Below are 144,179 nucleotides of genomic sequence, written 5' to 3' on the forward strand. Positions count from 1 at the left end.
ATGGAGAATGGTACAGAGTATCTTCCCCCACAGAATAAGATGCCCTGTGTATTTTAGATGTATGTGCCGCATTGTTTGCCCAACTCTCCATCAAAAACTAAGGCACAAAAGTTTCTTACAAGTTAAACGAAATTTACACGATTTCCGCCCGCAATAGAGGGGCCTTCTTCCACGTTAATGCTTATAAATGCGAGTGGCGTTCAATAACTAATACAACACTTTTTTTTCTCTCGGACAATTTCGATTGAAAATATGCGGAATCTGCTGTGGGGCATTGTGGAATATTCCCGCTTCAGCGCCTATATATTCATTGTAGTGGACTGACAAGACGGCCAGTCCACAGTGACGGGTAACCGAAAGGCACGCGTTTAATTCACGCAGGCATGCTTAAGTCTGAAACAGGATACGTAATGAATGCTATAAAGAAAAGTACGTAGCTGCTGGAATACTTAACTTTAATCCATCATTTGTATACAGCATTCTTGATGATACAAGTGAGACTCTCTCTTGAAATGGTTAATGGCGCCTTGCTAGGTCGTAGCCATGGACTTAGCTGAAGGCTATTCTAACTGTCTCTCGGCAAATGAGAGAAAGGCTTCGTCAGTGTAGTCGCTAGCAAAGTCGTCGTACAACTGGGACGAGTCCTAGTACGTCTCTCTAGACCTGCCGTGTGGTGGCGCTCGGTCTGCAATTACTGACAGTGGCGACACGCGAGTCCGACATGTACTAATGGACCGCTGCCGATTTAAAGCTACCACCTAGCAAGTGTGGTGTCTGGCGGTGACACCACATTCATCAAGTTCTCTGAGTGGTGTCGGTATACGGAGCCTTCAGAATGCCGTCTGCAACGGACTTGCGTTCCAATCATGGATACGTCATCGAGTTTCTTCTGGCGAAAAACCAGAATATCGCAGATATTCATAGGTGCTTGCAGAATGTCTACGGAGAGCCGGCAGTGTACAAAAAAACAGTGAGTCGTTCTGCGAGGCGTCTGTCATCGTCGCAATAATGTCGCGCAAACCTGTCCGATCTCCCGTGTGCCTGTCGGCCATACGTACCTGTGAATCCTGCAGTACTGGAACGTGTGGACACTCTCATTCGAGGTGATCGACGAATCGCTATCAAGTACCTCAAACTCTCGCGTGCCTGCCGGTCGAACACAGCTGTGACTCCTGCAATGCTCGAACGTGCGGGCACTCTCATTCGAGGTGATCGACAAATCACAAACGCTTCAGTGCACAGTTGGACGTCTCTGCTGGTAGTGCTGATATACTCATCCAACAGTTGGGCACAGTCAAAGACGTATGTCCGCTGAATTCCTCGCCACCTAACACAAGACCATAAACAGATACGAAGGACCACCGGTGCGGAACTGCTTGGGCGCTACGAGGCTGATGGTGACAATTTTTTGTCGAACATAGGCACAGGCGATGGAACATGTCTTCATCATTTAGAACCGGAAATAACACGGCAGTCCTCCAAAGAACAAGTTCAAAACCGCACCCTAAATCGATAAAGTCATTTCAACGATCAACTCTGAAGTGTATTGTAATATTCTGGGGAAATTATAGATTCGTGTTCAGCGCATTCGTCGCCACATAAAGGGGAAACGAACTTCTCCTTCTCCATGACAACCCGAAGACCTCGCACAAGTCTGCGCACCCGAAAGCAGCTCACAAAACTTCAACCACCCAAAATTCATCCAACCTACAGTCCGGAACTCATACATTCCGCCTTCCATCTGTTTCGACCAATGAAGGACACATTTCGAGAGAAGCAGTACGTGGATGATGGGAAGGTTATTCATGCAGCAAGACACTGGCTCCGATGTCTACCAGTAAAGTGGTACCATGCGGGCATATAGGCCCTCCCAGTAAAAGGCGGTGCAAGGCTGTCACATTGAACAGAGATTACGTTGAAAAATACTGTTTTGTAGCCAAAAGAGTGGCTTTCAGAAAAAAGTTATGCACTACATATTGAACGCCCATCGTAAAATGATGACGATCGTGATGACAAAAACTAGGATGAGCGAGTTCATAGCTGACGAGGACGCAAAAACGGAAGCAGTACTGAAAAATGATACGAAACTGCAGATCAGTTTGATGAACGAAGCGGACGAGCTAGTATAGCCCACTGCGCCGGTTCTACGGTAAGACCTGGAACTCACGTCCGCTGGCGGAAGCGCACGGGCTTCGCGGCAGGTGACGCGCCGCGGGCTTCGCAGGAAGGGCAGCAGCTGGTGCCGCGCTGTACTCAAGAGGCGACGCTCGGATCGCTTCCTGCACGAGCAGGCCAACGCAGCCAGACGGCTGCGTCTGTCCTCACTCCGTAGTCGAACCACTCAACCTCTCGTTTGTAGCAAGGGGGACACTGCCCACATATTACACTACTGGCCATTAAAATTGCTACACCAAGAAGAAATGCAGATGACAAACGGGTATTCATTGGACAAATATATTACAACTGACATGTGATTACATTTTCACGCAATTTGGGTGCATAGATCCTGAGAAATCAGTACCCAGAACAACCACCTTTGGCGGTAATAACGGCCTTGATACGCCTGGGCATTCACTCAAACAGAGCTTGGACGGCGTGTACAGGTATAGTTGCCCATGCAGCTTCAACACGATACCACAGTTCATCAAGAGTAGTGACTGGCGTATTGTGACGAGCCAGTTGCTCGGCCGCCATTTACCAGACGTTTGCAATTGGTGAGAAATCTGGAGAATGTGTTGGCCAGGGCAAAAAAATGGTTCAAATGGCTCTGGCACTATGAGACTTAACTTCTGAGGTCATCAGTCCCCTAGAACTTAGAACTACTTAAACCTAACTAACTTAAGGACATCACACATATCCATGCCCTAGGCAGGATTAGAACCTGCGACCGTAGCGGTCGCGAGGTTCCGGACTGTAGCGTCTAGAACCGCTCGGCCACCCCGGCCGGCTGGCCAGGGCAGCGGTCGAACATTTTCTGTATCCAGAGAGGCCCGTACAGGACCTGCAACATGCAGTCGTGCATTAGCCTGCTAAAATGTAGGGTTTCGCAGGGATCGAATGAAGGGTAGACCCACGGGTCGTAACACATCTGAAATGTAACGTCCACTTTTCAAAGTGCCGTCAATGCGAACAAGAGGTGACCGAGACGTGTAACCAATGGCACCCCATACCATCACGCCGGGTGATACGCCAGTATGGCGATGACGAATACACGCTTCCAATGTGCGTTCAACGCGATGTCGCCAAACACGGATGCGACCATCATGATGCTGTTAACAGAACCTGGACTCATCCGAAAAAATGACGTTTTGCCATTCGTGCACCCAGGTTCGTCGTTGAGTACACCATCGCAGGCGCTCCTGTCTGTGATGCAGCGTCAAGGGTAACCGCAGCCATGGTGTCCGAGCTGATAGTCCATGCTGCTGCAAACGTCGTCGAACTGTTCGTGCAGATGGTTGTTGTCTTGCAGACGTCCCCATCTGTTGTCTCAGGGATCGAGACGTGGCTGCACGAACCGTTACAGTCACGCGGATAAGATGCCTGTCGTCTCGACTGCTAGTGATACGGGGCCGTTGGGATCCAGCACGGCGTTCCGTATTACCCTCCTGAACCCACCGATTCCATATTCTGCTAACAGTCATTGGATCTAGACCAACGCGAGCAGCAATGTCGCGATACGATAAACCGCAATCGCGATAGGCTAAAATCCGACCTTTATCAAAGTCGGAAACGTGATGGTACGCATTTCGTCTCCTTACACAAGGCATCACAACAACGTTTCACCAGGCAACGCCGGTCAACTGCTGTTTGTGTATGAGAAATCGGTTGGAAACTTTCCTCATGTCAGCACGCTGTGCTCTGAAAAGCTTAATCATTTGCATATCACAGCATCTTCTTCCTGTCGGTTAAATTTCGCGTCTGTAGCACGTCATCTTTGTCGTGTAGCAATTTTAATGGCCAATAGTGTCGCGGATTAAGATTTAACGTGTTCCATTCTTGTTGACCATGATGCTCCAGATTGGGAGAAAATCCAAATAAAGCTGCAATCGAATGCTTCACGTCCTTTATTTAGGAATCCTTTGGCATACTCACTAATTTTGAGAGCCAATAAATTCAGTAGCGTCTACCCGAATATTTTGATTGCGCCAATGTTGTTTTTGTCGTCGACATTGTTGATGTCGCTGTTGTTGCGGTTCTCACAATGAAAGGCCACGACCTAGCGATAACAGATTTATTTCACACTTAGTACGCCTTTAGTATTCCATTAAAACAACAAAATGTACAGATAGTAACGTGAACTACTCTGGCAGTTCCGAAAAAAAATCACAAGGGAAGTTTTACGCGTCTGTTATGTGGCTTATGAATCTGTGCGTAGATGCCGGATGTTACAGTTCATGGTGGTCAAGTCGTTAGCGTTCGATTTACGTAAGATCAGACGAGTGTGAGGCGACGGTTCGACTTAACCATTAATCTATTTTTTCCATCACTGGTCATGCTATTTAATTTATATGGCACTTGATAGATAATGTAGTGGAAAAAACACGTGTACTAGCATGAAGTTTCGATTGATGTTTTCGCACAAATACATAAGCCACATAACAGACGCGTAAAACTTCTCTTGTAATTTTCTCATAATTTCCAGAGCAATGCACCTTACTACTTGCACATTAGGTTATTTTAATGGTCCACTAAAGATGTACAAAGTTTGAAGTAAATCCGTGATCCAACGTCATGGCCTCCACTTGCAGTCGAACACTCTCTGCTTGTACATTAGAGCTGTATGTTCACGCGAAATACAGAGGGTTTAAAAAATATTCTTCCTGCTCCTCACGACTATATCTTTTGCACGAATGAAGAAAGAAACTTGAGGTAAGTAACCATCCCTATAAGACTATAAAGTTTTTACGGATATAACGCGACAGTTGCGGTGGCAGTCATTAAAAAAAAGAGACTTTTTTTGTTGCAGTGAGATCTATCCACGACAATTCAATCACGAATTTTCCCCTCTGAAAACTAAATTTTCTTGACACCCACATATATAGGGCGATTTAGCTGTCCCTATCGACGACGTTTTATGCAGTTCGCAATGTTACATCTGACCTTTAAAAACCACGCAACAGATTATCATATTTTCTCGTTCTCTAAGCGCAAGCTATTGGTCCTACAGAAAAAATGAACACGATCTTTTTTATGAAATTCAATGTATTAAATTTTGTTTTGGGATAAAAATGCTTTCGCTAGAGGCAGTAGTTTTCGAATTATTCAAGAAAGTCGTACAAAAGGTACCTTCAAAAGCATCCCCACTTCCTCACTCAGCCGCCACCGGCCAGGATTTCATGGCACTCCGTCTACCACCGTGTATCTTTTTTTTTTTTTTAATTTGTGTTAAACTTGTTGAAGTAGATTATACGTTAACCTGTTTGTATTGTATTTGACGAAATTTGGAGGTGCACAATATTTCACACTTGTGCAATCATATCCACTATCTGCTATTGTAAACTAGAAATCACGCCATTTTAATGCAAAAAATCCGTAAAAATTGTAAAAATGGATTACATAATGTACGTATGTTTGTATGTATGTATGTTCCACATCTTCTCGTAAACCAATAGATAGATTTCAATCGAACTTGGCACACATCTTTTCTGCCTGTAAAGAATCGCTGTGAGAGTAAGAACCACCCATCGATCTAAGGGATGGGGTTGGGGGCGAAAAAGCAGTATTGTCCACGACGCAAGTATACCTATATTATAGTCATGCACTGTTTGAGAATGAGAGCACTTAAAGAGTTGCAACAAACTTTGCACATCATTTCAAACCTTTACGAAACTTTTTCTCGCTGACGACCCCAATAAAATGATGAAAGGGAAAAACTTAATCGCTTATTAGAATTTTCGTTGTTTGTGCAGTAAAACTGCCCCATGAAGCACGACTTTTTAATTTATTACTTCTTTACTACCATCTATATTCGTGACATATTTTTCAGGCAGTTTTCACACATACCCCTGAATTTACCAGAGAAATTGCATCATTCTACGACACTTATTTCAGGATACATTATGCCATAAAGACTGAGATGCGTGGAAAAACTACCGCATCGTGCAAGGCGTCTAAATTTATTACTTCGTGCCGGCCGGCGTGGCCGAGTGGTTCTAGGCGCTTCAGTCTGGAACCTCGTGACCACTACGGTCGCAGGTTCGAATCCTGCCTCGGGCATGGATGTGTGTGATGCCCTTAGGTTAGTTAGGTATAAGTAGTTCCAAGTTCTAGAGGACTGATGACCTCAGATGTTAAGTCCATACTGATCACAGCCATTTGAACCATTTATTACTTCGTTGCTATTAAGCCTATTCCCAAAAATTTTCGCAGGCAGTATCCACATTTGCGGCTGAAAGTACATACAACATGTATGATTTTACGACACAGAGTTCAGGAGATATGATGTCAAATACTGAGATGTGAAAAAAACTGCAGCATCATGCATGACGTTTTAACTTCCTATTTATTTGCTACTAAGCCTATTCGCAATACATTTCACAGAAAGTATCCACATATGCCACTGAATGCACTTATATACGTATATATTTGTATAGAAGATAGCTCAGGAGATACCCTGACGTTATAAGCATTGAGCTGCGTGAAAATGAAACTTGCAGAGAGAAGTTTGGTAGACATACAGGTGAAACATGAGCACAGATACGCGTGAAATACGTTATATATGTGAAATACATTTGACTTGTGGATAAGGGAGCAAAGTCACGGGCAAAAAGCTCATCCTAAACCCTGGAACGGCTCAGTCAATTTGGTACTCATATTAGTTGAAATCTGGAAAGAAACACTGTAGGGGTAAGAACTGCCAGCCTCTTGTTGGGGTGAGTGTGATAACGTGGAGAGAGAAGGGAGGACGAGGAGATGGATAGGAAGGGAGAAGGAGGAGACGTATTAATAGAAAGCTGGAATAAGTACATACCCGCGCAACACTGGGTACTCAATTACTAAATAAAATCACTACCTTCTTTGGTTTTGACTATTCGGGAAGAATGGGACACATACATTCAGGCATCTCTTTGAAACAGGGTCAAGACGCCATAAAGGCCAATGGTGGACACATTACATATTAATGTCCATTAATAAATATCCTGTACTTATGGTAACATAAAATAGATGCAGATGTTCATGAACATACAGGCACATACGTTCATGGGGTACTTTTTACTTTTATGCTTAGGATTGCGATTTTCATTCACATTTCGCTGAAGTCCAATTTACCCACCACAGAATGGACGAGAATTATCCAGATTATAATCAAATTCGTCCCATACTTTTGCGAGCGTGTCTGGAGTTACTGCATTCACCGCTGTTCCTACGTGACGACGCAGTTCACCCAAATTTGTGCAAGGTAGGCCATACAGATAGAGGCACTCACAAATCACCATTTTAAAAAGTTACATGCTTTTCGATCATGAGACAAAGGAGGCCAATGATCAGTGAAAGAATAGTATGTCTTTCACAGTCAGTTGATAGTTGAGGCAGCGTATTGCTGTGTCGTCCGAACAAGACACAGTCAGGGCAAACAACACCACAGGCGCATAGATGCGAGCCTGTGCGAATGCCATAGAGACTCGCCACTTGCGCGAGTTCCACCAGCGCCAAGGGCGGCGCTGAGGATGAAGTTATCGACTTCGCGTCGGCCAACTGCCGGCCGAGTACAATCCGCCGCCGCGCGGGATTAGCCGAGCGGTCTGAGGCGCTGCAGTCACGGACTGTGCGGCTGGCACTGACGGAGGTTCGAGTCCTCCTTCGGGCATGGGAGTGTGTGTTTGTCCTTAGGATAATTTACGTTAAGTAGTGTGTAAGCTTAGGGACTGAAGACCTTAGCAGTTAAGTCCCATAAGATTTCACACACATTTGAACATTTTTGAACAATCCGCCAATGATTGGGCGACAACGGACAGAAGCCTACTCGGGAGACAGAAGAGCAGCTCTCGCCCGCTTGGTTATGGAGCATCGTCCAGGGCTGACTTAGGCAGGGAACGTCGTTTAGTGAACTCTTAGAAGTGTACAGACAGTTCTTGTAAATTGCATTTTCTATGTACCGTAAAGTTTACCTTAGATTATTTGCACTTAGCCTTTGAGGGCCATTTTTGTGTTATATTACAGGCAGTGTTGCAGATTTCATTATTAAACAAGTCACAAAGATAAGTAAACATTTTAACGGATTTGTTTGACTTTTTTACTAATTTGCTGGAGTGTTGTAGAAGTTTCGTTCTCCTATCCTGTTACCTGACCCTGGGAGATAGCTGTGTAATAGTGGCAGGGACAAATTGTCTTAGCGGTGCACTGCGCCAGAAGCCGTTACACGGACTCACAACCTCGGCCTACCGTAACAACAGAGGCAACTCTGCTTCCACAGCAGTAGCGTTGACACCTTTACTTAACTGGCGTCGAAGGTTTAGAAAACCTGTTGTTAAGAAATTGTGTTACATGTGGGTTGGTGCTCCGTCATGTAGAATAATTCAACATTAGCATGTTATCTCAGTAACGGAGAGTCAGGTGAGTGACCGAGCTAGCTGCGTGAAAACACCTTGTTAAGTGCTGTACTTTCTCCTGGGTTCTCGCAGTACCGCGATACCAACATAGCAAAGCCATGTTGACTAACGTTACAAGGCTAGATCAGTAATTCAAAAGTTGCCCTTGCAGTTGCTGGAAAGATGCTGGCTCTCGTCAGGAACCGTGTGTTAGCCTGGCCTATGTGGGTGCTGGCTCAGTGCAGTTATCTGAAATCTTGAGGCACGTAAGCCAACCCTCGGCTGCAGGGTTCATGGTTCGTGGTTAGAGGGCGTGTGTCAAAGGTTTCTTAGCAAGTAAATCTCACAATCATGTGCTCTCTATTAACAACATAAACGGTGGTTTTCTTTTTTTAAATTTATTTTATATAAGGGAACGCACAGTTACATTACGAACTACATATCGCACCGGGCGCTGACACATCAGCCAGGTATTAGCATTACGTCAACGAACTCAGCGTTAGACGTACTTACCGCCAGAAGACTTATGTGTAGAATCAAACGAAGTGCAAATTATTTCTGCCATAGGATCAGAAACTGTGACTCGTTCCCAGTGTATAGTCTTATCCACTTCAGTTAACCGCATCGGTCTCAAGAAGGACATAATCAAAAACCTTAAAACTTAGAAGAATTGAACAATGTTTAATTACGACACATTCACAAGCAGGATTGTCGTTGATCTGCGCGAAACGCAGGTACTGATCAACATGTTGATAAATATCAAAGTGTAGGCTTTCGCAGCCGGTGACCAGTTCAATAAAATCCTTCTAGGTGTGTGACCGCGTGATACGTAATTAAGCAATCAACGTTCCGCCTGCTATTGCAGACAGCCTTCATCAGGATGACTACTGATTATTGACTAAAGACTAGTCACCCTGGTAAAGGCTGTCTGCCATAGCAGTCTGTTAGTGGACATTAATATGGAGTGTGTCACCCCGTCGCCTTTACAACGACATGAGCTCTGCTGAAGATACGTTCGATGAGGCGGCAGAATGGCAGCCCTATCGTCCTCAAGAGGCGAAATCAGAGAAGGTAGACGCTGAGGGCTGCAGCGAATTCGACGTTCTTCAAATGGTTCAAATGGCTCTGAGCAATATGGGATTTAACTTCTGAGGTCATCAGTCCCCTAGAACTTGGAACTACTTGAACCTAACTAACCTAAGGACATCACACACATTCATGCCCGAAGCAGGATTCGAATCCGCGACCGTAGCGGTCGCGCGGTTCCAGACTGAAGCGCCTAGAACCGATCGGCCACACCGGCCGGCGAGTTCGACGTTCTAACTCACGCTAAAGGTGTTCCATTGCGTTCAGGTCGGGACTCTGGGCAGGTCAGTCCGTTTCAAAATGATATTGTCCATAAACCATTGTCTCACAGTTGCTGCTTAATGACAGGATGCATTGTCATGCTAATACAGTTATCGGTTACAATCTGTTCCTGCACTGTACGCAATAGACAACTCTGCAAAATGTGTTCGTATCCTTCTCCATGTAGTTTTCTTAAGTTCAATAAGGGAACTAAAATTTAAGGACGAAATACACTCACATACTGTAACACCATTCTCGCCATAATTCATTGTTGGCCCCACACATGGTGAAATGTAATGTTCTCAAGTAGTTCGCCTAACCTGTACCATTCTATCGGACTGCCATATGGTACAGCGTGATTCATCGCTCTAAATTTCTCGTTCCCATTCATTCGCTGTCCAGTGGCGTTCCTCTTTACACCACCTCAAGTATCGCTTTGCGGTAGCTTAAGAAATGTGTGTCTTATGAGAAACATCTCTACCACTGCACCCCATTTTTTAAACGCCATACAAACAATCATTGTGCTGGCTGGCGTTGGCGTGCTGGTAGCACTTTGGAGCTGGTGAATGATTCCTGCCGCTGGTTTCATGCGATTCTTCTTCCTCTTTTTTCTTTTTTTTTTTTTCCTTTCCACTTCACAATCACAAGACCAAAAGTAGACTTGCTTGGCTTTAGAAGCGCTGGAATGACACTCATGGATTTGTTACGCAGGTCCACGCGGCTGCTACGATCGCAGGTTCGAATCCTGCCTCGGGCATGGATTTGTGTGATGTCCTTAGGTTAGTTAGGTTTTCCGTAGTTCTAAGTCTAGGGGTCTGATGACCTCAGATGTTAAGTCCCATAGTGCTTAAAGCCATTTGAATTTGTTACGCAGGTAACGTCCAATGTCTCCAATGTGTAGCCCACGTTCAAAGTCATTGTTCAGTCCTGATCGATTAGCTGTGCTGTTACTGCTTCTTCTACTGATACTACAATTCTCCGCGCCTCCTTTTATGCTGGTTGGTCAGCCTGCCATCATATCTAGTGGTCAATTCCGCATTACATAGGGGTTCCGGATGCTTTGACCAGATAGAGTATACATGTCAATGAACGCGCAGACGCTGTCAAGTAAGACTGTAGTGGTCTTTTCTATGATTAACTTTCATACGCAGTGGAACTTATTGCATAGTAGGCTTGGAAAGTGTTCCACGCAACGCTAGAGTGATGCCTGTGGCACACACTCCATCAAGCACACGCGTCCCCGTAAACAGACCACGGGCTACATTCGTGTGATATGTGTGACCGACGGTCGCACACTGTCTGATAGGGCACGTTTCTGTTTGCTCTAACTAGCGCGCCTCTGCTGAATTGTATATGGTTATTGTTCCCAAGTTTATGCTGACTGATAGGGGGCTTATTAGCATTCCGCTCGTGTTTGTCTCTGATGAAACGTTCGCGATTGTTGTATTCTATGCGACTTGCGGACGTGACACGGATGTGTTGCCGCACGATCAGTGTTCTCCTACGCAGCTCCGCGGCAGCAGGTGCTGCAGTTTGCGGTTGCGGCTGTGACCTTGCTCAACCCGCAGTCCGTACTGACACACTAGCTCGTTTTCAATGCGATTGTGTGGCTAAGGAAGGACACCCGCCACTAAAACCTCGGCGCCGACTGTCTGCGGTAGTAATGAACGCTCGATATTCAGGGTTTTCAAACATTCATCTCGTATCACAAGACTATATGTTCAGCATGAATGAATGAAAATAGGGTCTTTTTAACCTAAGCATCGAAAGTAAAAGTGTACCTTGGAGCCAGTTGCAAGCTGTCTGCTAATGTAGGAGTCTCCATGGTGCAGCTGGCTCGCTCGTTTGTTCGTTACGCTACGAGCGTATAGCACAGACTGCTGTAACACAGCAATAAAAGGTAGTTTGCGTCCTCTGTTTCAAAACATGCAATTCAGTTACTCGAGCGTGCTGTGAGCTGTCTCGACGTAAGGGGCTTAATGATCTCGCTCTGCACGATTGTCCACTGGAAGCACCTGGTCTCATGTTATGCGATTTTTTTCTAAGAGGATTTGTGAAAAATTCAGTCTATGTGGCACCATTCCCAAAAGCTTAGGTGGTCCGGGGCGCCACATAATAACAGCATTGAATGCAGTAATTTTAGACATGCAAGCGTAAGAGATATTTCTCGTGTGTCCAGTGTAGGGCACAGTGAACATTTGAGAGAGGTAAAAGAAAGATTCTGCATGCATATATGTAAAAGATAACGTGTACAATCGGATAATTCTTTTGAAAATAAAAACTTCGTACTCCTGTGCGTGCAGCAGGCCATCCGTCTCCCGTCCACCCTCCAGGAGAGAAGCAGTATATCCAGTCTGTCTGTGCATAGAGTAAATTCTGTCCGCACTGTCCGCAATTGAGAGAATATGTTCTCAACATATGCGTAGCGTGTAAGTGGGGGGGGGGGGGGGGACATGAGAACCAATCCATTGGGCGTTTGAAAGATGTTGTCTGTGAGAGAAAATGTGTGAAATCTTACGGGACTTAACTGCTAAGGTCTCAGTCCCTATGCTTACACACTACTTAACATAAATTATCCTAAGGACAAACATACACACCCATGCCCGAGGGAGAAATGTGTCAGCTTGTATAAAGTAGACATGGCTTAAAGCCAAAACATCTGCACTTGATAATGGCCTAAGGCCGAAATTGCCATAGTGGAAATAAAATGTTTAACAGTCACTGGCGTGAACTTAATGTCTTTCAAGGTTTATTATGACTGTGCAGATTATTAACATTTAATTATTCATTTATTATTTAGATAATATTTATCCTGAAAAAAGGGCGAAAAACTCTTTTTAGTAAGAAGATTCGAATTGAAAAAGGATACCCGCGAACTCTCTGTCAAATCAGTATAATCATTTCATTTACATTACTGAATCAACATTTTTGACAAGTACAGAGATATTTTCACAATGCTTTGCACATACATACAAAAACTCAAAAAGCTTTTTAGGCATTCACAAATCCTCGATATGTGCCCCTTTAGTGATTCGGCAGACATCAAGCCGATAATCAAGTTCCTCCAACACTCGGCGCAGCATGTCCCCATCAATGAGTTCGAAAGCATCGTTGATGCGAGCTCGCAGTTCTGGCACGTTTCTTGGTAGAGGAGGTCTAAACACTGAATCTTTCACATAACCCCACAGAAAGAAATCGCATGGGGTTAAGTCGGGAGAGCGTGGAGACCATGATGTGAATTGCTGATCATGATCTCCACCACGACCGATCCATCGGTTTTCCAATCTCCTGTTTAAGAAATGCCGAACATCATGATGGAAGTGCGGTGGGGCACAATCCTGTTGAAAGATGAAGTCGGCGCTGTCGGTCTCCAGTTGTGGCATGAGCCAATTTTCCGCGGGCTACGCGTGAAACTTGCCCGCACGCGTTCAACCGTTTCTTCGCTCACTGCAGGCCGACCCGTTGATTTCCCATTACAGAGGCATCCAGAAGCTTTAAACTGCGCATACCATCGCCGAATGGAGTTAGCAGTTGATGGATCTTTGTTGAACTTCGTCCTGAAGTGTCGTTGCACTGTTATGACTGACTGATGTGAGTGTATTTCAAGCACGACATACGCTTTCTCGGCTCCTGTCGCCATTTTGTCTCACTGCACTCTCGAGCGCTCTGACGGCAGAAACCTGAAGTGCGGCTTCAGCCGAACAAAACTTTATGAGTTTTTCTACGTATCTGTAGTGTGTCGTGACCATATGTCAATGAATGGAGCTACAGTGAATTTATGAAATCGCTTCAATCATTTGTAATAGCCCTGTATAATATGTAACCACGTATCAGGATGATACTGATCGTAAGAACATGGAAAACAATAATTGCTGCGACATACAACAAGTGTGAGGAACGTCGAATTTTTCCATGTGTATGATTTGTCAATGTGTCTATTACATTAAAAAAAAGGAAATGGTTTACGTTCATACCGGTTTTCGGTCAATACACGACTTATCGGCGTACCATGCACTTCGAAGAATATAACCAAATGTTGGTACAGACGACTAGGAGTGTCCGATATATCCTGTTTTCATCCAATCTTCTTTAGAAGCTATCTCTCTATTCTGTTGAATGACATACTAGCAATTTTGTAGTCGTTTTTACGTTAGTGCAGCACGTTTGCAAAACAACTTAGTAATGAAAAAAAGATGCTGGTTGCCATCTTCGACCCGAGAATCTCGTGCTTATGAAACCAACTGCTTACTCCCTCAGCTGCGAACTCCATGGATAGTAGCGAACGTACACAGTATATAAGCAGGCCTAAAATTTCAAACTCGATTTTCTCGAAATCGGTTGAGAGTTGCGTCATTCTGTTAATTTTGTAGAACTCCTAGTTTTGCCCTACACACACTGTCAATATGTATGAAATCGGCGAGGGAAAGTTTAGTGCGGTCGCCTTGCAGAGGGAACAAGGAAAACGAAAAGAAGAGAAAATAAGGATGGCAATCCTTAGATATTTTAGGCAATAGTTACTTATTCAGGGAATATTGCGCCAATTTTTAACAGCAACCCGGAGGATTGTTACGGCAAATCTCTTAGCCAAGTAGCATTTGATGGAAGTAAAGCAAGACAGAGCTTAGCAATGCATCGAGTGTGATTATTTATTCTCTTTAGGTGAAGCACACACAGATGGAAGAGAAAATACTCACGCGATTGCTCAATTCGCCTGAAGGAATATAACGAAACCACGGGAAAGCTAACCGCACATCCGCCTGCGATCCTCGTGTGACTCAGGGCAGGGATCCCTCGAGTGCATATCCTGCGTCAGCAGGCCCCCGGCGCTCCTTGCGAAACCCGCTGTCGTTGCTGCCGCTGCTGCTCCTCCTACACGCCACTTACAGGGGCGGCGGGGTCGGATTACGACACGCCTGCTGACAGGTGACACCCGCCACGTGCTATTCACACGCCTCTGCCGACTTCGTTTGCTGTTTGGCCGCCTGCGCGTTACGGGCTCGGTGTTCGAGTGATCGCCTCTGGAGCACCTGTGTGCATATTAGCATCCAGCTCTCGTATCTTATATCATGCGACTTCAGGAATCATGCTTCCAGGTTATAGGAATGGCGACAGTACTCAACAGTTGTTCCCGTCGAGTAAAGTTTCTGACCATAAACAGAAGTACAACTAATTCTCGATTATCCGGATGTGGAGCATCTGGCTGCGAATTTTTCAACAAAAAAAAAAAAATTGAAGCAAGCCAGGAACTTTCTGCAATAATTTTAACAAAATATATATATTTTCTAATAACATCCACGTAACTTAGGTGCTTATACCGTGATTGATAGTGATAGCTATTCAGCCATTCGCGGGCGGATATATCCTTTACACACACACACACACATTTATATATATATATATATATATATATATATATATATGTGTGTGTGTGTGTGTGTGTGTGTGTGTGTGTGTGTGTGTGTGTGTGTGAAGCCATAAAGGATATATCCGCCCACGAGTGGCGGAATAGCTATCACTATTAATCACGGTACAAGCACCTAAGTCACGTGGATGTTAAATAGAAAGTATTCGGCCAAAGTGGAAGGGAAATTAGTGTAATACAACAGAGTCATTAAAGACGGAGAACAAGCTTGGATTCGTGAGGGGTGGGGGGGGGGGGCGGGGAGGGGAAGATAGTCCTCCGTGACCTTCCTTAGGAGATTTTTCGTAATTTCAAGTGATTTGGGAAATCACGGAAAACTAAAATCTGCACGGACGGACAGCGATTTACATCGCCATCCTCCCGCATGCGAGTCGGGTGTGCCAACTATTGCGCTAACTCTCTCGGTGTGTCTGGTAAAAGAAGAGAGTGAATTCAAATCCATCAAGTAATAAGTTATCGCGCCCACCAAAGCACAGAAATGCGTGGATCTATTATTAGCTTCTGTAAACATGTTGGGCATAGCAGCGATCACAATTAACAATAACAAAATTATTTACTGAACAGGCTTGGTAGCATAAAAACACTTTTATTCATGAATCGAGACCGGTTTAGACCCGATGTGGAGTATCTTCGGAACATACCCTGTAATTTAGAATACAATCGAAAAGAGGTGGCCGCTCGGTTTGAGGTGTCATATCACGGATTGCGCGGCCCCTCCCGCCGGAGGTTTGAGTCCTCCCTGGGGCATGGGTGTGTGTGTGTATGTGTGTGTTGTTCTTAGCATAAGTTAGTGTAAGTTAGTTTAAGTAGTGTGTAAGTCTAGGGAAAGAACACGTCAGCAGTTTGGTCCCTTAGGAATTCACACACATTTGAACTTTTTTTTTTTATTATCAGTCTTCGGACTGGTTTGATGCGACCTTCCATGAATTCCTCTCCTGTGCCAACTTCTTTATCTCAGAGTAACACTAGCAGCTTACGTCCTCAGCCATTTGCTGGATGTATTCCAATCTCTGTCTTCCTCTACAGTTTTTGCCCTCTACGGCTCCCTCTGGTACCATGGAAGTCATTCCCTCATGCCTTAACAGATGTCCTCCCATCCTGCCCCTTCTTCTTGTCAGTGTTTTCCACATATTCCTTTCCTCTCCGATTCTGCTCAAAATCTCCTCATTCCTTACTTTATCAGTCCAACTAATTTTCAACATTCATCTGTAGCACCACATCTCAAATACTTCGATTCTCTTCTGTACCGGTTTTCCCACAGTCCATGTTTCACTACCACACAATGATGTACTCCAAACGTACATTTTCAGAAACTTCTTCCTCAAATTTAGGCCTATGTCTGATACTAGTAAATCTCTCTCGGCCAGGAAAGCCCTTTTTCCATTGCTAGTCTGCTTTTGATGTCCTCCTTGCCCCGACCGTCATTGGTTTTTTTTACTGCCTAGATAGCACTATTCCTTAACTTCATCTACTTCGTGATCATCAATCCTGATGTTAAGTTTCTCGCTATTCTCATATCTGCTACTTCCTATTACTTTCGTCTGTCTTCGATTTACTCTCAGTCCATATTCTGTACTCATTAGACTGTTCATACCATTCAACATATGATGTAATTCTTCTTCACTTTCAGTCAGGACAGCAATGTCGACGGCGAATCGTATCGTTCATATTCTTTCACTTTGAAGTTTGACTCCATTCTTTCTGAACCTTTCTTTTATTTCTATCACTGCTTCTTCGATGTACAGATTGAACAGTAGGGGTGAGAGACTACATCCCTGTCTTACACTCTTTTCAGTCCGAGCACTTTGTACTTGATAGTCCACTCTTATTATTCCCTCTTGGCTCTCGTATATATTGTATATTACCCGTCTCTCCCTATAGCTTACCCCTATTTTCCTTAGACTTTCGAACATCTTGCACCGTTTTACATTGTCGAACGCTTTTTCCTGGTCGACAAAGTCTATGAACGTGTTTTGATTTTTCTTTAGTCTTGCTTCCATTATCAACCGCGACGTCAGAATTGCCTCCCCGGTGCCTTTGCCTTTTCTAAAGCTAAACTGATCGTCATCTAGCACATCCTTAATTTTCTTTTCCTTTCTTCTGTATATTCTTCTTCTCAGAAACATGGATGCATGAGCTGTTAAGCTGTTTATGCGATAAATCTCGCACTTGTCAGCTCTTGCGGTCTTCGGCTTATGTGGATGATATTTTTCCGAAAGTCGGATGGTATCTCGCCAGACTGATACATTCTACACACCAACATGAATAGTCGTTTTGTTGCCACTTCCCCCAATTATTTTAGAAATTCCGATGGAATGTTATCCATCCCTTTTGCCTTATTTGATCTTAAGTCCTCCAAAGACCTTTTAAATTCTGATTCTATTATTGTGTCCCCTATCTCTTCTAAATAGACTTCTGTTTCTTCTTCTGTCACATTAGGCAAATCTTCTCCCTCATAGAGGCTTTCAGTGTATTCTTTCCACGTATCCGCTCTCTCCACTGAATTTAACAGTGGAATTACCGTTGCTTTTAATGTCACCGAAGGTTGTTTTGACTTTCAGGTACGCTGACTCTGTCCTTCCGACAGTCATTTCTTTTTCGATTTCTCCACATTTTTCATGAAGCCATTTTGTCTTAGCTTCCCTACATTTCCAATTTATTTCATTCCTCAGCGACCTGTATTCCTGAGTTTCCCCGAACATTTTTGAACTTCCTCCTTTCATCGATAAATTGAAGTATTTCTTCTGTGACCCATGGTTTCTTCGTAGTTACCTTCTTTGTACCTATGTTTTCCTTCCTAACTTCTGTGATGGTCCTTTTTACAGCTGTCCATTCATCTTCAACTGTACTGTCTACTGCGCTATTCCTTATTGCTCTACCTATAGCCTTAGAGAACTTCAAACGTATCTCGTCATTCCCTAGTACCTCCGTATCCCACTTCTTAACATATTGATTCTCCCTGACTAATGTCTTAAACTTCAGCCTACTCTTCATCACTACTGTATTGTGATCTGAGTCTATGTGTGCTCCCGGGTATGCTTTACAATGCAGTATCTGATTTCGGAATCTCTGTCTGATCATGATGTAATCTAATCGAAATCTTCCCGTGTCACCCGGCCTTTTTCAAGTATACCTCCTCCTCTTGTGGTTTTTGAAGAGCTTATTTGCTATTACTAGCTGAAACTTGTTACACAACTCAATTAGTCTTTCTCCTCTGTCATTCCTTTTCCCAAGCTCATATTTTCCTGTAACCTTTTCTTCTACTCCTTCCCCTACAACGGCATTCCAGTCCTCCATGACTATTAGATTTTCATCTCCGTTTACGTACTATATTACCCTTTCAGTACCCTCATACATTTTCTCTATCTCTTCATCTTCAGCTTCCGACGTCGGCATGTATACCGGAACCTTCGTTTTTGGTGTTGGTTTGCTGTCGATTCTGATAAGAACATTGCTATCCCTGATCTGTTCACCGTAAAACACTCCCTGCCCTGCCTTCCTATTCATAACGAATCCTGTTCCCGTTATATTGTTTTCTGCTGATGTTGACATTACCCTATACTCATCCGACCAGAAATCCTTCTCTTCTTTCCATTTCAATTCAGTGACCCCCACTATATCTAGATTGAGGCTTTGCATTTCTTTTTTCAGATTTTCTAGTTTCTCTCCCACGTTCAAGTTTCTGACCTTCCACGCTCCGAACGTTATCCTTTCGTTGATTATGAAGTCTTTTTCTCATTGTCATCTCCCCCTTGGCAGTCCCCTTTCGGAGATCCGAATTGGGGGACTATTCCCGAATCTTTTGCCAATGGAGAGAACATCATGACTCTTCTCCAATTACAGGCCACAAGTCCTGTGGATAGGCGTTACGTTTCTTTATCGATGATGATGATGATGATGATGTTTGCTTTTTGGGGCGCTCAACTGCGTGGTCATCAGCGCCCATACAAAATTTTTACACATTCCAATTTTTACGCAATCCAATCGATGAATGATGATGATGATGAAATGATGAGGACAACAGTAACAACCGGTCTCCGGGCAGAGAAAATCCACAACTCGGCCGGGAACCGAATCCGGGACCCCGTGATCCAGAGGCAGCAACGCTAGCCACTAGTTCACGAGCTGCGGACGCGTGTCTTTAATGCAGTAGTTTCCATTGCCTTCTGCATCTTCATGCCGTTGGTCATTGCTGATTCTTCCGCCTTTAGGGGTAGTTCCCCACCCCTAGGACAAGAGAGTGCCCTGAATCTCTGTCCGCTCCTCCGCACTCTTTGACAAGGCCACTGGCAGAATGAGGGTGACTGCTTATGCCGGAAGTCTTCGGCCGCCAGTGCTGATTATTAATCAAAATTTAAGCAATGGCAGGATTCGCGCCCGGGACCGAGGACGTTTTGACTACTAATTAACGACGCTACCCGTAGACCACGGGTGCGTAGCACGAATGTGTAAACCTTAATACTATGTTGTGTATTGTTGTAAGTTTGATCTAAATAACAATTTATATGTTACACAGTCCAAATTCTGCATGATATAATGTCAAAAATTATAACTGAAACGCCAGCGGCATCAGTTAACACGTTAGTGGACTGCCCTCACCGGGAATTTGCTTACACAAAAGAAAGGCTGCAGGATGCCATCTGCTGCCTGGCGACGCGGATGACTTATCGATAGATTAAATTAGATTAGATTAATTATACATTCCGTAGACCCACAAAAGAGGGGATGCTCCTGGGTGTGGAACATGTCAGACATTACAAAAATGGAATTATAAAAACTTGAGTTTCATTAATTTTAATGATCCTCAGTCAGAAAACCGTAAAATTATGTACATTAATTAAAATTAAACTTCTAATACTTACAGGTTTAATAATAACATCTGGTTTCATTAAATCCATCATTCAAACAGTAGCTAGTTACTTGGCTGTTACAACCAAGTACTGTCAAAAATTAAAGTAAATTATTCATTTCAATGATCCTCAGTTAAGGTCAGACACATTATGTACAAGATTTAAAATTAAACTTCCGCTATTTACAGACTTCCATACATCCATCATTCAAACTGTAAATAGTTACTTGGCTCTTACAACCAAGTATTGTCAGAAATTAAAGTACGGGAACGAAGTTCCTGTGCCGCTGCCGTATTCCATTCGATTCGGTCGCGTATGGTTTTAATATTTACTACCTTCTATGTATAACATATTCCTATATAATAGCGAAGGTTATTAACAATTTGCACAGAAACCAGACGGCAGTTATAAGAGTCGAGGAACATGAAAGGGAAGCAGTGATTAAGAAGGGAGTGAGACGACAGAGTTGTAGCCTATCCGCACCAACCCTGATGTTATTCAATATCCACACTCAGCAAACAGTAAAGGAATCTAAAGAAAAATTTGTAATAGGAACTAAAATTCAGGGAGAAAAAACAAAAACTTTGTGGTTGGCCGATGACATTGTCATTCTGTCAGGGACAGCAAGGGACTTGGGAAGAGCAGTTGAACGGAATGGGCAATGTCTTGAAAGGAGGCTATAAGATGAACATCAACAAAAGCAAAACAAGAATAATTGAATGTAATCGAATTATTCAGGTGATGCTGAGGGAATTAGATTAGGAAAGGAGACACTTAAAGTAGTAGATAAGTTTTGTAATTTAGGTAGCAAAGTAATTGATTATATCCGAAGCAGTGAGGATACAAAATGTAGATTGGAAATGGCAAAAAAGCATTTCTCATGAAGAGAAATTTGTTAACATCGAATATGGATTTGTCAGAATGTATTTTCTGAAAGTATTTGTGTCGAGTGTAGCCATCTATGGAAGTGAAACAAGGACGATAAACAGTTAAGACAAGAAGACAACAGAAGCTTTTGAAATGTGATGCTACAGAAGATTGCTGAACACGTAACTAATGAGGAGGTACTGAACAGAATTGGGAGACAAGAAATTTGTGACACAACCTGACTACAAACAGAATCGATTGACGGGACACATTCCGAGACATGAAGGGATCACAAATCTAGTATCACCGATCTAGAAGTAAAGGGAAGTGTGAGTGTGTGAGGTGGGGGGGGGGGGGTGGGGTTAAAATCGTACAGGCAGACCAAGAGATGAATACAGCAAGCATATTCAGAAGGATGTAGGTTGCAATAGTTACTGGAGATGAAGCGGTTTGCACAAGATTGAGTAGCATGGAGAGCTGCATCAGACCAGTCCTCTAACGGAAGACCACAACATATATTTTAGCCCCAATGCAGAAAAAATTTTCAGACTGCTATTTGCAACTAAATCCAAAACAGTGACTACACAGCATTCTGTGCATATTATTAAATTGGCTATATCACTGGTGATGGTGGACAATGGTTACATGTGTTTTCTACAGTGTATAATACGGTATGCATTGTTAACGTTCGGGGCAGAAGGGCGAATTGCAACCAATCCAGATCTGAAGACCATTCGAGACCGAATCGAATTCAATACAGCACTGAATCTTTGATCGCTAGGCAACTAATGGCGTCCTGCAGGCCATCTTTGTTGCACGCAAAGTCCCGCAAAAGTCAGACCGCTAACGTGTAACTGATGCTATTGGCTGTGCAGTTATACATCTTCGTCGTTATATGGGCAAGTGCTCTACCAACTGAGCTACCCAAGCACGACTCACGCCCCGTCCTCACAGTTTTAATTCCGCCGGTACCTCATCAACACTCCGCTGTAGAGTGAAAATTTCATTCTAGAAACATCCCCCAGGCTGTGGCTAAGCCATGTCTCCGCCATATCCTTTCTTCCAGGAGTGCTAGTTTTGCAAGGTTCGCAAGAGAGCTTCTGTGAAGTTTGGAATGTAGGAGACGAGGTAGAGGCGGAATTAAAGCTGTGAGGACGGGACGTCAGTCGTTCTTGGGTAGCTCAGTTAGTAGAGCACTTGCCCGTGAACAACAAAGGTCCCGAATTCGAGTCTCGCTCCGGCACACAGTTTTAATCTGCCAGGAGGTTTCTTATCACTGACATTCTTTGACATCCTCGAAACCTTCTTTATATTCACTGGTACATGAAAATTATGAAAGAACAAATGTATCGTTGCGAAAAGATGACACCGTGATGCGTGTTTTTCGCAATGTGGGATGTTTGTTACTTGCTGATCAGGGATAAAGAGCTGTCGTAGCCACCAGTTTGTGCTGTTGCCGTTAGACTGGATAAAAAAAGGAAAATTCATAAATGAATCACTGAAATATATGTCTGTGCCCTCGATAACGACACCAAGCTCGTTGGCGCAACTGTAAGACACTGGATTGGAATTGGCCGTTCAAATCCCCGTCCGGTCATCCTGGTTTAGGTTTTTCGGGTTTTCCATGAATCGAACAAGTTAAATACCGGGATGGTTCCTCTGAAAACGACACGGCGGACTTCATTCTCCATCCTGCCCTATTCGAAACTTGTGATCCGTCTGTAATGGCTTCATCGTCGACTGTATGTTAAACCCTAGTCTCCTTTCCTTTCCATAGATACAACAGTTTCATTTGAAAATTGTACATGATATCTGTTGCGAAAACTCAGTATCTTGACCTCATAAACATAATGACGTGGAATCAGAGAGAGCCTGGGAATGTTCTCTACTGATGTTTCATTTACAAGTCCACTAACTTCAGCATCGATTGCTGTAGGACAGTGACAATGAAGTTTATTACTAAGCATATCCTTGACGTATTCGGTGGACCACACGACGGACGGAAGTGCAGACCAAAGAAACTGTCGTTCTACGAAGAAGACATCTGTGTTCGCCGCCGTAGAGGCATTGTCCTGCTGAAATAAGGCAAGTAGTCGAAGTTAAAACATTCTACTACCTAGGCTGTAAAATAACCCCTGATGGACGGAACATGGAAGACATACAAAGCCGACTAGCACTGGCCTAAAGAGCATTTCTGGCCAAGAAAAATCTGCTAGGTCTTAATTTGAGGAAGAGATATCTGAGACCGTACGTTTGGAGCACAGCATTGTATGGTCGTGAAACATGGACTGTCGGAAAACCGGAACCGGGACGGAAAAGAATGAAAGCATTTGGGATGTTGTTCTACAAAATAATTTTGAAAATTAGGTGGACTGGTAAGGCAAGGAATGAGCAGATTTTCCGCAGAATTGTTGAGGAAAGGAATATGTGGAAATCACTGATAAGGAGAAGTGAGAGGATGATTGGACATCTGTTAAGACGTCACGGTAAAAACTGTGAAAAAAAACTGAGAGTGGAATACATCCAGTGTATAATTGAGGACGTAGCTTGCAAGTGCTAATCTGAGATGAAACGGTTGGCACATGAGAGGAAGTAGTGGCGTTCCGCATTAAACCAGTCAGAAGACTGAAAACAAAGAAGTGGGGGGATGAATAGACTAGAAGAGTGAGTGGTGGGAGACAGGATATTGGGGTAGTAACGATCCAAGCAAAATTCAAAATTCCGTACAAACAAAAAAAAATGTAAAGCAACAAAGTCACTTTAAGTAGTAGATAATGTACTCACCCGTCAGTACTAAATTAAGTACCCACCCAAGCGGTCAGGGGGATAGAGAGAGGTATCAACGGAAGGGGAAAAGCATTATTATTATATGAAAGGTGCTGCTGCACCGCTACAGTATTTAGTATATCATTGATATGTCTAGTAATCTAGCAACATGTGATCAGTATATGCTTTTATGAGTGACATTAAGTATCGATATATTAGTACCTCGCTATAAATTTGTACGAAACTGTGGACATGGTAAGGCTTGAGAGGCTGCCATTCCGCCGGTGCTGCTCTGTGAGCCGTGTTCACCCGCCACCCACGCCCTGGCACCCGGTAACAGCCTTCACGCGACACTTTGCTTGTGTCGCAACGGTGGTTAAAGCAGCTCCAGACGTGCCGTTTACTGTACTCATTATCTGCCGTGTTCAAGGCCTCGCGAGAGCGCCCGAGTAGTCAGGCGATTTTCCTATGACGGAAAACAAGAGCTGCTTCGCAGCAAAGGACGCCGTGTTTATGTATCGTAAAGCTTTACGTACACTTGCTCGTAAAGCAAGCGAACCGGCACACAGTTTTAATCTGCCAGGTAGTTTCCAAACTGCACACTCCTCTACAGCGCAGAAGTTTCACTGTGGACTCCAGTCCTAAGCTCTAGTTAAACCATTTCCCCGCGATATCCTTACAGCCAGAAGCACTGGTACAACTGGGTTTGCAAGAGAGTTGCTGTGAAGTTTAGAAGGCAGCGATTATTATGAAATTTTGTCTATATCGCTTACTGATATTTGTATTCATTACATTACTAGCTGAGAAACCTGGCAGTGCCAAATTATTCATTTTGGCAATTTTCTATTAGAAACGAAACTTTTTATGTACACCTGCAGTAGACACTGAATGAGATGATCCTAGATAGTTTCTTTTCGCTGGGTGCAGCCTCTTCGCATGTTTACAACGCTAAGTGGTAAACGTCTCTATGGCAACGCCTGTTCGTAGCTCTATAGAAGACTTTTGTTTTCGTTTGCAGCCGTTTGTGCTTCATAGTTAAAAGCTGTCAAAACCGCTGCCGGGTGCCAAGGCTTTCAAAAAAATGGTTCAAATGGCTCTGAGCACTATGCGACTTAACTTCTGAGGTCATCAGTCCCCTAGAACTTAGAACTAATTAAACCGAACTAACCTAAGGACATCACACACATCCATGCCCGAGGCAGGATTCGAACCTGCGACCGTAGCGGTCGCTCGGCTCCAGACTGCAGCGCCTAGAACCGCACGGCCACTCCGGCCGGTTGCCAAGGATTTCCTTAAGTTGAATTGCCAGTAGGAGTATCTAAGTACAAAAAAGTAAATATGTGAAAACTTCATACAAGATTCTGCATTTTTTTCCCGCTTCTCAGTGTTTATGACGTCATATCATCTAAGTGTAGTGTGTTTACGTTTTCCAGAGTGCAGTTGCAGTTGTAGTTATAAAGCTAAGTACTGACAAAGTTATTAGTGCCCTGTTATACAGTTAATAAATTTAATAGTTTTCAGCGGTGTTTCGTGCTTTTTGTGCCGAAATAACGATTTCATAAACTTTTGGAAACGTTCGCTCGCTGTTTTTTTAGAGTTTTCTGTGTGTTGCAGTCGTTTAGTAAATTTAGTGCTTTAGTTTTCAGCTGACGTTTCTTATTGTTTCTAGTGTAATATTTCAGTACAATTTTCATTCAGTGTTTTAACTTCCTTGAGTGTTCCAGTGGCCGCTCGAATTCTTGGTTTTAGGTAGTAATTTTGTCAAGTTTTGTTGGTATTGGTATTAGCTGTGGTGTAGTAGTATTAATACAAGTAGTTGCGTTCTTAGTAGACAGAGAATTTCGAGACCGCTATTGTTAGTTCTATAAATAGTTCTACTGGTGTAACTGAATTTAGGTAACATAGACGTGTAGTTTTTTTCGGTATCTGTAAAATTTTACCATGACTGAGAAGTGTGGCCTCTATCGTAGGTTTGTGAGTAGTGGATTATGGTGTGGGATTTGTTCAAGGTATTTTCATTGGGGGGAATGCAGTGGGGAAGCCAGTCGGCATTCCAGCGAGATCCTCTCCTGGAAATGCAGAATCTGTGGTAGGAATAAGTTGATAGAGAAGCAGGAGAGTAAGATCTGTGCCCTTCAGGTGCAGTTACAAAACGCAAAGGAGAAACTAATTAGGCTGAGGAGGGTCAAGGGTGGTAGGTAATGGGAACTAGCAGTTGGCAAAAAGGCAGCTAGAAGTAGGAGGTATTCAGACAGTTATACTTTGCGTATATGCAATAGATTTGACCAACTGTCAGAGTTGAGTCGAGAGGAGCCTCTTGTAGCTGTAGATGTAGGGAACATGCAGCATCCTCAGCAGTTATGAGGCCTAACAGAAAGAAGAGGGTTTTGCCGCTAGGTAGTTTGCACCGTAGACGTGTGGGCCAGCAGTTGCAGGAAATGTTAGGGGCCAGCAGTTGCAGTCAGTGTTGGGGAGTGAGTACCATGTCACCAGCATTGTGAAGCCTAGTGCAGGGTTGGCTCAGGTGACTGACAGCATAGGGGAGTTATGTAAGAATTTTGCAAAGGAGGATCAGGTAGTGATAATGTGTGGAGCAGGGAAGAGTCTTAATAGGGACGGGGAATATGTTGTAGGTGGTGACCTGGTACAGATAGCTATTCAAACTGGTGGCACTAATACGCATTTCGTTCAACTGTTTCAGTGTCATGATCGGCCTCATCTTAATGTGACTGTTAGGCGGGTTACCATGGGGCTGGAGAGGGCGCTGATGGCAGAGGGCATGAGTCACAGTTCTGGGCGCCAGTTGGATCTATCAGTAGCTAGGGTATCACTAGCCATGGCCTGCACCTCAATAGGAATGGGAAGGGCAGGCTGGAAAAGCTTGTAGGTGACAGTGTAATGGGTGGTGGTTGGGTCACACATGGAAAAATTCCTGTAGTAGTGGGTGTCAGAGGTGCACATTTTTTAGATTGAATTCAGCTGACAGGTATACCTGCTTAAAGGAAGTCCCTCTAACTAAGGGCTCATCTTCAGAAGATGTCATGTTTCCAAGTAGACAAGGAGTTAGCATATATCATCAAGATATAAGAAGTATTAGAGATAAAGTTGGTGAACGGCTTATAGATGTTTACTCTGAAATTATTGGTACGTCGGAGCACCACTTAAATAACTTCACAATTCAGAGACTTCCTTTACCAGGATACAGATTAGCTGGCTATTTTTCAAGGAGTTGCTTGCAGGGCAGGGGAGTGGCTACATACGTAAAAAGAAATATTCCATTTGAGTCCACAGACGTATCATGGCACTGCACAGAACAGATATTTGAATGTTGTGCAGGGGCAGTTGAACTTAGTGAAACTAAACTTATAATTGTTGTTTATAGGTCCTCTAATCCTGAATTCAGAGCATTTCTGCCCAAGCTACAGAGGGTTCTTGATTCACTTTGTAGGAAGTACCAGAAATTAGTTACATGTGGTGACTTCAAAATAAATTTTGCGTATGATGGTGCAAGAAAAAAGATGTCGGTAGATGTCCTAAATTCATATGATCTGATGCAGACTGTGTTTTCTCCAACTAGTGTGCATCGGAACAGTAGCACAGCCATAGACAATATTTTTATTCATTCTTCATTACTAGATGGGCATTCTGTTAGCAAAAGGGTGAATGGCCTTGCAGACCATGAAGCGCAAATTTTAACACTAAAAAGCTTTTGTACTCAAACAAATGTCACGTGTAATTACAAACTATGTAGGAAAGTTAATCTAACAGCAGTTTTTTAAACTTTATCAAGGAACAAGAGTGACAGGATGTTTATAGTGCCAATAACACTGATGATAAATATAATGCTTTCCTTAACACATTTCTCATGCTCTTTGAGAGTTGCTTTCGATTAGAACATTCTAAACCGGGTACTAGCAGTAACAGGCAGCCCAGGTGGCTGACTATTGGGATTTATTGAAAAGACTGTGTATGTAAGGATCATTGATCATTTTATATCACATGGTTTGTTATCAAATGTACAGTTTGGCTTTTGAAGTCGCTTAACTGGAAATTCAATATTCTCTTTTGTCTGTGATGTAATGGATGGGTTAAACAAAAGGTTTCGAAGGCCAGGCATATTTTTTGATTTAACTAAAGCGTTTGATGGTGTTGATGATAAAATATTGCTCCAGAAGTTGGACCATTTTGTAATATGGGGAGTAGCTCACAATTGGTTCACCTTTTACTTTAGAAACACACAGCAAAAGGTCACTATTCACAATGTTTAGAATGGCTGTGATGTGGGGTCTGAGTGGGGTACAGTCAAGTGAGGGATGCTCCAGGGATCAGTGTTGGGACCACTCCTGTTCCTTATTTATACAATCGATATGCTCTCTGGTATTAAGGATAAATCTAAAATATTTATGTTTGCTGATGACACTAACTTGTTAGTAAATGATTTTGTGGGCAACATAGGCTAAGTTTCAAATAGTGCAGTTCATGACCTAAGTTCATGGCATGTAGAAAATAAACTGACGCTAAATCACAGTAAGACTCAGTTTTTACAGTTTCTAACACACAATTCAACAAAATCTCAAGTTTAAATTTCACAGAATGGGCATATGACTAGTGAACTGAACAGTTCAAATTTCTAGGTGTTCAGATAGATAATAAACTGTCGTGGAAAGCCCACTTTCAGGATCTTGTGCAAAGACTTAATGCTGCCATTTTTACTATTCGAAAGGTATCTGAAGTAAGTGATCGTTCAACACGAAAATTAGTCTACTTTGCTTATATTCATTCACTTATGTCGTATGGTATTATATTTTGGGGTAACTCTTCCCATTCTAAAAGGATATTTTTGGCTCAGTAGTTTGGGCAATAAGTGGTGTAAGTTCACAAACCTCTTGTCGACCCCTGTTCATGAATCTGGGTATTTTGACATTGGCCTCTCAATATATGTATTCCTTACTGTCTCTTTTGTTAACAATATTAGCTTATTACCAAGAATAATCAGCTTTCATTCAGTTAATACTCAGCAGAAATCAAACCTGCATTTGGATTGGACTTCCTTTACTCTTGTGCAGAAAGGTGTGCTGCATGCTGCTGCATCCATTTTCAATAAGCTACCACTTGAATTAAAAAATCTTAGCAGTAATCCACGTGCTTTCAAATCGAAACTGAAGAGATTCCTCATGGGTCACATTTTATCGAGGAGGTCCTTGAAAAATTAAGCTGAATCTTTTTGTATTGTTGATTGCATTCACTTAAACATGTAGATTAACTGTTTTTGGGTTCTTAAACATTTTATTTTTATCTATTATTACTTTTCTGTTGTAATTTCATGTACTGACACGTTCCATGACCTTGGAGATTTGCTCCTCAATTTGGTCCTACAAATCTTGATGTGTAAATAAATAAAGAAATAAGTAAATACAAAGTGGACACTGTATGAAAAATGTGTTCTGAACAGAGTTAGTAGTAAAGAAGTAATAAATTTAAACTTCGGGCACAATGGGTCAATTTTTCACGTATCTCAGCGTTACAACATAATATCTCTTGAACTGTCATAGTTAAGGAGGTTCTTACCCCACAGTGATTCTTGCCTGAGAGTAAGGAATATGTTTACCAAGTTTGTTTGAAATCGGTCCAGCCATTTACGAGGAGGTGCAGAACATATGCACAAACACACACACACACACACACACACACACACACACACACACACACACACACACATTCATACATACATTTCCATTCCATGACTTTTTCGACCACTGCCATCTTCAGCTTCAAGATTAGAAACTTCATGAATGTAGGAGGCCTAATACTCGTAGGATGATGTCGAGAAGATGGATAGTGAGTCGTGCTGCGACAGATCAGCATATCCCACAAACTGGGAAGTTCCATGATTCGAGTTCCACTCCTGCACACAGTTTCAATTTGCCATGAAGTTTTAAATGAGTGCATATTGCGCTGCAATCTGACAGATATGTTCTTGAAGTGACTGACTCGTACATCTGAGTTTTCATTCACGCATAAACTGCATTGATTTGACACTTACATGTGGCTTTCGTGGTGGCGAAGCTGAACGTATGTTGAGTTCATGTCCATCTGTCAAAAGAGTCCATATGTAATTCCACATGTTATGAAACTTCGCAAGTCATAACTTGGCGTATGCATACAGAGCGGTTTCAAGTGCAACAACAATTACAGCAGCTCTCAAGTAGATGCAATATTTGTCAACTAGAATATAGACAAAAGAGAAAAATAGTGTGTAAGTGTGGAAAAGAAATAGTTAAAAGTGATCTCAAAAAACATTTACTGACAAATAGACACATCAAAATGACTGAAAAAGAAATCACTACATTCTAAAACTCTCATTTTTTTCAAAGCTTATGTTTTTTAGCTCTTAAATGAAAGAGTTTACAGTAGCTCAACTTTGTGATTATTGCAGAATGAACAATTTACGAGTTTACAGCAGATTTAGAAAAGATGATTTAATTAATTTAATTATTTCGCTTAATTTGCCTCCTCCTGTAAGATCCCTCAATAATTTGAAAGTATGTGAACTCAAAGCTAGAGATAAAATTCTTCGTGTTAATGGATACAGTAAATTAAAGAAATTGGGCTACAGTACTTCAAATTATATCCAGAATTATTCCGAAAACTAGATCAATGCCAAAACGAATACCTAATATAAATTACTTTTACAGATTTGATGATGATGTTATTGAAAAAGCCCAATCACTGAGACAAGAAAAAAAATGAGAATACATGAATTTTTTTCATTCAGTAGCAAATTATTTGAGAAAGAAAAAGAAGCTGAGCCATCCAAAAAGCATTTACTTGAGATAAAAGAAATAAGATCGAGAATAATGAAAAATTTCAAAGTTGGTCTGTTGACTATAAAATTGTCTTTAGGGATGCTAATAATGCTAAACTCGATACCATTAGTGAGAAAACAGATTATATAAAGAAATTACGCAGGTCTATGCCAGAAGCAGTAAAAAAGAGATCTAATTTTAGAGAAGAAGATAAGTTGAGTATAACACCCAAAAATCCAAAGATGTTTTATTTAATTTCTACAGGACATAAAGCATCAGATAATACTCAAGAATCTGTTCAAGTTTTGTGCAATTAAATCAGAGATATATTAACATCTGATGAGACTATTGATATGGCAGATATCTCATTTAATATTCTGCTGATAGCAGTTCCTAGAAGCCAAGGTGTTCAAGGTACAAAAACAATAAATTTAGCCGAAGACAAAAAACTAAAAGATGTATCAGGAGAATTAAAATTGATGATAGTTTGTGTTGTCCTAGAGCAGTAATTCTAGCACTAAGACCATACAAATAATATTTTGAGCAGCGAACCAGCTACAAACGATTTTAAGAAAACTAGAGGAGGTAAATACAAATTACAAAAAGAGCTAACTGCATATTATGTAATGAGTTGGGTACATACAATGATGAATGGTTTATACTAGATGACATTAAAAATGTTGAAGAATTGTTGGATATTCAAAAAAATGTTTTATGTGCTATGAATTTCGATTCAGTTATCTGCAGTGGTCCTGAGAAAGAAATAAAGATGTATCTTTACAAAGATCCCAACCATTTTGATGTAATTAATAGTATGAAGGCCTTCTTGGGATCAGTATATTTCTGTAATAAATGTAGTAAGCCATATAACAACAAAGATAAACATAACTGAAAAATAGAAAGAAAAATCTGTATTCTATGCAAAGGTCCAGAACACGAGACTATCGAAAACAAGATATACTGTGAAAAGTGTAACAGATACTGTTATTACGAAGAATGCTTTAAAAAATCACCAAGAAGTTTGTAATACAGGTTAGAAATGTAAAGGATGTAAAAACATTTGTTTGAGATCTAAATAACATTAATGTGGCTTTGAACTTTGCAGGGACTATAAACAAGTAGTGAAAACTGGAATATGTAATGTATTACATGTAATACAATTTGCAAAAAGGAGGTATCTGTGAAAGAAAATTTGGTGAGGATTTTATAGTGCAAGGTTGTCCAAATTGCAATAAAGGTAGTTGTTATATTAATGGAGAAGTGAAAGGTTTTATATTTACTAATGCTTCATATGCTGTAAAATAGTTCCTGGTAAACAGTTTAAATGTTGTGAAGATGGGTTCCCTAAGAGAGTGAATTGTACCTATACAGAAAGATATGTGTGGTTTGATTATGAAGCTCAACAAGAAACTGGTATACATATTCTGAATCTCATAATAGTTCACAATTTTAAAGGAGATGCTGTTTATACATTCAGTGTCAAACGAAGAATTCTGTTGCTGGCTGATAACTGATAAAAACAGGAATTAAACATTCATAGCTCATTATGCTAAGGGTTATGATTCAGAATTCATTTTGAAGTGTTGTATTGAAAATACAATAAAGCCATACACAATCTACATACAAACAAAATTGATGTTATTGGAGATAAAGCATTTAAAATTAAAAATTATAGATAACAGTAATTTTGTCTCCAAAAACATTTGATTTGAAAGAACTGAAGAAAGGATACTTCCCACATTTGTTCAATGAAGAAGAAAACGAAAATTACATAAGACTTATTCAATACATTCCATATTATTGTGTTGACATTATGAAGTCAAAAGATAGAGAAGCATTTCTCAAATGACACAGCTCAAGAGTTAAAGAAAATTATGTCTTCAATATGAAGAAAGAAATTGCTGAATACTGTATTGCTGATGTAGATACTTTGAAAAGAGGCTGTTTAGAATTAAGAAAACATTTCCTAGAAATAGGTAGTATTGATCCATTATGTTATTTAACAATCGCTGGGTATATATGACTATATACAAATCTAAATATTTACTTGAAAATACACTCCTGGAAATGGAAAAAAGAACACATTGACACCGGTGTGTCAGACCCACCATACTTGCTCTGGACACTGCGAGAGGGCTGTACAAGCAATGATCACACGTACGGCACAGCGGACACACCAGGAACCGCGGTGTTGGCCGTCGAATGGCGCTAGCTGCGCAGCATTTGTGCACCGCCGCCGTCAGTGTCAGCCAGTTTGCGTGGCATACGGAGCTCCATCGCAGTCTTTAACACTGGTAGCATGCCGCGACAGCGTCGACGTGAACCGTATGTGCAGCTGACGGACTTTGAGCGAGGGCATATAGTGGGCATGCGGGAGGCCGGGTGGACGTACCGCCGAATTGCTCAACACGTGGGGCGTGAGGTCTCCACAGTACATCGATGTTGTCGCCAGTGGTCGGCGGAAGGTGCACGTGCCCGTCAACCTGGGACCGGACCGCAGCGACGCACGGATGCACGCCAAGACCGTAGGATCCTACGCAGTGCCGTAGGGGACCGCACCGCCACTTTCCAGCAAATTAGGGACACTGTTGCTCCTGGGGTATCGGCGAGGACCATTCGCAACCGTCTCCATGAAGCTGGGCTACGGTCCCGCACACCGTTAGGCCGTCTTCCGCTCACGCCCCAACATCGTGCAGCCCGCCTCCAGTGGTGTCGCGACAGGCGTGAATGGAGGGACGAATGGAGACGTGTCGTCTTCAGCGATGAGAGTCGCTTCTGCCTTGGTGCCAATGATGGTCGTATGCGTGTTTGGCGCCGTGCAGGTGAGCGCCACAATCAGGACTGCATACGACCGAGGCACACAGGGCCAACACCCGGCATCATGGTGTGGGGAGCGATCTCCTACACTGGCCGTACACCACTGGTGATCGTCGAGGGGACACTGAATAGTGCACGGTACATCCAAACCGTCATCGAACCCATCGTTCTACCATTCCTAGACCGGCAAGGGAACTTGCTGTTCCAACAGGACAATGCACGTCCGCATGTATCCCGTGCCACCCAACGTGCTCTAGAAGGTGTAAGTCAACTACCCTGGCCAGCAAGATCTCCGGATCTGTCCCCCATTGAGCATGTTTGGGACTGGATGAAGCGTCGTCTCACGCGGTCTGCACGTCCAGCACGAACGCTGGTCCAACTGAGGCGCCAGGTGGAAATGGCATGGCAAGCCGTTCCACAGGACTACATCCAGCATCTCTACGATCGTCTCCATGGGAGAATAGCAGCCTGCATTGCTGCGAAAGGTGGATATACACTGTACTAGTGCCGACATTGTGCATGCTCTGTTGCCTGTGTCTATGTGCCTGTGGTTCTGTCAGTGTGATCATGTGATGTATCTGACCCCAGGAATGTGTCAATAAAGTTTCCCCTTCCTGGGACAATGAATTCACGGTGTTCTTATTTCAATTTCCAGGAGTGTACAATTAATGTATTGGATATAGAACAGAAAGAGAATCCATAGCTTGGTTAAACAATTTAAACAAGAATGATATTTTGCAAGCTGTAAATGGTGGAGAAGTAAAAATAGCTGGAGCAAAAGTAGATGGCTTTGATAAAGAAACTAATACTGTTTATTAATACTGTAACTCTTATTGGCATGGTTGTAAAAAGTGTTTTAAACATGAAAAGATTAACAATAAAAATAAATAAACAATGAATGACCTTTATCAAACAACCTTAACAAAGAGTGCAGAAATACGAAGTGCAGGGTATAATTTAGTACAGATATGGGAATGTGATTGGCTTAACTCGCCAGAGTATAAAAAGCTTAAGAAATTAAAACAGTTGCCTGAAATTTTTGAACCATTGAATTCAAGAGATGCTTTTTCTGATGGTCAGACAAATGCAATAAAATTAAGAGCTACAGCTGATGACATCAGCACGGAAATAAAATATATTTACATATGTAGTCTTTATCCTACTTTACAATTTTCTGACTTTTATCCTGAACAACATCTGAGAATAATATATGGACCAAGACATTATTCTAAAAATTTGTATGGTTTATTAAAATGTAACGTACTGCCACCTAAAGGATAAAGGATACAAAATAAATGAAAACTGTTGTTTCCTTTGTGTTTCAAATGTTCTCAAGAAAAAATAGATCACAATGTTGTTGAAAGAAGTTTTATTGGAACTTGTAATACTGATGAAGTGAAGTGAAGTGAAGAAAGCTATAGAAAAAGGATATAAAATTTTAAATGTCTATTAAGTTTGGGAGTTTAAAAATAAAAGCAATATGCTGAACCCATGGTCTAGGGGTAGCGTCTTTGATTCATAATCAAAACGTCTTCGGTCCCGGGTTCGATCCCCACCACTGCCTAAACTTTGATAAATAATGAGCAATTGTGGCCGAAGACTCTAGGCATAAGAAGTCAGCCTCATTCTGCCAACGGCCTTGTCAAAGAGGGCGGAGGAGCGGATAGAGGTTCAGGGCACTCTCTTGTCCTAGGGGTGGGAAATTGCCCCTAAAGGCGGAAGAATCAGCAATGATCAACGACATGAGGATGCAGAAGGCAATGGAAACCACTGCATTAAAGACACGTAACGTGTATCCACAGGACATGTGGCCTGTATTTGAAGAAGTGTCATGATGATCTCTCCATTGGCAAAAGATTCCGGAATAGTCCCCCATTCGGATCTCTGCGAGGGGACTGCCAAGGGGGAGGTTGCCATGAGAAAAAGATTGAATAATCAACGAAAGGATAACGTTCTACGAGTCGGGACGTGGAATGTCAGAAGCTTGAACGTGGTAGGGAAACTAGAAAATCTGAAAAGGGAAATGCAAAGGCTCAATCTAGATATAGTAGGGGTCAGTGAAGTGAAGTGGAAGGAAGACAAGGATTTCTGGTCAGATGAGTATCGGGTAATATCAACAGCAGCAGAAAATGGTATAACAGATGTAGGATTCGTTATGAATAGGAAGGTAGGGCAGAGGGTGTGTTACTGTGAACAGTTCAGTGACCGGGTTGTTCTAATCAGAATCGACAGCAGACCAAAACCGACAACGATAGTTCAGGTATACATGCCGACGTCGCAAGCTGAAGATTAACAGATAGAGGAAGTGTATGAGGATATTGAAAGGCTAATGCAGTATGTAAAGGGGGACGAAAATCTAATAGTCATGGGAGACTGGAATGCAGTTGTAGGGGAAGGAGTAGAAGAAAAGGTTACAGGAGAATATGGGCTTGGGACAAGGAATGAAAGAGGAGAAAGACTAACTGAGTTCTGTAACAAGTTTCAGCTAGTAATAGCGAATACCCTGTTCAAGAATCACAAGAGGAGAAAGTATACTTGGAAAAGGCCGGGAGATACGGGAAGACTTCAATTAGATTACATCATGGTCAGACAGAGATTCCGAAATCAGATACTGGATTGTAAGGCGTACCCAAGAGCAGATATAGACTCAGATCACAATATAGTAGTGATGAAGAGTAGGCCGAAGTTCAAGACATTAGTCAGGAAGAATCAATACACAAAGAAGTGGGATACGGAAGTACTAAGGAATGACGAGATACGTTTGAAGTTCTCTAACGCTGTAGATACAGCAATAAGGAATAGCGCAGTAGGCAGTACAGTTAAAGAGGAATGGACATCTCTAAAAAGGGCCATCACAGAAGTTGGGAAGGAAAACATAGGTACAAAGAAAGTAGCTCCGAAGAAAGCATGGGTAACAGAAGAAATACTTCAGTTGATTGATGAAAGGAGGAAGTACAAACATGTTCCGGGAAAATCAGAAATACAGAAATACTAGTCGCTGAGGAATGAAATAAATAGGAAGTGCAGGGAAGCTAAGACGAAATGGCTGCAGGAAAAATGTGAAGACATCGAAAAAGGTATGATTGTCGGAAGGACAGACTCAGCATACAGGAAAGTCAAAACAACCTTTGGTGACATTAAAAGCAACGGTGGTAACATTAAGAGTGCAACGGGAATTCCATTGTTAAATGCAGAGGAGAGAGCAGATAGGTGGAAAGAATACATTGAAAGCCTCTATGAGGGTGAAGATTTGTCTGATGTGATAGAAGAAGAAACAGGAGTCGACTTAGAAGAGATAGGGGATCCAGTATTAGAATCGGAATTTAAAAGAACTTTGGAGGACTTACGGTCAAATAAGGCAGAAGGGATAGATAACATTCCATAAGAATTTCTAAAATCATTGGGGGAAGTGGCAACAAAACGACTATTCACGTTGGTGTGTAGAAGATATGAGTCTGGCAATATACCATCTGACTTTCGGAAAAGCATCATCCACACAATTCCGAAGACGGCAAGAGCTGACAAGTGCGTGAATTATCGCACAATCAGCTTAACAGCTCATGCATCGAAGCTGCTTACAAGAATAATATACAGAAGAATGGAAAAGAAAATTGAGAATGCGCTAGGTGACGATCAGTTTGGCTTTAGGGAGAGTAAAGGGGCGAGAGAGGCAATTCTGACGTTACAGCTAATAATGGAAGCAAGGCTAAAGAAAAATCAAGACACTTTCATAGGATTTGTCGACCTGGAAAAAGCGTTCGACAATATAAAATGGTGCAAGCTGTTCGAGATTCTGAAAAAAGTAGGGGTAAGCTATAGGGAGAGACGGGTCATATACAATATGTGCAACAACCAAGAGGGAATAATAAGAGTGGACGATCAAGAACGAAGTGCTCGTATTAAGAAGGGTGTAAGACAAGGCTGTAGCCTTTCACCCGTACTCTTCAATCTGTACATCGAGGAAGCAATGATGGAAATAAAAGAAAGGTTCAGGAGTGGAATTAAAATACAAGGTGAAAGGATATCAATGATACGATTCGCTGATGACATTGCTTTCCTGAGTGAAAGTGAAGAAGAATTAAATGATCTGCTGATCGGATTGAACAGTCTAATGAGTATACAGTATGGTTTGAAAGTAAATCGGAGAAAGACGAAGGTAATGAGAAGTAGTAGAAATGAGAACAGCGAGAAACTTAACATCAGGATTGATGGTCACGAAGTCAATGAAGTTAAGGAATTCTGCTACCTAGGCAGTAAAATAACCAATGACGGACGGAGCAAGGAGGACATCAAAAGCAGACTTGCTATGGCAAACAAGGCATTTCTGGCCAAGAGAAGTCTACTAATATCAAATACCGGCCTTAATTTGAGGAAGAAATTTCTGAGGATGTACGTCTGGAGTACAGCATTGTATGGTAGTGAAACATGGACTGTGGGAAAACCGGAACAGAAGAGAATTGAAGCATTTGAGATGTGGTGCTATAGACGAATGTTGAAAATTAGGTGGACCGATAAGGTAAGGAATGAGGAGGTTCTACGAAGAGTCGGAGAGGAAAGGAATATGTGGAAAACACTGATAAGGAGAAGGGACAGGATGATAGGGCATCTGCTAAGACATGAGGGAATGACTTCCATGGTACTAGAGGGAACTGTAGAGGGCAAAAACTGTAGAGGATGACAGAGATTGAAATATGTCAAGCAAATAATTGAGGATGTAGGTTGCAAGTGCTACTCTGAGATGAAGAGGTGAGCACAGGAAAGGAATTCGTGATGGGCCGCATCAAACCAGTCAGTAGACTGATGACCAAAAAAAAGCTGATTAAAAATTACCTGAAGGCTTTTCTGAAAATAAAATTAGAGACCAGTCCACATGATTTTGAAACTGATAAAGAGTATGCCAAAACAGTTAAAAAGAAATCATATATTGACTTAGAGCATGATACCATAAAGGAAAATGCAGGAAAACGAGCTGTTGCTAAGATGTGTCTTAATTCATTATGGGGGAAATTTGGGCAAAGGCAAAATATGAGTCAAACAGAATATGTAACAGATTTACAGTGATTTTATGAGATACTGTTGCATGATTAATTAGATAATATAGATAAAATTTTCTTAATGACAATATGGTTCATATTAAGTTCAATTTCAAATATTATCGTGTGGAAAATAATACAGCTACTAATATTCTTATAGCTGCATTCACCATGTCCAATACCAGGCTTAGATTATATGATATGTTAGATAAATTAGGAGAATCTGTAATATATTTCGATACTTATTCTGTAGTATATATTGATGATGGTGAAAACACTGTGGAAGCAGGTTTTATTTAGGCGAATGAACTGATGAATTAGGAAATAACTGGATTACAGATTGGGCTTCAACTGGTCCAAAAAGTTACTATTATGAGAAAAATGATAAAAAAAAACAAATTAAAGTAAAGGGATTCACTTTAAACTATAAGAATACTCAAAAGCTGAATGGCGAATCTATGACAAAATTAAACGAGAGTGAAGTGAAAGAAAAGATACAGACAGAATACAATCAGACAACTAGAGATGTTGATACTAAAAATCTAGTCAACAAACATGCTAAGAAAGTATTCTCATTTCAATATGATAAAAGAGTAGTTCTAGAAAATTATGATACAGTGCCTCCTGGATATTAAAATTTATTTATTATTGAATTAATTTTAATAAGAGTAAAATATTTTCCTATATCTTCTACTGTAAAAATAAAATTCATACCACATTTCTTAGACCAATTATATAAATTTATTAGTTTGTTTTATTGTATTTTCTATAATCTAAATCTGTAATTACTGAGTGAGAAACTATTAACAATCAATAGGATTTAATATATTTTCGTATTATTTTCGCAAAATTTCTTACTGGTAAATTATAATTCACTACTTTTTTACAGTCATAAAAAAGAGAGAATCTGAGTTTTTATTTTCTTCCATATTTCTATATCAATTTAATCATAACTATTAAATCTCATTTTGTATCCTTCTTCATAAATTTTCTTTAATATATAAATACTTCCAGTATGGACCTCACTCCTCAAATGTTCTATAGTTAAAGATGGTTTAAAATATTCTTTGCAAATAGTACATTAAACATGCTTCTCTCTTGGTTTATTATTTGTACCAACAAAAATATCAAATTTAAATTCCTCCCACACATTAGTCATATTTGTATGGAATGAAAATTTTTAAATATAATTATTTTTTTATTCAATATAAATTGATTCTCTACTGAAGTAGCTAAATAATGCAAGCAATTCTAATTTGTCTAAAAAGATTAGTGAGCTAGAAGTAAATGAATTGTATTACATTACAGACTCTGAACAGTTCAAAACTAGATGTGGGGAGAAAATTTGTAAGGGGCTCGATTACAAATTTAAAATTATTTTGCCAGACAAATGTAATAAAATAATAAGTAACTGGGACTTTCAATATTTTGAAGATGGTAATATTAAACTAAAGTATAAAGGAATGAAGAGAACCAAAAATACTGATAACGAATTTCACCATTTGGAATTCATTGCTTGAATAAATTTTTGTTGATTTAATTTTTTTATATCTTATTTTTCTGGACTAGGTGTGTTTGATAGTTAAATACGAGAACTGGACCCACTTACAGCTATCTGGAGTTCATTGCTTGGGTGGGTTGGGTCTGCTCAGTAAATAATCCCCTAGTGCACTCAACCTACCCGCTTACTACTGAAGTGTATCTCGGGATTCGACTGCAAACCAACAGCGCCCGCCATGTGGTAGGATTCACCGAAATGTCCCTCCTTTGTCACCTTGGTCTATACCTCGTGGTTCGGCTTTCTCCCTCCGATTTGGTCATACTTGTGTATATCAAGCTTTGCTTGAATACATATTCTCTGTATCGTTTTGTATATTTTCCCAATATTGAAAGGAACCCGTGATCTCCCAGAAGCAGAAATGTCGCCAACGTCTTACCATGGTCTGATACTGGATAGGAAATCTGTTTAAAATCTCGGCGCTATATTAATATTTCCCTCGCCTGCATACTGGGGCAAGGTGTTGTCCTTTCTTTTTTCCGTGCACACTGGGGCAAGGATTTTTCTTTAAAGAAAAAAGAAAAAGACGCCTGATAGTGCGAGAACTGTGGAAGCTGAATGTAGTAGCACACATGACATTGTACTTCACGATGTCAACATGTGTACACCATGCTCAAGTGCCGAAGTGTAATGTCGATCGAAGTGTCTGTTAGAGGTGAACTGCAAGATTCAAACGGTAGCCGACTACCTACTATGTCTGCGCCTTTCAGCTGCTTGGTTTAATATTCCTTCTGTTCAGTATTACCTTTACATTATGTATTTAAAGGGAAAGTCACTGAGCGATTAAATGTTGAAGCCTGGCCTTTAAGCAAATCCGGAAATTTGTGTATTTGTGAACAGAACTTGGGGTCCATAGTAACGTTCACTTGATGTGTCACTGCCAAGTATCATAGGTCGATAAAATTTGGACGATACATAGAGAAAACTGCTACAGCGTAATACAAAACGTAACGAAGAAATATGCATGAGACGAAGAGGAATTACACTTTTATTGAAAAATCATAATTGCAAAGGAAGTCACCGTAGGTGATTTATGATATTTGAAAAGATGGGCCAAGATTCTTAATAGGGATGTTTGATCAACACATACTGTAGTGCGTGCTCTGCAACGTGCTCCAGTTCTCATACAATGTTGGTATCGACTTCTTGTAGTAGGGCATTCCATTTCTCCACCAGCACATTTACATTGCTGGATGGTCGTTGTACATGCTGGCACGATGTCATACGTCTTCTCAACGCATCCCACATGTGCTAGATAGGATTTAAGACGGTAGTGAACGAGCAAGACAGTCCATTCGCCGAACACTCTCTCGTTCCAAGATCTCCACCGCATTATTATCCATAAAAATGAAGTTAAATTTACCGGTAAGCGTACCACGATCGAAGATATGGAGGTCAGTGCGCCCATGCAACATTATGCTGTCCCACATCGTAACGCTTGGATCAATAGAAGATCCCGTTGACAACGGTGGACGTACCGTCATATGGTGTGAGGTGGGAATATGTAATAAACACGTGAACTTAGTCTTACGTGGTCGTTTTGATGGTCCAACTGTTATGGTGTAAGTGCGAAAGCGTCACGACCATGTTCAGTCAACTCCAAAGGAAGATGCAGCAAGAGAGGCGTTCTGCATCACGATATGGTCTACTGATAAAATTCCGAGCGTTACGTTTCTGGAATGGCTTCCACGGATGTAAATCTCGCGAAAAGACCGTCAACATAACATCACAGAGATTCGAGCCCACGCGGAGGATTACCAAAAGTCGTTCTTCCCGCGAACCATACCAACAGGTAAAGGGGGAAATGACGGTGGTACACAAAGCAGCCTCTGCCGCAGACCGTAATGCAGCTTGTGGAATGTAGACGTAGATTTAGAAGTAAAACATGCCCTCTTTTGTCAACATGGCCTCCTCTGTAAACAGCATGGAAGCAGGAAACTGATTTTCTGCCCACTGCCGTAGGGAACAATTGCACATTCCACTCTCTGCGGCAAGTCGACTGACTGCAGTGAGTGTTTATGTGAACGATATGGGTGTAATTGTTGTTCATGTAAGATTATCAGAACAATTGTTCAGATAGTGCTCAGAGCTGGAGCAATTCCCAACTCGCGGCACGATTATCACTAATCGCCAGTAACACATTCTGTTCTGGATCAGAAGTTTTGGCACTCCTCGCTGGGCCATTCTAAGTGAAGTAACAGGTTCCTCGTAGGTACCTATGCACACGTGCAATCTTTGCGGCAACGGATCAGCATAGAGTCGTTGTGTCGCTCTTCCACTGAACTCAGTGAACCTACATACGAGGTGGACATCGGTCAGCTCTTCATCATTAAACCACCCCATACTAGACAAAGAACTAACATTGCCATAAAAAGAACACAGCAGTACTGAATGTAAGCTTGAGGGGGAAGAGTTTAATGGGATTAACGATGTTAACAGCCGATGAAAGAAACAAGTTTGCTTCCAAACAAGACACACAGTGACAGTGCCGGGTTGGACACGTAGCAAAAGTTAACAAATTCTACAGGCCCCATGCATTAGGTGATCCCTCCAGGGTCTAAAAAAGCTGTCAAGTTAGGTATGAATGCTAATCCACCAACCGTCCAATGGAAAGACGGTAGTGTCGAAATGTTCAATGAGTAGCTCATTTCTAAAAGTGAGCACTGGCCACACCATACATTATATGTTAACAACACAGCGGAACAGCTATGTTTGTAAATTGTTCGCCAGACGCCTTGGTTAAAGTATACTGTGCATGCCAAACTGACTTTATACAAAAATGGCGAACAGGCAGTTGTGGTGCACCACAAGCCACAGACGAAATGAGTGAACGACAGCTGCGGAGATGTGTAGGGGCGAACAGACCTGTAACTGTCGAGCAACTGGCTGCCCAGATGAACCAAGGGGCTACCAACGCTGCGCGGTTAGAGGCGCCATGTTACTAATAGTTCGGCCCCTCCCGCCGGAGGTTCGAGTCCTCCCTCGGGCATGGATGTGAGTGTTGTCCTTAGCGTTAAGTTAGTTTAAGTAGTGTGTAAGTCTAGGGACCGATGACCTCATCAGTTTGGTCCCTTAGGAATTCACATATATTTGAACATTTGGGCTACCAACAGTGCCTCCTGAACGACAGTTCACCGAACGTTGCTGAGTAAGGGACTCCCCAGCAGGCGCAGCTCATCGGCGACGAACGCCAATACCGCAACTGGATGTTAACTCTGCATCGACCGGTGGCCTTCGAGTGAATCACATTATACGCTCCATGGGACAGATGGCCGTTAGAGCTAGCGTGAAACATCTGAAAGCAAACACCTTGCAACAATCGACGGAGTCATATGCCCTGGGCCGGCCGTGGTGGCCGTACTGTTCTAGGCGCTTCAGTCTGGAACCACGCGGCTGCTGCGGTCGCAGGGTCGAATACTGCCTCGGGCATGGATGTGTGTGATGTCCTTAGGTTAGTTAGGTTTAAGTATTTCTAAGTCTAGGGGACTGATGACGTCAGATGTTGAGTCCCTTAGTTCTTAGAGCCATTTTCTTATGCTCTGGGGAATGTTTTCATGGTATTCGCTGGGTGATCACTTCATTCTGGGATGCACAAATATGTATCTATCCTTGGGAACCATTCCCACCCTTACATGCCGGTTGTTTTTCCTCAGCTCTGTGTCATCTACCAGCATGACAATGCTACGTGTCACTCAGCTCTCAGTGTACATGAATGGTTGGAAGAGCACCAGGATGAGTTTTCAGTACTGCCCTGGACACCGAGTTCCTCGGATTTAAAGCCAGTCGAGAATCTGTGGGTCCACCTCGATCGAGCTGTCCGCTCAATTCGTCAACCGAGAAACCCAGCGCAGTTGGCCACGGCACTGGATGATGATGATTCTACACCCCCGCCGGTACCTTCCAGAACTTCACTGACTCTCTTCCTGCACGGCTCGCAGCGGTGCGCACTGCAAAAGGCTGTTATTCAGGGGTTTGACCTGTGGTCACATTAATATGATTGGACAGTGTACGAAGAACTTCCTTTTGAGCGGCTGTACTACACTCAGTGGAATTGAACAACATTTTGAAATTCAGGTGTTTATCGTTAAAATTGACAAAGTGCTTTCTGCATCAGCTAAACGAGTGCCAGAGTATTATTGAGTGACTATGTGAAATACTTCGGCAATTGAAAACTGCAGAAGAGATCTTGTAAACAATTACGATTATCGTCATTACTTACGACGACGATTTGGAAGAAAGTAAAGCTGACGAATTAGTGCAGATTGCTGAGCTGCTCAAAACAGATGTGGCTATTGCTATTGACAGAAAAAAGCACGAGCCACTGGAACTGTTGTTTTATTAATTTTTAATGGAAAATTCATCAGAATCGTGTCTTAAAAATGTAGAAACAGTCTTAGGTCTTGTCTCTGATGGTCACCAACTTCAGTGGACAACGATCCGTTTAAACACTGGAGCGCATTAAAAATTACTTAAGGAACACCATGGGACAAGAAATCTAAATGAAGGAGACACCGAGTTTTGACTAGTGTCATTTTTGTAAAGTACTTTTTTATTTTATGTCCTAAATTTTGAGGTCTGAAGCAAACCAAGGGCCTCCTTTTGGTGTTTGCTACGGGCGCCGCGCTGTCATAATTCGGCGCTGACAGCGCATACCGCCGATATTTTTACTGTTGTGGAAATTTTGTCAGTGCAGTACAGATATGAAAATAAGTGGGGTGAGAAACTAAACAAAACGGAGTTCCTCTGTAACGAGCCTTAGGAGATTACGAATAACCAATGCCAAGACGCACAGAAAATATTCCAGAACAGTTTCCGAATCTTGTCGGTGGAATCTGGATTCCTACTGTTTATGTTCGGTTCAGAGAGATACAAAAAAGGTACTGCCCATAGCCAGTTGCTCTGTCTCTGTGATAAACTTGTATTTGTAAATCCTGAAAATAATCGCCTGTCTTTCCCGGCTCGTACGTTCTATGAGATCTTAAATTATTTGCGCAGATAAGTGGTACAAATACCTTAAACATATTATAAAACGCCTGACACTGAATAAAAGAGGTGAGCAAGAATAACTGGAAAATAAAAGTAGGAAAAGTTTTTGGACAACAAAAGAACAATGATAACAACTGGACGAAAGAGGAAATTCAGATCTATACAGAAACATCGAAACAATCACAGACACAATAAGCAAGAGAAGATTAAAGTTTTACGGTCATATTTACAAAATGAATGACAATAGACAAATGAAGAATATTTTTGTTTCCAAATTAAAAAACACCGCGGGATGGCTGAAAGAGACAAGAAGAGATTTGAGAAAACTTAACGTCAAAGAAGACACCATATGAGAGAGGGACAATTTCAGGCTACTGGTCAATACCGCAAAATTTCAAGTCCAACAATACAAACGATAACCAAGGAGGGTGATGTCAAACGAACAGAGGCAGGGCCTCAATCAGCACACAAACAAGTTCTGGGAAGATAAAAAGAAAATATTGTACCTTAGTCTTAGATTCTAAGACTTTTTCTATAAGAAGAAACATATATATTGCAAAAATAAATACGCTAGAGTTGAACGCTTTGGAACTTGTACTGGGTCTCCTGCAATAGCATTAAATATATTCAGGTCCCACTTAAAGTCAAATATCTCGAACAAATGTGCAAAATGTTGCAAGGAAATCAAACATTGTGAATGAAGACTAAACAGTACTGTTAAAAATGTCATCATACACACGGTGAATGTACGTAATTAGACAGCTTGGACACGCTTACTGCTTTTCACACAGTCTCAACCAAATACAATACTACGAACAACAAATCACTCTGCAATTTCATGTCTTTATATTAATGGCTAAAGTCATGATCAGAAATTGCCGATGATCGACACACCTTGTTCGTATGTGGCGCTAATGATAAACTGCTCACTGGTGTGAGAATGAGGTCTCCAGTACTGTGGAGTGGTATCCTTCGGCGCCTTCCAGTCGCTACGGGAATCAATACTGCTGCCGACTGGGTCCATTTACATACGACGAGGCAAGCCGCTGTTTCTAGTCCGCCAGGCTGTGCTCATGAAGGGGGACCACGCCGGTATTTCAAGATCTGGTGGTGTCTCAAAGGTTTTGCAGAGGACGACTTTTGCTGAGAGTGTACGACTCTTAATTTCTCAACTGGAATAGGCAGATTGTAAGGAGCTATTGTTAAATATTTATAATTTTGCCACGACTGAGCTGGCAGTATCCTCGTAAGTTCTGAAAATTAAATATGACCGTCTTCAACTCAGAGGGATAGCTCATGAAGACAACACCCCATGTCATGGTATCTTCTTTCACAGTAATCTCTATCGACCTACAGGAGAAATGCGTAGCATTGCTGTAGCGGAAACAATGCAATCGTCTTCCCAAACTGGTTACGGATAATTCATCCATATTTTCGACCTATTGTGTATAGAAGGATTTAATTTATTTTGGACATGCGAAAGCATATGTTTTCTGCTGTTTCAGCAGTAACATATTTAACCTCGCATAGATTTTGATTTTCTTATAACACTTCCTCATTGTATTTTAGACTTTATGGTACCACTCTTCTTGGCATGACTAAAGCCTTCCGTTTTTGGTTTTATGGAAGTTTTTGCCTCTTGGTATCACGAGATCTTGTAGAAATTTTCATGTTAATGAAATTGAAGATTAAGTCTCGAGTTTCACAAAAATGGTTCAAATGACTCTAAGCACTATGGGACTTCACATCTGAGGTCATCAGTCTCCTAGACTTAAAACTACTTAAACCTAAATAACCTAAGGACACAGCCGGCCGCTGTGGATGAGCGGTTCTAGTCGCTTCAAACTGGAAACGCGCGACCGCTACGGTCGCAGGTTAGAATCATGCCTCGGGCATGGATGTGTGTGATGTCCTTAGGTTAGTTAGGTTTAAGTAGTTCTAACTTCTAGGGGACGTGATCTCAGATGTTAAGTCTCATAGTGCTCAGAGCCATTTGAACCATTTTGACATCACACACATCCACGCCCGAGGCAGGATTCGAACCTGAGACCGTAGTAGCAGCGCGGTTCCAGACTGAAGCGCCTGGAACCGCTCAGCCAAAGTGGCTGGCTTCGAGTTGCAGATAAATTTGTGATGTATCATTTCTGGTCAAAAATACCCAGACACCTCTTAGTCGACATTAATATCTGGTGAGTCCACCCTTCGCCTTCGTGACGACATGAACCCTGCTGGAAACACATTCTGCGATGTATCGGAATGTTTGTAGAGGAATGGCAGCCCACAATTCCGCAAGAGCCGAATCCAGAGAGGGTAGTGAGCGATCTTGGACGCGGGGTCTAGAGCGAAGTCGGAGTTAGCGCTATCTCAGAGGTATCCTGTTGGCCCAGATCGGGACTCTGGGTAGGCCAGTGCGTTTCACGAATGTTGATGTCCACAGACGATTGCCTGATACATGGCGCTTTATAATAGGGTGTAATGTCGTGCCGAGACAGTCATCAAACGGTTCAAATGGCTCTAAGCACTATGGGACTTAACACATTCGAACCTCCGACCGTAGCAGCAGCGCGGTTTCGGACTGAAGCGCCTAGAACCGCTCGGCCACAATGGCCGGCAGACAGTCATCGTTCCTTAACTGTTCTGCTCTACACAGTACACAATGCTGAAAAATTTGTTCATACCTTTCCTCATTCAATGTATTCTTAAGCGTAATAAAGGGACTACATTTACCACGAGAAACACCCCATACCTTAACAACACCTCCTCCATACTTCATTTTGGCGCCACATGTAATGGCAAACGACTTTCTCCAGCCTTTCGCAAAACCCAAGACCTTCCACTGTACTGCCACAGGGTACTGCGTGATTCGTCAGTCCAGATATCCACTGATCAGTATACCGAGTCAAGCGTCGCTTAGCACTAACGACTGAAATTTGTGGCTTGTGAGGAGGTGCTATACAACTGTACCCATTTTTTTAACTCTCTACACACATTCATTGTTCTAGCTGGACTGATGGTAGAACTTTGGATCTCACAAGTGATTCTTTCTGCAGATTCCATGCGATGTTTTAGAACCATCCTCTGCAGTGCTCGACAGTCCCTGTCCTCCAGAATAAGAGGTCTGCCTGGACTTGCTTTAGCTGCGATTATTTCTTCTCGTTTCCACTTCACAATCACATCACCAACAGTCGGCGTGGAGAGCTTTATAAGAACTGAAATGTCCCTGATGTATTTTTTACTCAGGTGACGTACAGTGACTGGTCCACTTTCGAAGTTAATGGGCTCTCCTGAGATACTCATTCTGCTGATCCTGCTTCTCTACTGACAGCACAACACTCCCCTCGTCCTATTAAACGGGCGGATCCACCTCTTGTGACACCTAGCGGTCAATATCGCATTAAATAAGGATAAGGATACTTTTGATCAGAGGCATGAGAGGGAGATGTGTATTTGGTTGATTATTTGAGCTACGGACATATTGTACTGCTGATCGCAGCCTACAATATATCGACAGAAAATTGTTCGTATGCACCAACATGGGTACCTATAATGGCAAGAACAAAACAAGACCTGATAAGAACATACAGTTTACAAGAAAAATAAGCCTGTCAATTTCAAATATATTGAATGTGAAAACAAATACGCCACGAAGAGCAGAGAATAGAAACATAGCCAGGCTGTTAATTGATCATAATGAGAAGTAACCAGATTATCTAACAGACAGTACAAACTGACAAGCGATTAAAACACTGACTACACCAGTTGCTACTATACTTGTGAAACAGCAGTTTCTACGATAGCAAAGTTTATGAATCTTCGAAAGAGAAATAATACGGTAGACAATGCCTTACAGATGAAAGCAGTAAATGAAGAAATAAATCCATGTATATTATAAAAATGGATTCCTACGTGTATTTGTATATGGATGTATGTTTCACACCTTCTCCTAAACCACTGGATAAGAAGCTGGAGGTGGGGGGTGGGGGGGGGGGGGCGTGAAAAGCTAGAGTAGCTCTCAACGAGGAAATACCCAGTGTTTCAGAATTAAGACTTAAAGAATTACAGTAAACTTTACACGTAACTTCGACCCTTTAAAAACTTTTTATCGCCGACGACCCCACAAAATTATGAAGGGGAAAACCATTTATCGGTTACCACATTTTCGCTATTGATGTAGTGAAACTGTCGCATGAAGCATGTTGTTTGAATTGATTTCTTCTTTACTACGAACTGTTTTCGCGATAGATATATTACTGAAAGTACCAAAAAAATTATGTCATTGTACGACACATAGTTCGGGAGAAATGACGTCATGACTACTGAGATGCGTAAAAAACTGCAGCATCATGCATGACATTTCAGTTTATTACTTCTCTACTTCTTATTCTATTCGCAACACATTTCGCTGACAGTAGCCACATATACCATTGGATTTACCTGAAAGATTATATCATTGTACAGCACATAGTTCAAGAGGTACGACATCATAAACATTCTCTGTTGAGAAAATGAAATTGCAGGACGAAATTCGTTAGAGATACAAGTGAAATAGGTGTAAAAATACGTGTGAAATATATGTGGAATGTATTTAATATGAGTGCCCATGGGCAAAACCACGGGTAAAAAGCTCATCCTAAACTCTCGAAGGATTTCAACCAAATTTCGTACACATGTTAATTAGAATCTGGAAAGAAATACTGTGGCGTTAGGAACCACCAGCCTCCTATTCGTTTTAGCCGGATAAGGCGGAGAGAGAAAGGGGCACAGGGAGGGGAAGGAGATCGATAGAGACAGGGGGGTGGAAATTGACAGATAGACGGGAGAGGCAGAGATGAACAGAGAAAGGAAAGCGAAAGAGATGAACAACGACAGGGAAAGGAAGAGATGGGCAGAGAGAGGGGAAGAAAGAGATGAACAGGCAGAGGAGGAAGAGGAAATGTGCAGTGATGGGGAAAAGTAGGAAGTAGAGGGGAGGCGGAAATAGACAAAGTGGGTAGGAGAGGCTGGATGGCGGGGGGGCGGAGGAGAATGTGGACGAAGAGAGGGGGAGGAGGAGATTGAATTAAAGGAGTGAGGAAAATATGGACAGACGGGGAAGGAGCAAATTGATAGATGGGGGAGGAGAAGGCTGAAAGAGGGGGGGAGAGGTTGATCAAAAAGAGGGGCAGGGGAAGAAGGACATAGAACGGGGGAGACGGAGGAGGTGGATAGAGCGGGTAGAAAAGATGGAAAGAGAAAAGGGAATGAGGAAGATGGACTTACAGAAGATTGGAATAAATACATACCTGGGCAATGCCAGGTACTAAGCTAGTATTTTATAAAATGAACACATTGCCAGAAGAACTACAGATGATCATTTCCAAAGAAAGATATTATAGGAGAGAATATTATGCTACAGAAAAAGGGAGAGACTGAAGGGTAGATGATTTTGTAAAATAACTGGGAGTAATGAATGCGTATTGCTGAAAAAAAATATCCAACAGTGTGACGAAATGGAGGCGAGTAATTTAAGAAGCCAAGATTCACATCTGGCCATGTATCTGATTGTTAAGGTTCACTTTGTTATTTTCTTTGCGGGGTGCTTGTGCCACACGTAAAAGCTCCCCTAAAACACAATTGATTCGACGATATGGACGGCATGTGTCACGCATATAGCTCTGTGAAGGACGCAGTCTCCTCAATAATGCCAGTAGCAAGACTAAAGCTCGATACGCCATTGAACGGCGTCGAGCTTTCCTCAGCGTAACAGTGCTCGTCCTTTCAGGACAGTCGGAGCACGCTGCCGGATGGGTGTATAATTGACGCCGCGCGATCGACCGCGCCGCCGGCTACGCAGCACCCGTTCCGCGCGACCATTGGTCAGCAGAGGAGGGGCTATCTAGTCGCGTGCATCTGTGCGGTTCGCCGTGTCCTCAGGTGCGGCACGCCACGGTGAAAAACTTTCACCTCCCTACACAGTACTCACTTCGCGGGCGCCGCGATACGACCTGGAAAGCGTGGAGGTCCGAGGATAGTCCATATTGGGAACAGCGTCAGCGGTGTGAACTTAAAGAGAGTGAACGTTCACCTATATCGACATTGCCTAGCTCGTCGGCAGCACGACAATAGAAACTTCGTTGTGCCTAGTAAACCAGTTCTATACCGTTTTCATCCCGTATTACACTGGTTAGCGTCTGACGAAGATAGATTTATCACCTCCATTTCACTAGTTTTCTTTATATATATATATATATATATATATATATATATATATATGTGTGTGTGTGTGTGTGTGTGTGTGTGTGTGTGTGTGTGTGTGTTTCATACGAGCGTCGTCCAGAGAACAACTACTAAACTTCCACAGCTCAGTTCAATTCAGTTTAGATGAGATGTATTGGCAGTTGCGAATATGGACAACCACCAGCTATACAATGGAATGACGACAACGAAAATAATGGATGTTCGAGTGCAGGCTATAAACACACGATTGAGCACATGTGGAAGTTTGGGTCTGGCCTGAAGCGTGCTCGTGTAGCCTAATGGTAAAAAAAAAAAAAAAATGGTAAGGCGACCGCTTGCAATAAGCGGGAAATCTGTTTTCGAGACCCAGTCCGGCACAAATTTTCATTGTCGCCATTCCATTTTACAGTTGATGGTTGTATAAATTCGCAACTGCGAATACGTATACTTCATAACGGCTGTAGTCGCCGTGGTGCCTGTTTCTTCGGACAAATGCATGTTCGAAGGAACATTTCATCGTACTTCTGAGCAACACATGCACTGCAATATCGTAACAGTTCAGTTTATTGCCACGAATTTTAGATCTGTTATATGGAAACTCTAAACAGGTCGTACATATTCAATAATCATGGTGACACAGAATGTTTTATATTTTGTATACTGTCATACGTGAACTGCAACTATTCGTAATATTAGTGTAGAAATAAAATACAATATTGGAAATAAGAATCAATTAAAAAATAACAAAATAAAAGGAATTAACTCAATTTAGAAGTGAATACCTCCCAACTTCTATTACTAGATAGCTTATTGGCAACCTCGGAATATCTCGAGGTTTGCCTATTAACTACAACTATACCTGCTTCTAAACCTCTTGTTGCTACACTACTCTACATCGCCCACAGAAGTATGGGCCAGCTTTGGCAATCCTGGAGTCTACACACACCCCTGCGGGTGACCATAGAATTCTTTCTTTCTGTCTTTCTTTTCTTAAATATTTCTTTATAACTTCCACAGGGCATGACACTATGCCGACGCGTGAACATGTATTTCACGCTCAGCGGTCACCGTCCAAGATCACGCAGGCACCATCACATCCAACAGCCGCACCCCTGACGTCGAATTAACACCAGCTACAAGTGACTACAAAAGCAATACCTCATAATGAAGGAAAACATTGGTTCAGTTGGTGTTTTTTTTTTTTTAGTATAACTTATTTCGACCTTTAATAAAGGTCATCCTCAGATCCGTACATGTAATTACACCAAAGCGGAGCTTGTCAGCAGATCGAAGACTCAGTTAAAATACAGTTAACAGAATCTTCGCCCTGCAGACAAGCTCTACTTCAAATGGATCTGAGGATAACAAATATCGAAAACAGTTATCCTTAAAAAATTGTAACAACAATACAGTTTGTACCATTTGTAATTTATTAGTTCTAATATCTATGGGTACAACCACCATAACCATGACACACAGAGCAAGGTGGCGCAGTGGTGAAGAAGTTGGCTGCTAGGGAGAGAATAGGGAATAAAAGTCTCGTCTATCAGTTCCAATTGCGGTTTCGCTGAGCGAAAGGTAGGCTATTGTCAAGATGGTTTCTTTTAACATACAAATTTCATTTTCCTCCCCAATGCCTGGTCAAATTGTTAGTATAATTACTGAAATACCTGTGTGTTAAAAACTGTAATACCTACGTGCAACGGACATATGCTACAAAGAGGGAACAAGAACTATCACCACAAGTTACCCAATTACTCTGGCATTAAACACAAATAGCAGAAAAAATTCGCTACACCCGGAAATATTCGTAGTATCAGGGATAAAATACAGGGAGCGAAACGTTATTTGCAACTTTATTTGCAACTTCTACAGGTATTAGAGAGCAGTTACAAGAGTCAAATAAAATGAGAGGGAAGCAATGGTCGAGCAAGAGGTGAGACAGAGTTCTAGCGTATACCCCATATTATTCGGCTTCTTCAGCGAGCAAATACTAAACGAAACCACATAATACGGTTATTGTATATATAAAAGGAAACATATATTTCAGGCCATTAGCAGCATATTGTATCTACCACATAATACGTTTATTGTATGTATAAAAGGAAACATATATTTCAGGCCACTGATGATGCTTCCCAAATAAAAGAAGCGAAACGCGTATGGCAATAAACAAACTGCCTTCAATTAGTTGCATAGACATTTCATACCTCCACGAAAAATTTGGAAGAACAACTGAACAGAATGTATGATTTGTTGAAAAGAAATTATAAGATGAAAAACAACAAAACAAAAACAGGAAATGTAATCGAATTAAGTGATATTGGGGGAACCAGATTAAGAAATTAAACGCTAAAAATAGTATCATACATACTAATAGTGTCTGTTCTGTCAGTGGGGTCTGACGGAAATCATGTCCGGACGGCCGACACGGTTCCGAACCAGACGTTTTGATGACTAAATTTTACCAAACTTTCCGCGACTTAATGATGTCGCGGTGTATGGATGCCTACCGGGAACTGATGTTACCGATTCACAAATCATCCTGAGAATTGGCGAATGCTGCTTACCGTCGGCTTACCATGTTAAACGTGGATTGTAAGACCTACATTAGACTTCTAGCACTGCGTATGCAAATCAAACTACTACTGATCCTTTCCCTGGAGCAGGTATCACAACTGGACAAAGTCGGTGTACAAATGACCACCGGCGAATGCCGAGACTTCGTAGCGCTATCGGCGTCTTGTCGCCTTTACGCTGCACTCGTCTTCATCGACTTCGACAATGCCTTCGACAGAGTCCAACAGCAATTTCTCCTGTCATTAGGTGCCCGTCTGAGTTCCCCGCTGCGTTTGATCGACGTTCTACGACGACTGTTAACCGGTATGCTCTCACAGTTGCAGGTTAACGGTAGGGTGGCGGGTATGGTACCCATCCGGCGATCCTTGAGACAAGGATGCCCCTTCTTCACGATTTTATACGCAATTGCCTGAGAACCGCCAAGAAGAAGTCTGCTAGCCCGCTAATTGCTCATACCTTCTCCTACTTGTACGAGGGATGCCGTGATATGCGTCGCGCTAGAGTAGAAATGGGTCAAATGGCTCTGAGCACTATGCGACTTAACTTCTGAGGTAATCAGTCGCCCAGAACTTAGTACTAATTAAACCTAACTAACCTAAAGACATCACACACATCCATGCCCGAGGCAGGATTCCAACCTGCGACCGTAGCGGTCGCTCGGCTCCAGACTGTAGCGCCTAGAATCGCACGGCCACTCAGGCCGAGGGCGCTAAGAGTCGATCATGCGATATGAAAGTGGCGCAGGCAGTCTTCTAAAATTTACAAAGTCATCAATCATGAGCATCGGATGTGGCCTTCAGCAGGACGGAGAGTTGCCCCTGTCTCACGTGGCCTTGAGCACCTCCTTTACAAATAACATTTGTCGTATAGTGTCGATGAACTACAGCAGGTTGTTACACTAAGTTCGGACCGACATCCAGCAACACGTCCTACGCCGTGATTCCCACCAACGCGTGGAACACATCAACATTCACGTGGTGCCAAAATTGGTTCACGTAGCCCAAGTCCTTCCTATCTCCAAGGTGCGGGGTCTCCAATTCCAGGTGGCCTACGTATAGTATATCTCTGCGAGGTCTGTTACGACACCCTCACCCTTCCTCCACGTGAGGACTGGGCCTCTTCAATGTGTGGGCGAGGGCGATGGTCTTACGCGTGAGCACAGTGATGAAACGATGGACCAGACGCCACACTTCCCTCATTCTGAATCTCCTCGAAGTCCTCAAGCCAACCTCTGCGTGTTGCACCCCCTCTTTCCCATATCTCCAAGTTTATCGTAGAATACAGCTATGCACACGCTGCGCTCTCGATTACAAGACCACCAAGGATGATGGATTTTTCCCAGATTTTCCCGCAGTGCCATCGAAGCCAAGCACCGAGATTCGATGGCCAACAGTGTGGCGGTCCATCCACATGTCCCTTTTTCCCATCGCAGTCAGGGCATTGTGTCACCGTGTTGTCAGTCACAAATTTGGCACGAAGCTCCGCCTCCACAATACTGGACTAACTGATTCCCCTTTGCGCTCGAGTTATGTTCGTCCGGTCACCGACGAACACCGACTGACTTGCACAACGTACCACAAAGTATGGCAGCTGGTGACACATTCGTGCATGGGGTGGAGCCCCCGAATCCTCCCGGAACCAGGTAGGTAAGCAGGTAACAGGACCGAATCCTCCCAATCTGATACATTGTATGTTGTATTATAGACAATGATATAATTATGTTCCTTATCTCCTTCCCCTCCCCCTCCCATGTTTTAAACAAAATATATTGATTGACTTACGCACGCTTTGCGCGTGACCTTGAACGCGACTTAGTCGCTGGCGCTGTGCCGGCTGGACTTTATCTCAATAAGATAAAAGGTAAAACTTTTATACATACAATACACGCGAAAATTTTTTACATCTTCTACTGTAACTTCATATGCTTTCCTTTGCACGCTTGGAGTATTCACAAAGTTTAGAACTGCTACCTGCTTCAAACAGGAGGATTCGGTCCCATCGTTTTTCAGACCCTTGTGGGCTTGGGAGAATTCGGTACCATTTTTCTGACCGCGGGAGGATTCGGGGCTGCGCCCCTTGCATGTTACCTTCGCGTTCCGCCCGCAGTTGTTGAACCACGGATGCTTCTCTTCCCAGCAGACACTCACTTCCCGCCCGTAAAACGCGCTCACACGGTTTAAGGGCATGTCAGTTGCGTATGACTTCTGGGATGAGGAGAAAAGGAACCTTTGTTACTAGAAATACGTCCAGGACACCGGGATAACCTCGAACGTACAGCGCGATACCGACGCTACTTAGCCAACTACCTGAGAGGGGTTCTTTCCGACCCCTCTCCCCCCACAGTTGGGAGATGCTCCGTTCACAGCAGAACCTTACACCACGGACTACGGCCGGGGAAGCAACCTCATAACTGACGAAGTACAACATCTTCCACACATATGAGGCACGCGTGAGGGATGGTGCCCCTTTTTTTTCTAAATCACAAATTTCTTTCTTTTCTGGTTGCGTGAGCTTAACATCCCACTGACGCCCACACAGTGTGTAAACCACGTCTTTACTTCCACACATTGCTTACTACAAAAAAACCTTAAGATGGGAATTTGTCGATATCAAATTCAAATTTAAATATCTGCAATTATTTTGAGAAGGAATTTGTATTTATCTAGAGCATAGGGTTAACGTAAGTGAAACGCGAGCAATAAGCACTTCAGACAAGAAGCTTTTGAAATGAGGTGTTACAATGGAGTGCTTAAGATTAGAAGGGTAGATTGGAAAACTGAACCGAACTGGGAGAGAAGAAAGTTCCGGCGCAACTTGGCTAAAAGAGGGGATCAGTTGAGGGGGCATATCCTTAGGTATCAATGAATTATCAGTTTTGTAATTGACAGAAGTATGGGGGTAGAGATTGTAGAGGGAGACCTAGGTTTGAATATAGCAAGCGGCTACAATTGGATGTAGGCTGCAGTGGTGACACAAAGAGAAAACCAGACTTCGGAGGGAAGTTCACAACACAGATTTTTCTGTTAGTACCTATCTTCAGATAAACACATACTCGTAGTCACTGCTCCCTTTCACTGCTATACCCTCCCCCCCCCCCTCCCTCAGCAACCTCTCTTTTCGTTTCGCTGTCCCCTCGAGGAGTGAAATCATCTCCAAGGGGCGATAATGCACACTCTAAACGTATCCCAGTGCGCATTCTTGCTTGAGGTGATATTTAGAGGCAACGTCGACTCGCCGCCTGCGGACAGACAGACTTGCTTGCTAGCTGTTCCTTTCCGTAAACGGGAGCGCCAAGAATCTGGAGACGGCCGGTTTGTGGGAGCAGAGAGGCCGCACTTAAGCTAATGGGACGCTGCAGCGAGTCGGAAGAAGCGGGAAGCAGAGCGTTCGGGGAGAGGCCGCCAGCGGCCCGCGGCCCGAGAACAAAGAGCAGCGGGCGCGGGCGGGCGCGGCCGGCGCATTGTCTGCGCGGTTCCCACGTCCGGTCCTCGTTTTCATTGTCTCTCTCCCGGACGGCAGTGCTGTGCGGTGCTAATTAGCTGCGCGACAGAGCAGTCAGGGGAACAGGTGCCTCGGGAGGCGCCGCAGGCGACCGCCAGCCGCTATCGTCACGTGGCGGGCTGGCTGGCTGGCCACGCAGCCACGCATGAGCGTGGTTCTTCCCACATACGAGGGACTGGAGATGTTGATGTTACTGGTTAACAGGTTCTAATAAATTCATATTCAGAATTTTTTGTTGTTGCACGTATTAATATCATTCCTTTCAGCTGCACTTGCGAGTCGTTTACTGTCTCTGACAAAATTACGAGGGACGTTCAAAAAGTAATGCAACACTTTTTTTGTTGGTCAATTTCGGTTGAAAAAAATGCAGAATTTATTGTGGGACATCGTGGAATATTCCCGCTCCAGCCCCTACAGTTTCATGTAGCTCCGATAAGTGGTGGAGCTATATGTAGCAGCGAAAGTGGCGTTTTTAACGGAGGTGCGTCCCAAGAAGAAAGATGTCATTGAGTTTCTTTTGGCGGCAAATCAGAGACACCCTTACATCACAGCAGCTCTGTTCATATTCCTCACTTACGTCTCTGTTGTCCTTCCTAGATAGCTCTCCACACACTTCTTTAGCTCCGAGTCGCCGTGGTAAGATAAGCTGTCTTTTCTTTCATACATACGGAGCCACCTCATCACCGTTTCTCATCATACAATTCCCACCCGTCTTTCTAGGGGCTTGCTACAGACTCTGTGGGTCCACTGCTGCCCAACCAAGTGCCAGAACACCAAGTAAAACTGGCCACCCCTTACCTCATGCATAGGTGGCCTCTGGCTTCAGTTGTCAGCTTTCTAGAGACTACTATAGACTATGTGGGTCCCATGCTGCCCAACCAAGTGCCAGACCACCAAGTAAAACTGGCCATCCCTTACCTCATGCATAGGTGGCCTCTGGCTTCAGTTGTCAGCTTTCTAGGGACTACTATAGACTATGTGGGTCCCATGCTGCCCAACGAAGTGCCAAACCACCAAGTAAAACTGGCCATCCATTACTTCATGCATAGGTGGCCTCTGGCTTCAGTTGTCAGCTTTCTACAGACTACTATAGACTATATGTCTCCCATATTGCCCAAACAAGTGCCAGAACATCAAGTAACACGGGATATCCCTTACCTCATGCATAGGTGGCCTCTAGCTTCAGTTGTCAGCTTGATGCCACGACTTGTCTCCCCAGGCGTCCGCTCCGAGATCAGGCGATGCCGCTGCCTATAGGCCAACTTTAGGAACCAGTAACTTCAGGCCGAAGACAGAGTGGGCGGCACGCCTTCCATGGTGCGACCAGGCACTCCAAGTGTTCTGCTGCTGTCCGCGACGTCCGGTGAAGGTCGCGGCTGCTTCGCTGTCACATACCAGGTAGCTCGCCGCTGTCACTCAAAGTCGCACGTCGCTTCACGGTAGTGCTGCACTCAGCTACTCTCAGGTTTAGTGTGCTCTCTCTACCGTGGTGGAATCACAGCACCAAGAGTGACGCACATGTCGAAAGGGGTGGGATTTTAACTGTGACGCGAAACCCTAAATCACAGCACAAAATAAATGTTTGTGGCTTAATGGCGCTTGCGTGATTGGAAAAAGAGACTTCGAAGGTCAGATTGCATCCGTCAGCTCTCTGGTTTTTTCGCCAGGGTGTAATCAGCAACAGATTCAAATGCACGGTGTTATTTCGTCGCCAGGCAGCTGCAAAGTACGTTCTATAATTCGCTTCCTGCAAGCATGAGAAGTCTATGCCACCAAGATTCGTCATCGGCTGCATAGTGTATATCAGAATCAGGTTATGAGTGATGGTGTTGTGAGTGAACGGTGCAGAAAATACTACGCTTGTCGCATTGATGTGCACTATGAATGTGGTCGAGGAAGACATTCAAACGAACTTGCAACATGTTTTGACGAAATTGTGCGTGTGAGGAATTGGTTCACAATTTCCGAATTTTCTGAATACATATCTCAGATTTCGAGGACTACCCTTTTTTATTTTATTTATTTATTTATTTATTGTTCCGTGGGACCAAATTAAGGAGAAGTCTCCATGGTCATGGAACGAGTCAATACATGAAATAATAACACGATATTAGAAACAGATAAAATGAAATATAAAAAAACATATTCAGGTGACAAGTCGTAAGTTTAAATGAAGACAATCAACAATGTAACACTGGAATTTGCTTAATTTTTTAGCTCTTCCAGGAGCTCCTCGACAGAATAGAAGGAGTGAGCCATGAGGAAACTCTTCAGTTTGGACTTAAAAGAGTTTGGGCTACTGCTAAGATTTTTGAGTTCTTGTGGTAGCTTATTGAAAATGGATGCAGCAGAATACTGCACTCCTTTCTGCACAAGAGTCAAGGAAGTGCATTCTACATGCAGATTTTTGATTTCTGCCTAGTATTAACTGAGTGAAAGCTGCTAACTCTTGGGAATAGGCTAATATTGCTAACAACAAACGACATTAAAGAAAATATATACTGTGAGGGCAATGTCAGAATTCCCAGATTTTTGAATAGGGGTCGACAAGAGGTTCTCGAACTTACACCACATATAGCCCGAACAGCCCGTTTTTGAGCCAAAAATACCCTTTTTGAATCAGAAGAATTACCCCAAAAAATAATACCATATGACATAAGCGTATGAAAATATGTGAAGTAGACTACTTTTCGTGTTGAAGTGTCACTTATTTCAGATACTGTTCTAATGGTAAATAAAGCAGCATTTAGCTTCTGAACAAGATCCTGGACATGGGCTTTCCACAACAGCTTACTATCTATCCGAACGCCTAGGAATTTGAACTGTTCCGTCTCGCTTATAATATGCCCATTCTGTCTGATCAAAATATCGGTTCTTGTTGAATTGTGAGTTAGAAACTGTAAAAACTGAGTCTTACTGTGATTTAGCATCAAATTATTTTCCAAAAGCCACGAACATATTTCATGAACTACATTATTTGTTACTGTTTCAATATTACACACAAGATCCTTCACTATCAAGTTGGTGTCATCAGCAAACAGAAATATTTTTGAATCACCTGTAATACTAGAAGACATATCATTTATATAAATAAGAAACAGCAGTGGCCCCAGCACCGACCCTTGGGGAACGCCCCACTTAACAATGCCCCATTGGGACTGAACATCACTACCACTCTCAATATTGCGGAGAATTACCCTCTGCTTTCTGTTCTTAAAGTAAGAGGCGAACCAATTGTAAGCTACTCCCCTTACTCCATAATGGTCCAACTTCTGCAGTAATATTTTGTGGTCAACACAGTCAAAAGCCTTCGTTAAATCAAAGAAAACACCTAGCGTTCGCAACCTTTTATTTAATCCGTCCAAAACCTCACAGAGAAAAGAGAATATAGCATTTTCAGTTGTTAAACCATTTCTAAAACCAAACTGAACATTTGACAGCAAATTATGTGAATTTAAATGCTCCAGTAACCTTGTATATACAACCTTCTCGATAACTTTAGCAAACACCGATGGCATAGAAATGGGTCTAAAATTGTCAACATTATCAATGTCTCCCTTTTTATAAAGTGGCTTCACTACCGAGTACTTTAATCGGTCAGGAAACCGACCACTCCTAAAGGAAAAGTTCCAGATATGGCTGAGAACTGGGCTAACATACATAGAACAATACTTCAGTATTCTGCTAGATACCCCGTCATATCCATGAGAGTTCTTGGTCTTTAGTGATTTAATTATTAACTCAATCTCCCTCTTGTCAGTATCATGGAGGAGCATTTCAGGTAACAGTCTCGGAACACTTTTTTCTAAGAGCGCTATATGATTCCCTGTTGGGACTAGGTTTCTATTTACTTCACCTGCTATATTCAGAAAGTGATTATTAAATACTGTACATATATGCGACTTATCAGTAACACGGACATTCCCACTACGCACTGATTCTATATCCTCGACCTGTCTCTGCAGACCAGTAACTTCCTTTACGACTGACCATATGGTTTTAATTTTATCCTGAGACTTAGCTATTCTATCTGCATACCACATACTTTTTGCCTTCCTAATAACATTTTTAAGCACCTTACAATACTGTTTGTAATGGGCTGCTGCATTTAGATTTTGACTGTTTCTAACGTTTTGATATAATTGCCACTTTGTTCTACAAGATAATCTTATCCCTCTAGTCAGCCACCCAGGCTGCCTGTTTGTGCTAGTACCCTGTTTTAAACGTTCTAACGGAAAGCAACTTTCAAAGAGCATGAGAAAAGTCTTGAGAAAAGCATTATATTTATCGTCTACTGTATCAGCGTTATAAACATCTTGCCACTTTTGTTCCTTTATAAGGTTTACAAAGGTCTCTACAGCAACTGGATCAGCTTTCCTGAACAGCTGATGACTATATTTAACACGTGTTGCAGCATAAAAATCTTTTAAAGTTAAAATTTGCGCATCATGATCTGAAGGGCCATTCACCTTTTTGCTAACAGAATGCCCTTCTAGTAATGAGGAATGAACAAAAATGTTGTCTATGGTTGTTCTACTGTTCCCTTGCACTCTCGTTGGAAAGAATACGGTTTGCATAAGATTATATGAATTAAAGAGGTCTACCAGCATCCTCTTCCTTGCACAATCACTTATACAATTAATACTGAAGTCACCACATATAACTAACTTTTTGTATTTCCTATAAAGTGAACCAAGAACCTCCTCTAACTTTAGCAAAAATGTTGTGAAATGCCAGCCGGTGTGGCCGAGTGGTTCTAGGCGCTTCAGTCCGGAACCACGCTGCTGCTAACGGTCGCAGGTTCGAATCCTGCCTCGGTCATGGATGTGTGTGATGTCCTTAGGTTAGTTAGGTTTAAGTAGTTCTAAGTTCTAGGGGACTGATGACCTCAGATGTTAAGTCCCATAGTGCTCAGAGCCATTTTTTTTGTTGTGAAATCGGAGTCTGGGGATCTATAAATAACAACAGTTACAAGTTTAGCTCCGTTAAATTTAACCACACCTGCACAACATTCAAACACCTTTCCAGTGCAGTACTTTGAAACATCAATTGACTCAAATGCGATGCCGTTTTTCACATACATGGCTACTCCCCCACACCGCAAAGAGCTCCTCGAAAAGCAGCCAGCCAACCTGTATCCTGGTAAAGGAAGCCTCTGAATTATCTCCTTATTTAAGAAGTGTTCAGATATACCAATAATTTCAGAGTCAACATCTATAAGCAGTTCACTTACTTTATCTCTAATACCTTGTATATTTTGATGAAATATACTAATTCCCTCATTACTCGGACACCTAAGCTTTGTCAAAAGTGATTCCCTTGTTAGAGAGACTTCCCTTAAGCAGGAATACCTATCAGCTGACTTCAATCTAAAAAAGGTGCAGCTCTAACACCCACTACTGCAGGAATTTTCCCATGAGTGATCCCACCAACCCCACCTATGCTGTCACCTATAAGCTTTGCCAACCTCCCCTTCCCATACCTGTTGAGGTGCAGGCCGTGTCTAGTGAAACCCGTCCTGCTGATAGACTCCACCGACACCACTGAAATGTGACCCATGCTTTCTGTCATCAGCGCACCCCCAAGTCTCATGTTATTACGCCTGACGGCTGTATTAAGATGAGGCCGATCGTGACGCTGAAACAGTTCCACGAAATGCACATTCGTGTTACCAGTCTGAGTGGCTATCTTTTCCAGGTCACCATCTATGTTATACTCCCCATCCCTATCAATACTATTACCAGCCCCACCCACAATCACTACCTGATCCTCTTTAGTAAAACCCCTACATAACCCCCCTATGTTAACAGTCACCTGAGCCAACCCTGCATTAGGCTTCACAATGCTGGTGACCTGGTACTCACTCCCCAGCACTTCCTGCAACTGCTGGCCTACACCTCTGCCATGAGAACTGCCTAACAGCAAAACCTTCTTCTTCCTCTTCGACTTTGCAACTGTTCTAGGCACAGTAACTACTGAGGTCTGCTGCATACTTCCTACATCTACAGCTACTAGAGATTCCTCTCCACGAGACTCTGACAGTTGGTCATATCTATTGTAAACACCAATAGTAAAACTATCTGAAAATCTTCTTCTCCTAGCAGATCTCTTGCCAACAGCCAGCTCCCATTCCCCAACCCCTTTCTCCCTCCTCATCCTATCTAGCTCCTCCTGTGCGTTTTTCAACTGCACCTGAAGGGCACAGATCTTACGCTCCTGCTCCTCTATCAATTTACTCTTGCTACATAACCTGCAGTTCCAGGAGAGGATCTCACCAGAATGCCCACTGGCTTCCCCACTGCATTCCCCCCAGTGAAAATACTTCGAACAAGTCTCACACCACAATCCACTACTCACGAACCTACGGCAAAGCCCACACTTCTCACTCATGGTAAAATTTTACTTTTTCTAAGTTCCGCTACTACAATAAGAAGATGTTAAAAACCTGACTACAATAATCACAAACTTACTCTACAAGGGAAGTAACTACTATTATTAACAGTATTAATAAACAACAAATGTGAATATAACAAAAGATTGGTTGGTTGGTTTGGGGAAGGAGACCAGACAGCGTGGTCATCGCTCTATAACAAAAGACTAATACAGAGAGAGAATCAAACGTCTAATGACACAGTAACGAAGCTGTAAACAGTTCCCAAAAGGTTCTTCTGAAATTATTTCACCAGAAAACACCAAGAACACCGGTTGAAGACTACTAAAGTTCCTAAATAAACCACTATACACAAACAATTAATTAGTACTTAGCTTTCGATGCACCGCTACAGCTGCAACTGGTCAGCGCGGAATGTAAACACAGGCAAGAGGTTAAGTTGCTCGATACGAAAAACTCACAAATATCGGCTCACAACACAAGAAAGGCCCGCATCTCGTGGTCGTGCGGTAGCGTTCTCGCTTCCCACGCCCGGGTTCCCGGGTTCGATTCCCGGCGGGGTCAGGGATTTTCTCTGCCTCGTGATGGCTGGGTGTTGTGTGCTGTCCTTAGGTTAGTTAGGTTTAAGTAGTTCTAAGTTCTAGGGGACTTATGACCACAGCAGTTGAGTCCCATAGTGCTCAGAGCCATTTGAACCATTTTTGAACCAACACAAGAAAGGCAGAGGTGAATGAAGAAACCACTAACACGTCACTTATATAGTAAATATTATCACAAAAACCGTTAAAATATGTATCTGAAACCTAAAAAATATATGAAAACTTAGAGAGCGATCTCACACGCAGTCACTCACCCTCGTCAATGTTTCAAAATGGCTCTGAGCACTATGGGACTTAACGTCTGTGGTCATCAGTCCCCTAGAACTTAGAACTACTTAAACCTAACTAACCGAAGGACATCACACAACACCCAGTCGTCACGAGGCAGAGTAAATCCCTGACCCCACCGGGAATCGAACCCGGGAACCCGGGCGTGGGAAGCGAGAACGTTACCGCACGACCACGAGCTGCGGACGTCAACGTTTCCACAAAGAGGTTACCATGAGTTTTGTGCTACACAGCCGGAACCAAAGATGTCTAGCCGATTTTCACAAAATTGAAAGAATGTGTCTGAGCTTGACATTCCCACAACGCTACCATGATGAGGGATAGGAATTTCCGAGCAGAATTTTGGATGGAGGCGAGACACGGATGCCGTACGCTGTCAAACCGCAAAATGGTGATTACAGTTTCTGGAGATCATAAAACAATTTCGACAACATACTTCCTGAGAGTAATGGGTCAGAATAATGTTGCATTGGAGGCTTATTCTGGGATTCTTATGATACTCTGAAGATCATCTCAAAACAAATGGTATGGCATGCTGACACACACTGCGAATCGAACGAAGTGGAAATGGAAAATGTTGTAAGTGCCAGTCTTTTTAAAAGACGCGTTTTCAGTGCTGTTTCTGTTCTCTTTACTCTGTTGCACGTCTCTTGACTTCTTCCAAATATCAAATTATGGAGGAAATGTTTCAAATATTCATTACTGGATGGTCTATGGCCTTTGAATCAAGCAGTGCTTCTCCCTGGAGATCCAGTTCCTTTTCCAATGCATCCAATTCACTTCTTTGACTTAAAAGATGCTGCAAAACATTGCTGTGAATACAGGGGTTTAAGATCTCCAAATGCAGTATGATAAAAGCCTCTCATACTCATCCATCTCAAATAATTATCAAAATTCTTGCACTGAAATAGAAGAATGGGAAAATGTCAGTGTATTGAAAAGTTTAAATACTATGGCAGTTGTATGAGACAGTGCTCTTCATCTGAAAGAGAAGCCATGTTTATTAGTTCCATAACACAAAGACCCTTTGATAATGATGCCCCCATTTCTTCCTCAACAGCAGAGTGTACTTTGAACATCTGACCCCAAGAATGGAACTGTGTAAGAAACGGAAGTCGAGAGTGAGGGTTCTTTTTTTTTTTTCAAGAATTTAATTATGATTTCTCTTGTAAAAAAAGTAATAATTTTGTCATTCTCTTGTAAAAAAGATGTAAAAGAAGTGAGAAATGATCTTTGTTGACTAAAGTTCTACTAGACAAAATATTTCTGCCTTATGTCTGTACTTGGGCTACCACAAATAAAACGTAGTGTCTCCGTATTAATGCCACTCGGAACAAAAACATTCTTGTGGGCACATAGACCAGTCAGTTTCCTTGTATGGCATTTTAAACGTTCTTGATAAAATTTATGCGAGCTACACTTACCAAATTGCAGCAAGCATCTTTATGACGGGATTCTGAGCCGGCACTCCAATATAAAACAGTGCTCCTGAAAAGTTGACATCGGTACGTAAAATAAATATTTGGCATTGCATGTTACCTCTCGTGTTGTGTGGCTTCGGAATGCTGCTTATTAAAGTACCACAGAAAATTGCCCTGATGAAAATGCCCGCTTCCAATCTTGAATACTCACCTAGAAAAATAACGTTATGGCACAATAAACGATTACCATCCAGTAACAGCTCAGCATAGTGCAACAGTAAAATTGGGCATCAGAATTATTTATTTTTTTGTAATGACCAAACTTCCTATAATTGAAACTAACATATGATCCTACAAACATTTCCTGTATCGCGTCTTATAGACAAAACAAGAGCATGTTTCGGCTCTCGTCTGTCTCCTAGAACACTTCTCTATGGAAAAGCCGAGTATAGGATTTTTACAAAAAAATAAGCGGAACATGACACCGCGTCTGCTGATCCAACGTTCTCGGCATAAACCTACCTTCTGGAACCTGAAATAAATCTATTACAATATTGCAAGCTACCTTTGGCATTTGAAAAACCTACAAGTTGTGACAATAATTCTCATGGAAATAACCATGGAAGTAACTGTGGAAGTAATCATTCTGATGGCACTAGATTGAAATTAATTATCTTTACTACTTGGTATACGTTCACCTGGCCTCATATATTTCAAAGAAACTTAATGAAAATTGTACTTTTATATCTAACCTGATGTGGGAACTACGTGTATATAAGTGCAAGAGATTTTGTAATATCTGATGATTAATTAAACTCACATAATACAGATATTTTTGCAAGTAACATCATAGTTAAATCATAAAATCACGATGACCCACAGTCGTCATCAGACAAAGACTTTATCTACAGAATATTCGTGAAACTAACAAAATGCAAGAAATCTCTGGTGAATGGAAAACATGTTTGCTCAACTCGATTATGACTGAAATACGTCACATATAGAGAACGCAAATTGTCCCACATTAATCGTAACTGCTAGTCCCATTTCACCATTCATTCTGCTTCCACACATAAGGAACTTACTTTTCCAACATGGCTCGCCAAGCTCGAAATTATAGAAAACATTACCTTGTCTCGCAGGGCAGTTGCAAGCGAAAATGTTGTATACAATTCTCAGAGTAACTCCACATACACAAACCCAAGGCTGAATTTATGCATCACTCTTATTCCTTTCAGTACAATTCTGAACAGCCATACTTACATCATTAAACACAGAAGCAAATGCACACCACCAGAGCCAAACAGAATCGAAAATAACGCACGAGCTTTGTTCCCACCAATCTTGCAAGCCGGGCGGTCAGTATAACCTTATTCAGTTCTCATTAGCTGAGCCCACGCTCGCCTCAGAGATCTTAGTTAAGGCAAACCAGCGCAGCAGAAGCAGGAGCAACTACAAGAATAATCGACCAGTGGGCGCAGATATTACAGCAAAGACTGCTTGTGAGCAACAAATGTGCAAAAACATGATACATGGCAGTAGACAAGTTGTAACAGACAACTTTCAACATATGGTACTCGGTAAAAAGGAACTAAGTACATTCCAGGCCCAAGTTACTAATCACCCTAGAATGAGATTTTCACTCTGCAGCGGAGTGTGCGCTGATATGAAACTTCCTGGCAGATTAAAACTGTGTGCCGAGCCGAGACTCGAACTCGGGACCTTCGCCTTCCGCGAGCAAGTGCTCTACCAACTGAGCTACCCAAGCACGACTCACGCCCCGTCCTCACAGCTTTACTTCTGCCAGTACCTGGTAGAGCACTTGCCCGCGAAAGGAAAAGGTCCCGAGTTCGAGTCTCGGCCCGGCACACAGTTTTAATCTGCCAGGAAGTTACTAATCACCCTATCTGAACATGCTCATCGTATTCGCCCAAAGCTACAAATTGTCGTTTACTTACCCATGCGTTGTAGACTCTATAGGTTCCCTTGCTCTGCTGCTGGCCGGGGAAATTTTCGGAGAAAGCATACAGCAAATAATTCGGGTTAACAGTCTCAGAGATCTGAGATATATTTTTACTCTTCAACCAAGAATACTAGGCAGTGTAATATGTGAGAAAAGTGTACTGTTGTAGTATACTTGATCTGGAATCAAGTCTTAGAAGTGATCTACATAACAGGGAATTAACTAACAACACATTTGATTCTCTTTCGTAAATACTTGACGTTAGTAGAAGTTTCAGATTGCGTGACATTCGGTATTCTAAAAGGCCAAACATTTTTCTATTAGATACGCTGTGGTATACGTGGAAGTTGTAGTAGGCAACATCCGACGCTACTCTCCAAATATTACACTAATAATACAACCTATCAAAGTACCGCACAGTCCCTTGGTATCTGACGTTTTGTAATTCCGTCTAATTACACGGTATGTCATGCTCTGAATCACTTTTTAACCGTCAAATATGTGGCGTCTTTCCATCATGTTCTTGCAGTATCCAGAAAAATTAGTTTAATGTTTAGGCTATCCGCTTTGTGCCATTATTCGCACATTAATAAGTGTCTTTTTCATTACAGGTGAGTTACAACCCACGCTTCTGCTGCTTGCAACAAAGCAATTGTAGCGTGAGTAAACGAATTTTTGTTTTTAAGTAGATTCAATACTTTTAAAATAAAATTGGTTATAGGCTCCAGAAATAAGAATGAGAATGATGATAATAAAGTTAAAACGTTTTCATATTCCTGCCATTTAGCGTTCTTTCGTTCTTACTTATTCACATGATACCTCTTCCAACTACATACCGGACCCAAGCTTTCTTTCCGGACATTCTTTGAAAGTGTTTTTCGGATCGGTACCTGACCTGATTTCCTCGACACGTAATAGGTATTATGTGGTCATTCCGCTGTAGGTCGTTCCAGATGGTTAGGTTCTACGATAGTTACTAGTTCCAGTGATTTGTCGCCAATACTGCAATCGAAAGGTAGTGGATTTATTCGACTATTTATGAGCAAGATGTTACATTTATTTGCGTTCAGGGTCAACTGAAAGATTCTACACCAATAGTCGACAACCTGCAGATCTTCCTGCATATCGCTACTGTCTTCTAGCATTCCAGCCAAGGTATAGATAAGGAGATATTTCCCCAGAAGGCTCAAGGAGCTGCTGACGCCACCGAATAGAATAAACCATTTATACTCAGCGTCAATCACCTACCCCTAGCTGTGGTTTTTATGCAACCTACAAGGCCTTCATAAACAATGCGTCAGACTTTCATATTCTTTCGCTCTCCGTGTGTAAACTATTAGCCCTACAGAAAAATTAACAATAATTTTTTGTAGGAAACTTGAAGTAGTTAAAATTCCGACTGAGAGACATTTTGGCTAGAGGCAACGGTTTTCAGAGTTATTAAAGGAAAACGCGTTTGAATGTCAATTTTGTACGTTTTTCTCGAATAACTCGAAAAGTGTAGCCAACAGGGAAAACGTATCCCAGTACAAAACTTAACTACATTAAATTTCGTACAAAACATCCTATTCATTTTTTCTATAGGACTAATAGTTTGTGTGTAGCCAGAGAAAGAATTGATTTTCTCACAAGCGGTTTCTGAAAGAATTGTGGGATGCATAAAACGATGTCTATAGGGGCAGTTGAATCACCCCGTATATTGAAAGCAGTAACTGTATCGCTTGAAATGTACCAAAATTTCTTTTGCATCTTTCGGTTTCATCTCATTACAAACGAAATCATCAATTCTGTTTGCACAGAAATCATGAATTAAATCAGAAATTTGGTGTCATACATGCTTATCTGGTCACGATCAGACTCGTAACGAGCAAGCAATTACGCACAGTGGGTTCTTTGTTGCTCTCTATGGTGTTCTGTTAGGCGGAGGAACACAGCGGGCACTCTCTTGTGAGTTCCCCAACTGGAGGACGAGTGTGTCAATACTACAAACAGAGACGTCCAGTTGAACAGCGAAGTATTTTATTGTGATCCAGCGATCACCTCGAATGAGAGTGTCCGTACGTTCCAATATTGCACGACCCAGAACTGTGTGCGGCCGGCCAGCACGCGGGAGATAAATGGTTCAAATGGCTCTGAGTACTATGGAACTTAACTTCTGAGGTCATCAGTCCCTAGAACTTAGAACTACTTAAACCTAACTAACCTAAGGACTTCACAAACATCCATGCACGAGGCAGGATTCGAACCTGCGACCGTACCGGTCGCGCGGTTCCAGACTGTAGCGCCTAGAACCGCTCGGCCACTCCAGCCGGCCGCGGGAGATAGGACAAGTTTGTGCGACCTTGTCGCGATGATGACAAACGCCTCGTCCAACGACTCATCGTACTTTTGTTCTCTGCCAACTCTCCGTAGACATTCTGCAAGCGCCTCCAAATATCTGAAATTCTCAAGTTTTTCGCCAAAAGAAACTCAATGGCAGCCCTCCGCTTGGAACACATCTCCGTTACAGATGCCATTTGGAAGGCTACGTGTGGCGCCACCATATATCAGAATTTAGTGAAACTATATTTCACTATGCCTCATAAGAAATTCCGCATTTTTCAACCTAGACTGGCTGAGAAAAAAATGTGTTATTTTACTTATTTAACGCTCCTCGGTATCAACCTGATAGCAACACTTTCATAATAGAAATGCACGTTATCTAGAAGAACAATGCCCTTCAGTTTGTCTCGCAGCAGCAAAATATTGTCATTCAAGTGGACCGAATCGGTAAAGTCCAAGTGCAGTCCGGCCTCGCGGCCACTCCCTTGTAAACACTGGGCGGAGTGACCGTATCCCGGGCTCTCTACTCACGCGGTGTCAGCCGGCCGGCTGCGGCGAAACTGTATCCGCAACGTAGCGTAGCGTCCGCCCGCCCACGCCTCGCGAAGTGGTGCCTGGGAGACGCGGTCCGTATCCCGTTACGTCGGCCTGACGGCGGCGGGATCGCGTTGCGACGCCGACGCCGACCCGCCTAAAGCCGACCGCCGCGCCGCCTTCTCAGCATCCAACCCTTCTCGCTTCCACCGACCCCAGCAGCGCTAAACAGGCAACACGCACATTCGAAAGGCGTCTTCAGCAAATTCCCGTTTGCCCTTCTCGTGTATCTAGGAACTGTGATCACTTACCCTCCCTCCCCTCCCCCTCCTTACCGCCCCATTACTACACTACTGGTCATTAAAATTGCTACACCAAGAAGAAATGCAGATGATAAACGGGTATTCACTGGACAAATATACTACAACTGACATGTGATTACATTTTCAAACAATTTGGGTGCACAGATCCTGAGAAATCAGTACCCAGAACAACCACCTCTGGCCGTAATAACGGCCTTGATACGCCTGGGCATTGAGTCAAACGGAGCTTTGATGGCGTGTACAGGTACAGCTGCCCATGCAGCTTCAACACGATACCACAGTTCATCAAGAGTACTGACTGGCGTATTGTGACGAGCCAGTTGCTCGGCCACCATTGACCAGGCGACTTCAATTGGTGAGAGATCTGAAGAATGTGCTGGTCAGGGCAGCAGTCGAACATTTTCCGTATCCAGAAAGGCCCGTACAGAACGTGCAACATGCGGTTGTGCATTATCCTGCTGAAATGTAGGGTTTCGCGTGGATCGAATGAAGGATAGAGCCACGGGTCGTAACACATCTGAAATGTAACGTCCACTGTTCAAAGTTCCGTCAATTGAAACAAGAGGTGACCGAGACTTGTAACCAATGGCACCCCATACCATCACGCCGGGTGATACGCCAGTATGGCGATGACGAATACACGCTTCCAATATGCGTTCACAGCGATGTCCGTGTTTGGCGACATCATGACGATGTAAACAGAACCTGGATTCATACGAAAAAATTACGTTTTGCCATTCGTGCACCCAGGTTCATCGTTGAGTACACCATCGCAGGCGCTCCTGTTTGTGATGCAGCGTCAAGGGTAACCGCAGCCATGATCGCTGAGCTGATAGTCCATGCTGCTGCAAACGTCGTCGAACTGTTCGTGCAGATGGTTGTTGTCTTGCAAACGTCCCCATCTGTTGACACAGGGATCGAGACGTGGCTGAACGATCCGTTAAAGCCATGCGGATAACATGCCTGTCATCTCGACTATTAGTGATACGAGGCCGTTGGGATCCAACACTGCGTTCCGTATTACTCTCCTGAACCAACCGATTCCATATTCTGCTAACAGTTATTGGATCTCGACCAACGCGAGCAGCAATGTCGCGATACGATAAACCGCAATCGCGATAGGCTACAATCCGACCTTTATCAAAGTCGGAAATGTGATGGTACGCATTTCTCCTCCTTACACGAGGCATCACAACAACGTTTCACCCGGCAACGCCGGTCAACTGCTGTTTGTGTATGAGAAATCGATTGGAAACTTTCCTCATGTCAGCACGTTGTAGGTGCTGATGCTCTGAAAAGATAATCAAGTGCAGATCACAGCATCTTCTTCCTGTTGGTTAAATTTCGCGTCTGTAGCACGTCATCGTAGTGTAGCAATTTTAATGGCTAGTAGTGTACTTTCTCTAAACTGTACACATGTACTGCTGCGTATGTTTCTTCTATTGAAATTCGAGACTGTTATTTTAATGTTATCAGATATGTGGCCACCTTAAGTCTAGATCAATCTATCAGACGAACTATTTTACATCTTTTGGACTCGACGTCTATTTTGTCTTCTGAACAACAAAGCCGCGCCTCCGTTAACAGCTTCCTATGACGCCTTCTGTACGTGTAAACCAAGCAGCCTTTAGTACAATGCCAGTGCGTTGTGGGAACGCCCTCTCTTTCACGCTCACTAGTCCCTACTGTTACAGATAGGGACAAAAACCACATATCGTTGTGTGAGAACATCTGTACTGCGCAGAACTTCTTTCTATTATTATTACTTCAGAGTTAAGTGTCTACCTGCATGGTGAACCCGAACACCACTCAGTTTTATTTTCACTCACCAAATATTATGAGACTTAAAATCATAAAACACCGCCAGTTAATATATTTCGTACTTTGTCCAAGGCGTTTCAGTGTGTAGATCGACGTATTCTCAAAAAAAACGAACAACTTGTTTCAATCATAGTTAACAAACGGGATGCAAAAGCTTATTCTGAGTAATTCAAACGACGTTCGAAGACGAGTAAGTTTTACTGACGAAGGGAGTCCCACGGGATTCAACAAAGGGTCCACTCCAACTCCTTATACGTATATGTGAATGACCCTCCACTTAAGATGCATCAAGCAGAATTGGTACCTTTTGCAGACCGCATTGGTGATATAGTAAAGCACATTAGATAGGAACCAGGAAAAAAATTGTTCTCTGAAAATGGACTTCCACTCAGTTTTGAGAAAACATGCTATATTCAGTTCTCTATAACAGTCATACCAACGATTTATGTAGTAAACAGAGTAGAACGCTCCAAATTTTTCGGTGTATACATTTATGAAAACTTGAAATGGAATAAGTACGAAAAAAGCTACGCACCGCGAAGGAATTGTTCGAAAAGAACGGAAACCGGTAGATGTGATATACAGCTACGTACATAAAAATAAATGATTACAATTTCATAAAAATTGGATGATTTATTTAATACAAAGAGTTTCAAAATGGTTCAAATGGCTCTGAGCACTATGGGACTTAATTATTAAGGCATCAGTCCCCTATAACTTCGAACTACTTAAACCTAACTAACCTAAGGACATCACACCCATCCATGCCCGGAGCAGGATTCGAAGCTGCGACTGTAGCGATCCCCGGCCGGAGTGGCCGTGCGGTTATAGGCGCTACAGTCTGGAACCGAGTGACCACTACGGTCGCAGGTTCGAATCCTGCCTCGGGCATGGATGTGTGTGATGTCCTTAGGTTAGTTAGGTTTAAGTAGTTCTAAGTTCTAGGGGACTGATGACCACAGTAGTTAAGTCCCATAGTGCTCAGAGCCATTTTGACTGTAGCGATCGCGCGGCTCCAGACTGTAGGGCCTAGAACCGCTCGCCCACCCCGGCCGGCCAAAGAGTTTCACAAATTGAGCAAGTCATTAACGCGTTGGTCCACCTCTGGCCCTTATGCAAGCAGTTATTTGAATTGACACTGATTGATAGTGTTGCTGCATGACCTCCTGAGGGACATCGGCCCAAATTCTGTCCAATTGGCACGTTATATCGCCAAAATCCCGAACTGATCTGAAGGTATTGCCCATAATGTTCCAAAGGTCCTCAATTGTGCAGAGATCTGGCGACCTTGCTGTCCACGGTAGGGCTTGGCAAGCACGACGACAAGCAGTAGAAATTATCGCCGTGTGCGTGCGGGCATTATCTTGCTGAAATGTAAACCGCAGGTGGGTTACCACGCAGGACGACAGAACGAGGCGTAGAATGTAAGGCCATACTGATGTTACATAGTCTTTTCGTAAAGGTCGGGGTCGTCCTCTGGAAGACGAGAAAACTTAGTGACATCACCCCTTACTAAGGTTTCTCTTCTTCCACAGGATGACCCCAGCCTTTACGAAAAGACTGTTTAACATTAGTATGGCCTTATTTTAAAGTTGTTTTTATAATGCCATTTAGCGTGAAGATCAGGTTTACCTTGAAACATGTCGCTAAATGTTGACAAAATTTGTGACTGGTAGCGGTAATTTTAAAAAACCTTTATATATATATATATCTGCTAATGAAATTCTAATAAATAATTCATCACAAGTGATATTTATCCACACAGAAAAATTACCTTTATTACTCATTATTAAACTTATAAATTATAGAGTGCAGCAATCAGTCGTCCTTTTTTGATTTTATTATGCAAATCCAGATTTCGGCTAGTAGCTAGCCATTCTCAATGCGCTATTTTTTATTCTCAATGTATGCTAGTCCCTGTTGTTCGGGCGTCAGTCACAGTTCTTTGAGTACTACTGTATTCAACAGTTCTTTGAGTACTACTGTATTCAAAGAACTGTGACTTACGCCCGTATAACAGGGACTAACATATATTGAGAATAAAAAATAGCGCATTCAGAATGGCTAGCTACTAGCCGAAATCTGGATTTGCATAATAAAATCTAAAAAGGAACGACTGATTGCTGCACTCTATAATTTATAAGTCACATACAGTCGCTGAATGCATCCACTTTCTGAATGGAAGGTACCTGATCATTATTAAACTATCAGTGGCTGATAAAAGCGTGCAATATCGTGTGAAACAGCTCTTGCCAAATATGAAACCATTGTCTAAATCTTCTCAAAAAAATTGTTCAAATGGCTCTGAGCATTATGGGACTCAACTTCTGAGGTCATTAGTCCCCTAGAACTTAGAACTAGTCAAACCTAACTAACCTAAGGACATCACACACATCCATACCCGAGGCAGGATTCGAACCTACGACCGTAGCGGTCTCGCGGTTCCATACTGCTGCGCCTAGAAACACACGGCCACTTCGGTCGGCTAAATCTTCTCGCCGCATCCGTCATAATTTTTAACGAACACCCCGCTTACAATAGACGGGTATTACCTGTCACAAAGCATTTTTCTCCTTCCCCAAGGTTCCCAAACTGTACGCTAACTGATTAGTTTTATAACAGCGATAGGAATCTTTCCTCCACCGCAGTGCCCCTCGCAGTCATTTCACTAGTCGTTTAACGGCGCCTCCGCCAGCCAGGCGTCATTACGTCTTGCATTCAATTGGCTTTTACGGCGAAGCTGTCCGCTGCGCCATCTGTGTTTACTCGTTAAATGTCTGACATTTGTATCCTCGTGGAAACTGAGAAATAATATCCATCCCATAGAAAGAAAAAGATTCTATAGTAAGCCGACTCACGATGACTCGTATTCCAGATAATGAAGCATTGTGTCCAAATTGTCTGCACATTCCGGAAGAATCATTTAACACGGGTCGCTACGCAAAAACGCCGTCTAGAACTTCTCCCTTTCCTATGAGATTAAAAGCATGATAGTTTCCAGCCATCTCTTTCCAGCGATGTAATTCTGAAATTAAGTATCTTCTGTTCACAGCAAATAGTTTTCATTTATTCCAAACAATGCATAATTCACAGCGGTAATCTTATCTTCGAAGACCCTTGCCGCAGTGGTAACGCCGGTTCCCGTCAGATCATAGAAGTTCAGCGCTGTTTGGTCTGGCTTGCACTTGGATGGATGAGCGTCTGATCTGCCAAGCTCTGTTGGCCAGCGGAGTGCACTCAATCACTGCGAGGCCAATTGCGGAGCTACTTGATTGGGGAGTCGGGGCTCCGGTAACGAAAAACGACAACAGGCGGGAAAGTGACCGCATACCTCTCCCTATCCGAGTCCAGTAAAGCCTGTGGGTGAGGATGACACGGCGGTCGGTCGGTGCGTTGGGCCCGGACAGAGTTTTAGACTTACGTTTAGGCTGATTTTCGTAGTATAAACGTGTGACAAATATACAATGTTTAGACATAAGCCAGCTTTCAGGGCATAACCTTTCCAATAATTGTAGCCGTAGTCAGTGTTTTTCGCAGGTTCACACTCGCTATCTGCTTGAATAAAGGTTTGGCTCTGAGCACTATGGGACTTAACATCTGAGGTCATCAGTCCCCTAGAACTTAGAATTACTTAAGCCTAACTAATCTAAGGACATCACACACATCCATGCCCGGGCAGGCTTCGAACCTGCGACCGTAGCAGTCGCGCGGTTCCGGACTAGAGCGCCTAGAACCGCATGGCCACCGCGGCCGGCGAATAAAGGTTTCTTATACCTCTAAGCTACGACGTCAAACCGTAATCATCACATTCTTATCTCTTACAACAATTTAGTCGTCGTCAGTTTTATCGTCTAGAAACATTTGACAAATGATGCGGGAGATGTCAACGTCAGAAATTCATATTTTGGATATTTGTAATTTTTAGCCCTGATATAGCACATACGCAAACATATTTTTATTATTTTCATGTTTATTTTCGTTAATGGTTGCTCATGGTTTGTGTTCTTCTGGATTATTTTGTTTATCTATTTGATAGTAACCAAAGTAAGGAATGTCACCGAAAGATGGTATTTCAGTCAAAATCATAGAATGCTATCACACAAAATCATTTATAGAAAATAGGCAGAGGAAGACAAATCCCCAAAAGTCGAACAATGCTATAATTATTTTACTTGCTGTAATTGCTGTAATTATTTCACTTGGCAAGACACGGGACAAACAACACACACAAACTCGAGCCGTATCAGCTTCCTCTTATTAAGTCAGAAGAAAACACTGATATCCTTACCTACGCAATGAAAAAAGAAAAAAGTTGAACATAAATGAAGCAGAGAAACGAACTGGCTTCAGAAGTGGATACGATACAACAGATCATTTGCAAGTGACGAATCACGCGATAAGTGTGAATTATCGCTTTACCGAGATTTCATAGATTCTGAGTAATCTCTTTACTAAACACTCCTTCGAAAGCAAGCACTAACTCCACCTGTGTTAGTACTCTGGAAAATTTGTATGTCTGTGCTAGTGTTTAATCAAGACTTCATACAAAACGACATAAATTCACGATTGACAAATAACTCAACAGCCCTATGTTAAATACATATGATTAATGTGGGAAAGAGAAGAAAAATTAAGTGTTAATTCTACACACGTCAGCCACTTGCGATTTGGGATGACATTGTACCGGCATTCTCTATTGTACAAGAACTCCACAAGTGAATGGAACAGCCTGACAGAATAACTTCGAAAGTAAAGCCGAAATTCATTTATGGTAAGAGTAAAACAATAATACTTAATCAACATGTCGAATAAATGTGGAATTCGTCGTTAGTTTTGAGAAAAGAATATTGGATGTGAGACACAGAGTGACAAGAAAAGCCTCTGCTAAAGAGACTGCGTACACCGTGCTTGTCCGCCCAAGCCTGGAGTATTGCTGTGCGGTGTGGGATCCGCATCAGGTGGGACTGACGGATGAGATCGAAAAAGTTCGAAGAAGGGCGGCTCGTTTTGTATTATCGCGAAATAGGGGAGATAGTGTCGCAGACATGATACGTGAATTGGAGTGGCAATCATTAAAACAAAGGCGTTTTTCGTTGCGACGGGATCTTTTCATGAAATTTCAATCACCAGTTTTCTCCTCCGATTGCAAAAACATTTTGTTGGCACCCACCTACATAGGGAGAAATGATCATCACGATAAAATAAGAGAAATCAGGGCTCGCACGGAAAAATTTAAGTGATCGTTTTTCCCGCGCACCGTTCGAGAGTGGAACGGTAGAGAGACAGCTTGAAGGTGGTTCATTGAACCCTATGCCAGGCACTTTATTGTGAATATCAGAGTAATCACGTAGATGTAGATGTAGATGCTGTTGCCTATTATTTATTTTATTTGGAACTATCCTCAGATCCATATTCCTGCCTATCTGTTTGAAACTCCTGGATGGAGTGTTATCCGAAACAACTTTCTTATCCTCGTGCATGCAACACTGATCAACCTTGCCACCCGCCTTACCAACAACCTGGTACCACGAACTGCGAAAATCATGTTCCTGTGACACATTTCACTGAAACTTCCGCAACCCCATGCACGTTTGAGGATGAAGTTCATCAATAACTAAGCAGCAAAGCACTCTTCGTTATGAACTGAACGCCGACACAGAGGGTAAAAATTTGGAGCACAGGCTGACTGCAAGCGCGGCACAAATTCCGCCAATCAGAAGCGGATAGCCCCCTGGGTGTGTCCCGGGTGGGCGTTAATCCTGCCCATCGCCGTAACGAGATCCCGTTGCGTCATTTAGCCGACACAGGAGCGCGTTGATTGTGAGCGCCCCCTGCGAACGAAAAAAAGTGGAGAGTGACAAAAGGCGCGCCACCAACAAAAAAAGAGCTGTAGATGTATGGGCAAAAATTCTCTCGCTCGGCTGTGTTGCTCCCATGTTGGGCTCAGCCATAATTTAGAACAACGGTTGTGTATTTATCGTTACATGCCAGAAGGCAGGACAACATCACTGGCGAATTACATTGTTAGCTCAAAAGGGAAATTTTCAAAACGGTCAAAAGCAGTACAGTATGTACTCAGGCAGGCTATGTTTAACATTTTCTGTAAATGTAATAAGTTACGAGCACATGCCGTTGGAGTAATACATGCCTTGTGGTTACCAAATTTCTCTCCACAGGTACTTTTCTTAACTATCAATGTTTCAGATTCCATTTAATGTTACTCTAGTGCTTGCTGAGAACTGCCCTGTTTAAATTTTTTCCAGTTTTCTATTAGAAACGGAAACAAAAGAGGAACTGTGTTCGTAGTATAATATCGAAAAAATTTCATCTCCACGTAAATTCGTGAAAACACCTGTGAAATTACGAAACGGCCGTAAAAATGAATACGCATAATGTCCAAATGTATAAGCAGCTCCTTAGATGGCTACTGTTCCCGCCTACAGCCAATTGCGCTTCGTAGCTGCAAGATGTCAAAAGCGCTGCCAGGTGTCAGAGATTTCCTTCAGAGATTAACTTGAGATGACTCGACTGCAGGAGTGTCTTAGCAGTAAAGAATAAATGTATTACAACTTCATGAATGATGCGGCATTTGTTCACGCATCTCAGTGTTTATGACGTCATATCCCTTGAACTATGTGTCATGCAATGATATATTTGTGAAAGTACATTCAGCGGTATATGTGTTTGCTGTCTGCGAAACGTGTTGTGAATCGAGTTAGTAGCAAAGAAGTAATAGTTTTAACGCCATGCATTATGCAGCCATTTTTCACGCAGCTCGGTGTTTCTAACGTCATTTCTCCTTATCTATGTGTCACGTTTTGCAGCGGCGTATGCGGATACTGTTTGCAAAATGTATTGCCAGTTGAGTTACTAGCAAAGAAGTTATGCATTTAAACTTCATGCAGAATGCAACAGTTTTCCATGCATCTTATTGTTTATGACGTCATATCTCCTCAACTACCTGTGGTACCATGATATGATTTTGCAGTTGCATCTAGCGGCATATGTGGATACTATGTGCGAAATTGCGTGTAGAGTTGGTAGCACAGAAGTAATAAATTTAAACGTCATGCATGATGCTGCAGTCTTCCATGCATTTCATTGTTTATGAAATGTCTCCTAAACTATGATAGGCGCCGGCCGGAGTGGCCGAGCGGTTCTAGGCGCTACAGTCTGGAACCGCACGACCGCTACGGTCGCAGGTTCGCATCCTACCTCGGGCATGGATGTGTGTAATGTCCTTAGGTTAGTTAGGTTTAAGTAGTTCTAAGTTCTAGGGGACTTAATGACCACAGCAGTTGAGTCCCGTAGCGCTCAGAGACATTTTTTTTAACTATGATAGGTGGGTGGTTCTTACCCCCACAGCAATTGTTCCCCAACAGTAAGTGGTATGTTTACCAACACCAAAAATGGTCGTCAAGTCACAGTCACTAAAACAATAAGATTTTTAAAATGTCATTGTTTTAATTACTGTGACTTGACGGCCGTTTCTTTGTGTCAAATAAAAATTTTAAATTTCGTTCAGTCACACTTCTTGTTGACAGTTACGTTAAAATACAAAATAATTGTACCAGATTTGGTTGAAATGGGTCCAGTTGCTTAGGAGTTATGGAACACACACATATAGACGGCCGGTGTGGCCGAGCGGTTCTAGGCGGTTCAGTCTGCAACCGCGCGACCGTTCCGGTCGCAGGTTCGAATGCTGCCTTGGGCATGGATGTGTGTGATGGCCTTAGGTTAGTTAGGTTTAAATAGTTCTAAGTTCTAGGTGACTGATGACCTCAGATGTTAAGTCCCATAGTGCTCATAGCCATTTGAACCATTTCATCTCAGAGTAGCACTTGCGCTCCACGTCCTCAAGTATTTGTTTGATACATTCTGGGCTCTGTCTTCTCATTCCCCATTGTATCGTCTCCAGCGGCTCCAGACTGTAGCGCCTAGAACCGCTCGGCCACCCCGGCCGGGCCTGAGATGAAAAGGTTGGTACAAGAGAGGAATATGTGGCAGGGTGCTTCTCGTTTTCAGATCGTTAGTTGATACTAGTAAGTGCTCCTCAAAAACAGGACATATCATTTCAAGCGCCTTATCAAGAAAACAGTCTGGAATTAGTCCGATGTTAGTTTCAGTTAAAGGATTTTTACTAACAGTGACAGCATAACACGAGAAATAATCAGTGTTACTGCGAACAGCAACTTATAGGAGTGTGATGAGAGTACAACGCGGCATGCGCCTTACTCAGTGTTGTCCTGCAGTCGCCATGTATCATTTAACTTACGTCCAGAAACCAGTTAATTGGAGACCACTACCGACTATGAACACAAATAAAATATTTCAGTATCTTGTTTGTAATGAGATAAATAACCAAATTTTCCAGTAACTGTTGACGTTTCTATAATCATCTGTCAGTAATTCCTTATGTGTTAGTTACACATCACATCAACGAATTTGAAAATATCTTCCGACACGCAAGAATAAAAATACCTGACGGCTTTTTAGAATACCGTATGGGTTATTCGGAAAGAAATTCCGTTAGTTTATAGAAGAGAGGATTTATTATACATGTCTTAAAACTACACAGTCAGCTATATTTCTACGTAATTGACTACTACAGTAAGGCACCTGTCACATCTGGAAAAGGGGTTTTGAATGCCGCGTGTCTTTGACTATCTTCTTTACCGCGTCGTGATCTTCAAACCACTGAGACACTACTACTTTTTCATTCCCTGAAAATGGTGGAAGTTCCTGGATGGTTAATGAGGTTTGCACGGTGAATAATCAAATCGCACAATTCCCAGTCGAAACTGTTAATCAACGTTTGCGCGCGTTCAGCAGTATGTGGTCTAACGTTATTGTGCAACTAAGCGATAGCTATTCTCAGCTTGTTTAGGGTTTCGCAGTAAATGTAATAGTTTATTGTAGTGCCTCTTCCCGCAAAAATCAACTATGGATCACTCTCTTACTGTCCCAAAAAAACAGTTGTCGTCAGTCTTAGCGCAGAATATGTTTCGCGGTGCTTTAAAGACTCACTTGACGATCTATCGTGGCCTCACCCCTCTTATGCAACGTGTACTTCATCTCCTGTCACAATGAGATCGAAGAATTAGTCTCGTACTGCAGCGTTGCTCACCAGCAACGTTAATGCGGCACCCAGCCTCTTCGTTTTGTATACACAGGCCAGAAGCTTTGGGACACATCCTGCACAAAAATTTTAATAACAAAGATTAGCAGTTACATCCTCATATAATACTATCTATGTGAAACTGACTGTAGCTAAGATTAAGCAGTTTGAAGGAGACGATGAGACGCATAAAAGAAATTTAATTTCTTAACCGGTTTCGAACACTTAGTACCCTTCTTCAGAAGGTTATCACCATCGCATTATTTGTGAGTGTCAACAATACGATGCATGCAGCATACTACTGTGATGGTGTAGCTCATAGTGTTGGTACAAAAATGGCTTCCTTATATCGTTTTTGTGCAGGCACTATGAACTACATCATCACAGTAATACGCTGCATGCGTCTTATGCTTGACACAAATAATGTGATATTTATAACATTCCGAAGAAGTACACTGAGTGCCCGAAATCGGTTTACAAATTAAATTTCTCTTATGCAAAGATTCCTGATTACACTACTGGCCATTAAAATTGCTACACCAAGAAGAAATGCAGATGATAAACGGGTATTCATTGGACAAATATATTATACTAGAACTGACATGCGATTACATTTTCACGCAATTTGGGTGCATAGATCCTGAGAAATCAGTACCCAGAACAACCACCTCTGGCCCTAATAACGGCCTTGATACGCCTGGGCATTGAGTCAAACACAGCTTGAATGGCGTGTACGGGTACAGCTGACCATGCAGCTTCAACACTATACCACAGTCCATCAAGAATAGTGACTGGCGTATTGTAACGAGCCAGTTGCTCGGCTACCATTGACCAGACGTTTTCAGTTGGTGAGAGATCTGGAGAATGTGTTGGACAGGGCAGCAGTCGAACATTTTCTGTATCCAGAAAGGCCTGTACGGGACCTGCAACAAGCGGTCGTGCATTATCCTGCTGAAATGTAGGGTTTCGCAGTGATCGAATGAAGGGTAGAGCCACGGGTCGTAACACATCTGAAATGTACCGTCCACTGTTCAAAGGGCCGTCAATTGAAACAAGAGGTGACCGAGACTTGTAACCAATGACACCCCATACCATCACGCCGGCTGATACGCCAGTATGGCGATGACGAATACACGCTTCCAACGTGCGTTCACCGCGATGTCGCCCAACACGGATGCGACCAACATGATGCTGTAAACAGAACCTGGATTCATACGAAAAACTATCGTTTTGCCATTTGTGCACCCAGGCTCGTCGTTGAGTACACCATCGCAGGCGCTCCTGTTTGTGATGCAGCGTCAAGGGTAACCGCAGCCATGGTCTCTGAGCTGATAGTCCATGCTGCTGCAAACGTCGTTGAACTGTTCGTGCAGATAGTTGTTGTCTTGCAAACGTCCCTACCCGTTGACTCAGGGATCGAAACGTGGCTGAACGATCCGTTACAGCCATGCGGATAACATGCCTGTCATCTCGACTGCTTGTGATACGAGGCTGTTGGGATCCAACACTGCGTTCCGTATTACCCTCCTGAACCCACCGACTCCATATTCTGCTAACAGTCATTGGATCTCGACCAACGCGAGCAGCAATGTCGCGATACGATTAACCGCAATCGCGATAGGTTACAATCCGACCTTTCTCAAAGTCGGAAACGTGATGGTAGGCATTCCTCCTCCTTTCACGAGGCATCACAACAACGTTTCAGCAGGCAACGCTGGTCAACTACTGTTTGTGTATGAGAAATCGGTTGGAAACTTTCCTCATGTCAGCACGTTGTAGGTGTCGCCACCGGCGCCAACCTTGTGTGAATGCTCTGAGAAGCTAATCATTTGGATATCACAGCATCTTCTTCCTGTCGGTTTTATGTTCGCGTTTGTAGCACATCATCATCGTGATGTACCAATTTTAATGGCCAGTAGTGTATTCCGATGTATGCAACTACAGTTGTTGAAGAAATAGGATAAAGTACTAAAGAAGACGACGAGTTGAAGGAGAGTGTCAGAGCATGGCCTAGCTCACAGCTGGGAGCATTCTATCGAAAAAGTCACTCCTCAGTATAACAATTGCGTTAATTTAGATTGCAGTTATGCATAAATATAGCTGACAGTTTTGGTTTTATATATTATGAAAAAAAGACCTCTTCGCGCACTTGCGTCTTTTTCGTATAAATTAAAGGAACTTATTTTGCGAACAGCCTTCACATATACCTATTTTGTTTCACGGAACGTTTGTTTCCTATCTCTGTCGGTCAGTCCCGCATCATGCGCAGATATGATTGAATTGGTGAACGTTCCAGAGACGAGCGCTCGAACGAAAAGCCTTCTCTGCCGCAGCTAGCATAAAACGCGTCCGGCCAGCCAGCTATCGAATGACTCAATCAAATTTCCGGCTATGCACAGCACTGCACCACAGCGTACCGTGCAACGTCACGGCGACGTCCTCAACAATACAAAGAGGGCGCCTGCCGCTGCCGTGCGCACGGGCTTGTGCGCAGCCCCCACGCACCTCCTAGCAGCGAGTCATGCGGGCACTCTGTCCTCTGTCCCACACGGTGAAGGTCGTCACGCGGCAGAAGCGCGCCCCGTGCACCTACGATGGGCGTTTGAAAAGTCCGTGCTAAAGTAAAAACTACTTACGGTACGTGTTTTGGGTAAACCTTTTTTATTTTTCGACATAGTCTCCTTTTAGACTTATACACTTCGTCCAACGCTGTTCTAATTTGTTGATCCCTTCCGAATAACAGGAATTCTCCAAGTTTGCAAAATAGCTATTAGTTGCTGCAATCACCTCCTCGTTTGAATAAAAACTTTGTCCCGCCAGCCATTGCTTCAAATTGGGGAACAAATAGTAGTCCGAGAGACCCAGGTCTGGAGAATACGGGAGATGTGTAACGAGTTGGAATCCTATTTCCATTAATTTTGCGACCACAACTGCTGGGGTGTGTGCTGGCGCATTGTAGTGATGGTTCAAAATGGTTCAAATGGCTCTGGGCACTATGGGACTCAACTGCTGAGGTCATTAGTCCCCTAGAACTTAGAACTAGTTAAACCTAACTAACCTAAGGACATCACAAACATCCATGCCCGAGGCAGGATTCGAACCTGCGACCGTAGCGGTCTTGCGGTTCCAGACTGCAGCGCCTTTAACCGCCCGGCCACTGCGGCCGGCTTGTAGTGATGGAAAAGGACTTTTTTGCGGTCCAATCACCGGCGTTTTTCTTGCAGCTCGGTTTTCAAACGGCCCGATAACGATGAATAATTGCACCTGTAATAGTTTTACCCTTTTCCAGATAGTCGATGAGGATTATCCCTTGCGAATCCCAAAAGACAGTCGTCATAACCTTTCCGGCCGAAGGACTGGTCTGTGCCATTTTTGGTGCAGATTTTCCCTTGGTAACCCATGGTTTAGATTGTTGTTGGGTCTCAGGAGTATAGTAATGTATCTATGTTTCATCCACAGTGACGAAACGACGCTTCAAGTCGCGGATTCTTGCTGAACAGCTGCAAACCATCCTTGCAACACTTCACACGATTCCGTCTTTGGTCAAGCGTGAGCAATCGCGGAACTCATCTTGCGGATAGCTTTCTCCTGCCCACATGTTTATGCAAAATATTATGTACCCGTTCATTCGAGATGCTCACAGCACTTGTAATCTCATGCACCTTAAGTCTTCTGTCATCCATCACCATATCATGGATTTCATGAATGATTATGGACTTGTAACCTCCACAGGGCGTCCAGAACGCTCAGCATCACTTATGCCCATATGGCCACTCCGAAAATTTTGATACCACTTAAACTGTTCGAATTGAAGGTGCAGAGTCACCGTAATGTTTATCAAGCTTCTGTTTAGTCTCCTGAGCCGTTTTGACTTTCATAGAGTAATGTTAAATCACCACACGAAATTCTTCTTCGTCCATTTTTTGACAATCACTCGACTTCCTTGATTAACACGAATGCCGATCACAAAGAAATAGACCAATATGGGTGAAACTTGGTGTGCGAGCTTTCCAAAGATGCTACTAACTAAACAAGACCTCGGTACGCGCTGGTGGTGCCATCTCTCGGACTTTGCACGGTCTTTTCAAACGCCCCTCGTACGTCCTCATCCGTGTTCAGCACCAGCTACTGCCTTGACACCCGATACTGACAGAACGTTAACCCTTTCATGGGCGCATTTTTTGTAGCAACTCGCCGAAGAAAATGTTTTTGCTATCCTGTCAGAAATGTGGTATACTGACTGTATTTATCTTTCTGATAATTTTATTTTTGTGACTTAGGACCAAAAACTATGGTGTACATGTATCATTACGGCCCCTTTGTCACGCATTAAAACTGGTGATAAATGGATTTCCCACTCCCCTTTAGCCACATAGTGCCAACTGGACTGGTCATCTCAGAGGTTCGAAATAAACGCCATTACGACTGATTGTTGTACCATTTCCCACTTGTGCATGTTAAAATTTTCAGTCCTAAACCAGAAAAATAATCACGAGCTTTATATAGCATTTTTACAGAAATAAATCGAGACCCAATACGTTACGTTTATTTAATTATTCAATGACCGTGTTTTGTAACCCACGCCAAATAATCACTTCCTTCCGTCAAGGTAGCTCATTAATTTTATTACATATACTCTTTCCACTTCCATCCAAGCTTGCTTCTCCGGTTTAGAAATTTATTTCAAAATATTGTACTAATTTCCTTTTTTAATACGAGAAAATATAGCTGGTAGGACAAATAGCGGGGATGATGACACTGATTAACTTCCTCCACATCTTCTGCCATCAATTAACTCAGATATTTGTTTCAGATCGGCACAGACAGCATATACCCAAAAATCTTCCGAAAATTTTGAGTATCAAAATCCTTTCCTCTTTTGAAAATGTGATTAACCTCTTCAAGAAACTCGAATCTTTGCTTCCAGTTAAAATATTGCATAACTCTTCTTCTAACTTTGAAGCAGGCGAAAATATAAATAACTCATTCGTTGCAAGTTAATCTGAGACAGTTATTAACTTCACGGAAATAAATATCTGCAACTTGCTTTCAGCTTTATTTTTTACTAACATCGACGTAAATCCGACCATCTGTCCACAACGCCTCAATAATAACAACTTTCATCCATCAGAGAATAATGCAATATCCAATTCCGTTAACAGAAAATATGAAAGTATGTCAACAACGAACGGAACTCCTGAGGACAATACGCGCACGCTTCAAAAAAAAAAAATGGCTCTGAGCACTATGGGACTTAACTTCTGAGGTCATCAGTCCCTAAAACTTAGAACTACTTAAACCTAACTAACCTAAGGACATCACACACATCCATGCCCGAGGCAGGATTCGAACCTGCGACGGCAGCGGTCGGGGGGTTCCAGACTGTAGCGCCTAGAACCGCTCGGCCACCCAGGTCAGCGCGCACGCTTCCCCGAGGAGCGTTGGCCTTCGGCGCATTTGGAGCCGGTTGTTAACCACCCGTCACGGCTCGATCTTCGGAGGCGTCACATATTCTCCCGGTGATCACCAACTGTAGAAACAGCAAACTTTTTATGTAATTACAAAAGAAAAATACTTCTACTTTAAAACACAGTAATTCTTCTTAACATGCTTAGTACCAGGTGGCTATAATTAAACTGACGGCCTTCCAAGTGCTGCAGTGCGGCCCGTATACATCGCAGGACGCTGAAGCATCGTAGGTACGTACATTAATCAGTGCGCCGCCGCTTTCTTCCACCAGATGAAAATATAGCAATGTAAGTAGTGAGAATGTGGTGCGGGTGCAAGAAAAGGGGAGAAACGATCAAACACATTATGATGGTGGTTCTGGCACGTTTGTTAGGCCATAGTCACAAGTTACAACGTGTGTTTAACGTGGGCTCCCCACTCAGCATCATGCTGTATCCGTAACACGAGATGGCTTGCAATTGGTCACAGCAGGTCCGCTGTAATCAGAGCAGTATGACGTCTCGGGCAAAGTCCATATAAACTTCTGATAGACACGATTTTTCAGATATCCCCTCAGCTACAAGTGTCATGGGTTTAGGTCGGGGGCTACATGTCCTGGAATTGCCTAGAGATGATGCGATCGTTACCGGAGGTTTCTCGAAGCAAATCTTTCACCTGCCAAGCGACATGTCATTGTCTCCCCTTCTTTCATGAAAATAGTAGTATGGTTACAATTGTGTTCTCGCAAAGCTGGGATCATTATTTCGAAAGGAGATCCTCATAATGTGCAATTGTCATTGTACACATAACAGGCACGCCATGTATCATTTTCCCGACGAAAAAAGGACCAATAATGAATGGGCTTGTGAAATCACACAACACAGCCACATCAGATGAATGCAGTAGATGTTCCTGCACAATATGTGGCGGAGTAGAATCCCATAACCGTTATTTCTGTGTGTTCACGGCACTGTGCAGAGTAAAATGTGCCTCGTCTGTCTAAAGAATATTCTTCGGCCGCATGCAATCCATTAGCAAGCTCGCCAAAAAACTAAAAGCAAAGTCACGGCATTGTAGCCTATCTTGGGGCACATTTGGTGCACATTTTGAATCTTATATGGATACCAGTGTAACATGCGCCAGAAAATCTTATCTGCTGTTGAGTAAGGAAGAAATAATTCCCATGACACAGCTCGAGCACTGGCTGCAGAATTTGAGACATGTGCTACACGATCGCCTGTAAATGGTTCATGTGGCTCTAAGCACTATGGGACTTAACATCTGAGGCCATCAGTCCCCTATGCTTAGAACTACTTAAACCTAACTAACCGAAGGACATCACACACATCCACGTCCGAGGCAGGATCGAACCTGCGACCGTAGAAGCAGCGCGGTTCCAGTCTGAAGCGCCTAGAACCGCTCGGCCACAGCTGCCGGCTGATCGCCTACAGCTACAGCAATTTCATCAATAGCTGCTATGGGAATGGGCCGCCTCCCTCTCCCTGCTGCACCGCGTAATTCAACTGTTTCTTCGAATTTCTTGATCACATTCCTAAACCCGTTTATTGACGCAGGGCCTCTCTGCAGCTGTTTCTGTCAGCTATATTCCCGCAATGTTCCACTGCTATTGGTGCCGTTCTGATAAAACAACTTTACCAATAGTGCACAGTACTTTTTTCCTGATGGCTATTGATTGCATTTTGCATGGAAATTTTCAACCTTCTTAACCATTTAACTCACTCCACAAAAGAAATTAACACGCGTCGTCAAGAGACAAACAGCTTACTGACGTCAAAACAGGAAACATTTCACATTCTGACTGCTTAGAGCGCCATGTTTTCACCTGATGACAGAAAGTGGAACTACTAGATTTTCAGCATAATCATGGAGCGCAGCGATTAATGAATACACATACGATGTTTCAGCATCCTGCGACGTATACTGTCCGCACAGCAGCCCTTGGAACTACCGTCAGTTTAAACTATAACCAGCCGGTACATACATTTGGTCAGCAGCTGCGGAAACGAGTGTCGCAAAATGAGTTTATCTCACTAAACGCACAGGAGACGACACACAGCTGCCAAACACATCTGGGTAAACCGAAAAAGAAATATAGGCGTTTTAGAGAAGGCATGCTTGAAAAACACAAACTTAATTCACAAAAGAACTTAAAACAGAAGCTTCCAAATACATGACGATGATTACAAAGAAATTCAATTTGGTAATGATGTGGGGGGGGGGGGAGAGGGTTGTACAGGGAGACCCAGGCTCAATAACACTAAGCAGGTTCAAATGGATATATGGTGAAGTGTCAAAAGTCATTGGACACCTCCTAATCTAGTGTCGGACCTCCTCCTGCCAGGTATAGTGCAGCTACTACAAGTCGTTGGAAGTCCCCTACAGAAATAATGAGCTATGCTGCTTCTACAGCCGTCCATAATTGCAAAAGTGCAGGAAGCTGTGCAAGAAATGACCTCTCGATTACGTCCCGTAAATGTTCGATGTGATTCAAGTCGTGTGATCCGGCAGCCAAATCATTCGCTCGAACTGTGTAGAACGTTCTTCAAACCAACCGTGAACAATTGTGGCCCGAAGACGTGAGATCGTGGGTCCTGGACATGAAGTCTATCAGTGGTTGCAAATAGTCTCCAAGTAACCGACCATAATTTCCAGGCAACAGTCGGTTCAGTTGGACCAGAGGAAGCAACCCATTTCATATAAACACAGCCCACACCATTACGGAGCCACCACCAGTTTGCACAGTGCCTCGTTGATAACATGGGTCCATGGCTTCGTGGGTTCTGTGCTCCACTCGAACCCTACCATCAGCTTTCATCAACTGAAATCGGGACTCATCCAGCCAGCCCACGGTTTTCCAGTCGTGCAGGTTCCACCCGGAAGACAGGAGAAGTCGTGCAGGCGATGTCGTGATGTTAGCAAAGGCATTCGCGTCTGTCGTCTGCTGCCATAAACCGTTAACGCCAGATTTCGCTACACTGACCTAACGGATACGTTCGGCGTACGTCCCACATTGATTTCGGCCGTTATTTCACGTAGTGTTGCTTGTCTGTTAACATTGACGACTATACGCAGACGCTGCTGCTCTCGGTCGTTAAGTGAAGGCAGTTGGTCACTGCGTTGTCCGTGGTCAAGAGGCAATGCCTGAAAATTGGCATACTCGGTGTGGTATCAATAGCTACTATGCCACAACGTAGGTGGGCTCTGTTAGGTTGGCATTACGACACCGACACCGACGACAGCGCCCTCTAGCCGACATTGGACAGCTCTACCAGCGCCGCTCCAGATTCAGCCCATTTGATTCCGAGTAGACGACCAAGCACCATTGTTTCTGTTTCATAGTGGGCGAGCCACTACAGATTCTGCCTTTGTAACTTGATGTACAGCTTCGCACTTACGTGCTCATCTCAGCCAAAGTTAAGTACAATTGATGTATTCCAGTTATTGGGTTGTGATATGGTAAAACTATTTCTAACTGTAGTACCGAGAGTTCTACCTCACCTGCTCCTCCTAACTTCCTACATTCGGCCTACCCTTCAGTTTTCAGAAGCAGACCCATGCGCCGCCTTCCAGGCTGGATACAAAACTCGGCACGTTCTTGAAAATGTGGATTTCGGAATAGTTAATTCCCTAACGATTTCCGAAGTGGGGTGCCCCATGCATCTAGCTCGAGCTACCATTCCGCATTCAGAGTCTGTTAATTTCCGTCGTGCACCTAAATCTCGTCGGAAACGGTTTCACATGAGTCACCTGAGTCCAAATGACAGCTCCACTAAATCACTACCCTCTTATACCTTGCGTTTGCGATACTACGGCATGTGTATATGTGCCTATCGCTATCCCATGACTTGTGTCAACTCAGTGTAGCTTGCAGTAGCTATGCAGAGATGAAGAGACCCGACTCGGGGTAGACTATGGTGAAGAACTCCATCAGGTCAGTGTTCCGTCTAAAGACCACAACCACAATTCGTCGTACGTTGAGAATAGTTTACGACAGGCTAGTGTGGAGCAACAGCCGAGGCCACGGGCAGTCCCCGCGCGTGTGTTTACGTTCACGTTCGCGTTCACTCACGCAGGTACAGATTACATCCGCCGGCGGTGACTCAGCGGCCCCGCATTGTCCAGCCTGCCGCAGGTGCGCCGGGCCGGCGACGCCGTTGCTACGCGTGGGACATCCCCGCGACCGCCGCCCATTCTCAAGTAGACTTCCCACGTACCTGCACGTGTGATACCCCTGCAACCGGCTTTTTCGAATCGTGCAATAGGGCGAAAATCTGGGAACACTCTACTATTATAACATAGTTCACTGTGGAGGTGACAGAAAATTATGTAACTGTAGTAAAACATCATTTATCCAGAAATCACTGTTACGTAATAACCGGTTACCGGTACTTGGCAAACTACGGAAAGACCGATGTCCTCTGCAGCGCTGTGTTTATTCGGATTACGGGTTTCCATCTTCTATTACAGGTCATCGTTGGATCCACATCTTCTTGCAGCAAGTCGCAGTTCGTCTGCAGAGCGAAGATTCAAGTAGAAGAATGTAGGGTGTAATGTAATACACAGTTGAACATCAGCAAGTTTGTATCTATTGGTGTGACCTTTTATAATTACGAGTACTAATAGTAACAGCACAAACAATCTGAGCTTTACTGACTTGGTTCCGTTTTTTTTAATGCATCAGAATCTTCACCCTGCTGACGAACTTCGACTGGCAATAACTGGATATGATTCTCCAGGTGAACTGTGACGAAGGTCGGAACGAAATTGGCGCCAAACAGTAGGAGTACTGCACAACTGCTGTATAGATCACTAAACAAGAATTCACCAGCTGATGCATTACCTAAACCAATGGAAATGGAAATGAGCGTTTGGCGTCAATGGTCGGGAGGCCCCCTACGGGACAGGTCCGGCCGCCTTGGTGCAGGTCTTATTACATTCGACGCCACATTTGGCGACCTGTGCGCCGGATGGGGATGAAATGATGGTGGAGACAACACAGCACCCAGTCCCTGGGCGGAGAAAATCCCCGACCTAGCCGGGAATCGAACCCGGGTCCGTACGACGGCAATCCGTCACGCTGACCACTCAGCTATCGGGGCGGACAACTAAACCAATGACTTTATTCGACGTGTTTCAGGTAGAACCCATCATCAGACTGTCTGGAAAACACAAATACGTAGCTAACAACGGAAAATGTAACTATACAGAGAATTTACAAGAGTATGAAATTACAAGTATCGTCAGAATTAAACTGCTGAAATACATCATGAACATTTTCGTGATCAGATGTACAGGATGAAAAAAAAATTCGCGCATTCAGACTTCACAGCGCGATTCCTCACATACTGACAATACAAAACTGTCTGTCACAAAATTTGGTCCTGCACATATTTCGAGCAGTAAATGGAGAGTAAAGATTGGCAATCTGGCAACACTGTAATCACGCGTTGTGGTCGAGGCTTCGATTCTGGGCCGTGGCTTATTTGTTTTATTTGCAAAATAAAAATTGCAAAGCACGTTGCTAGCCCTAGCGGTGACGTAAGTCCCTAACGGAATTTGATGAAACTGAACGTGGCAAGAAGAATAATTGGTATTAATCGATGGAAGCATTGGGGGAGGGTACACACAAAACAAGTTTGGAATGTAGTAGATACAGTTATGCTAAACAACTCGCGTCCGCGACATGATAAAGGTTTCTTTAAAAGCTGACCAGTGAAAACAATTGTATTTTCATTTCTGTCTTCGAATTACATAACTGCAAATGTTTTGTAGAAGACCCGATGTAGTCGCTGCGTGACGCTGTATGACGATTAAGAAGCCAGATACCTCACCACGCAGACTACTTTTAACAAATAAAAACAAGTAAGCCACGACCCAGAATCGAACCGTCGACGTTTTGCATGCTAACCCAAAACGCTATCCGTTGCACCAACGGCACAGCACTATCGCTATATCTAGACAGAAGTAGTTACCGTTGATATGATTACAGTGTTGCCAGATTGCCAATATTTATGTCCATTTACTGCCCTAAATATGCGCACGACGAAATTTTGTGAGAGACATTTTTTATTGGCGGTATGTGAGGAATTGCGCTGCGAAATCCGAGTGCACGAATTTTTTTTCACACTGTGTATAGACAGTATGTAAGAAACAAAACTGTCATGGCAGACTGACTGAGCAGCTGCAACGCAGTAAACAGGAAGGCAATTTAAGACACCAGAGGGTGGTGACATATATAAATAGCGCCACGTAGCGAGAAAAGCAGAATTACTATTACTTTTCTTTTTCATAAGAAATTTGGTATACAATATTAAACATTTACAAAATTTTACAAAGTGAGAATAGTAAAATGAACTAAGAATAGAGATTTATAATTGTATAAAAAATTCCGTAGAGGAAAAAGACATACTTGTAAACTGAAAGATAAACAGAATAAAAATTCCGGAACAGTTACATGAAGTAAAATGGAAATTCCGTGTGGCTATGGCCTCCCGTCGGGTAGACCGTTCGCCTGGTGCAATTCTTTCGAGTTGACACCACTTCGGCGACTTGCGTGTCGATGGGGATGAAATGATGATGATAAGGACAAGACAACACCCAGCCTCTGAGCAGAGAAAATCTCCGACCCAGCCGGAATTCGAAGTCGGAAGTCAGGCCTTCACACAAAACTGCATTAATACAACAGGTACAGGAAAACAACTTAGAAAGATGCAATAGAATAAAAACAATAAAGGCAATCCTAAGTTAGGTAAGGGAGATCGTGCAAGAAAAACTTGTTAACAGATAATATAAATAATGTAATAATAAAAGACCACATGTGTGCAAAGGAAAATAGAGGACGTAATATAATTTCCAAAAACACCAGTCCAATGGGTAAGAACAACTTATTCTGTGCATTAATTGTAATATTAGATGTCAAGGATGCCAGGGACTTGAGCCCTCAAGAAATACGTATAACAAAATCGGCAAATACGGCAAAAACCTTCATTGATATGGAGATATAAAGAATGAGATAATAAATGCGGGAATGCTTGGAATTAGAAGTGCAGGATTTCAGTGAATATTTTAGAGAATCGTTTCAATCTAAAAGACAACTGTTCGTTCAGAATTAAAGATCGGTTGCGCGATTGGTGTATAAAGATTTCTAATTCGTATAAAATATCCGGCTCACGCCCTTGTTGCTCATGTACCGAATGGTTTTTGATACTGCTTAGCCTAATGCTTCTGGAAATTATATTACCACCTCTATTTTCCTTTGCCTACATATGGTCTTTTACTATTACGTTACGTATTTTATCTTTTAACGAGTTTTACCTGCGCGGTCTTCCTCGCCTATCCTTCAGTGGGTTGGAGCATTTGCCCTGCCTTACGATTGTTTCTGTTTTATTGTAACTTTCTAAATTGTTTTCCTGCACTTGTTCTACTTACGTAGCTTTGTGAGAAGGTTTGAATTTATGTAACTGTTCTGGAATTTTTGTCCTGGTTAACTGTTGTTTTACATGTACGGTCTTTTTTGACGTTCATATTATGATTCACACTTTGTAAACTTTTGTAAATGTTTAATTTTGTATACTACATCTTTCATGAAAAAGGTAAAAATCTGCTGTATACGTTACGTGGCGCTACTTTTGTATTTATCACCGCCGTCAGGTGGCTTAAATTGCCTATCTCGTTATTGTGTTGTAGCTAGTCAGTCGGCGAAGACAGCTTTGTTCAAGGTCCTCAACAAGCTGAGAACTGGTGTATCCCGATGCAAGGTCAATTTGAAGAAATGGAGTTTCTCCCCAGGAGATGAACTATGCGAATGTGCGAACAGCAAGATCATCAACACCTGCTAAACTGTAGAAACCTCCCAGCCCCATGCCCGATGGACGATCTTGTTATCGACAATGATACAGCAGTTCAAACGGCCGAATTTTGGATGTCATATGTAATTTAATCATGTACTTATATTGTTTGTAAATTGCTGTCTAGCGGCTACATATGTATGTTATGTTCTGGAAACGAGTAAATAAATAAAATAACAGGAAAGCTGGAATTCCAAAACCACACATCAGTGATGCGAACGCCGGTTACAGGAAAACGTGGTGTCAAAGCTATAAAACGTATGCTGTGGAGCAATTTGGTTAGATGAATCTTGTTTCACACTGTTTCACACTTGTTCCACAACTCCCGGCTGAGTTTACGTACCAAGAGTGAAATATGGCGGTGATTCGATGATTATTTGGGCAACTATGTCGTGGTGTTCAATGGGCCCCATCGTTACTCTACAACGTCGTGTTACTGCCAGAGATTATGTGACCATTTTGGCTGATCAAATCTATCCCATGGTACAATGTATGTTCCCCAATGGTGCTAATGTGTTCTTGACATGGCCCCCGTTCACACAACTCCCATCGTCCAGGACTGGGTTTGTGAGCGCTGGGATGAATTATCGCACCTCCTCGCGCCACTACAGTGACCAGATCTCAGTATTATTCAGCTTTTGTGGACTACTTTGGAGAAAATGATTGTTACCTGAACTTGCCCCTACTTTCAGGAAGAAAGGTATAGAAGATTTGAAAACCTTGCAGGACATCTGTTTACCCATTCAGCTCTTTTCAGTGCCAAAAGTTTCCCCACACCGTGTCAGGCGTGTTATGTTTTGTACTTTTGGTGTTGGCGAGCTACGGCACTCGCCCGAAAACCAGGCGGAAACTTTCCGAGGGACTCCATCTCTTCCGTACAGTTTCTGCGGTCATTAACCTCTGCTCACACTATCTGACTCATGTAAATGCGACAAACTCACTCACTCCGGCAAGATAAGCGTTAACGCGGCGCTCGCGTGGGAGTGCGGGAGCGGAGTGCTGTTGAGGTGCCGGGTTTGTAATTAGCCGCTGGCAGTAGGTAGCCGTAAAAACCGTACGGCCCGACCGGCGCCGTTAATTAAGTTCCGCGGGAAAAACATGTTTGTCAGAGCGTCCACATCGCAGCGATACTCTGTCGCTGTTATGAACAGACGGCAGTTTGCGTGGACGAGGGAACCGCGATCCTGGACCGAATGAAATCGTGTTACCTTCGCGAATTAAACCGTAGTAAGATCAGTTTTGATATCTCTGGAATATGCAGATTATTGAGGGTCATGCATCCATTTTCTTTAGCTCTTACGTCATAATTATTTCAAAATCTTGTATCGCCTTGACGAAAAACTACCTAATTTCATCGTTCAGTTTCTTTCTTTCTTTCTTCCTTCCTTCTTACCTTGATAACGACACAAACTAGTCGTACAGTACTCAACAATATTAGCAGACGATATTCTCTGGAAAACAGCTATGTACACTGTTACTCATTAAAAAGGTATCATGCGCAAGCATAGTAAAAAATGAAATATTAAAAGATTGCACTCATATAATATATCATTTTAGATGATTATATTACATATTATGTGATTATATTCCTAGGTGATGTTAGTTACACAAGATGCGAAATTTAGTACATAGTTCTGCACCAGCGAGGCTCTAGCTCTTATGCGTATCGATTCGATATGAGATTGGCAGATAGAAACGTTAAGTCATTCCACATTGCTTCAATTCTCGCCAGACTTACCCGTCATAGCGGCTGGCAAGTGCTGGCGTGTAGGGCTGTTGATAAAACATCGAAAAAACGTATATATCGCCGATATATATTGGTGATATTTTTTTCATCGACATATCTATAACGAAATGGCGCAATATAGCGCAATATTCTTATCTTATATTTTCTTCGCAGTTATCGGTAAATACACTCCTGGAAATTGAAATAAGAACACCGTGAATTCATTGTCCCAGGAAGGGGAAACTTTATTGACACATTCCTGGGGTCAGATACATCACATGATCACACTGACAGAACCACAGGCACATAGACACAGGCAACAGAGCATGCACAATGTCGGCACTAGTACAGTGTATATCCACCTTTCGCAGCAATGCAGGCTGCTATTCTCCCATGGAGACGATCGTAGAGATGCTGGATGTAGTCCTGTGGAACGGCTTGCCATGCCATTTCCACCTGGCGCCTCAGTTGGACCAGCGTTCGTGCTGGACGTGCAGACCGCGTGAGACGACGCTTCATCCAGTCCCAAACATGCTCAATGGGGGACAGATCCGGAGCTCTTGCTGGCCAGGGTAGTTGACTTACACCTTCTAGAGCACGTTGGGTGGCACGGGATATATGCGGACGTGCATTGTCCTGTTGGAACAGCAAGTTCCCTTGCCGGTCTAGGAATGGTAGAACGATGGGTTCGATGACGGTTTGGATGTACCGTGCACTATTCATTGTCCCCTCGACGATCACCAGTGGTGTACGGCCAGTGTAGGAGATCGCTCCCCACACCATGATGCCGGGTGTTGGCCCTGTGTGCCTCGGTCGTATGCAGTCCTGATTGTGGCGCTCACCTGCACGGCGCCAAACACGTATACGACCATCATTGGCACCAAGGCAGAAGCGACTCTCATCGCTGAAGACGACACGTCTCCATTCGTCCCTCCATTCACGCCTGTCGCGACACCACTGGAGGCGGGCTGCACGATGTTAGGGCGTGAGCGGAAGACGGCCTAACGGTGTGCGGGACCGTAGCCCAGCTTCATGGAGACGGTTGCGAATGGTCCTCGCCGATACCCCAGGAGCAACAGTGTCCCTAATTTGCTGGGAAGTGGCGGTGCGGTGCGACCATCATTGGCACCAAGGCAGAAGCGACTCTCATCGCTGAAGACGACACGTCTCCATTCGTCCCTCCATTCACGCCTGTCGCGACACCACTGGAGGCGGGCTGCACGATGTTGGGGCGTGAGCGGAAGACGGCCTAACGGTGTGCGGGACCGTAGCCCAGCTTCATGGAGACGGTTGCGAATGGTCCTCGCCGATACCCCAGGAGCAACAGTGTCCCTAATTTGCTGGGAAGTGGCGGTGCGGTCCCCTACGGCACTGAGTAGAATCCTACGGTCTTGGCGTGCATCCGTGCGTCGCTGCGGTCCGGTCCCAGGTCGACGGGCACGTGCACCTTCCGCCGACCACTGGCGACAACATCGATGTACTGTGGAGACCTCACGCCCCACGTGTTGAGCAATTCGGCGGTACGTCCACCCGGCCTTCTGCATGCCCACTATACGCCCTCGCTCAAAGTCCGTCAACTGCACATACGGTTCACGACCACGCTGTCGCGGCATGCTACCAGTGTTAAAGACTGCGATGGAGCTCCGTATGCCACGGCAAACTGGCTGACACTGACGGCGGCGGTGCACAAATGCTGCGCAGCTAGCGCCATTCGACGGCCAACACCGCGGTTCCTGGTGTGTCCGCTGTGCCGTGCGTGTGATCATTGCTTTTACAGCCCTCTCGCAGTGTCCGGAGCAAGTATGGTGGGTCTGACACACCGGTGTCAATGTGTTCTTTTTTCCATTTCCAGGAGTGTATTCGAAACCGTTCTTTTGAAATTATAGTAGAACATAAATTTACTTTCACCGTGTGAAGAAGTCTTATTACTTTTTGATCTTTCATCACTTCCAGTCTTTCTCTTTGTCCGTGTGAAGCAACTATAGGTGACATAAAGAAAAAGTCCAATTGCACTGCAGGTGGCAGCGTGAATGGAATAATACAAGATTTCCGATGTGAAGAAAAAGCACATTGGTTCCGTTAAAAAATAGTTTCCTTTATCGCAACTAGTGTACTATTTCTTCACATCGGCATTCTTCAAAAACAGTTGCTCAAAATGATGAACGAAAATCTAAACGACAAGAGTGGCCTTTGCGAAGGGCGGAGGCGTGTGAGGGAAATGCTGACGTAATCGGCGCTTGGCGCTATCAATAGAAAGTGCAACGTTTAATTTCACCATGCCGTTCTGACACTACAGCTGCTAGTTCGCTGACCTTTGCAGAAATAAAAAAAAAGCAGGGAAATCGACACGAAAGTTTCTGGACAAATCTGATATGTGACGAGACCGAACGGCGGGCCCATCTGCCACCTTTCATTGTCCACTTACATGTAGTTACTATTGTTAGCAAAGTGAATATCGTCAAGCTTGAGCGTGCATCGCTTTCCTTTCAGTTCTTGCTCTATCTAATTTACCTAATGATAAAAATGCTCTATCTAATTTATCTAATGATAAATTAATACTTAAATATACGCTCCTAAAGCCCGCAGAATATTTACAATGTGCAGCCCATATTTTATAGGGCGGTGCGTCCATACTTCTTTCGTCAGTATATCGATACGTTATTTCGATATATCTAAGGCTGGTAAAGAAACTCATTTAAATATCGATTTATCGGATTCCCACTGCTTTTAAAAATGTCAGCAGTGCTACTATGACGCTGCAGACGTCGTCGCACTGTCCGTGTGGATATTTCTCTTGCTGCAAACAGGCCCATATCGCAATCCAATGCACGTTGCTGTATGATTGTGCACAGCTGAACGAATAAAATGTTTGTCCTCTCCGGCGCTAGTCGCTTGGGGTCTTTGAGATCCTGCATGCCTTTGAGTACGGCACCTATTAATCTCCACTAATAGGTGTCATACTTTTCGTCAGGTAGTGTAGGTACTGAAGTAGCGGACACCTAGAATCACAGACTCCCATCAAACGATGATGAAGCGTAAGACAACTCAGGCTACATCGACCGAATGGTGCAACAAGACAAGAGCACTTAGAGTGGAATACTCAAGCAGTGGCACGTAATTGCGAAGCACATTTAGCAGAGATACCGCTCAAAAAAAAGAGATTAGTCCATGTAATATGGTATTACTCTTCGATAATTATTTATAAAGCGCTGCGCCGGCCGCGGTGGTCTAGCGGTTCTGGCGCTGCAGTCCGGAACCGCGGGACTGCTACGGTCGCAGGTTCGAATCCTGCCTCGGGCATGGGTGTGTGTGATGTCCTTAGGTTAGTTAGGTTTAAGTAGTTCTAAGTTCTAGGGGACTTATGACCCACGATGTTGAGTCCCATAGTGCTCAGAGCCATATAAAGCGCTGTGCGAATTATGTGTACATTTCAAAAATAAAACTACAGAATTCCAGTGACCCGCCCTTATCGTACCACGCATTTATATCTAAAATAGATGTACGCCAACGTAATAATTTTTATGTGTGGTTTTTAATGTCAGTCTCTGTTTTTAGATAGTTTTGGTACTAAAGAGGTTAATCTGACTTACTACCTTTCACGGTTCTATGCTGGATCTGTCTGTGAGTTGATATCTAAGGCAAATGTCGGAGAGGTACCTTTGCAATTGCAGACTGAGTTTCGCTGTTCGAGCTTGTTCATCTCTCATGTCTTTATCGTTGACGGTACACGTTCTTCCTTTCTTGCCATGTCACCGACCAGTACTTTAAGAAGGACTCAGATTACAGAGCTGCCGGTTTTATCACTCTCTATGAGCCCTTGGACGAGATAGTTTAGAATGGATGGAAAAGACATTCTTGTGCAAACCTTGAGAACACTGGCTCAGGGTAGCTGAAGAGTGGCCACATGTTGGCGAGCGACATGACGAGGCTTCTCCCTCTACGCCCGTAAATCGTTGTCTCTGTGTTATCTGAACTTTGTACATTTTTCATAGGACCAGTTAGTTTCTTCTTTCTGAACGGTAAAAGTTTCTCGGAATTCCCAGTCCATTTGAGCATCGTCTTTTGGGTATGGACGTAACCACGGTATGTATCGTTGAAATAGCGACAGAGTAATCACTGCTTCATATCAACGAAGCTGAAAAAAGTGTCCACTACAAGTTCAAGTTGTTGCACTGCTCCGTCACTGCTAAATGGTGTTCCTTCGCACAGTATGTGCATTCGCCGCAATATTGTCAGACTGCAATCCACCGGTTTCCTCACGATCACTTTGTAGTACTTGGCACATGGAATACATTACTAATATTAAATGTTCTGTTATTTAAACACAGGAAGAGGCGACCACAAATGAAGATGTAAAATAATATCTATTTGTCTGTTCAGTTAGCTGGTCGCGCCCTCGCACCTGATGATATTAAGCCGTCCACACACGGGACGTAGAAATGGTCCAGTTTTGAGCGGTCACAATGTGGAATTTCACGTTCCATAGTATTGCCAAGTGTGAAAGACTGACTCAAAAAGGGCAGATTTTTTCTTCATGGAGAGTAATGTGGCCAGCGAGACGCAATATCACTTTATACGTCATAACCACAATTCGATAGGCACTGGTAAACGTCGCTTGCAATTGAAGTCCATATTTGTCTGTTTTTATATAACAATGTAATTGCTTTTAAATATGCTTTTTCACACCGCAGCTTCCTTAAGAATCCCTCGAAAATGTTTCGATTTTTTTACGATTTGTTAAATTAAATTACAGAAACAACATTTTGGTGGTCAAAGGATTTTCCTGCTACAGCTTGTTAGCTTGAGGTATGTCGTTTCAAGGCACCGGCGCACTGAAGATCTACGCAAAACGATTTGTTATAATTAATGATCGGTTACTGATATATTGCCCGCCCGGTTGGCAGTGCGGTGTAACGCACGGCTTTTCGGGCGGGAAGGAGCGCCTGGTTCCCGGCAAGAATCCGCCCGGCGGACTTGTGTCGAGGTCCGGTGAGCCGGCCAGTCTGTGCATGGTTTTTAGGCGGTTTTCCATCTGCCACGGCGAATGCGGGTTGGTTTCCCTTATTCCACATCAGCCACACTATGTCGGCGATTGCTGCGCAAACAAGTTCTCCACGTACGCTTACACCACCATTACTCTACCAAGCAAAAATAGGGGTTACACTCGTCTGGTGTGAGACGTTCCCTGGGGAGTTCCACCGGGGACCGAACCGAACAATAAACCTGGGTTCCGTGAGGGGTGGCGGAGGGGTGAAGTGGACTGTGGTAGTCGTCGTGGGGTTGTGGACCACTACGGCTGCAGCGGAGATGGAGCCTCTCCGTCGTTTCTAGGTCCCCGGTTAACATACATTGCAATACAATACTGATATATTTCCTGAGAACAGGAGATACAATGACATACATCTCTTTAAGGCCTAATAGTGGAGATGCGACATTACGGTGCCTCGTCTTGTCGATAACTCTTTCGAGCATGCTCCAAACATAGTAGTCGAGGGGTTCAAATGCGGGTTATTCGGGTGCCAGAGCTCCTTTGACCAGAACATGTCAACGTTATCCGAGAGCCAGTTATGGACTACATGGCTTATATGAGCCGGTGCACCGTCCTGTTGAAAGATCATATTGTCTCTCCGAGGCCACAGTTACCATTTGCGGTTTCACGACATTCGTCAAAACTTGCAGATAAATTTCTTTTGTGACAGTTTGTCCCTTTTCAAAGAAATATGGCGGGATGGTACAATGGACCCCAGGACGTGAACCCCAGACATCTCCGAAGCATTCTACTTGGCCACAATATGGTAAACAGCTGATATCGGTACCCGAAGAATAGAACTACTTCAGTGGGCGAACGCCCAGTGCGAAGACTTTCGATAATCGCTGCTCTTCGGTTGTACTCCGCACTTGTCCGTGACATCTTGACTATTTTGAGATTCTGACTGTTTACAAGATGCCTATGGCCTTCAAGAAAGCCAGTCGCGACTTCCGGCGTAACTACACTACCGGCCATTAAAATTGCTACACCACGAAGGTGACGTGCTACAGACGCGAAATTTAACCGACAGGAAGAAGATGCTGTGATATGCAAATGATTAGCTTTTCAGAGCATTCACACAAGGTTGGCGGCACGTACAACGTGCTGACATGAGGAAAGTTTCCAACCGATTTCTCATACACAAACAGCAATTGACCGGCGTTGCCTGGTGAAACGTTGTTGTGATGCCTCGTGTAAGGAAGAGGAATGCGTACCAACACGTTTCCGACATTGATAAAGGTCGGATTGTAGCCTATCGCGATTACGGTTTATAGTATCGCGACTTTGCTGCTCGCGTTGGTCGAGACACAATGACTGTTAGCAGAATATGGAGTCGGTGGGTTCAGGAGGGTAATACGGAACGCCGAGCTGGATTCGAGCGGCCTCGTATTACTAGCAGTCGAGATGACAGGCATCTTATCCACATGGTTGCAACGGATCGTGCAGCCACGTCTCGATTCCTGAGTCAATAGATGGGACCGTTTGCAAGACAACAACCATCTGCACGAACTGTTCGACGACGTTTGCAGCAGCATGGACTATCAGCTCGGAGCCCATGGCAGGGTTACCCTTGACGCTGCATCACAGACAGGAGCGCCTGCGATTGTGTACTCAACGACGAATCTGGGTGCACGAATGGCAAAACGTCATTTTTTTCGGATGAATCCAGGTTCTGTTTACAGCATCGCGGTGGACTTATCCGTGTTTGGCGACATCGCGGTGAAAGCACATTGGAAGCATGTATTCGTCATCGCCATACTGGCGTATCACCCGGCGTGATGGTATGGGGTGCACTTGGTTACACGTCTCGGTCACCTCTTGTTCGCATTGACGGCACTTTGAACGTTGGATGTTACATTTCAGATGTGTTACGACCCGTGGCTCTACCCTTCATTCGATCCCTGCGAAACCCTACATTTCAGCAGGATAATGCACCACTGCATGTTGCAGGTCCTGTACCGGCCTTTCTGGATACAGAAAATGTTCGACTGCTCCCCTGGCCAGCACATTCTCCAGATCTCTCACCAATTGAAAACGTCTGTTCAATGGTGGCCGAGCAACTGGCTCGTCACAATACGCCAGTCACTACTCTTGATGAACTGTGGTATTGTGTTGAAGCTGCATGGGCAGCTGTACCTGTACACGCCATCCAAGCTCTGTTTGACTCAATGCCCCGGCGTAATTAGGCCGTTATTACGGCCAGAGGTGGTTGTTCTGGGTACTGATTTCTCAGGATCTATGCATCCAAATTGCGTGAAATTGTAATCACGTGTCAGTTCTAGTATAATATATTTGTCCAATGAATACCCGTTTATCATCTGCATTTCTTCTTGGTGTAGCAATTTTATTGGCCAGTAGTGTACGATATGGAGGGAAATTCAAATTGAAATTTGTCCGGATTTAAGCGCCGCACCATGTACGTATAAATTAGAAAGCTCTCCATTCGGGAGTGAATTTCTTCGATTTTATGAACGTGAGAGTGCGCATGGAGAAGTGAGTTACTGTGTACTTAGCTGACTGATCTCTCGAAATCAAATGCAGTGTATACTGCAGATAGAGCAATATCGCTAGCAAATGGGTTTTACGCACGTACACTTCCTTAAACACACTGTGCGGTTTGCGCTCCAGATAAAGCTGCAACTGTCAGTGTAGAGTGCTCCGATCGCAAATTATGTTGAAGAGTACGTTGATGAGGTATCAGCTCGTTTCTGGGCGTTCATCAACCACGTAGCAAACTACAACTGCCGTCCGTGCTTCACGGCGGGAAACATATTCCGTGTGAGGACAACATTGCTGCGATGAATCTGTTTAAATTAGGTCTCATTGGTATTTCTCAAGGAGAGCACAAACATTCGCGCCTGTCAGTTGTGAGGCTACTGGTCTGACGTGGCTCCAGACTGAGGTGAAGCACATGGACTGCTACTGCTCTTGTGCAACTTTGAACCGTGTCACGTGTCAGAGTGCAGCCTAGAAACTCGAGAGCCGCGCCTTTACGGCCAGCGCTATCTGGCTGAGAGGTTTACGGCAGTTAAGACACGGACGCGCGGCGTCCAGTTCCAGTTCAAGGTTAAAAAAAAAAAAAAGGCGCAACAGTGGCACATACTCTGCCCGCCGACCTTTCCAAGTCTCACGTATATCCTTAAAAGCTATTTTCTAAAGGCTAATTTGAGAAATGATGATAGAAGTTTCTGAGAAATTAAATTGTACTTCTGAAACCCGATGGTTGTTTATCCATACATGACATAGACTGCATGCAGCACACAAGAGATCCGCCCTGCGCTATCAGGCTCTCAACAGGGGCACCGTCCATTTTTGTGGAGCAAAGTTAACCGTTAGCAGTTTTTCATTGAAAAAAAAAACAATTACATTGTTTAATATCCTCACTTCTGAGCTTGGATTTTATATATGAAAGGTAAATTGATGGTCAGTGCATTGCTCTGAGCCAAAAGATTAAAATACTAAACTAAGAAAATTCGGATGATCCACCAGAAATTTGGGACATGTTCAGAGTTAATACTAACTGAAATGTGTGCAGTACTCAGAAATCTCAACATTAACCGCCAAAAAATTACGAAACCTATGCCACTGGGATGTGGAAGTGTAGGTCGCTACCGAAAGTACTCCCAGTGTTACATCGAAAAAAATATACCGCTCTACTTTTATGATGAAATAAACATTAATTCGATAGTCTAGGCTATGTGTGCTTGTTGCAGAATGTTCTAAACGCATTCATTCCAAAATTAACTACAAGCAAAAATAATTACCTTTATTACTCGAAGACGCAATGAAACTACGATAAACAACTTTCTTTAAGTAGATACTGTCAGCTACTGGAAACACGCGTAATGAAAATAAATGCTGCAGTGAAACATATGGTGTAGATTTGCGAGCAGAAGAACTTGAGAAGAATATTTATGTAAGTACAGAGTTCTACACCCCTGAATATGATCCTCTGAAAAGAAAGAGGGGATCCTAAGATGATCTGATAGTCATGTAACAAATAATAAAAAATATTAATCCATGTGGTGTTTCTCTTTCACTATTTAAAGCGAAAATAATAGTTCATGTAGTGAACCATTTCAGCTTCTTGAATAATACATTTGAGGGAAAACTCTAAGCAAAAAATTCAAGGGTAGACTCTGTAACTCACTACCACGAAGCTCGATCACGAGAATGTGTAACAAATTATAAAAATGAGAAGGAAAAAATGATGCTTCCATCAGTAAGGAACTGCCTTCCGAAGGTGTTGATGACATAGTGTAATAACTGACCTAAGGTACATTCAGTGACAGGCAGACAGTTAGGTCCTTCAAGATGACGCTCGTAACCGTAAAAAATTCAGGGTTGCCAGTGATTGGGGAATCTACCTACTGAGATCGGAAAACAGAAGACAATGAACTCTACGTCTGGGAAATCTGCAAGTCATTCTGCAGTCAGTAAACCATAACGACTGCATGGTCACTTACTGCGTTTTGATAACGTGTTTGCACCTAGACAGAGACTCGAAGAAGGAGGAGAAAAAGAGGGAAAGAGTAGTGCGCCGAAGAGGGCAACCCATAAATTGCGATCCCAGAGTCTCTACTACCATGCAGGCAGCTGCCAGTAAACTTCAGACGGAGCCCCACTGCTGATTACGCCCTTGTCCTGGTTGCGCGTGGCAGCCTAGCTTCGGCAAAATTCCGCCCAATTTATTTATAGGCGGCGTGTCGCATCGGAGGCACATTATTTATAGCGAGGGCGGGCAGCTGAGGTCGTCGTGGAGCGGCACACGAGCCGACGGGAATGGGGCAGGCCAGGGAGACAGCGAGGCCGGCCGGGGCAGAGGGGATCTCGTGAGCGCCGGCAGGCGCTGCCAAAAAGAGGCGCTCATCGATCATTTTGGCGACGTCACGCTCATTTCGCCACTCCTTGGCCTCTCAGACGATACAGTCACAGTCGGAAGTCTGGTGCATTCCGAATAATGGCGGGCATCGTCTTTCGCTGTACCGTAACTACACGTGTGTCCCGGAGATTTCGAACTATAGGGACTATCAGTATCCATGCGACAGCATGCTTTCCTATATCTTCCGAACGCCGCTCTAAAACCGCGATTTTCCCGTGTTCGTACTTCAGGTTCTATTGGTGATAAAAAGGTAGTGTCAAGTGTTTTGGATAGCCCTTGGGGTAGGGAGTATTTGTATACCCAACGGAAGGATTGTCCTAGTGCCATCATCCAACAGTATGGGGTCAAAGTATGGATAGTACAAAATTCCCCCTGCTTAGGCAAATGCAGCAAATCGGTTGATTCTTTTTGCATTTATTGGGGTCTATGATAGGCTTAATGGATCTTATGGCATCATTAGTTCATAGGCGGTTCCTCGGAAAACCGTCACCAGAGGTCTAAAACACAGCCGAAGATTCCAAGATGGTTATGCACAGCTAATGGCAGTAATTTTTACTGTATGTTCCTAAGATTCCGGCCTCGAACAACCTTGAAAATTTTCTAGATATCTTTATCCGCTTCCAAGATACAGAGGTTCAAATTGGCCTCACTTGTGCATCTAAAATACGCACGTAAAATGCGGTGTGAAACGAAAACGTAGTTTATAAAGTGATGAGGAACGGAGAAATATGATATTAAGTGTCTCCGTTATCATCGGAAGGGCTCTGCTAACTCCACGTTGTAGCAGTGTAGCAGATGCAAAGTTTTTGTGGACGTAATAACCGGTCTGAGGTAAAAAATTAGCTTTATGGTATTTCAATTTCACATAAATAAATTATCAAAATTTTACTGGCCACCAGCTTCTTTTCATGTGAGTGATATGCCTACTGTGACAGGGAGAAGAAAGAAAACAGCGAAAAACTGCGTATATCGGAGCAGAAAAGGGCTAATGTTTGTCTTTATTAAGAAACTCTGATTGAAAAGTGTGGCACCAGCTGCCTCTTCTACCTTCCTCGGCAGTTTTAAATTTTTCGCAAAAATTTTGGCATGCGAACATATTCGTACTTTTTTATGCTGAGAGGGAGGGAGACAATGGCACCGGGAAAGAGACGGAGAAGTAATAAATATTGGAAGATAGTAAACAGTGGTTGTGTTAAGAAAGAGCGAAGGAGAAACTGGCAGTGTGAGGGAAAGAGAAGAACACAATGGCTGAGGAACGTAGTTAACATTGAGAGAATAATGCTAGGAGACGAGTGAAGGAGACGCTACCTGTCGGAGAGGAATAAAGAGAAGGTGAAAGCGGAAGTCGCTGAGACAGTGATAAGGAGAAACACAGTCTATGACAAACGAGGAAGGGAGTGATATTGACCGTGAGAACAGGAAGCAGCGATCAGAAGGAATGGATGAGATAGTAGCAGTAAGAGAGAACAAGAAGGAGACAGTGACAATGAGGAGCAGACAGTAGAAATTGAACAGAACGAAGGCGATTATGGTTGTGACACAGGAAACGGTGGCTGCTGGAGAGCCGCAAACAGATAATGACAATGAGTTGGGCCATAAGAGTCAAGTGAGAATGGGCAACTGGGAGTCAGTGGACGTGAAAGACTTGTAGCGTTGGTCTAGTGGGTGTGAGCGAGCTACAGTTACGACAGACAGCTTCTGGAAGCGAGACGTGACTCGCATATTAAAAAGAGCGAAAATATGTTGCCAACATTTTTGTGAAATTTTTTGAAGATGCTAAGGAAAGTAGAATGAGGCAACTGGTACACAAAATGATAGTCAGATTCTATTAATAAAGAGGAGCATATTCGCCTTTTCTGTGCTTCGATAGGAGCATCTTTCCACTGGTAGTTTAACGAACAAAGGCCCTTGTAGTAAGACCTTATTAATTTAATGGTACGGTAGATAATATAAAACAGAAATACACATAGCTTAACTACGAAGGTAAAAGACTACAAACTTTAACATACTACTGAATAGAATCCAACAACCTCAAAAGCTCTCATGGTCCACGATTCAAGGAGCTGGATGTAATTAACATTACAACACACACTATCTGATCACAACTGTCGGGACGCCCCAAGCAGTGCACAATTGACCGCTAGATTTTTTGAGAGGCGGACCGCCAGTATAAAGGGAGGAGAGGAATATTTTATTGACAGCAGAGAAGCGATCGCGCCAGAATGGATAGTCAGGAGAACCCACTGACTTCGAACGTGGTCTCGTCATTATATGACATCTGAGTTCCATATTCATCAAACATTTCAATAATTTTACTGTCGACTGTTGATGAGGTGATTTTGGAGTGGAAACGCGAAGGAATAACGGCTAAAACAAGACTACGCAGACCTCATTTTCAAACGGGACGGACCGTCAAGCATTGTGGTGCATGGTTCAAAAAAATTGCATGAAATCAGCGGAAGGGATCACCCGTCAGTCCCAGATTGCTACCAGCCGTCCGGATAAAACAGCGACTGTGCGCAGGCACAATGGTGAATTTGCTACTCACAAAACACATATCTCTATAGTCAGTGGTAAGCGCCGCCTGAGGTGATGCAAAGAGCAGCGCTACTGAACAGTGGACGACTAGGACCGCGTGAACTGGTGCGATGAATCACGCTATACCTTGTGGCAATCCGATGGAAGGGCTTGAGCTTGGCGAATGCCTGGAGAACAATATGCCGTCGTGTGTAGTACCATCAGTGGAGTGCAGAGGATGTCATGTTACGGTGTGGCTGTGTTTTTCGTGTCTACTGTATGGTCCACTTATTGCGCTTAAGAAAATGATGTTCTGTGGACAGCAGAGAACAGTCGGAGTTTTTGTCAGCATGATAATGTACCCTGTCATAGAGCAGCATCCGTAAGCAATGGCTTTTGGACAGTGACATTCCTGAAACGGACTGGCCTGCCCAAAGTTTCACGTGAAGCCAGTGGAACACCTTTGGATCGATCCAGAATGAGATTTTCACTCTGCAGCGGAGTGTGCGCTGATATGAAACTTCCTGGCAGATTAAAACTGTGTGTCCGACCGAGACTCGAACTCGGGACCTTTGCCTTTCGCGGGCAAGTGCTCTACCATCCGAGCTACCGAAGCACGACTCACGCCCGGTACTGCAGAGTGAAAATCTCATTCTGGAAACATCCCCCCAGGCTGTGGCTAAGCCGTGTCTCCGCAATATCCTTTCTTTCAGGAGTGCTAGTTCTGCAAGGTTCGCAGGAGAGCTTCTGTAAAGTTTGGAAGGTAGGAGACGAGGTACTGGCAGAAGTAAAGCTGTGAGTACCGGGCGTGAGTCGTGCTTCAGTAGCTCAGATGGTAGAGCACTTGCCCGCGAAAGGCAAAGGTCCCGAGTTCGAGTCTCGGTCGGACACACAGTTTTAATCTGCCAGGAAGTTTCACCTTTGGATCGAATTAGAACGTTGACTTCGCTTCAGACCCCAGCGTCCAACATCGTTACCCTCTCTGGCTTCGGCTGTTGAGGAAGAATGGGACACTTCACTGAAAGCGAATGTCCACTATGGGTGTTCGGATGCCTTTCATCACATAGTGCTTGAGGTGAGGTATACGAGCCACGTGTTAACAAACGAAAGACTCCACAATGAAAGCCCGTCCTCGAAAACGGCCTTGGGTCTTATGACATCAGAAAATAGGCGTTTTACTGTTCTCTTGTGATCCGTTCTTGTGCAGTTACGAAGAAGTCGCGCTTCAGTTATCATCCAACATGTTGGACTCTTGAGCGTTCTTAGTCTTGCTTGGTGCGGTGATCTTACAAGTTCCTTAGTTGATTTGAGGAACTTTTCTAGATTTCAACCATGAGCAAATTCATTTTTACACTAAACACAGAATGATGTTCATTTGTTATTTAGTCACAGAATGCTAGGAGGTCCAATTCAAACGGCTAGGCGCTAAATAGCTTAAAATGATCTCATTGATAACCAAGTATGGTGGTCGATCTACTCCATTAAGGTTATGCGTATTCAGGTGTGCAGTAGCACAAACACAATGCAGGAGTCCTCATAGGTCTTCGCTGCACATTACATTATCCCCAGCAACCACTTTTAACAAGGTAGTCAGAGAGATGCCCAAAACATAAGGTGTAGTCCAACCTGTATAGTTAAAAGTGCATACGCGCGTGTCACGACACGTGGCGCTGTAAGTTCTTGCTACAAGGACAAACGTGTAAATTAGACACGTGCGAAGGTATTCCGGAATTTTTAGAATGACGCTGCAAGGAAAAGTAAAATGGATGAAACAGTAGAATAACATAAAGATGAGAAACTGTAGAACATGTTATCGTCAATTTTGGATGTAGTTCATAGGAAGAACAGCATCATTACAGTCGAGAGACTCTTGAACATTTAACATCTGATACGTCTAGACTTAATAAACTCACTTTTTAGAAAGTTCTGTCGTGAATTTCTAGACGTGTGTTCCTCTCTCTCAGCTAGTTGAACATCGAAAGAGTGTAGTGTGACAGACAAAAAGAACCAGGACGTGGAATCAAGCTGTGCATTTTCTGTGTTCATAACATCCATATGTTCTGGAATACGCATGTAAAATTCTCTGTACAGTCGAATACTACCTCTGAAAGTCACATTTTAGAGACAGTTCTAACCGACAGAAAAGTTCGGGAACAGGAAGAAAAGAAGGCAAAAGTCACTCATAAAGTAATTTTAGTTTTTCTGATTAGGTATCAGCTTCGCAAGACCAAATGGCTCTTCCTGAAACCTTATAGCAGGAGTTCGACAAGGACGCCAAATGTGCGATGGACATAGTTAGTGATCAGGTCCAGGTGCAAAACGATAGTGAGGAAAAAGGCATGTCAGTGCAGAAGGACTGATCCTAGCATTTGCATGACATAGTCTTTGGTGACCATGATAACGTAACTCAACCGTCCTGGCGACTTGAAAGTGTGTACCGGAGCGGGACGCGTTAAGGTTCAGAAATGGCTCTGAGCACTATGCGACTTAATTTCTTAGGTCATCAGTCGCCTAGAACTTAGAACTAATTAAACCTAACTAATCTAAGGACATCACACACATCCATGCCCGAGGCAGGATTCGAACCTGCGACCGTAGCGGTCGCTCGGTTCCAGACTGTAGCGCCTAGAACCGCACGGCCACTCCGGCCGGCAACGCGTAAGGGTCACATAGCCTTTCGCGGGGAAATGCTCTTATCGAATGAGCTATCCATGCAGTATGCGAGAGCACTGCCTGCCAAAGGCAAGATTGCACGAACGCGTTCTGCTCCGGCAGACGCTTTTAATCCGCGAATGCTTGTCTCACATACAACTTGAAAAGCCATATCCAAGTGCAGCAATCGCTCCTGGATATTTTCTGGATGAATTCCGAAATACGGCATATGAACAATGAGGTCATTCCTTGCCTGATGTTTCACTTTTACCATTGCGACCCAGTTCACCTAAATGTAGAACTACTGATTGTTTTAATTTCAAGTTTGACGCTGGGTGACAAATGACAAAACAAATATTTTTTCGTGTTATTTAATCAAAAATGAACAATTTCGGATTTCTTTCCTTCAGCAGTGCTGTGAAATTTTACTTCTCGCCAGATTTCATGATTTCAGGTCAACGGTAAGTAAATGTTGACGGATGAGTTTGCGAGTATAAAAATGTATGACATAAATGGCCGCACCTTTTGGTTGCATTGACTTAGAAGCTTACATTTACTTCACTGCCAGGGGACTGTAGACTTTAGTATCGGACATAAATTTCAACCTGGTACGTCCACTCCTTACTGAGAAAATCGGTTTTTAACAGTGGAACAGACAGACAGACGAACAACAAAATTATCCTACAAGTGTTCTGTTTTTAGCAATTGAGATATGTAAACCTAAAATTAATAATAGATATAACAACACACAGGTACTATCTATTTAACTATTCGTCTATGGAATAAGAACTATCAAGAAGGAACAATTACGAATTCTTTTTAAAACGATATTGCAGCGCCTGTCTTGATAAGAAGAAAGATGCAATGTTCCTTCCGACATGCATGCACGCCGGTACGGCACCAATTTTTCATATTCGTTATTTCCTTACACAGCTGATAGTTGTTCGTATTCGCAACTGCGAATACATTTCTTACTTTTTAAAATGTTCTCCGCTCTTGGTTCGCGAGGGAGGAGGTCAGGTATTTTTATGGCTGCCTACTGTTGTATTTTTCCCGCAGGAGAAAGAATATTCGTTCAGCGGTGCAGAATGACGCTGGGAGCGAAAAATGACGGTATAGGGGGGGGGGGGGGGGCTGTGTAGGCGTAGACTCTTAACCGACTGCAAATCAATATAGCAAACAATGTGAACCATATAATAAATCAAAGCGCATGCACGAGAGAAGAAAAGACCAAGAACAAAGGCTAAGTTTATTAAATGACCGAGTACAACAAAATAAAGCTTTATAAAACTCTTGCCGCAAGGCAATGATTAACTTTACAAAACAGGCACAAGCAAAAACCAAACATAAATATCTCGCCCCTCTGAGATTTAAATATACAATAAGGGGAGCGCCAATTATAGCATAAAAAACAACACACGTATCTACAAGGGAACACAAGAACACTTCAGCAAGGATCTTGTCCAAGAACCTACTCATAAAATTCACCCAACTAAGAACGATACATTAAGCAAACATCAGACAGCACAAACAGAGAGATACAATGCAAAGTAACACATTAACCAAACGTACAGCCTATAGCAAGAACACAAAGACAAGCAACAAAGTAACAAGCAAACTAATCCCTAAAATTCAAATTAATCACATAAAACACTGCTCTACAAATTCGAGGGCTAATAGGGATATCACCGCGTTTCATTAAACAACCTTTGGTTACTTAAGTATGCCAGCGCAAGCTCAACAGTTTGCACAAGATGGCACTAGACGCTGCCCTCCATTTGTCGTAAATGTAACCACGATTCAATTAGCTCTTCCTCACTACAAGCTGCACTGCGTCCCCTGGAGGTACGAAGGCAAACGCCATCTGTTGCTCCAGCGGAACGATGCCTCTTCTTAATAGAAAGCCACACCCAACCTTGTCCATATGTCAGACCAAATACGTTGCTGCTATGCCATATTTTTCAACTCTGTCTCCAGGCAGGCGCTGTTGAACAATTTGTTGGCTGTTACACTTTCACTGGTCAATGCCCTCTTACTTCCACTCCATGTCGGTCTCTGTGCCTGATGGCAACAGCAGCCACTCGTCCTCCATCCAAGCGGAACAGTGTTAATACCATCACTTCGTAGGTCAGCCACACCGCTATACAAATAGGCTCAGCCGTCATGCAATGCATGGACCTGGAGTTGCACCGTAGTCTTGTCAGGTCTACCCTTGGTGGCAAGGTGTTGGCACTATGTTGAACCTGCATCTTTCGTTCCATACTCCCAGCCGCTCTGCAATGCTTTATGCGAAACCATGCTGTCATTGGCTGCTCCCTGGGCCACGTCGATACAAAGCAAGACTGGTCAGCACACCCATGCCATACACGGACCTGAACTGACGATTTGTCTCCCGGATGCTATTGATGTGACCGAGTCCGATCCTGTCGTCAGATTCCCAATCTAGCTCTCTGATGCCTTCATCGACCGCCCGTAGTCTATGTGTATACACCGACGGGGAAAAAATTCGCAGTATCAAGAAGGAGTTGAGCGACATAGACGAAAGTTAGTAGGCGTATTTCTACATATGAAAGATCACATCCATTCAGATTTCGCACCAGTCTCGTTAGACTGGCGCTAGTAGCCACACTATTAGGATACAAATCACGTTTGCTTCAAATACCCTCTGTAACGGTCACGAACATTAGTTACCTTTGAGATTGTACGTGGTGAGTTCATGTTAGTCAAGAATGGCAATAAGACGACAAACATGCCATCATCAATACCTCACTGAGTTTGAGAGAGGTTGTGTAATAGGTTTACGAGAAGCTGGGTGTTCCTTCTACGATACTCCAGAAACACTTGGCGGGAACTGTACGTGATTGCTGGCAACGGTAGTCACGACAATGAACGATCACAAGAAGACCTGGCTCCGGACGCCACGTGGCGCCACCGAGGGGAAAAGCCGTGATGTTCGACGTATGGCTCTGGCCGCATCGTACAGAATTTGCAGCAGAAATTTGAGCAGCAATTGGCAACACAGTGACACGAGGATCTGCTACAGATCGGTTTCTTTAAAGACAGCTCCGGCAGGCGCCCGTTAGCGTGCGTTCCACTGAAGCGACAGCTCATTGGAGGGCAGGGTGGTGACGAAAGCTTGTCCTGTCTCGGTGTCAGTGATGGCCATGTGTAGGTTAGAAGGAGGCTAGTTGGTGACCTGCATCCAAAATCTCTGCACCTGGGGTGTGATTTCGTATGACAGAAGGAGCACTCCCGTGGTTTATTCCACGCACCCTGACTGCATAGCTGTGCGTCATGTTGGGAATGCAGGGGGACTTTGTAGGTTGTCTTCAATCAGAAAATTTCCCAACAATTAGTAATAAAATGATATTTATTAAATATGAAGAAACTTAAATGATGCTTCTTCTTGTGAAATGTCCTGCACAATTGAACGTTTGAAATTGTTACAAATCCTCTGAAATATTGAAGTCCTGCAGTGTGCCTCTAAGTGATGCCTACGTAGAGTCCAGAGCTGACCTATGATACCTACGGAGTCTAAGTCTCGGAGACCGCGGACCAACACTGCAGTCTGTAGACTCGGCGGTAACTGGAGACTGTACACGACTCATCCCAGTGAAGAGAACAGTCCGCTGTAGCACATTGGTCCGGTATTTAGAGGCATCGACCTATCGCTATCCACACGCGAAGCGCCCTTGGGATGGCAGCTGTGGCCTCTGGCGGACCTCGGTTTCGTTCGTACTGGTAACCCGTACAAGTGCTGCTCTACGAGTGTTCTGAGCGCATCGATTGTGGTGCCTTACTCTCTGGAGTCATGAGTAACGTCCCCACACGTCAATCTGTCGATTCGACCTGTTGTGCTGTCATTCATGAACAGAATTCCAGGGGTGTTTTCCAACAGGATAACGCTCGCGTATATATCGCTGTTGTAACCCAACATGCTCTGCAGAGTGTCAACGTGTTACCTTTACCTACTCGGTCACCATAATTGTCACCAATCAAGCACATACAGGGCATCATCTGACGACAATTCCAGCGTTACTGACAGTCTTAGCCGGCCGCGGTGGTCTAGCGGTTCTAGGCGCTCAGTCCGGAACCGCGCGACTGCTGCGGTCGCAGGTTCGAATCCTGCCTCGGGCATGGATGTGTGTGATGTCCTTAGGTTAGTTAGGTTTAATTTTTTCTAAGTTATAGGAGACTGATGACCACAGATGTTAAGTCCCATAGTGCTCAGAGCCATTTGAACCATTTTGACAGTATTAACCGCCCCTGTATTGAGAAAAAAGGGCAACAGGCATGGAACTCTGTCCCATAAACTGACATCTGGCACCTGTAAAAAACAATGCATGCACATTCCTACGGTTACACCGGTTATTAATGTAACAGCATTTCACACTTGCAATACCTTATTTCCCGCTTAGAGTGGTCTTGTAATATTAATCACTTACATAAGTTACCTAGACAAATGCATTCACGAAATTTCATTACTCCACATTAATTATTTTTTGATGTTGCGATTTTAAACGTCAGTGTAGAACGACGCTGACACCAGCATGAGCCAGTCCAGTCAATACCCAAACAAGGTCGGCTGCCACACCAAGCATGGTCCCGGAGGCGCAGACAGCCACTGCCCATGGCGGCCCAGTGTTTGCTTCTAGTCGAAGTAGCCGCTCCATTTCCATACCGTACATCAGACTTCAGTTCTCTCCGCCTGCATGTCGTTTGTTGCCCAGCCATGTCTTGTGGCCGCCTAACTCGCAGACACGCGTGCCTTCTGCCACGACTAGAGTGCATGAGCCGCCTTGGTGTGAACTGCTGGGCGGGGCGAGAATACAAATGAGCAGAGAAACTTCCAACTCACTGCACAGTTCCCAGTGACATACTGTGTGGCTGGTTCTTGACAAGAAACTTCATAAGAGGAAACATATATTGTGAGACTGTTTGTTGACGAACTCAGATTTCTACACAGTTACGTATATAGGATTCGACGATGAACATCACATATTTCTGTGCACTGAATCACTTACATCAGTGTATGGAATTGCCCCAGAAAATTATTTCACGTCACATCACAAGTACCCCAAGCCGAATAGGCTAACATTGTGCTGTCGTTCCAAATCTTACTGTTTCTATGTCAAAGTATAAAGAGAAAACAAAGAAAACATACCCAGTAATTCACCTGGACGAAATATTCAAACTTTAGATTAATTAATGTGCGCCTACTACACAAGAAATATCTATTTCTCTAAATGTGAACTTAAACGTCTCAACCGCAAATATCGGTAGAAATTATTCATTTACTTAACCTGAAATGATTAGTGCCATCAGGCCTTTTTTTTACATTGGACCAGTGTTTCATACTTACAGTATCTATCACATCATAGATACCTAATAAATAACAATTGTAATACGTCAACTAATATTAAAATGATTTGAGTGTCTGAAGTGACATTGTAACACTGCCTATGAACTAACAAAGTTACTACTGACAATATTTGTAATACTGCACCTGCAGCCACTAACAGTAATAATAATAATAATAATAATAATAATAATAATGACAATAATTGTGACATTAATAACAGTATTGATAATGACAGTTATAAGAAAAATTAAGCCGGCCGGTGTGGCAGAACGCTTCTAGGCGCTACAGTGTGGAGCCGCACGACTACTACGGTCGCAGGTTCGAATCCTGCCTCGGGCATGGATGTGTGTGATATCCTTAGATTAGTTAGGTTTAAGTAGTTCTAAGTTCTAGGGGACTGATGACCTCAGATGATAAGTCCCATAGTGCTCAGAGCCATCTGAGTCATTTGATAAAAATTTATAGGTCTACAGCTGTGCGGGATAGACGTGCGGTCTAAGGCGTCTTGTCACGTTTCTAAGGGCTCACCCTGTCGGCGGTTCGAGTCCTCCCTCGGACATGGGTGTGGGTGTTGTCCTTACCTTAAGTTAGTTTAAGTTAGATTAAGACTTTTCGTAAGCCTAGGGACATATGACCTCAGCTGTTTGGTCCCATAGTCCTTACCACAAATTTCCAATTTATAGATCTACAAACAAGATGTTTTCTGATACAGCGAGTTCTGAGAAAAGGAAATTTAAGGAGAGTGCATCGACTACGAATACTGGGAACTGAGGAAGAACGTGTTGGAAAGAGGGATGTACAAGGCGTAAAGAATGCTTTCAGGGCCAATGGTAACCTTAGGGGCGGTAAACACTATATTTCTGTTCTACTATAAAAAAAAGTGTAGTCGGCATACTCCTCAGACACAAGAGGACTGCAGTCAAGATAAAGCCGTGAGTCCGAATTACTTGGGCAAAGCAGCTTGCTTCCGCAGACGTAGCTTTCGGATTGTGTTGCCATACAGCCACCCGGCAGTTGGAGGCAGTCGTGTTTCCCGTCTGGTGCGACACACTTCGGGCGACTGTCTCCTTTGTCCGTCGCCCTCCCATTACGAGTAACAATTCGGCGAGCCGGGACATGGCACTACCGCCAGCCCCTTTGATATTCAAGCCGCTTCTCCCATCTCTCAATAGCCCCACGCCCTCTGGGACCGATTCACGGAGAATATTCAGAGGACGGCCCCAGTACCATTTCATTGTCACAGCTGGATTCATACTGCATGAGCTATCTCAGCTCACGTCTTCTCAAAACTGAACCATTTCTTCAAGTTAAGGGCTTCAGTACAGAATGAATTAGTGATGAAATAAAGTTATAAACCTACATCAGACTAAGGTCAGTTCTCTCACTGCGCAAATGCCCCTTTAAAGCAGTTTATCAGTACAGGATTTAGACACACACACGCACATGTCATTGGTTGTAACGCAAATACCGGAGCTGGGACTCCCCTCCCGTTTACTCATAGCTGTGAACACCTCTACCCCCCATTACCAGCTTACCTAGTAATTGGCTGAAAGGAAATGCGACTCTATAATGGACAGCATTTCAAACGAGGTGAAAGGCAGGTCTCAGCTATATGAAAATGAATGATATATTCAAAGAAAAGAGAAACAACTCCATGAGTATCGAGAGCTCAGATGGCAAGCCAATAACAAGCAGAGAGAGGAAAAATTGAAAGATGGAACAAATATACAGAAGGGCTATACAAAGGAAACGAACTTCCAGACAGTAGTATGAAAGGTAGATGAAGATGAGATGAGTGGCACGATACTGCGACAAAAATGTGACGGAGTAGTGAAAGACTTAAGTCCAAACAAGTGTAAAAGATATTCCCTCAGAATTACGAGATCTTTGGGAGACCCGACATGACACAACTACTCCACAAGGCGTGCAAGATTCATCAAACTCCAAGAGGAATGTAATAATCTCAGTTTCAAATAGGTGCTGCCAGGTGTTCATTTAACCATATTACTACTCATGGTTGCAAAATACTGATCGTGATATGAGTTACGTACATAAGAATAGAAAACTGATAGAAGTCAACATCGGGGAAGGGTAGTTTGGACTCTGGAGAAATGCAGGAAAACGCGAGGCAGTACTTATAGTACGACTTATCTTAAAAGGTAGGTTGAAGAATGGCAAACTTACGTTTATAGCATTTGTATAGTTAAATTTTCAACAATATGCACTGAACAACACTCCTCAGCAGACACAGCACGAAAAATTATTTACAACTGTACAGAAACCAGATTGCAAGAGAAGCTCACACATTATAGAAAATCGTTCTTGAAAATGCATTCCACAGTGGCGTGAGCATTTCCGCCGTGCGACTGATATGAATAGATAGTGAAATTAGCTTCATTACTATTAATGAGATTACTCGGTTATTTTCAATTCTCCAACGAAAAATTCCTATCGTCTTCCTTTACCTCCCTTTCGACATAGCAACTGCAATACCAACATGCGAAATGAAAACTTATCATTGCAGTCAGCTTTATCTCTGTAGCTGAAAAAATTGGACACATATTATATGTAATTATTGAATGTTTTATTTGAATCAGTCTATATCACCATCTCCTAAAACACACAAAAAACTAGGTTTCAAGGCAAGGCTCTAAACTACTGCAAGTAATCACTGTGCAGACTAAAATGAGTGTTTACAAGAAAGCCTTTCAGTACAGATTTGAAAATTTGGTGTTAACTACTACTTTTTCATTTCAGATGGAAGTTTTTTTAACAAATGAAACCCTTATAGTAGTGCCCCCTCCCCTTTCTGTACGTTGGTTAAAGACGTGTTATCCAGGTGCAAATCTTTTCTTCGTCTAGTGTTCTCTAAACGTTTAAAAAGTTTCTCTTAAATGAGTTCATATTATTAACCGCTGATCTCATAAGAAAGTATGTGTACACAGATGACAGATATAACGTAGTGGTATTTCTACACTGCCACCCAGTTAGAAACACATGAACTGTCTATCAGCGGTATATCCCGGGAAATTCTACAGTAGCAAGTAATTCAGTATTGGAAATCTTAAAATAGACTGTTGATCTACCACTCATGTTCAGCTTGTGAGCTCGTTTACATACATTTTCTTCATAAATTTATTTATGTACGGTACGCGCTCCCGTAGTAACACTTCAGCCGATGCTACGCCGTCATGGAACGCATGATAATTTAAAAAATGTTAAATAATGAGAACCAGATTTTCTGTAAGTTAGGACTATGAATGCTTCATTACAATAAATGGTTTCATCATATTCCGGGGAAGTCATGGGCTGCTACTTTGCACTATTGTTTCCTCTAACATACTATTGGAAATATGATTAATTGTGAGAAAAGTAGCTAAATCACTGACCACATTCTGTAAACAATCACGTTTTGGATTATGTACATCATCCATGTGAAGAACAGCAATACCGGAATCTACCGTCTGATTACTAGTTAAATTAGCAGGTGAAATTATAGTGTCAGGAAACAGAATTTTTTTGAAACGGAACTCACGTTTTCTGTGGTGCTTTGCAACTGTTTCACCGCAGAGTGGTCACTATCATTCTTAACATTGTTATCAAAAATCGAAGAATCGTCAATTTCGGTATCTTTAATTGTCAGATCGTGCTACGGACCTTGACACTTTTCTGCTGCATCGTAAATCAAATACAGAGTACAAATCCAAAGACAAAATTTCAACACTCAACCCAATGGAAAAAAAAACAAGGCGGAGCATAAGAATCCCGATGAACTGTGGAAGCATTTTGTACAAGTTAGTAAACTGCGAAATGCAGTAAATAAAGCAGGCAAAAAGGAATACAAACGTCTCAAAAATGAGATCGACAGGAAGTGCAAAATGGCTAAGCAGGGATGGCTAGAGGACAAATGTAAGGATGTAGAGGCTTATCTCACTAGGGGTAAGATAGATACTGTCTACAGGAAAATTAAAGAGACCTTTGGAGAAAAGAGAACCACTTGTATGAATATCAAGAGCTCAGATGGAAACCCAGTTCTAAGCAAAGAAGGGAAAGCAGAAAGGTGGAAGGAGTATATAGAGGGTCTATACAAGGGCGATGTACTTGAGGAAAATATTATGGGAATGGAAGAGGATGTAGATGAAGATGAAATGGAAGATACGATACTGCGCGAAGAGTTTGACAGAGCACTGTAAGACCGGAGTCAAAACAAGGCCCCGGGGGTAGACAACATTCCATTGGAACTACTGCTAGCCTCGGGAGAGCCAGTCCTGACAAAACTCTACCATATGGTGAGCAAGATGTATGAGACAGGCGAAATACCCTCAGACTTCAAGAAGAATATAATAATTCCAATCCCAAAGAAAGCAGGTGCTGACAGATGTGAAAATTACCGAACAATCAGTTTAATAAGTCACGGATGCAAAATACTAACGCGAATTCTTTACAGACGAGTGGAAAAACTGGTAGAAGCCGACCTCGGGGAAAATCAGTTTGGATTATGTAGAAACGTTGGAACACGTGAGGCAATACTGACGCTATGACTTATCTTAGAAGCTAGATTAAGAAAAGGCTAACCTACGTTTCTAGCATTTGTAGACTTAGAGAAAGCTTTTGACAATGTTGACTGAAATACTCTCTTTCAAATTCTGAAGGTGGCAGGGATAAAATACAGGGTGCGAAAGGCTATATACAATTTGTACAGAAACCAGATGGCAGTTATAAGAGTCGAGGGACATGAAAGGGAAGCAGTGGTTGGAAAGGGAGTGAGACAGGGTTCTAGCCTATCCCCGATGTTATTCAATCTGTATATTGAGCAAGCAGTGAAGGAAACAAAAGAAAAATTCGGAGTAGGCATTAAAATCCATGGAGAAGAAATTAAAACTTTGATGTTCGCCGATGACATTGTAATTCTGTCAGAGACAGCAAAGGACTTGGAAGAGCAGTTGAACGGAATGGATAGTGTCGTGAAAGGAGAATATAAGATGAACGTCAACAAAAGCAAAACGAGGATAGTGGAATGTAGTCTAATTAAGTCGGGTGATGCTGAGGGAATTAGATTAGGAAATGAGACGCTTAAAGTAGTAAGGGAGTTTTGCTATTTGGGGAGAAAAATAACCGATGATGTTCGAAGTAGAGAGGATATGAAATGTAGACTGGCAATGGCAAGGAAAGTGTTTCTGAAGAAGAGGAATTTGTTAACATCGAGTATAGATTTAAGCGTCAGGAAGTCGTTTCTGAAAGTATTTGTATGGAGTGTAGCCATGTATGGAAGTAAAACATGGACAATACCTAATTTCGACAAGAAGAGAATAGAAGCTTTCGAAATGTGGTGCTACAGAAGAATGCTGAAGATTAGATGGGTAGATCATATAACCAATGAGGGGGTATTGAATAGGATTGGGGAGAAGAGAAGTTTGTGGCACAACTTGACTAGAAGAAGGGATCGGTTGGTAGGACATATTCTGAGGCATCAAGGGATCACCAATTTAGTATTGGAGGGCAGCGTGGAGGGTAAAAATCGTAGAGGGAGACCAAGAGATGAATACACTAAACAGATTCAGAAGGATGCAGGTTGCAGTAGGTACTGGGAGATGAAGAGGCTTGTACAGGATAGAGTAGCATGGAGAGCTGCATCAAACCAGTCTCAGGACTGAAGACAACAACAACAACAACAACAGTAAACTGCGTTGCGCAAAAAAATCTACTATTATAGCTACAGAGTGGTTGAGAGAACAGAATACATATCTGATTATTTTAATATCAAAGATTTCACAAAGCGAACAACTGGCAGAGCTGTCGCCAAGTGTAACTTTCCTTAAAAAAATTAAATAAACTTTGCGATTAAGTTGAATGAATGTCTGATCAGTGGAATGAGTATTGAACTCGAATTGTTGTGTTGCGTTTTGTAAGTGTAAGTGGTGTGCTTACTCTGTCTTATTGTTAACAAAACTTTACACGAATTAGTTGGGCAATGCAACTCCCAGTACCAAAAAAGAAATACAGCCACTCCAAAATACATTCAGCCCCTTAGGCGCTGAAACATCTGGCCCTGTTCAAAACTGATAACTTTGGTCCCTGTGGAGTGGCCTTGCGGTTCTAGGCGCTGCAGTCTGGAGCCGCGCTGCTGCTGCGGCCGCAGGTTCGAATCCTGCCTCGGGCATGGATGTGTGTGATGTCCTTAGGTTAGTTAGGTTTAAGTGGTTCTAAGTTCTAGGGGACTTATGACCTCAGCATTTGAGTCCAATAGTACTCAGAGCCATTTGAACCTTTTTTTTTTTGTCCCTGTGCACACAGCAAAAAAAATTAAACTGTCTTACCTCTAAAGTAGCCATGGAATAACCCGATACATTCTGGTGTCTCATAAAATAAATATACATATGCTAACTACAGGCTCAGCAGTGTGCAACGCTGGCCACAATACTTGAAATGCACATAAAATTCTTTTGGCTGATAAGAAAATTCAGCTTCTTTAAAAAATATATGACCTGGACAACAGAGAGGCGGTACTGATTGTGGTAAATTACCAACACTGAGTTTTTTAGCAAAATTATATTGCAAGTTAAGTTTCTCTTCTCAAAAACATCTGACACTTGAAGTTACTTTACTCACAACTGATTCACAAACAATGAGATTTAAACAGCAAGTATTATCCAACTTCATTAATCCAGCATAAATACAAATCATGAAATTACACTTAGCTTTGTTAACAATTCTTAAAAGCATTACAAAAATGAAATATCTAACTAGCCTTTTTATCAAAACCGTTTACGTACATTCTACGGTTACTCAACAATTACAAATTATCAGCTAACTCATCTATACTAACGCGCTGGCAAAAACAGAAATCATAATTATTGAAAATCTTTACCTTATTTGGATGAAGACGTCTTCTTCGTCATATTGACATACCTAGAGTAATCAAACTCTTGGTTACGACACACCAAAGACTGCCTACTCCATCGTCTTTCCCTCACAGACAGCTACCAACAACTGTGCGCCAAGAGCTCTCTTACTCCAACACTAGCAGTAACTTTGGCTCTGCGGTCGCCCACAGTCAGCGATCCGCATATTCGAGCCTTTCAGAGACGTTCATCGTTTATAGTACAATACTTTCATTTTAATTCATTAATATTCTTATTTTATTCTGGTGCCACATAGAAGTGTGCCCCAGTATACTCATTTCAGGCTGTCTATAAATCCGTAAGAGTACGAGGGTGTGGAGGTCTCTTCTGAACAGTACGTTGCAAGGCATCCCAGATATGCTCAATAATGTTCATGTCTGGGCAGTGTTCCTGGAGCCACTCTGTAGCAATTCTGAATGTGTGGCGTGTCGCAATGTCCAGCTGGAATTTCCCAAGTCCGTCGAAATGCACAATGGACATGAACGGGTACAGGTGATGAGACAGGATACTTACGTACGTATCATCTGTCAGACTCGTATCTAGATGTATCAGGGGTTCCACATCACTTCAACTGCACACATTCAACACCATTACAGAGCCTCCACCAGCTTGAACGGTTTCCTGCTGACATGTGGGATCCGTGGATTCATCATATTGTCTCCATACCCGCACACGTTCATCCGCTCGATACAATTTGAAACGAGACTCGTCCAACCAGTGTTTCCAGTCATCAACAGTCCAATGTCGGCGTTGATGGGCCTAGGGGAGGCGTAAAACGTTGTGTCGTTCAGTCATCAAGGGTACACGAGAGGGCCTTCGGTTGCGAAAGCCCATATCGATGGCCCAGCACTGAAACGACGACTGAATCTCTTCAGTCATCGTTGATCCCGGTCTTGTAGGCTTTTTTTCCGACCGCATTGATGTCGGAGATTTGATGCTTAACCGTAATCCCGATATTCGTGAAACACTTGTGAAATGGTCGTACGGGAAAGTCCACACTTCATCGCTACTTCGGAGATGCTGTTCCCGTAGCTCGTGCGGCGACTATAATATCAAGATCAAACTCACATAAATCTTGACAACCTGTCATCGCAGCAACAGTAATCGATCTAACAACTGCGCCAAACACTTGTCTTATATAGGCGTTGCCGACCGCAGCGCCGTATTCTACCTGTTTACATATCTCCGTATTTGAATACTCATATCTATACCAGTTTCTTTGGCGCTTCAGTGTATAAAAACGAGAAAGAAGGGGGATTTACGTTTGGTAACTGCGGGTAATGCATTAGTCATAAATAGCCAAAATTTTGGTATGCATCTAGAATGCACAAATAAATAATTTAAAAGAAAATTTTGAATGCTACCCAAAAGTTGCGCCGAAAGCTAGATCCCTTGTGGAGTCATATGAGCGACGACGATTTTACTTTCGGCGAAAGCATGCAGCAGTGCTAAGATGTGATTTTGAGACATAAAGATTGCAACACAAACTATAGTAGTCGTGAATATATAACAGCATACGTCGTCGGCTGATACTCGTATCCGAGTTTTCATTTCTCTCCTGAGATTTCCTTTGTCACGATTCAGGCGTGGAAGTGTTGATGGCTTAGCAATCCAATCCTAGCGTGGAACAGGCGGCCACAGACATTACAGCTGATGGATGGTGGAGGACGTGGCTGAGCCTGGAGGAGTTTACGTCTCCGGCGTTTGTCATTCTCCATTCTTCGACGTTCCAGCTCAAAGTTTTGAAGAGCATTTGAGGTAACTGAGCGCCAGCGACTTCGGTCTTCTGCTATTGTGGACCAGTTACTCGGATCGATGTTCAAGTTTTTCAGATTTTTCTTGTACTGATCCTTATAACGTTTGAGAGGGGCACCTCGTGGCCTTTTACCTGTGCTCACTTCGCTGTACAGCATTTGGCGTGGAAGTCTGTCATTTTTCATCCGCTGGACGTGTCCGACCCATCTGAGTTGATGCCCAATGATAAGAGCTTCCATGCTATACATTTTTGCTTTCTCAAGAACAGCCGTGTTGGATATGAAGTCATCCAATTTCAGGTTCATGATATATCTAAGCTTCTGTTGGTTGAAGCGTTCTAGTTTCTTCAGATCACAGCGATATAACGTCCAGGTTTCGCAACCATATAGCAGGGTGGAAATGACTACAGCTTTGTATACCATCAGTTTCGTGTACAGTGTTAGGTCTTTATTCAGGAAGACACGATTTGTAAGACGTCCAAATGCTACATGGGCAGCACGTAATCTATTCTCCACATCTTTTCCAGATGAGCAGTTAGATGACAGTATGCTTCCCAGGTAGAGGAAATGGTCCACTTGTTCCAAGGGTGTATCATAAATGGATATGCTGAAGTCAGGAACGGAGAAGCCAGGAGTTGGCTGCGCCATCACCTTTGTCTTTGGAATATTGATGGAGAGACCAAATCGTTCGTACGCCCTGCTGAAGGCATCAACTGACAGCTGCAACTGGTACTGGTGAACCTTTTTGAATGGAGTCTGGACTCGTTGAATAATCCTCCATCAAACCTGTACTTTAGTTCTATTCCTGTATTGTTTACGGTTGTCTCGTAAAGCATAGGTGCCAGATACAACGCAAATAATGTTGGTGCAAGAACACATTCTTGTTCAAGCCCACTTGTTATTGGGAATTCACCAGTCGTTTCATTCTGGCAGAGGACATGTCCACTCGTATCATCGTGGAGAGCTTCAATCAGGTCAACAAAATATTCAGGGCAGCCGAAGGAGGTTTAAGACCATCCACATGGCTTCTCTGGGAACTGTAACAAAGGCCTTTTCTAGATCGTAGAAAACAAGTAGTAAAGGCTTTTGCTGTTCTCTGCACTTCTCCTGTAGTTGTCGTGCACAGAAAATCATGTCAATTGTCCCTCTTGAAGGTCGAAACCCGTATTGAGACTCAGGTAATATAGTCTCTGAAAGTGTCTGGAGGCGATTTAAAAGGATTCTTGCAAAAATTTTGCCAGTGACAGAGAGTAGAGATATTTCCCGGCAGTTACCACAGACGCTTCTGTCGCCCTTCTTGAAGATGGTGACAATTGTGGAGTTCTTCAAGTCAGCTGGTACCTTGCGGGTTTCCCACATTAATTGAATGAGTGGGAAGAGTCTAGTTTTTAGAGGCAAGCCGCCACCCTCAATAAGCTCCATCGGGATGCTGTCAGGTCCAGGAGCCTTCCCAGATTTCACACTCTTGAGTGCCTTGCAAAATTCTTGAAAAGTTGGAGGATCAGCCATCCAGGGTTTTGGAGGGTGCTGTGAGACATTTTTGAGAAAATCTCCAGCGGCAATAGAAGGGCGGTTTAACAGTGAGCTGAAGTGCTCTTTCCAACGATTTAAGATGTCCTGACTTTCAGTAAGAATGGTGGAGTTGTCAGCAGCTTTCAGTGTTCCTGATGAGGAGCGGATAGGTCCATACAGCTCTTTAATACCAGCGTAGAAGCCACTCAGGTTCCTTGCATCGGAAAGATTTTGGAGTTCTGTGGCTTTCTGTTACCACCTTTTGTTCTTGATTACTCGTATTTCACTTTGACATTTCGGCTTGAGTTCTTGAAAGTGTGCTTTCTTTTCTGCGCAGGACGGATCTTGAGCAAGGGATAGGTAGCATCCCGCTTTGCATTGATGATGGCTTGGATTTCTCCATGGTTGTCATCAAACCAGTCACTTCTTTTCTGTGCACTAAAACGAACAACATTCTCAGCAGTTTCTTTGATGATGTTCTTTAATGTGGTCCATTCTTGTTCGACGTCATCTGTGGTTGCTAGAGCTTTGTTAAGTTGTTCAGACAGTATGTCTTGGAAGTGTGAGCGAACGTTTTTGTTGTTCAGGTATACGCATACGAGCACTATACTTAAAAGGCAGAAAGCTACCGTCGCAGACGAAAGTCCCCATTTTTGTGACTTTTATACAGTATTTAAAAAATTCTTACCATTTCCTCAAGCTAGATAGGACCATACCCCTAATATACTTCTATTTATTTTTTCCATATAGAAATTCCGAAGATGCCTCAGAAAGGCGAAACGCCTAAATAAAGTTTCTGTTGTAAATTGCAATCTAAACTGTCATTCTTATTGAAAATATTTCAGCAAGGTTGCTGCACCATAGCCATGGAGCATGAGGATTTATATGAAATAGGCAACGTAAACAAGAGTTCACGATTTTCTGTCAGGGGTAATGCCTAGTTAGAAGCCGACAGGAGTGGCCGAGCCGTTCTAGGCGCTTCAGTCTGGAACCGCGCGACCGCTACGGTCGCAGGTTCGAATCCTGCCTAGGGCATGGATGTGTGTGATGTCCTTAGGTTAGTTAGTTTTAAGTAGTTCTAAGTTCTAGGAGACTGATGAACTCCGCTGTTAAGTCCCATAGTGCTCAGAGCCATGTGAACCGTTTTTGAACCTAGTTAGAAAGTACAAACTATTTGTGATACTGATAGGCCTTTCATCTATCTTCTGCATATTTAAGAAGTTAAGACAAGGCGACGTATGTGTCAAGAGCTTCCATTCTGTTTTGTTTATTTCTGGCGACATCATGTTTTCCCCAGCCCATATTTGACAAACCCCTATCCTATTTGTTATTTTGTTTAAAAAAAATGGTTCAAATGGCTCTGAGCACTATGGGACTTAACGTCTGAGGTCATCAGTCCCCTAGAACTTAGAACTACTTAAACCTAACAAACCTAAGGACATCACACACATACATGCCCGAAGCAGGATTCGAACCTGCGACCGTAGCGGTCGCGCGGTTCCAGACTGAAGCGCCTAGAACCGCTCGGTCACACAGGCCGGCTATTTTGTTCAACATGCTTCTTAGACCTGGGGAATGCGCAGCTCTCGTCATCAATTGTATTACATTACAGTTTAGGTTGTATGAAGTTTTTGTTCCGGGCAAACTCTCTTTGCGGAGGAACCACAGGAGTATCGTTACAAATATATGTTGATGGCAGCGTGACGTTTAACCTGTGGAAATTACTAGACATTTTGATGATTCGCTTCACACTCTCATTCTTCTCATGTCGTTAACTATAATATTCAAATTCGTCTGATGGCTTTCCCAAGTCTAGACAGTGCAGTTGAGAACAAACTACCGTGCGCTCATGAATAATGAGGAGGACCCGGTGGGGCTAACACCCGCTTTCCACAGTGGAGCCGACGCCCAGTGAAAGCTACCGGTGCGGGTGACACACGCATCCTGGTGGACAGGCGTTAGCTGCAGGTGTTGTGAAAGCGCGCCTCGACGTGCACGCTCTTTTACGCTGCCTTACGGTGTTACCGATGTGTGAGCGCCGTAGAGAAGACAAACAAGATGAGGTTTACTGCAGTGCTTGCATGTGAGTCAGCCGTCTGAAGCGCCTCCGAGATTGTTTCTGGCCTTGTAGGCGCTGACGTCTGTGTGTCAAGTACAGCAGGTATTACAGCTGCTGCATCAACAAATGAAGATCAAAAGTTGCAAAATTTTCGTACCTTACCATATGAATCTCAGTTTTTCCATGACTTTTATTCATTATTGTGATGGATAAGTTTGCCTTTACGAAACGTAAAGGCAGTAGAGAGACAGTCCGCGTTGGCTTGATAATGGAAGCAAGACTGAAGAAAAGTCAGAGGATACGACAGCCTGGAAAAAGCGTTCGACAAAATAAAATTGTGCACGATGTTTGAAAATCTGAGGAAAAAAGCTGTAGAGTACTACGGGTAATATAGAGTATCTGCAAGAAGGAAGAGGGAACAATAAGACTGGAAGAAGAAGAACAAAGTGCTCGATTTAAGAAGGATGGATTAAGAGTCAACCGACGAAAGGCAAATGAAATGAGAAGTAGCAGAAATGAGATCAGCGAGAAGTTTAACATCAAAATGGATTATCAACATCTACGTACATACTCCGCAAACCACGGTATGGTGCATGGCGGAGGTCATCTAGTACCTCTACTAGTCATTTCGTTTCACAAATAAGACAAGGGAAAAATAACTACATGCTCCCTACGAGCCCTAATTTCTCTTATTTTCGTGGTCCTGTACGTCAGCGGCAGTAGGATCGTTCTGCAGTCAGCCTCAAATGTCGATTCTCTAAATTTTCTCGACAGTGCTCGCGAAAAAAAGAACGTCGTCCTCCCTCCAGGGATTCCCGTAATAGTTGTGTGTTCTCCTTTTCAGATGACCTACAGTTTCCTAAAATTCTCCCAATAAAACGAAGTCGATCATTCGCCTTCCCTACTATCGTCCTTAAGTGAGTGTTCGTTTCGTTTCATGACACTTTGTAGCGACACGGCTAGATATTTAGCCGACGTGACTGTGTCAGACAGTACACTACCAATACTGTATTCTAACATTAGATGATTGCTTTTCCTATTCACCTGCATTAACTTATATTCCTCTCAATTTGGAGCGAGCTGCCGTTCGTCACATCAACTGGAAATTCCATCCAAGTCATTCTGTATCGTCCTACTGTCACCAAACGACGACACTTTCTCGTACGCTACAGCGTCTTCAGCAAACAGCCGCAAATTGCTGCTCACCCTATCTGTCAGATTATTTATGTGTACAAAGAGTAAAAGCAGTCCTATCCCTGGGGCACTCTTGACTATACCCTTGTCTCAATGAAAGTATGTGTCGAGGGCAATGCGCTGGGTTGTGCTACTTAAGGTGTCTTTGGGCCATCACAGATCAAGGAACTTAATCCTTAGCCAAGGACCTTCATTAACAGTCTGCTGTGGGGCGCCATGTCAAACACTTTTCAGAAATCTAGGAGTATGGGATCACGCTGTTACCTTCCATACAAGGTTTGCAAGATGTCATGTGAGAAAAGAGGGAGCTGAAATTCACACGCCCAATCCTTTCTAACTCCATACTGATTTGTGGGCGGAAGCTTTTGTTTCTCAAGGAAATTTATTGTAATTGAACTCACAATGTGTTCAAGACTTCTGCAGCAAACCGGCGTTAAGCATATTGATCGATAATTACGAGGGTCCGTTCCTTTACCCTTCTTTAAATAGGTGTCTCCTGGACTTTTTTCCAGTCGGTTGAGACTTCGCCCTGGGCGAGAAATGCTCGACAAATACAAGCTGGGCAAGGGGCTAATGCCGTTAAGTGCTGTTTGCAAAACCGAACTGGGATTCCATCCGGACCTAGCGACTTATTTAGCTCTTTAAGTTGCTTCTCTACGCCACGGATACCTTTCACTACGTCGTCCATACGGGAGTCAGTACCTTAGACGGTATGTTTCTACGATACTCCTGAGTGAATGACTTCTTAAACACGAAATTTAAAACTCACAGCATGAACTGTGGCAAAACCGAAACAGAAAAATGTTGAAAACTAGATGGACTGCGAAGGTAAGGAAAGACGAGGTTGTCCGCAGAATTGGAGAAGAAAGGAACATATGGAAAACACTGACAAGAAGGGACTGGATGATAGGACATAATACATCAGTGAATAACTTCCTGTACTAATGGGAGCTGTAAAGAGTGAGAGCTATGTGGTAAGACAGAGACTGGAGTAGGTCCAACATATAATTGAGGACGTAGGGTGCAAGTGCTACTGCGAGACGAACAGGTTAGCACAGGAGAGGAATTATGGAGGGACGTATCAAGTAACCATAGTCATTTACAACTCACATACACAGTTGCAAGGTTGTGGGCATAAAATGGTCACTTCCTCGCCCATTCGTATTCCTATGTGTCACCACCATCATCATTATTATCAATCACAATCACCAGCAGCGTCTACTGAGAACACAAGTCTCTCCATCTTCTTCGGTGTTCCCACCACCTCTCTGTCGCTATTCTGTTCCAGTCTTCTCTTCTCTTCCGAAAGCTTTCTCCTACTCCTTTTAGACTTTTGTCCCTTAGATTTGCCCTTGGGTTGTATCTTCCCAGGCATCTTCGTGTCATCCATTCTTTTCACATTCTCATACAATTTTAATGTCTTTACTTCAGTCTTCTCCTATAGGGATCACTTCCATTTCCAACCTTTCCTCTTGTTTCTGCACCTACCTGACTTTTCGAAAACTTCGTTTCATTTTCTCCTACATTTTCTTCTTGTCATTCCTTCACAATCCAGGTACCTGCAGCGTACTAAAGAATTGGTATATATTGTCTGAGATATCAGCTTCTTAGACGGGTGAAAACACATAATGACCACCTACTTAGTAGCCTTTGGTGCCCTTTTGGAATGCAATACAACAGCAGTTCTACGTGGCATTAATTCGGCAAGTCTTTAGTACGTTTCCGAAGGTATTTGGCGATATATTTTACGCATAAGTTACGTAATTCCCGTAAACCCGTATCCATAGTTTCTGATCGCAGAATAGGCAGACAGCTTCCCAGATGCGTTCCATCAGTTTCAAATCAGGAGAATTTGGTTGACAAGCCATCAATATGAGTTATCTATTATGCTCCTCCAACACTGTAGCACGACTTTGGTCTTGCAATGCAGTCATTTATTCTTCTGGATGATGCCATCGCCTTCGGGAAAGACATCAAACATGAAGGAATGCAGGCAGTCCGCAATAAGGTTCACGTCGTCCACAGCTGTTACGCTAACTTTGGTTATTACCAAAGCGCTGATGGAAGGCCCCATACTATAATATACCTTCTAATGGCCTGCATCCATGGTGCGGTGCATATCTGAAGCAGCCGCTCGTGTGGAGGAAGGTGCATCTGCCTGGTGTAAAAAAGAAACGTGATCCGTCCGACGAGGTAATGCGTTTCAATTGATTCAGGGTACATTCTCGGCGATCCGTGTACACTGCAATCGTAATTTACGATGTCGTTGGCTCAACATGGCAAAACAAAGGGGTCATCTGTTAAGGAGCCCCAAATACAATAACGACATAATAATGGTATACTCCAAAACACTTACTCTTGCATTAGCACTGTTCTCCATCATCAAGTCTGCCGCAGATCGTCACCAGTGGAGCTTTAAAGAGCGGACAAGCCTTTGACCTTCACGTTCCATGTTCTGTAATAAGACGTGGATGTCACAAATCTTATCCCGTACTTGGAGTTTACCATCCTTAAACCACTTTACATAGATCAGTTGTTTCCAACATGTGGGTTACCTGAGGGGTAGAAACCAAAGGGGTTCATTACGCTCCAGTCATGAAACTAAATGGCTTTTAAAAAATGATAATACTGTTCATATGTTAAAATAACTTTTTTTTCTCATTTAGAGCATTAACGCTTTGCATGATGCGGTGGAGACTACAGCTTGTAAAACAAATATGTAAAGATCGTCCTCCTCATAGTCCACCCGCCATATATATTCTTCGTGCTTTGTACGGTGCATCTGTGACTCAAAGTGAGACATATATGTTACAAATGTCTTCTCAAGTTGTTGACAGTTCTTGCAGTAGAACAGAAATTGCTTAATTATTCACTTCGAAACATATAAATAAAGTGACAGCACTACATACAATGGTGTTGAAAATTGGAAGTGGTCAAATACAAATAATTAACAGACTGAAGCCCTTCAACCTACAATCTATCTAACTTTGGCAGCTATAAAACTCTTTGACAAGCTATTCATGGAAATGAAATGTCTGTCAGACATAAGACGAGTTTTGAAACGTGGAGCAAAGATGTTTCTGCTCAACAACTCGTTCTACATCGTAGAGAAATTCTTAGACAGAAGTATCATTTATAATGCCTGACATACAGATCCGTATTTATCACAAGAACCGTAATGGAGACATACATTTGAATAGCAATGTGAACTACGAAACACGGCAAGTAATGAGGATTTTATCTCTCTCAAATATTCATTTTTTACTGACTACTGTCGGGCCAAATCGCATCTTTGCATGAGAACATACATGTTAACTGAATTTAAATGCATACGCTTTTGACAATTATGTTAATTTGAAAATATCCTTAACGGATGCCTTTTCGAATCCAAAGTGTACAAATTCCACAACTTTTTTAGCATTTTCCTTTCTTAAAACCACGCCTTGCAGTTTTACAGCCTCAGCTAGATTCGAGTAGAGGAGATGGTTTATCCGTAGACGCTTCCTCTTGCTCAGTGTTAAGCCCATTTCATTTATAACTACGAAGTCATTCGCGTCAGGTTTTAATATTAAATAACCTCGATGTACTTTTCGTTTTAATTCCCTATGGAAATCCAAGTATCCTACAACATTCTAACATTATTTACGTCAGGAAAGCAACTGACTCCAACAAGTAAAGGAATCACACAGATATAATTACGTAAGTACCAACTGCGACCAGAGATGTCATTTGTACCAACGATGACAGCGTCTCTCACAACATGTATCCATGTAAATAAAGAACACAGTCAAATGTATTTTGTGTCTGTCTGTGTGTGTGTGTGTGTGTGTGTGTGTGTGTGTGTGTGTTTTCACACGCAAATACCAATCTCTGTATTCTTGACATGGGCAATGGACTATATACCCACAAACACATTAAAAATTGTTGCACTCCCCCGATTCTGACAAAGGATTGAAAAATAAAAAGAAAAAAGAATAAAATGAACAACGCAGTCTCCCGGTTGAACTGCCTCCTTCCATGCGTTGGTAAGTGCGAATCCCGTATCTATATTGATTTTTTGACAGACGTTCTAATTTCCACAGGGTCAGCAAAAATTCAGGCTTTCATAGATAGTTAACACGACAAGCCTCCAAAAACGTTTAATATATCCATTTCACTTCGTTACTCCTACATTTACAACCCCTCAATTATCAGCCTATTGAGCTTTCTCCATTTGGCGTTTTTTAACTGGTTTCTACCATTAACTTGCTTTCCTTACGTGAATAATTTTGCATCTTCTGGGAGCGTGCCTTCCGAAACTGAATGTATCTGGCCTCCGGCGTGACATTCAGGTGTCTGTTTCTGTAAGTAAATCTCTTCCTTGAGATGTGGGATGGTGATGTGAAGGTTGAAGAGGGAGTGCCTATTCCTCCTTCCTTCCACGATCTCTAATTCAGCCCTTTTTACATATGGAGCAGTAATGTCAGCAAGATGGTAGAACCAGGTAGATGAGGTAGGTTTTAAGTAGCTTGCCATAATTCTTTGTTGAGTGCGATATTCATCTACTTTAGGTGGGTGTATGTTTCTCACAACGGTCCTGCATATTCGCTTGCCACAAAACTTACGCACATGGCCGTCATCCATAGCTTACAAAGACAATAAGTGCCGGTCATTCCATTCCTGGTACTGATCCTTCCCCATATGTATACAATGCCCCATTAGAGTAAAATTGTATGAAATAAAGTAACCGAGTTACAACGTTACGATCGATTTTCAGCGATCTTCTAGGAACATCCTCAACAAAGCCAGTGTAAACGTTGGCTCACACTGTAAGTCACTTTACAATATTACATTGGTATTCACAACTGATTTTTGGAAGAAACTTCGACAACTGCCTCGCAGTACTTATTAGAATCCATTTTTAAATTAATAGCTTTCATTCTACATACGTGTTGCGTTAATTTCATTGCGTAACGTATCAACAGGTTATTACAAAACCATTAGCCAAGATTTCATAAGTTGTTTTTTGTCGCACTCCAAGCATTACTGCTTTCCTTTCAACTTCTTAGATCCATTTAGCAGTAAGAAAGAGCTATTGCAGCGCCGACAGAGCCATCTGCTTTAAACTTCCGGCAGCGCAACAACCCAGCCCACCACAGGTATTTCCGCAGGAAGCCCTCCGGATGCATCAGAATCCAGCACCACGCTGTTACTATTCAGGCAGCGCCTGTCTTTGCGTATATACGCCACCTGGATCTCATGGCACCTCTTCTTACTCTCCGCCATAGTTGATTACTGAGCAGTAAGTCCCACAGCAGGGCTTCTTCGTTCTAAATTTTTTCCTCCTTATCATATCACTACACTCATCTTTCAATGTATATGTAACGCTTCGTTTTATTTCTGCGTCCTAATTCTGTAACATCTCTTCTTTGACTCTTCAGAATATAGTTTGGATTCCTAAAAACGAAGTGAAAATTTTTTATTCACATTAAGCACTTAAGTATCTGCTTCGGTAGTCGAAGGCACTAATGCATCATATTTACTTTAATGGGAGTTGATCCCATCGGAAGCTGGTTGGAATGCACGAGATGGAGTTAATTTTATCACTTTCATTTTGTCGATAAATAGTAGAGAGGCACTGTCACATAGTTCCTTATTCTACTAAGATGCACCAGTGCCATGAGTTAAATAACGAACATCACTGCAGTGTGTCATGTTGTCAAAACACTTGGCGTGCGTGGGTTAGAAATGCCAGCCTCAGAGCTAACTGAAAGAGCTTGTGCCCCAGCTCCACGTATCAGTATTCTCTTTTCCCCCTCCCTCCCTCCGTCCCTCCCTCGCTCTCTCTCTCTCTCTCTCTCTCTATCTCTCTCTCTGTCTCTCTCATCTTTATTAACAACACACATACTAAACGCATCGTCATGTGCCTTAAGCCCATGTATGGACCAGTATAACTGACTAAATTAATACTGTAACTAAATTACAATAGAAGTACATAGAAATCAAAAAGATGTAATGCCTGCTGCTAAGTAATAACCGTAATAAACAGTTTACTTTGAAAAGGCACTCATCGACAAGCAATAATCCATCCATGACATAGGTACACAATCTGGTGACCTTTCGCCATCATTCAAGTCAGTTTCATTTCGAAAACCGTCACATCGCTCTTCACTACAATTATGCGTTTCGACCTCGTAGGAATTTAAAATAATGTCAGCTGCAATTTGCATAAAAATGCTGTGAGACGACGCAGCCATCTAGATGCACTTGTAATAACTTTACGTATGTCCTGACCACTCTTTTATTTTTCCTCAATCTTACGCGTTTCGACTTTCCGTCATTTTCAAAGGCTACAAAAATACAACATGAAATTGGTATCAGACGATATGAAAATATGGTACATTTCACCAATGATAAGAGACATATTACGATTGGAATATGGCTTCCTAGCTCACAAATGCTATGTCAGTCATATAAAAATATTAGATACATTGCACCACGTCAACTTTCTCGAGAACGAGACAAGTGCAAACTGATACCAAGTTAAAATTTTGGAAGCCAAGTGGACTAGACGTTTAGGCGGTGCTTGGTACATGGTACACGCTGCAAATTTGTTTCTGTTTACAGTACTACGTTGTCCGTGGTGAGAGGTAATACCTGAAATTTGATTTTCTCAGCACACTCTGGACACTGTGGATCTTATAATATTGATTTCACTAACGATTTCCGAAATGCAATGTCCCATGAGTTTAACTACCATCCCACTTGAAAGTCGCGTAATTGATGACAACCAGTTGGGAGAGCGTCCGCCGTAAAATATCTAGGTGAGCGACCTTAAGTGGAATGACCACATAAAACAGACAGTGGGAAAAGTAGATACCAGACACAGATTCATCCGAAGAATATTAAGGAAATGTAACTCATCCACGAAAGAAGTGGCTTATAAGGCGCTTGTTCCCCCGATTCTTGAGTATTGTTCATCCATCAGGGATCCCTATCAGATAGGACTGATACAGGAGATAGAGAAGATCCAACGAAGAGCGGCGCGTTTCGTCACGGGATCGTTACCTGGCGAGAGAGCGTTACGGAGATGCTAAACAAACTCCACTGGTAGACGTTACAAGGGAGGCGTTGTGCACCACGGAGAGATTTACTATTGATATTTCGGGAGTCGGACAACATATTACTTCCCCCCACCCACATCTCACGTATTGACAGCGAGGAGAACATTCGAGGAATTAGAGCCAATACAGAGGCTTACTGACAATCATTCTTTCCACGCACTATTCGCTTGTGGAACAAGTTTGGAGGGATCAGATAGTGATACCGAAAGTACCCTCTGCCAAACACCATTAGGTGGCTTGCGGAGTATGATGTAAATGATGCGGGTAGATGTATTCTCGTCGTGCGGCCATAATCACGTCGGAAACCTTTGCGCATGAATCACAGAGTATAAATGACAGCTCCGCCAATGCACTGCCCTTTTATACCTTGTGTACGCGATGCTACCGCTATCTGTATGTGTGCATATCGCTATCCCATGACTTTTTCCATCTCAGTGTATAGCACCAACTGATAACATTGACGATACATGACAAGATAAAAGTTAACTGATGGCAAATAAGCGAAATTTTTGTTTAATTTGTGGTACATGTGTGTGAATTCAACTACATTCGAAGACCAAAAGCCAGAAGACGTACACAAATATACAAGATGTAAAGGGTACAAGTGCAGATATTTCTATTGATGGCTAAAGACGGTGTACTCAACAACATTATATCAGTATTTATACCATTGTCAGACTAATAATTAGAGCTATTACAGGTCTCATGTTCTTGAGTTGGATAGTAACTCGAAGTACATGTGGCAAGATCAAGTCATTAATGCTTATTTTCCCGTGGGCAGCAGTCAGGTGTTGAAGTGTGAACGTAAAACGGTTAGGCTGTACTGATAGGTGTAGTTACAACCGTGCAGAAAACATCATGTTCTGCAGTTTGTAACGTTTTGTAGAAAGACTCTTGACGCAGAGAAAGAAAACAACCGACACATTGGTGTGTACGTATTGTACCACATACAAAAATGTACACATTTTTACCCGGTACACCAGGTATAATCCAAATATAGCTTAGGACCTAAGTCAAATAACAAAAAAATCCATCCATTTGATCATTCATCACTTGCCTAGTCAGGTTGTTGTGGCCAGACAAGTTACGTGATTACCGTACTATACGTTTACTTTATCGTTTCCTCAGTGCACCCGAGTACATCGTGTGAGAGGTTAGTACCTCTCATTTCATTATAATCTAAACACACTTATCCTACCAGTGCCCGACGATAGAGAAAAATCATTCGCAAACTCCTCCTCACTTGTCTAGCATCCTAGTCGTGCCCAATGATAAAGCAAAATCATTTGCAAACTCTGTTGCTGTCACCCAACTCTGTAACGAGCTACCCTCCACTCTGCACACAGTGAAATGCCCTGTTGTTTTTAAGAAGCCGGCACAGGCATCACTCACCTCGTGAGGCCAACTGAAGAGCTATCCGAACGATTAACAGTGGTTCCAAGGTCAAGACATCCGACAACGCCCGGAACAGCGATGTGCTGACCACATGCCCCTACATAACGCATCCAGTGCGCAGAGTAAGACACGGCGGTCGGTCGGCCAGACTCGCCCCAGAACACACAAGTTAACTTAATGATATGTTTTTAAAAACAGATCTAATAGGATACTTCGTTTTATACACTTCAGTTTGTGACCTTACTTCTCGAATGGGCCGACTCATCACGATAGTTATCTTTGTCGTCATAGAATAGAAAATTACTCTTGGCTTGTTCGTCTCTGACTTTATGTAATTTGCTGACTGGTTAATTTTTAGCCTCCTCTATACGGCTGTCATAGAAAAATTCATGTCCTTTTGTACATAATGGTCATCGCTGTATATGATAACTAAACGCGACATTTTTGTAGTTTAAAAAAAAAAAACTTACATTCGTGACAGAACTTTTTCTAAAGAGATGGTAATAACGACCATATGATGAGGTAAGATGAGTGTTAATTATTTTTAGGGTTCCGTACCTCAATCGGTAAAAATGGAATCCTTGTAGGATTGCACTGTTTTTTGTCTGTCTGTCTGTCTGTTTGACTTTTAAAAACCCTACGTGTTGACGTATCGAGTTAAAATCCACTTCATATTCTAAAGTCTGTGTTCCCTTGGCGATGTAAAACATTCAAGCTTCAAAGTCAGTGTGATCAAAAGATATGGCCATTTATGCCACATATTTTGATACTCGTAAACACGTTCATCAAAACCTACAGGTCGGTTCCCGTTGACCTACAACCATGAAATTTGCCAAGGAGCAAGGATTCATAGTAAAAGTATAGTAGAAAAAATCCTTAATTCGTAAGAGTATCACACGAAAAAACTGTTATTTGTTATCCAGCTGATGTCTGTTAACACGCCTTTTTCATAAGTACAGGTAGACTTATCAAGTTGAAATTTATGTCACGGACGAACGTCTATGCTCCGTTGACGGTGTAAAATATTTAAGCTTCCAAGTCAGTGTAATCAAAAGATATGGCCATTTATGTCATATGTTTTGATACTAGCAAACTCATCAAATGACAATAGCAAATGCGAAATTATGCAAAAAAACGTAACATTAAAACATTCTAGAAAGCCTTAGAATATCTGGGACCGATATCTTGGCAGCGTCGATACTGATAATTGGCAAAAATCGTCGAAATTCTAGACTCCCAGGATGGGTGAACTATATACACTCCCGGAAATTGAAATAAGAACACCGTGAATTCATTGTCCCAGGAAGGGGAAACTTTATTGACACATTCCTGGGGTCAGATACATCACATGATCACACTGACAGAACCACAGGCACATAGATACAGGCAACAGAGCATGCACAATGTCGGCACTAGTACAGTGTATATCCACCTTTCGCAGCAATGCAGGCTGCTATTCTCCCATGGAGACGATCGTAGAGATGCTGGATGTAGTCCTGTGGAACGGCTTGCCATGCCATTTCCACCTGGCGCCTCAGTTGGACCAGCGTTCGTGCTGGACGTGCAGACCGCGTGAGACGACGCTTCATCCAGTCCCAAACATGCTCAATGGGGGACAGATCCGGAGATCTTGCTGGCCAGGGTAGTTGTGCATCCGTGCGTCGCTGCGGTCCGGTCCCAGGTCGACGGGCACGTGCACCTTCCGCCGACCACTGGCGACAACATCGATGTACTGTGGAGACCTCATGCCCCACGTGTTGAGCAATTCGGCGGTACGTCCACCCGGCCTCCCGCATGCCCACTATACGTCCTCGCTCAAAGTCCGTCAACTGCACATACGGTTCACGTCCACGCTGTCGCGGCATGCTACCAGTTTTAAAGACTGCGATGGAGCTCCGTATGCCACGGCAAACTGGCTGACACTGACGGCGGCGGTGCACAAATGCTGCGCAGCTAGCGCCATTCGACGGCCAACACCGCGGTTCCTGGTGTGTCCGCTGTGCCGTGCGTGTGATCATTGCTTGTACAGCCCTCTCGCAGTGTCCGGAGCAAGTATGGTGGGTCTGACACACCGGTGTCAATGTGTTCTTTTTTTCCATTTCCAGGAGTGTATATACATAATTAAATTCGTACGGCACTCTCAGACAGCAAGGCCCACTCGCAGTTGTCCTATTCTTTGTTTTGCAGTCGCCAGTATGCTGTTACGCTTCCTCCTGTTGTTAAGTCTCGTCGGTAGTTGCGCTGACAGTTAGCGACGCGGCGAAGAGCACGCATCGCGCCTGTTGGCTTTTCGTGTTAGAGCGACACAAATGACGTTTCCATGAACTAGGGCCGCGCGTTATGACCGCGTGGTTCGAGGCGCCATGTCACGGATTGAGCGGCGCCTCCGCCAGAGATTCGAGTCCTCCCTCGGGCGTGTGTGTGTGTGCGTGTGTGTGTGTGTGTGTGTGTGTGTGTGTGTGTTGTTCTTAGCATAAGTTAGTTTAAGTAGCGTGTAAGTCTAGAGACCGATGACCTCAGCAGTTTGGTCCCTTAGGAATTCACACACACATCCACACACACACTCACACACACACACACACACACACACACACACACACACACACGAACTATGTGTGCTGCATGCACACTCTCGGCAAGCTCGGCTCAGAACGGTACAAAAACCACTCCTTCCTACCACTGTAACCCAGTGGAACTATGGACTACAGAACTATAGAAAAGGCTTCAAATACAACAACATTCTTCTACACTCACCACACAACTTAAGTGATACTGCTGCCATGGTCGCGTATGGCGCTAGGAAGGAACATTATGGTTTAGTGTCACGTCGACATCATTAGAAGCGATGTTCAGTTTCGTCTGGGTCAAATTGAGTGACATAGCGTACCCGTGTTCGTATTAATGAAACACTGAAAACCTAATTGTGGACTGTACTCGTTATTGTGTTTGTATTATATATATAGTTATAATTTATGTACTTAATCAATTGAAAGTATATAATCTTTGACATATTATATCGTGAAATTCTGAAATGAGGAAAACAGAACACACTAGCGAGCCACATTATTTTCATCACCTATATGATGTCATGGCTCATGGCTCATAATATATGTTATTATCAGTGAGGTCCGTCTAGGCGCTTCAGTCTGGAGCCGCGTGACCGCTACGGTCGCAGGTTCGAATCCTGCCTCGTGCATGGATGTGTGTGATGTCCTTAAGTTAGTTAGGTTTAAGTAGTTCTAAGTTCTAGGGGACTGATGACCTCGAAGTTAAGTCCCATAGTGCTCAGAGCCATTTTCAGTGAAGCCCAAGCTGTCATAATGCACGAAGTACAAGAAATCTTTAATATCAGATTTTATTTTTAAGGAATACTTTTACAAATTTTTAGACATGCACCGACGTTCAAATTATTTACCCTAATGGGTCTAAGCAGGGGCGTACTATTTCCACTGAAGTAACATTACAGTAACATTTGCAGTCTTTGTAATCGTAAACATACTGGAGGAGATGAGGTGCAACCACGTGACAGTTTTGTCGATAGCTCCAGTCAAGAAATGAACCCCTAGACAAGTGTTCCAAATCATACGAGAAAGCTTACACATACTACGACGGTAAAGAAAGGAAGTATCATTGCGCAGCGTATCAGGCCGTGTTAGAATCGAGGAATGAACAAGGTGAGACGTCGACAAGGGATGCTTCCCCTTGGGTGCTACTACCTCTTTCTTCAGAATGAGAGTTATGTGTGAGTGGGTGAATGTGTGGCTGGAGGTAAAAAGTAATGCAATAAACTGATGAAGCCTAGTTTTGCGATACTGGATAGCGTTGCAATCATACAGATGCAAAGAAGTGGCGCCACATTTATTTGATTACATTTCATAATCTGACAATAGGCCAGCAATTTTTCTGGATAATGATTTGAATAAAGTCTTAAGTAACATGAGACGAGCATGGAAAAAGTTTTAAGACACTGTGTGTTGTAGGAGACTCTTGACCAAATTATTGAACAGATTCTTTTAATGTTTTGTTTGACTGGCTCGTTCATTCTTTTTTTAGTAAGTGATAAAGAAATACAAAGTTATGCTCTTTTAATATGCACGTTTTTAACAAAGACACTTTTTAGAAATTCGCATTATCGCCTGGAGCTGCTTGTAGAATTCTTTATTTACACAACCAGTTTTTGTCGTCCGACCATCATCAAGTTCATAACAGTATTCGCAGCATATTTAGCCAACGTGATGTTGTGAAAATAAATTTTATATTTAGTCTAAGGTGATGCTGTGAATACTTTTATGAGCCTGATGGTGGTCAGATGACTGAAACTGATATACACAACCAGTTTCAGAATTTTACCAGTAGCTCAAGGCAGTAAAATTAAATTTTTAAATACTTACCTGTTCTCAAAGTGTCTGTCTCATACCCTGTTTCCTGTAAATGTTCAAACAGCCACACACACCAGGGAGAAAGCTTTGGCTTCATTCAGCTAATTGATTCTATTATTATGTCCTGTACTGTAGTTTTATTAAAAGTTGAGCGATGTGCATGAACATGCACGCACCTACACCAGACATTTATTGTCCATTTTAATACAAGCACAGTGATAAGCAGTTGTCATATGTAATTCTTCATGTAATTCTTCATATGTGTTGTCACCGCCAGATTCTGTTCAAAAATGGTTCTGAGCACTATGGGACTTAACATCTGAGGTCATCAGTCGCCTCG

The sequence above is a fragment of the Schistocerca cancellata genome, chromosome 3 (assembly GCF_023864275.1).
Source record: "Schistocerca cancellata isolate TAMUIC-IGC-003103 chromosome 3, iqSchCanc2.1, whole genome shotgun sequence".
NCBI lineage: Eukaryota > Metazoa > Arthropoda > Insecta > Orthoptera > Acrididae > Schistocerca > Schistocerca cancellata.